We start from the raw sequence: 144,179 nt of genomic DNA on the forward strand, positions 1-144,179 counted from the left end.
GTTGACCTACACAAACATGGAGATAAGTGGATGACCTGGTACCTGTTCAAAACTAATAATGTCCGTTCAGGGCTGGCAGCTCAGACACAATTCTGTGTCTCATTATGTGCACCGAAGAGAGAAATAAGAAGACGCAAACACAGTTAAAGGGGTGATATTCTAAGCAGAAGAAACAAGGCGGAGGAGGTGCTGGGGGGGGGGGGTTGACTTCATCAGAGCTTCGCGTGAGCACAAAGAGGCGAGACAGAAACTCGATTACAGGGAAATGGAAGTCTGTTGTCGTGTGACTCTGACAGGGCGTGTGTGAGTGTGTGTGTGTTTGTGTGTGTGTGTGCGTGTGTGTGCGTGTGTGTGTGGGGTGGGGGGGGGGGGCATGACTCCGAGATGATACCATCAAAGTCCTCCTTCATTTTGCTTGATGAGGAAGCGATGTCGCATCCCCTGAGCTGCCAGAGGGCATGCTGATGTCATCCGGCTGTCAGACACATTGATGGGAACCCCCCACCCTTGCTGAGAGTGAGCCACAAGTAAATGAATGGATGGGTTCTGCTGGTGGATTCATCAGGTCTCACAATGAAACCGGCCGAGGCGCTGATAATGGACAGAGTGCATTAGCATGCCGCCAGCTAAACTGTCTGATATATCTTATGTTGTTGATGAGATGCTCTCTGTCTCTGATGAATCCGTGTTGCATTACTCCGGATGCTGCTGGCAAATCGCCGCACTCTTCCCAGATGCTCTTCTGTGCATCTGGGCGTTGGTTTAGGGGTGGTGTTCTTCCCTCGTGCTCCACCCTTGATCCTCGGAGACACAATAGAGCAGCAACACAGAAAGGGAAGCAACTTCTTCGGAGTATTTTTAGAGGCGCATGCAAATCATTGCAGGTTTACTCCGCGTGGGGGTGGGTCTTCCCCCCAACTTTGTTTCCGCTGGCAGATTTATCAGCGGGGTTCTTTTATTGCCATCACCAGCCTTTAGCTTCTTTCGGCTCTCGCTAAGGACGTGGTTCCAAACGCATGTGGTCTATCCAGATTATAGCTCGTTGGAGAATAACAATAGTCGCGTAGGGAGGAATTCAGATAGACTTAAATCGTAGGATTTCACGCTGATGGCAGGTCACAGATGCGTGGATTGTAAACTGACCGCTCCCTGTTGAAGCAAGCAGCGGGATAAGATGCCCATAAATGCTTTTAAGAGCATCCCTGCCTGATAAAATAAATCCAAACCTTGACTACACCCTGCCGCCAGACAGCCCCTAATGAGATGCAAGGAGATTACTAATTGACTTCCTGGATTCCATACATCGCCATGGTAACTAAACCAGCCATAGCTTTTTGTACTCAACGAAGGGGAAAAAAAACTACATTTCATATTAACTCCATTCACTCTATTCTTTTTTTTTTTTGTCTGAATAAAAGATGTTCATTCTGTAATCATTCTGAACTGCTAACTGCTAATGTTATTAAAGAAATAATGAGGTTTAATCAATGCAAGACATGATTAAACAGATTATATCTGTTCGAGGAATTAGTAATAATGGCTGCGAAGTACAAGGCAGGATTGAGACAGAACGGCACTGAGGGGAAAGAGGCCATTAAAGGAGATAGTGTTGGTGCAGGGAGGAGGAAGCGTCTGGATCCCCGCTGACACCAGCATGGCCCGTTCTGTTCTCTGTCAGAGTGACATAAACCAGTCCTGAGTCTCTGCTGCTGGCCTCCTGACGGCCAGTCTGTGAATCCCTCTGCTACACTGACACCATGACCCCCCCTTCCCCCTCCTCCTCCTCCTCCTCCTTCTCCTGCTCCAAAGATCAGATCATGTGTCCTAATCAGACAAGTTAACAAGATCCAGGATGTCCCATCCTGGGGAACAGGGAATAAGCTGCAAAGCAACTTGCTGTTAATTGCACCGAAACGTGTTAACATACACAGGCTTATACCAACCAAGCTGTGATTTGATCTTGGCCCTCACTAAGCCAAGCAGTTTACAGTTTACAGCCTGCATATCATTTCCTCTGCTAAGGTTGGATGTTGTAAACCTGAGTCTTTATGGTCCAATAATATTTCAAACAGACTGTCAGTTTAAAGTTTCTCAGCGTATCCAGACCCTGCAGGTCCATAAAACAGCTTGTTTTAGAGCGTCTGTATTTCAATACAGGTCTGTGCGTGGTGTCCTTGCGTTGTTTTAGATCCATTAGATTAGTAACACCTAAAACTGTGCTGCGAGCTTCATGATTTAGTGGCTTTTGCCGCTTAATGTGAGACAGACTCCGTTATTACGCTGGGTTCTATTCTCACATTGAGAAATAGATACTGTTGTAACACACTCAGCAGACACTTTCATCTCAAGTGTCTGAGATGTCGAGAACAAATTGATGCTGGTGTGGTTTTCAGTATTTGACCCAAGGACATTTTGACACGAGGACATGGAAGCAGGACAAAAAAAACAAACAAATTTCAACTGGTTGAATGATCACTCATTGGTTTAACTAAATATACAGTTTCTGATATTACTAGAAATGCTGACAAGTTACTTTGTTCATCATCAAAAAATATGGAAATAAAATTCTCGCCAGATTTCTCAAAATTAACCCAGAAATTGACTGTTAAATAACACTTTATTCACTTAATTCACAATGATTTCTTAACTATACTATGATATACTTTGAAATAGATTTTAATAAGCTATTTGAATTATGGGTTGTGATAGTGTCTAATGTTTGTGAAGTATTTATTTTTCTTACCACAATAATAAGTTAACCAATCAACATTTTCTTTTTTCAGCTGTTTAGAACCTGAGACAAGATACTTAAAGGATACTTAAACTAAATGTTTCAAGTATTGGTGTTTACCAAACCTGAAAGAGTTGGAGATCATTGCAGAAGATGAAGGGTCAAAGATACCAGTGGAGACATGGACCAAGGCTGTTGGTTTTTGTTTTTGGCCTCTGTAACAGCTAATAAAGGCAATTCCATCAATTATTGAGAATGTTATGAATATTGTTGGACATGAAATGTTTGATTCAAGTGTAAAACAAAAAAAGTATTATTTTAAACATTTATAGTCCTATTACATGTGTCATTTTCCAAACAATTTTTTGATATAATGAAGTCATTTTAATTGTACATTCACCAGTGCTATCATTAATTTGAGCATCACTGTGTCTTCAAGTGAATTTGTTGGTAATTTTTATTGATGCTGAGCTGAAATGTCGTATAATTGTACAAGGCTTTTTTAAATGGCTGGTTTCCAGAGTGTTGACAAATTTTATTGACAGGACCAACTTTTATCAGGACAAAATGAAAGGCAGCATCAAGGCTCAATGTCTGTCTGATGGGCTCTAGGAGAAAAAGGAGAAAAAAGCTTTTTTTTTATTTTCATACCTTAACCTCCTGCTGAACCTCTTGTGGGAGTCAGATGAGAAAGTGGGATCAAACTCTGTCTGTCCTAGAGTAACTAAATGAATTCCTCTGCTAGCTAAATGTCTCCTGTCAATCTTTGAAAAGGTCAGGATAAAACAGATAAGTTTGTCATGTTCGGTACAATAGCTGTTTTTTTAGGCTTGGATTTGCAAAACACACAGGAAGTACAAAATGTGGCACACATCAATATGTAGTCATACCAAATTATTATTATTTTTTTATCCAACCAAACAATAAGGGGTGTGACTGCGTAAACTTGTGATTTATCGCTCTGTCTAAAACTTCAGACATTAATGAGAACGTGGGAAGACTATCAAGCAAATGAGAGGGATTATTTCTATCGATCGCTGGTGTTTCTCTTTAATTCGCCTCAGGGGCCAGGACTTGATTAGATGGGGTTCTTGGTCCAAACTTATTGATTTGTTGGTGGGGCCCCTTTAAAGCCACTTTGCTGGTTATTACCTATCCTCCCACTCCCCTGTGGGCAGCATTTGCCCTGCTACCAAACACACTGTCACCCCCGCCACCCCTCCCCCCCCCCAGATGGCTCCCCAGGACATTTAATTGAAACAGACAAAATAACACTCCTGTTATCCCGTGGGCCCGATTCTATTAGCGTCTCCTGCACCTCCCCCGAGAGCGGCAGTAAGGCCTCAAGCGGAAGGTAACACGGAGAAAACCATCCCCAACTCCGGAGCTCTTCTGGGAATGAACAAACCGCCGGCGGGACGGGTCGGGAGCGTCAGAGATGTTTTCCCACTCCGACAGAGCTGCTGTAAGACATCTTCCTTATCGGGCTCCTGATGATGTTCATCCAAAACCGTCCACTCGCCCGGTAATGAATTCCCATCCAAACACGTCCGTAGTTGGATGCAAGCTCCCACTCGTCTTTGAAGAGATGTCGACCTTTTTGCCCTTGTGCGAGCGGACAGGCAATTATTTGCATGATCACACAGTCATTGTGTTGCATCCAAGCACTGAGAAATTTAATTATCTAATGGTAAATTCTTTCATGGGAGACAAGTAGCGAGCCGGGGCCGTCCTTGCTGGAGTGGTTCCCGTCACTCACCCTGTGCACTCACAGGTTGGATTTGTATCGCTTTAAGTTCCATGTGTATAAACCATGCTCGTCGGCTTGCTTGGACCAATACGGCATCTATTAATCATATGTAGCCACCTCCTGCTTTGTTGATTGGTGCCTGATACTTAGCAGTAAGGGATGATAGAATAAGGCTATGGATTCTGCTGAGCAGCAGAATCAATTGTCTCACCCCAGTGGTCGCCTAAACAATAGGCTGCACCAGACAGCCATGCTCAGGCGAGACCCAAATACAGAGTGCTCCCCTCCACTGATAGCACTTAACTTTATCAAGTGGGCCCTGACTCATATTAGTGAAGGAGGAGACAGAGTTGAACCTTATTCCCCCGTTTCCTCCTTTGTTCGATGACTGACGGCTGCCTGGCACCAGCGTACCATTCTAACACAAATTTCATAGCAGCAATATTTGGATTGCTATGGAAACGGCTTCCACCCAGACACCGCGGTGTCTCCCCGCTTTTATTGGGTAAGAGGATGCTCCTATAGTCGCTCCCATAAAGAGGAAATGATTCCACAAAGACATATGATGAAGCTCCACCAGCAGAGCAAAGCGGGGTCCCCGGGGAATGAATGCCTACGCAAAGAGCAACCTGCCACGGTAAGAAAGGGAAAAAAAAAAAAAGACCTTCTCCCAGCCTGCTGCTGATATTAATTACCAACTGAAAGCTGTGCCTCCAGCACTTCCTAAGCATGGCTGGGAGGGGAACTTACCGATGTTCACACACACACGTGTTATGGTTGAAAAAAATGGGATAGGCTCTTGCTTTATTCTCATCTCTTTCCAGCGTGTGTGCTGGTAAGAACGGGGAGAAAGCCTTCATGCAATAAATCACAGCTCCCTGCAGATGATACGCCATGTGCTCAGTCTACCTCTGTGTCAACTCCCATAATATTGCCGTGCGATGTAGCCCACAGCATGTAAAAAATAAAATAAAATCACAAATACCTCTCAGAATCATTTCTTTCTCAGCTTGCTTTTGAAGGAAACCGTTACGTTTGCCATAAAATATTGCTTTTGACTTACAAGATTTTCAATCTTGTTAATGCAACACAAATATCCAATTCAGCTGAATATATCACCAGTTCACAGCATGTGATGTAAAAGCACTTTTAAAGACAAACAGATCAAGTTCATGTACAGAAATATCAAATCAGTCTAATCATATACAGACTCAAATGCAATAGCATGCATTGTAACCTCCTACAAGTAATCATTACATCCAGTCAAGTTCACCTTAGTACACCATTTGCTGTTCTTACTAAGGTAACCCAGTCAATTTGCATCAAGTGATTGACTTTGCACCCATATCTCCTCCTGGATGAGCATGTAGCCGAAGTGAAGGGTTAACTGCATTGGGATGTCTACTCTGAAGCAATCACTCATACTAGGCAAGCATGTGGCAACAGTAGTAAGGAACAACTCCCCTTTAACCAGAAAAAAATTCCAACAGAACCTGGTTCAGTGTCAGTTAAAGGCAACGGTAGCTTTTTTAGTGGCTTCGTTTAGGAGAAAATCAGAGTTAGACATAAAAGCTCTAATTCTGTAATAAAATCTATGGGAGTACAGAGCATTGTGAACACTGAGTTATTAACAGCAATAGCTTAGCCAATGGCCCCCTCTAGGAAGATGATGAAGCTAAACACAGAAGCACAGGGCTATGTGCAACTTCTGTAACCAGAACAAAAAATAGAGACCTTCATGCACAATCAGTGCACAACTTTGAGCCATATTTTTCTTTGTTTTTTGCCTTTGGAAAGTTAGCTTCTTAGGTTACGGCAGGTAAACCTATCCACCAAAGATGGTACCTCCAGTTTGTAACTCGGATGCTAGTCACACTTAAGGTTCACTATAGTTCCAAAAATAAAGATGACTATAAATATTTCTAATGGGCATATTATTACTTTTTATACATTTTCAAATGCTCCCACTAAAGCGACACAATAATGAATCATAACAATTGAACATTATTTATCTAAGTCATGCCTGCTGGTTTTTATTCATCAGCATAAAACATGTGAAGACTCGTATATGAAAAGCCAGAAAGTCAGGCGGTGAACTAGTGTCACCTGTTTTCAGATAGAGTTACACGAGGGGCCTATTGAACAGTGTAGCACACAATTCTGGACACTTTTTTTTGCCTATTTTCTTTCAATGATGAGAAGAGATTGGCTTTTCAGTCTATGGTGTAATGGTTACCAAGTGTTGATCAATCACAATGTTACAGTGCTCTGGCAGGTACTATATATATGTTTGAAATACATAATAAGATCATTTGGTCTGCAGGGTTTGTAATGTTTGTACTTATGTCTTACTATGAACCTATTCTTCTCTGTATAGTATAATCCCATTTTAGAACTCATCTTGAGTTATTTTTTTCCTAGTTGATAAATCATATTTTGGAATTAATAGATTGTTATAAGACATACATTTTTCAAGCTCTAATAGATATTTAGAATAAAATAATTAAATCTCTCTCAAATTCACCAGAAGGTCATATAATAATTGGACTCTACCTTATTTATCATTTATCATGGCTTTAAAGTCAAAATATTTGCATCTCTTGTTTCTGTTGACCAATTTAACGCTCTATAAAATCATCACAGACCATTTGGTATCAGTGCTACACTTTTAAAGTTCCGTCACATTCAGTTTTCAGCAGTGTTTTCACTGCATTGACAGTGGTATTGTCATGTTCTCCTGATTACAGGGAATGTACTAAAATTGAATGTGTCTTGATCGATTTTTGGGAAACGGCTAAAATATCTTTACAAATTTGAAAAGTTTTTTACCCTGAGATGTCCTCTCAGTGCCAAACTGTATCTGTTGCATTGCTAGCGTTTCTCTACCTCTGCTCACTTTCCTTTCACTTTCTCCCAGCCTGATTTTCCTTCCCTCTGGAAACTGCTCCTCTGGGTTGCTTTCTACTAGGGTTGGCCAACGCCACTCCTCAAGAGCAAGTGTCTTACATATTATACATGTGTCTATGTTCCAAAATAGCTGAATTAATTGCAGAATTGAGTTCTCAGTACAATCATCAGGTTCTGCAGAGGCCTGGTAATAAACCATTCTATCGATATAGTTAAGTAGTTTCAGAGGACGTTCTAAGTTCTAAGATGTATAGTCTACAAGCTCAAAGGTAGTTGAGTTGGCCTCCCTTGCTCCGTATGTAAATAAGCTTAATTCACTGGGCACAGGCGTGGACAAAACCACTCTACTCTCAGTACATGCCCCCCAGTCTGAGACAGTTAATATCCCATTTGTAATTTCATATTGGAAGATAGCCGGTTGTGGAATCCTTTACTCTGTCCAGAGATTGCAACCAAAATAATGAACTTGATCAGACTTTTAGTTTGACACATGGCCTGTTAGGTATGCTTACGGCCAAGCAGGATTAAATAAAATGTATTTTTTTCAATTTTAAAGGATGTTATACACATCCCACGTTGCTAAATACAGTAGCTAACAATCCTAAAGTCTACCCAAACATGTGCGGTTTGCTCTTGTCATTTTAAGGCCAAGCTAGGATCTGGAATTTATTTGTTTTCTCCATTGTATTGAATGACGTTCTGAAGCCCAACAATATCAGTTTAACCAGAATTTAGTGCCACTTATCAAAAAAATAATGTGATTTACTATCCATCAGAAATTTGAAAACAAAGAACACACACACACATAGGCTCTGTGGGTTGAGCTGTGTGGCTCTTTTCATTTTTACCTAACCAATTCATTTTGAACTTGCAAGTAGAGCCACTCACTTAATGCTCTCTGATTTTTTTTTTATTCTGAATGTAAATATAACCTAAGCAACACTCATTGTGCACCTCCCTCTTGCACTGGCTTCTTGGGAGAACTGCTGACTTAAGTGGCCCATATTGCAAATAATGAAACCACCAACTGAGCTACAAGATGCTGGGGGGAGGAGCAGCTGAAGGAGTTTCGGGGCCCTCTGCTGCGATACAAGGCACAGAAACCTTGTTCCCCCCCACTGCGAGGAAAAACACATGTTGGCTGTTCCCTTTGTGTAGGTGTGAAATGACAGTGCAAGTGAAATCTAACTCATTGCGTCATCGTCATCGTCGGCACTTAAAGCAAACATCGGCAGCAAGAGAAAAGCGGAGAGACAAAAGTGTATCCAAATTGGAATGAGTGAACAGGTTAAGTTCTTTGTAAGGGCATTGGATTCCACTTTAGATAAATAAAACACTGGCCAACATTGTTATGAGCTCCTGACAACACAATCCATCTTCATTCTTAATGAAAGCCTATAGGCTGTCTCATATAGAGCGGCAAGGCAGCACACAGGCTGCATATTTACTTCCAGCTCATTTATTCTCATTATGCAGCTCCGAGGACGTCAATGGGGGAATTTCTGCCCCACAGTGATATTCACAGTGATATTTGAAGATGCAGAAGGAGAGAGAGAGGCGGGAGAGAGATGGTGGTGTGGGGGGGAGACGGAAGCGGAGTGATGGGGGGGTGCATGCCGTCATGCTCTGCCCATGAACTTTGACACCTTTGACAGAGGTACCCTCTGTTTTCAGACCCCTTGTTGACAGCACCAGCTCATTCTTTCCCCCCTTGCTCAGTCTCCATTGGAAATTTCACAGCCCCTGTCACATAATGAGCCCCTGCCCTGTCTAGCTGGGGCGGGGTGGGGGGTGGAAGGTTATGAATTGGAGACTTGGTTTTACAGTGCAGTGGCTAGGTTTTAAACTCCGTCACTGCCTGAGAAATTCTTCTGATTGGATATGCAGTATTTACAAAGATATCCTAATAACTAGACTCTCCTTGCTGGCATCTGGCATTTTCTAACCCTAATATCTACAGTGGCATGCAAATGTATTCATATCCCTTGGACTTTTCACCATATTGTCACAGTACAGCCACAAACATAAATACATTTTATTGGAATGTTATGTGCAAGACCAACACAAACTGGTATACAATTGAGAAGTAGAAATAAAATTATACACAATTTATTTATTTATTTTTTACAAATAAAATACTGAAAAGGGCATTTGTCAAAAGTAAAAAACACAAAAACTCCCAGTTGAAAATTGCTGCAGCTGCATTAATGTTGCCAATGTCCATTAGTGACCAGTGTCTAGCTTGTCTTTAGAATTCTTATGGGGAAATGTGCTGGGGTAGTAATGCCACTACGTCCCATGTTTTCTCTACTTATCAGAGAATGCCTACATAATTATGTGGCACTTTTTTCAGCCTTCTCCTGACTGATCCCTTCGTATGATGTGTCATTTTGCAACCTCTCTCATGGTCATTAATTGCTTACTCATGATGTATGATAAGATAGCTTCCTGAAGTCATCGGTAAGAGACTGATCAATTAAAATGAGACAGCTTGATTTATGATACATTAAATTTGCTTAATATAGCCTAAAATTGCTATGTTTTTTTTGTTTATATAGATTGAAAACAATTCCCACATACAAAGCTACAATAATCTGTTTATAGAACATATATAAGCGGTCAGTGCCAGCATATTTTCTAGTCTCTTTTATAGATAATGCTGCATTTGTCTTCTGAGCGCCTCAGGACGCAACTGAGATATCGTTCCTCTAGTCAAAGGGCTTGAATAATGAAATAGGAGAAGTGGGAGGGGTGAACTTGTAAATATGGAGGTAATTACAGAACATAAAGAAACTCAATGGACATTGACAGAAATGTTAGCCATAAACAGTAAGGCTGAATTGTTTCCCATGAGGTATAATCATGTCGTCCTTGCAGAGGCAACAGAACCTGATGCCTTTTATACGTTCATTTAAATGTTGGTTGATGTTTGTAAACTGAAGCATGTAACATGCGTTTTATTACCGCTTCAAGTCTTTATGTGCAAACAAAGACGGAACGTTGCGGCGCCAGCAGGAAAATAGGAACCTGGCTAATCAGTTTACACGTTGTTACACCTTATTTAACTGGTCTTCCGAAAGGTTAGCTGAGTACAAGACCTTAAGCTACTCTTTCTCATTTAACACTTACAGCTGAGCCAGTCTCATGCTGAAGGAAGCAGATGTTCCACCAGATCTAATCAGATTTGATGAGCGCACCCGCTGCCACACGCTGCACCTCGCTGAGGTATCGTGTTACATTCATTGCTCAGTCTAACCATTGTGTAATCCACTCAGTGCAATTATGACGACCAAAATCGGGTTATTTGGATTCACTTCAATCTGTTCGTTTCCTTTCTTTGGGAACAGAGAGCTCTCAGGTCTTTGGTACCACTCAGACGCAGACAATACCGGGAGAGGAAGAAGATGTGGGTGAGAGCATTCCAGTCAGCTTTTAACCTTAGCCCTGCTGCAATTTCATACCTTCTGAGATTATACAGTATACATGCAGGATCAAGTATGGTTTCCTGTCAGGGACGTGGCTTTAAAGCAAAGTTGATTGATTTTAGGCATTAAATGTTCAATTCAATTCAATTTTATTTATATAGCGCCAAATCATGAAACATGTCATCTCAAGGCACTTTACAAAGTCAAGTTCAATCATATTATACAGATTGGGTCAGATTATACAGATTGGTCAAAAATGTCCTATATAAGGAAACCAGTTGATTGCATCAAAGTCCCGACAAGCAGCATTCACTCCTGGGGAAGAGTCATCTGCATTGTACATGTCCTTGCTGCAATCCCTCATACTGAGCAAGCATGAAGCGACAGTGGGAAGAAAAACCACCCATTAATGGGAAGGAAAAACCTCCGGCAGAACCGGGCTCAGTATGAACGGTCATCTGCCTCGACAGAATGTTAGCCTGCTCTGTCATTTATCAGTTTTGATGTGTGTTTGGAATTGTGTTTCTCCAATTGTGTCCGAGTATCAACCATCGAGGTGTTGATTGGAGGTGACATTGAACTTGGAGGCACTGCTGGTTTGTCATTATACTACCCACTCTGAGTTATTTACAAGCCCTCCTGCTAGCCAAAGAGAACCATAGCATGATACTGCCGCCACCATGCTCAGCGGTTTGTGTTCTTGGTTTTAAACGAGTTATATTGCTTTTTCCATACCTACTTCTTCTCATTGTGGCCTAATATCTCGGTTCATGTCTTGTCGGACCATGAAGCTTTTTCTTTACCAAAGGCATTTAACTTGCTCGTGTGGACAGTTTCAAACTTGGAACAGGTGCTTCTTTCCTGGACGCTACTCTCTCCATCCATGGATATGTTAAACTGGGAGCACAGCGACGCTGGCGTTTCAGCATCTTCCACTTAATGATCAACTTGAGCGTGGTTGATTGCTCTTGAACATTTTAACCACCTTCCTTCCAGCTGACATTGGCAGTTTGAGTCAGTTGCTTAAAACCTGGACCGCACTGGGTCTTCCACTGGGGCAATGATCCCAAAGAGGTATCTAATAAAATATCTAACACTCATTTTGTAAAGCTTAAATGAATCTATCTTCAAAGCCCCACTAGAAGCCCCATTGTAAACTTGTTCACTATGCTGAAAAGCCACGGTCCTCTCAGGAGACCAATCGGTTAGACTGAGCGCTTCCTATTGGGCCAACTAGAGTAGTCAAATATTGAGCCAGACGTATGGCACAAGTTTGGGGATGGCTACAAAATATGTAAGGTTTCTCTGCAACTTGCTATGGGGCATATATCTAAATATTACCAAGAGTGTATGTACATATTTGATCCTGTATGTCTAGTTTTATCATTAGCACTTAACCGCTGAAATGGATAAAGGCAGGAGAGAAATGTTCCCCTGAGGCCTTGGGAATGCAAACATTCCCGATCGATTCTCTTATTAGTTTAAGGTCTTTTCATTTCTAATCCCGATCAGGAGACTTCCAGTCTTAGATGTCCATCTCAAACGACCCGATGAGTCAGAGATGACCGATAGTGAGCTCCGAAGGATTCCTAGCTCTGGCGTGGCGCTCTTCCCACCTTGTCATTTCCAGGTTAAAGATCGGCGCCGTCTCTGCGTCTGGATCTGAGGTTATTGGATAAATTGATTTCTCACTGACCTTTCCTGCTCGCTCCGCTGATGCAAAGAGTTCTTAATGATCCTGTGCTGTCAGAGGTGCTGAAATCCCAGATCCCAACAGACACCATTAGTCTACAATACCAGGGCTGGCTTTGTGATCAAAGGAGTGGACCCGCTTGATATAGAGCAGGTTGACACAACAAGAGCACCTGTTAATGTGCTGCAATCCATCATAAAATCCAAGGAGGGGAAGTTGTATTTGCAAAGCAAGACCTCAGCAGGCAAGGCAGACGATTCCACTTGGTGGTAAGACTTCACGCATTAAAATGAAGTACTTCTTGTCAGTAATTAAGCTGAAACGAAAAGCAGTTCAAATAGGTAAAAATCGAACTTTCATGAACTGAAGTTTTTGCAGAAGTCTTCTGTTTGCATTCATGTTGAAGTGAACCAGATCCCTTTTGGACTCTAAACTGATACTGTCAAGGCTTATTATTGTGGTCTTTGTCATTCTCTTTATAAAACATATCCTTTTCATAAAATAAAGTAAAAAATATAGCTCATTACCAGGCAGATATTTTTCATTTCTCATTTCAGAGCGTGACACTGACAAGTGAATCTGGAACTCGTTCTGCTTCTGATTCAAGGTTTCTTAAGATTCCGAAAGCTTATTAAGATGTGAAACCAAGATGTGAAGAACCAAAAAATTACTGTTTCCTTTGGCTTCTGTTTAACGTTTAGTTTTGCTTCCATCGTTGCCAGTGTTTCCTTTCTTTAACAGTTAACGATTTCAATATAGGCTTCTTCTCATGTTTTAGAATATGAATTGAAACAAACACAACGCAGATTATTCTACAAATAAAGAAAATCTCATGGGAAAGATAAAAAAAAGAAGCAGGCTGTAAATGCAACATGTGTCATGCGCCAAAAGTAGCTTCTTCACACCTCGTCACGTTGCGCCCTCAGACGTGTAACTGAGAATCTGAAAAGTCTGACATGCGTTTGCATTCAAGCCCCATGTGGCGTGAAACCAAACCTCAACATGAGGACAGCTGTTCCGTGAAGGCCTCCGAGGTTGGTCAGTGACCCTAGCGTTCCACACCACACGATGCTGCCAACATGGCACCGCGGGGATGGGACAGGTAAGGGATAAAACCGGGGAGAGGGCTTAAGGAGGGGTTGAGTTATAGAAATGATACCCCAGGTTTTGAACGTCGCATATGTAGCTGTGTTAAGGGCATTGTCTGAAGATGTTACATGTGTATTCTGGTCATCGTGCTCTATCACATGAGGACACCATAAAACAGATTGAAGTTTGACGTTTTGAGGTGGCATGACGTGAAAAAGAAATTGAAGGGGTGTTATTAGCCGGGCAACAACAACAAAAAGAGGCACTGTAAAGTGAATGTATCAGTATGACAGGACCAGACTGCTGCTGCTGCTGTAGTCTGAGCCACAGAAGGTAGTTCATTTCTGCGCAGGAAAACGCCTTAAACTGATGTGCGTAATGGAAATGTTCTGGACTCTCCTCCATGTTCCAACAGCATCCTCCTCACCAGCAGAGTTTCTCTCCCCCCCCTCTACCTCCTCTCCGCCTCCTGCTCTCTGTGAAGCCTGGGAAGAATGTCCGTCTCAGTTTTTGGGGGGTCTGGACAAGGGGACGTCGCGTTGAGGGGGCTCTAACCCGGTCACAACGCGGGGAAGTTGCGCACGGTGTTGCTGCGTTGCCATGGGGCTTTGTGAAACCTATTGACTGCGATAGGGTCCCTGCTTTTCTTCGGAGTCTGTCTTTGTTGAAGGAGGAGGAGGAAGAAACCCCTATTACTTTTTTCTTTTTTTTTTTTTTCCAAGTCTCGCAGAGGGCGCGTGAGGAGGCAAGAGGAGGAGGAGGAGGAGGAGGAAGAAGAGGAGGGCAGCCGAAAGGAGCAGCAGCATCCAGGGGAGGAGGAGGAGGAGGAGGAGAAGCGGAGGTGCTCTGGTAAAGACCAACAGCAAAGCGAAGCGGCTCTTTAACGCTTTAACAGCTGTACTTCCATCTCTTCCTGTCGGCGGTGGACGCGAGTCAACTTTGGCGAGCGGGTCTGCGGCAGGAGTTGCACCTGCGGGGTGAGTTTGCGGCACTCTCTACCTTCGCAGCCTTCTCCTTCGCGGAGAGTTGGTCATATTTTTTTTATTATCAGTTATTAGCATTTAAATGTCGCTGCTTTGAACGCGGAGCCGTTTGGGACCCCCGTTAGGGCAGGCTGGAAGCACCTGCGCTAGACTGGCAGGTGTTTGAAAATGTCGGCTATATTCTTTTTTTAATACAAGTCTGAGGAAATGTTTGCGCTCTTTTTTTATAATGTTTTCTTGAACTGAATAATAGACGTGTCATTATTAGCGGGGAAGCTAGGTTAAGGTTTCTTATATATATATTTACATTAATAAAATAGCAATAAAACGCTCACGCTGACTTTGAATTTTATTTACATTTTTTTTGGGGAAAGAATATACATTTCAGGCATATTAATTGATATTGTATTGTTTATTTTGATTACAACCTGTTATATTACCTATAGTAGTGACGGGAATTGCGTCTCTTTCCCGAGATTCAGATAATTTGGCTCAGCTCGCCTAAAAAAAGAGCCGGTTCTTTCCGCTCTCCCTGTTTCTTGACAGAGATAAGACTATCTGCCTTTATTCAGTGCTCTGTCGTATTTATTCCAGGGTTGCATGCAATCAAATTTCTGCGTGAACAATATTACTAAAAGAGAAAAAAATAAATAAAATGGCATCTAGAGCTTGTTCCCAAATTAGGTTTGGTAGCCGACTTGGGGTTGCAAATAAAGACGAATAAGTTCCTGGGATCCTCTTCTGAAATCAAGCAAAATAACCAAAGAATAATAATATTAAACATAGTAATGTCGTTACTGTCAGAAGAGTGAAAACAGTAAGTGAAAGTGATAAATGAAATTGAGATGGCTGTTTATATTGTCATTCCACCCCTGGTTAATTGACTTAGTTGAATGTTTCTGTTCTCAGGCCATTCTCGGAGTCATTTACCTCTTCAACTGTATCTTTGTGGGTTGGAAGATGAAACGTTTAGAAGCAAATAGTAGATTGTAAACATGATATATTGTTGTCCCTGATATGGATCTGTGTTATTTAAGGCACCAATACCAGGTCCCTGCCCTCTTTTTTATTGAAGTTAAGAAAATCAATTTCATGACTATGTTTAACAGTACAGTAAAATAGCACAAGACGTTATCAGTAGTAGACTTCACTCGTCAATCAAGTTTCTTTCCTGAGAGTGAGGGACATGTCCCAACTGGGGTTTCTGCAAGTTAGTCTCACTGTGGTGCTCTAACATGGGTTAACTAGTGCCAGGCTTATGATTAGTGCTGGATATTGTTAAGAACCTCACAATTTAAATTGATTTTAATTCTTTAAGCGGTTCAGAAAATGGATGGATGGAGGGTCTTTGTGATTTGATTCAATATGGATTTAATTGCTTCAATATTTTCAATATAATTTGGGATTAAGCAAAATGAATGAAAAAGCCTGGGAAGATTATGTCTTGCTTTGCCTGCGTGTTATGGGTATCTGTGTGCATTCTGAGCCGGTGCCTGCCTCATCAAAAATGTCATTAAGTACATACATAATACACATAATGACTGAAGATTCTTGATTCTTCTTGGAAGCTCACAATACATTAGAGTACCTGTTGATAATTGTTTAGATGTTGATTTACTTTCCTGCCCATGTGAACAACCATGGCATACAGTAATTTAACGTTGCATACATTCATACTTTTGAGCAATAAAATATCAGACATTAGAGCAGTAGCACAACAATATTTGAGCGTGTGCAACATCTTTTTCAAAACCTTTGTTTTTCACAACACCGGTTCTATTTGAAGACGGCAATGTTCTCCTTCATCGTCTGTGAATGAACAGAGGTTGGCAATGTCCAAGTCAAGTTTCTTTGTATAACACATTTCAGCGGTTCAAAGTGCTTTACATCATGAAAACATGAAAACATCATACAGAGATAAAAAAAAAAGTCACTGGTTGTAAGACAGCAAACATTAAATTGCATCAGGTGAAAACATTGATACACATGTTTCTGTTATTATGAGTCGAAAGCAACTCTAAACATATGGGTTTTCAGTCTTGATTTAAAGGAACTCAGTGTTTCGGCTGATTTGCAGTTTTCTGGGGGTTTGTTCCAGATTTGTGGAGCATAGGAACAAAATGTTGCTTCTCCATGTTTGGTTCTGTTTCTGGGTTTGCAGAGTAGACCAGAACCAGAAGATCTCAGTGGTCTGGAGGTTGATACAGCAACAGCAGGTCCTTGATGCATTTTGGTGCTAAGCCATTCAATGAATTATAAACTAGCAGAAATATTTTAAAGTCTATTCTCTGAGCTACAGGGAGCCAGTGTAAAGACTTAAGTGGGGTGATGTGCTCCATCTTCCTGGTTTTAGTGAGAACGTGAGCAGCAGCGTTCTGGATCAGCTGCAGTTGTCTGATTGATTTTTTTGGGTAAACCTGTGAAGACACCATTGCAGTAATCAATGCTACTAAAGATAAACGCATGGATGACTTTCCAAAGTAAGGCTCTGTCAACTTGTGTATGTTTTGGATCCAAAGGTTTGTTACAGAGCCTCTACATGATGTTGGCTTAGGTTGTGCAAGTCAATTTATTACAGCACTTTAGTACTGTCTAGCACAGGTTACACAAGACCTTACTTTTGTTCATTTCCAGTGTTCCGGATTTAAACATGAACTCAAATAATCTTAAAATGTCGGCTTTTAAAGTCAACGGTGCTGGCTTTACCTTGCTGCCCCGTGTTTCGGTCACCATGGCTTGCTTTTGGCTTCGCACAGAGCGGCTTCCATCCATAAAGCGCAACTCTTCCAGAAGTGTAGCTCAACGCGGTGCAAATCCACTGGCCAAAGAATCTGATGGATTCCCTAAGAATTCTTGTGTAACCTGTGCTAGCCTATAATGCACAGCCTATAATGCCATTCTGAAAGCCGTGAACTTGAAAATAGACTGTGGTCGCTGAAGGTTGGCTGTGCAACATGAAACCTCACAATCTGATGGCAATGCTGCATTCAAAATCTCAGATGGTACACCTCAACAGTTAGCAGGAGTTAGGATTCATCAGTACAGAATATTTCAAAAAGCCTTGATTGGAGTCGGGTCTGATGGTTTGATTGATGTTAGAACATGCCTAATATCTGAAATATGTAGTGTGGCATCTATTAATTCATACGCATGTTGTTTGTGTGTCTATACAGATATAATCGGCAAGGTTCACCTTGCTGGTTATACACTACCTATAATATTATGACCAAGTTTGGTTATTTAATGCACAGTCACGCAGAAAGAATACAAGATCCCAAACAATTCTACCATATGTAATAATTTATTTTAATTGCATCTTACACCATCTTAAATAAAAATGAGTGTGAATGCATCAAATTTCATTTCATAAGATGGTTGGGCCACATCATCTATTTCTGTTTTTGGCTTTCACATACAGTTGAAACCAGACGTTTACATCCACTAATTATTAAAAAAAGACCAGCTTTTTTCTCACTGTCTGACATGAAATGTGAATAAACCTTTCCTGTCTTAGGTCTGTTAGGATTACCAAAATAATTTCTATTTTCTAAATGCCAGAATAATGAGAGCAATCCATTTTTAGACATTGTTTCATTACTTTCTTGAAGGTCAGAAGTTCACATGCATTTTGTTAATATTTGGTACCCTTGCCTTTAAACTGTATGGCTTGGGTCAAATGTTTTGGATATCCCTCCACAAGCTTCTCACAAACGTTGGCAGGAACTTTGGCCCATTCCTCCTGACAGAACTGGTGGAACTGAGTTAAGTGTGTAGGCCGCCTTGCTCGCACACACCTTTTCAGCTCTGCCCATAAGTTTTCAATAGAAATGAGATCAGGGTTTGTGAATTGCTCCAAAACATTGACTTTGTTATCCTTAAGCCACTCTGTAACCAGATAGTCTGTATGCTTCGAGTCAATGTCCATTTGGAAGACCCATTTATGCCCAAACTTGAGATGTTGCTTCAGAATTTCCACATATTGTTCTTTTCTCATAATTCTCATCTATTGTGTGAAGTGCACCAGCCCCTCCTGCAGCAAAACCACCCTACAACATGATGCTGCCATCCCCCGTATTTCACAGATGGGATGTTGTTTTAAGGCTTAAAAGCTTCACCCTTCTTCCTTAAAATGTAACAATGGTCATTATGGCTAAATAATTAAATTTTAGTTTCTTTAGACCAAAGCACAAATCTCCAAAAATGAATTTCCTTGTCTCTGTTTGCATTTACAAACTGCAATCTGGCTTTTATGTGTTTCTTTTGGAGTAATGACTTCTTCCTGGATGAGTAGCCTTTCAACCCATACTGGTACAGAACTCGTTTCAGGCAGCTTCTTCACAAGGTTTTTTGCTTCTTTTCTTGGGTTGGTATGCACACTTCAGACCTAAAACAGGAAAATAGTGTAGAGATTTAATGTCTGAACATGAGGGGAAAGAAAACTTCTGTCTTTTTATATAGTGTATGTAAACTTCTGGTTTCAGCTGTAGAGTTGACTGTATCTGTCACCCTGCCACTGGCTGCAGTGTGATGCTATGGTGCAAGGTTCTCTCGTACTCCAGCAGTCTGTTTTAACCTGATGATGTGGTCCTTACTTTTTGATGGAATCTTTGCTTTGTTTAAGAGGTGTGGTAAAAATCTAGTCATGTCTGCACAATAAATATCCATTAAATGAAATAAATGAAAGCAGATGGCTCTTGGGCAGAAGAGAGGTCAATTTGATTCATCTAAGCGGGCTGGTAAAGTGTCGGTTTGGCCATTGCTTGTATTTGACAACTGAACAGCACTGACCCACAGTGAGACATGTGTGAAAAATAAGTGTTGCTTTAGAGCAGCCTGGGATGGGAGATTGTGGAGGGATTCCCTGCTTGTGGCTGTTCTGCACTGGTTAGTGGTGTGCAGGTTATGCACAGGCTGATAGGCGATTTCAGCAAATTAGCCGTCGTGCCGTGAAATCATCACAAATTTCACAGCTCAGTAGAACCAGCCTTAAAAGTCAAAATATGTTTACAGAAAAAAAACATGTTTCCATAAATTAATTACCTCAGCTTTCCTGAATCTCTCCGCACACTTGAGGAAACGGCTCCTGATTACAGGCGTCAACGACGGAGCGCAAACACGCGCGGCGAAAGATTACGATGATTGATGAGAGTTAAATCTGTGCCATTAGAATCGCATTAGAGCGACATTTAAATCTGAGGGCTGCCGGTGGTTATCAGCGGCATCTGGAACTGAGGGGGTGTGGATGGAAACCCTGTTGGTTGCTTGCGATGGGCTTGTTGCGTCCAAGTAGCAATCCCCCCACCATCTCTCACGCGGTCGACGTAGAGATTCCCTCGTTATGAATATTTACAGGGGATGTAAAGGCGATGCAGATTTTAGTGTTTTGTTTCCTCCCCGCTGTGTTTTGGTGCCTCCGTGTAGACGACTGCCTTTGAGGGAATCCCAGGAAACAGAGATGCTCTGTAGTTTACTCCTAATTTGGTGTTTGGATTCTCTTTGATGCTTTTTTTTTTTTTTTTTTTGTATTTGGATTGTTTCAAAAAAAGCTCTCAACTTGGCCTATATCGTCACGGAAAAACAAGGGAAAGTGGATTCTTTCCTGGTAAACATGCCACTGACAGAAGTCTTCTGAAACTGGTGATTTGGGTTCCTGATGATGTTAAACACAAAGACCATGTGAAGTGGAGTACTTCTAATCGTCTTCTCGTCATGCTGTGGCCCATTTCTCCCAGCGGGGTGTGCCCATCGCACAAAGGTCCTCCAGTGTTCATAGCCACAATTATCGCCCATCAGGTAAGAAGAGGACGCCTAAATTTAATTTCCAGGCCAAAGACAACAGCCTCTAATAGCACTTGTCATCACACGTGGTCCCCTGCCTCCCCCCCTCTCTGTATTCAGGCCAGTGGCGCTTTGTGTCCAGAAGTAGGTCGAATGCTTCTCACCAAACACATTTGAACCCGAGCCAGTAATCGGACAAGCGATGTGTCGACCATCTCCCAGCCGGTCCATGTCAGGCAGCGCCGCCGCGCCACTTAATATGCAGCTCCGACCTGCCGCATTTCACGGACCCCCTTTTCCATCCCTTTTAATCATCCGTTTAATCGCTTGGATTTGAAAACGGCAGCGAACAGAACATCCGTTGTGGCCCGCACGCAGATGCGCAGATTCAGCTGGCTGTGAGTTCAAGATAAGCGTCTGCTTATGTGGGCGTGGAGGGTAGGGGGCACCCAGACTTCCACCTGGAACCACATGGAGAGGTTTTAAGGAGGATAAGATGCAAAATTGGCAGTCCCTGTAGAAACCGTAGGAGTTCTGAAGATCGTCTGTTCCAAATAAAACCTTAAAGGTGGTGCGCATGAGTACCTGAGTCATTTCTTCAAACCAAGGGTCCCCAAGTCTAGCCCAGTAGAGCTGCGGTCCTGCAGCGTTTAGAGTTATCCCTCCTCCAACACGCCTGAACCAGTAGGGTGGGTCTTCACCAGGAGGAAGCAATTCAGCCATTTAATTCAACTGTATTTATTTCAGCTGTGAGCGGGGATGCATCTGGATGTTTCTGTTCCACTGCTGAATCAGTACTGCTGAATACAATCCAGATTTTTATTTATTAACTATGTGGAAAACTATGTAATATTCCATTGATGACCTGTTGGAAAGGAAACCTCCACCCCAGTCTTAAGTCTTTTGTGGTCTCTACCAGGTTTTTCTTATGCTTTATGGTAGGGATGGTTTGTTCAGGGTGACGCTCAGTGATAGTTTTCTGCCATAGATAGTGTTTTGCATACATTTTAATAATGCTCTCGGCTTGGCATCACACCTTTTTCCTTGTTTGCCATTTCCCACAGATGCCATAACAACCTAACCTGACGCCGCCAGATAGATTTGCTTCGCATATCCATCTGGAAACCTTCCATTGAAGTAATTTTGGGAAGGGGCGAAAATACTGGTTAGCTGATTGGCCTATGTTGGTGATAGACGGGCCAAATAAACCAATCAGATCAACGAAGCATATGACGTACTCGTCAACATGCTTCGTCGAAGCATGTTGACGACGACGAAAACACAACCACAAGCCAAGCTACTCTTGCTGCTGCAGGTAAAGGTTCGTTAGCTCAGCAAAGAAATACTCTGTAATTCCGATAAAACTTGCTCGATAGCCACGCTAACGCTAATTTCATCGGCTGAAGCCGCCATGTTCTTTAGACTGAACTGTCGATCTTCTCATTGCGTCACACTTCAACCCGCCTCAAAGCCAACGCTGATTGGACGTTCGTTTGGTGAACGGCTCCAAATTTTCTTTAACGGAGAGTAGCCAGACTGATCTGCGAGTGAAACCTTGAAAGCTCGCGAGATCAGGATGGTCTCACGAGGCTAATAACAACCATCTAAGGACTTCAAAGAACAGCTGGATGTATCTTGAGACTGACTTATATACAAGTCGACTCCGTTTAAAGACTAGGTCGCCGATGGAGGCAGTTTGATGCGTCACACCTTATTTAGGGGTAGCACAGTAAAGAGGGCTGCATACCAACACACAGCACACTTTTCAGATCTATCATTTTCCTTCTACTTTCCAGTCATGCTCTACTTTATAGTAGTTATATTCTATATTTTTTGTGGTTTAAATGTAACAAAATGTAGAAGGAGTTCAAGGGGGGGGGGGGTGTGAACGTATTCGCCGGGCACCGTATCTGCACTCGTTCAGGTGTATGTTTGCCTTGCGGCGTCGGCGTTTAAGCCGGTGGCATGTGTGCGCTCTCTTCACCGTCCCGGTGGCAGCATGAGGGGCTTGGGAGTGAGGAGCAGATAGAAGCGGAGCGCTGTTTCTTTGTAGCCACAGGCAGCACAGGCAGAGCTGATCTGGAACAGAGCAGGCTGAAAGATGTGTGTGTGTGTGTGTGTGTGTGTGTGTGTGTGTGTGTGTGTGTGAAGGCCGAGGCTCTACTCCTCTGCAGAATCGAGCCAAGGGAAAAGAAAAAAAAAAAAAAAACACAGTCTGGTTTAATATTTGAAGTGTTTGCTGCTCTGGCACGTAACATATACTTCTCTTATCAGCTGCAGAAATGTAATTTCAGGTAAGAATCCAGCCTGTTGAATGAAATCTGCAGTATCAGATAGCTATTAGAGATTAGCGAACCCAGTCTGCCAGTGGTGAGCGTTACTGAGCTGCACTATCAGACTAATTGTCTATCTAAGCAGCCCTGTTATCCCCTCCACCAGGAGAGTGGTGCTGCTGCTGCCTATGAGGGAGCTCAAGCTCGAAGGGGAGGCAAGGAACGTCTTGAAGGTGCAGTGCCTAGCAATTGCCCGGGCCCTAATTGATGTTCAGCTCAGGCTCCGGCGGTAGAAGCAATTACAACAAGGACTCGTGCTCCTTGCGCTGCAGGCAGGAGTCGGGGGCGCGCCGCACCTCAGCCGCACTGGAGAACCTCCTCTTTCATGTTTGTCAGCGATGACAGGAAGGGGCGCCATTCCAGACAGTGTGTTCTGGAAATGTGTTTGGTTACATGAAATATTCATTCCGTTGCCTACTTTCTGGTGGTATACGCACATTAATTCACTAGACATTTTTATTTTTATTTTTTTTATCAGACCTGTGACTGTTTCAGAGAGGATGCAATTGCTTCCACCTCAGAGGGACATTGGAGAAGAAGTGCTGATAATGAGAATCAAGGTTTATGTCTTATTTAACAGGTCAGTGCATCAACAGGGCAAAATGGGGCCGACGTGATCAATGGCCTGGAGGGGGTGTGCACGGACAATTAATCTGGAAAGTTGAGACAGAAGGACGAACCTGTGGTGTGGTCAATGTTATCTGGTGTGCTCGTAGCTTCTTTTGCCGGCACAGGGGAATAAGAAGTCAGGAGCCAGAACTGACGGGGGGTTATGTATGCAGCTCTGCATGCCTCAGGGTGTACTTCTGCCTGTCATTGTTCTCCGTTTCTGCTATCAGACGCTATTTTCTTGGAGGTGGAACATTTTGCCTTAACTGATGGCCATTTTCTGCCAACTCTGCAGCTTAGAATTAGAGATCCCCAGAACAATCAGCTAGAGAAAATGCCAGTTTGCATGAGGATTGGTAGGTCAGGTGCCACAAAATTTTTGTTTGCTAATAATTTCATGCCCAGAATGATTACCCCTATTATATTTAGTCTGCACTGCAAAAAGGGAACTAAAAGTAAGAAAATCTTCTTTAAATGTAAGTATGTGTCTTTGATTTGAGCAGGGAAATAACATTATGCAACAATGCAACAAGTATTCTGACCCCTAGATTAAGATGATTAAGATTTACTGCACTTCAAGTAAAATGATAGAGATCATTTGTTCCTATTTTAGATGGAAAAATCTCATTCCATTAAACTTGCCTGCTCAAATCAAGGACAAATACACTCATTTCAATGATATTTTACTTACTTTTAGTTCCCATTTTGAAGTGTATCAAGGTGCGTATGCTCTTTCTGAATTTATTAAAATCAGATGAAAGTTAGAAAACAGGCTCAGATTCTTTACTGGGAATAGTCTTGTAATTCCTTTATTTCATCCTATTCAAAACTACTACCTTTATCAAAAAAAACTTCTACAAGATTTTTTTTTTTCTTTTATTGATGGTGCTCCCCTAAAAAAATTCAAACTGGTCAAAATGAACATCAGTTAGGAAAAGTCACTTCATGTCCCTATTTGGTTATTGTGTTTATTGCTTTGTGTCTAAATGTCTCGACGCTAAAAAGTCCAAATGAAAAACAAAGGAAGTGTCTTGTTATGATTATGTCCTGGTAACTGTGTGCCACTTGTTGTTTTACAATCCTAGCCTCCAGGCCGCCGGGGAACACGCTTTTCCTAAGCATTTCCCTCCTTCGTGGCATTTACTGCAGAGGCTGCGATATGCGCTGTTATTCTGCCCCATCTGGCTTTGAAATTGTCGTCTTTATGTTTAATTAATCAACTGAGATTATCCTCACATGAAAACCATAAGCAATAATGAGGGCCAATAAAGGGGAAGTTTTATGAGAGGAACTGTAATCCCACGATGCATTGCTGTCAGCTCCAAACTCATTTTCCAAACTGGCTGTCCTGGTTTTGGCTAGTCAGCGTAGAAGCGTAATACCTCTATCGGACTATTATACATATCCTGTGATATCCCTCTTCATATAATAAAGCCTCAGTGAAAAGGGCAACGCAAGCATAAGCAACAACAAACATGACAGTTATGCCTTAAAGAGGAAGGAGTTATTGCCCTTAAGCCACTGGGAAACATCAGTGATTTCCATTTCTGTTGGAGGCTCAATTTGGAATAACTCATGCAAACAGAGGTGAAACGAACAAAGAACAGGAATAAAAGTGACAAATGTAGAGAATGGAACGGAGGCGCGTGGTATCACCGGCTTTGTGTCCAATGAAGGGCATTGTGCGTGGCTGCATGGATAAGGTTACTGGAGGACCCTTGGGAGATCAAAGTGAAGGGCGCCAAGAGGACAGTTTTGACAGGCAGGGGACACAGAGGACATGGCTGTGAAGAAATGAAACACGCTCAGGCCCTGCGGAGCTGGGATGTTTGCCAGTATATGTGTCAAATTTGCTTTTTTTTTTGTTTTTGCAATGCAGCAACATTCCCACTTTGTTGTTATTTCAATAAATGGTCCAGAAAAAATCCAGGATGTTCACGCTGAAATGAAGCTCGGCAGCGAATGCCCCCCCACCCCACTAGAGAGACTCAGATCAACAAAAACTGCAGTGATGCCGACTTCAGTCAATTTGATTGGCTTTTCAACAAGCATGCGTTTTGTTCTGAGTAGTTTTTCTACCATGTACCTGTAACCGGAAGAAGTTTGTTAATCAGTCTTGGTCAGAGCAGAGTCCAAGGTCAAGGTAGTTTTACCATCTTCAATCAACTGTCATCCTAAAAATGTTCCACCTTCTCCACAGACACCCACTTAAAAAAAAATTTAATAAAATCCAAGCTAGTTCTTTAATACTAGGCTTTTTAGTTGAACATGACCAGGGATGTTCCAATATGTTGGATTTTCTAACTGAGAAAGTTGGAGCAACTTTTCCAGCCTTGGTCTCAAAGTCCAGCATGGCTGCCTCGTGCATAAGAAGTGGCGATAGTTGCAGTTATAAACTGTGCTGTCAGACTCAGTTTGTCTCACTAATTTAGACTAGCTTGCTGTCCTACTTCTATAATTGAACATAGCGCTGGGGTATTTGTATTGGCAAAATACGGGGCAGTGCAGTATCAGCTTCAATGCCAACTCATGTGTGACATTATTCACAGCTCACAATACCAAATCCTGGGGCACGTTTCAGCATAGTCCTTATTTTCTGACGTTATAGAGGAGCGGGGAAGTGTAAGGCATTGTCTTACTCATAAAGTGCTTATCTTTTGTTCTGAAATATAGCTGTTTATATTGCCTGCTGCTTTTGCTAAAAGTAACAGTAGTCTCTGATAAAAGTGGTACTCCTATTTTAAAATTGTCCTTAATCATCTCAATAATCCAGATAGAAATAAATGAGTCATCTGGACGGGTTCTTCTTTGTTGAAACGCTTTGCTTCCTCTCCCAGAGACTTCTTCAGTTTGGGAGATTCAGGTGAAATTCTTATGAGCAGTAGCTCGACACAGTGGATCAACAAGTTTAACGGTGACAATCACAACTGGTTGCTCACATGCAAAACAGGACCGTCAGCCTAAAGACCGACCTTTAGTACTCTGATGGCTTTTCATAGTTTGCCCGAGGGCTGAGTCATGCTTGCAATAACCGCATTGTAAGACAATTGAAACTGGACTCATCCAACTCGGTTTCTCTTCATAAAGAAGACCCTTCTAGACCTCCTTTTCAAACCAACGTTCCTCTCTATCCAGGATGAGAACATCTTCATTCCCAAGAGAGTGACCACTGGCCAGCAGATGAGTGTAAACTGAATAAAAATAAAAAATAAATCAATTGTGAATTTGGGTGTCTAACTTTGTTAATATTGCATTAGAAAGTATAAGCACAGCTATAAATGGGTTGCAGTTTTCTTGACAACTTCCCTATACCCCCTTAGACTGATTTAAATGCATATTCTGTGGCCTTTCAGAGAGGATAAAACAGAAAGCATACCCCAGTTAAAATATTGGGGTATTTTGTATTTAAATTGTGTAACACTTGGTGGAAAAGCAGCAGATTTAACATAAGTCTAAATGAATCTCAGAGAAGGTAATACCAATATAATAAAAAGTAATAATATTTAGTTCAACGACAGGACATGATCACATTATTTCAAATCATGTTGAACTACAGACGCACCAATCGCAATTTATTTGACCAATTTCCCAATCCATGACTTATTTAAAACTTTGACATTCTGGCCAATTTTAATCAGTCTTTTAGAAAGGTAATAGACGAAAAACAAAACCGATCAAAGTTGGTTTAGCATCCCGTTTTAGCAGTTTGCATGGCTAGCATAACAGTTGTGTGCTTTCCCTGAAGTACATTCAAATATTTTCATTAGACCATAGGTTTAAACTGTGTTGCCTTTCCCAAATAAATGTATGATAACAAAATAGCTCCACAATATATTGGATAGCCATATCAGAACCACCAAGGACTGCTTGAATGCAATGTATGCTAAAATACTACAAATTAAGTGTCATTAATTCATACATTGTATATTGAATAGTTGGAGTCTATTAACTGGATAGTCTAAAACTGCCCTTATTGCCCACACCTGAGCTATGGTTTCAGTGGCAGAGATGCTAAGACTCATGGAATGAAGTTGGGGACATTATGTAATCATGAATAAGCAGAGTCATACAAATGTGTGTCAATCGTAAGAAAGATTCCCAGCAGTAGCATCACAATTATGTATTTTATTAATGCTGTGCAGCTCTATTTTGGAGAGTTTCTATCTGTGTTTCTATGAGAATATAGATTCTTACATTAACTCTAAAATCCCCAAAATTCTGCCAACGTTTCCAAACCCAGACTCTTTCTTCCGTGACATACAGGATTGAAGCCGAAATGAACTAAACCGTGCGAATCTTGATGTATTACATTCAGCCTTGCTGTTATCTACTGATGCCCTTGTTGTTGTTTGAGTAGAAGCCTGAAGCAGCCATGCCTCAGCAGAAGCAGTTTCCCGTTTTAAATAGCTTCTTAAACCTCCTGTGCCTCCTCTGACTCTGTTTACTTTATTGATAAAGAAAACAGCTAAGTGTGGTCTTCCATCTTCTTTATCAACATCACACCGAAGATTGCTGACCTGTAAGAATTTATATTGTGTTTTTTTTTGTCTTGCCAGTAACCATTCTAAATTGACCCATTACAGCCAACATTGAATTTGTAGTGCAATCTGCTGTTAATATAGACAGAAGTTAAGACATCTCTTTTTTCACATGTTGTATCCTTTCAGGTATACCATATAGAGAGATGCTGGCGGTCAACATGTTCCAGGGCAGTTTTACTCTACAAAAAGGATATCTTACAACAAAATACTAACTGACTGATTCAGTGTATTCATTAAATTCCCCATCCAGCATCAAAGTAGGCAGGCCACTTTGCTGGAATAGTAACCTGTTTGCATTCTTTGATCAAGTCCAGTCATAGTTTTAAATGACTGAGCATCAGGGGATCATTTTCTTACAGTCAGAAGAAAAAAACATGTAAATGTAAATTTGTGTAAAAGTAAATTGTTATCATGCTGATCTGTAGTCTATGCTATCGATGAGATCATCTCCTGAGTGCTGTATGAGTCTGTCTGGATGTAGGTGAGGAAAATGAATGTATGTGACTGGGAATGTCATAATGGCAGTTCCGCGTTCCCCCGGGACCTCATTATGTTTGTCGGGGCCCGTTGGGTTCTGGAATTGGACTGTTGGGAGCTTGTTCTCCTCCATGTATGTTGATGTGGTGAGAACATATGAGCCCAGTGTCTGCTGTGCATATAAAGAGGCTGTTTACAGGCCCATTGAGTCTCAGAGTCAAGCACAGAGAGCAGATCAAACATGATTAGAACCCTGAAACAAAAGAGGGGGAGTTGAGTGGTCAATTTGTTAAGTGGGCTAACACATGGGCAGAGAGAATAATGTAATCTGTATGCTTTATGTTGCAGCACGACACAATAGCGTCAATTGGGTTGATCCACAGGAAAAATGTACACACAACAAATAAATTAAAACTTTTACCCAAAAAATGCATTAAATAAGACTAAGACTAAGAAAGTAGGGAACATCAGCCCAGTTCTGAAGTCCTTACACTGGCTCCCTGTATCTCAGAGAATACTCTTTAAAATACTACTGTTAGTCTATAAATCACTGAATGGCTTAGCACCTAAATACATCACAGACTTGTTATCAGTGTATCAACCCTCAGACCACTCAGATCGTCTGGGTCAAATCTACTCTGCATACCCAGAACCAGAACCAAACATGGAGAAGCAGCGTTTAGTTATTTTGCTTCACTTATCTGGAACAAACTTCCAGAAGGCTGTAAAAGTGCTGAATCCCTGAGTTCCTTTAAATCAAGGTTAAACACCTATTTGTTTAGAATTGCCTCCAAATGTTAATATTAAAATTTTTTGTCCAACTTTTCTCATATCTTGACCTGCTGCTACTATTCCAATGCAAAGTTTTCCTTCATTTGTTCTATACACACGCACAGCACTTTTAATTGGCTTGTTAGTGAAATGTGCTTTACAAGTAAACTTGACTTGCCTTGCCTCAATTAGATCACAAATATATACCTTTGAACTGGTATTGTACCATCCATCCATCCATCCATCCATCCATCCATCCATCCATCCATCATCTATACACCCTTCTGCTGTCTCCATCTTGTATTTTTCAAAGCATCTCTTATCAGAACTTCTCTTCTCAGCAGTTTTGAAAGTTATTGGTTTCTGAAAGTCTTTGCAGTTGTCCTTTAGGGTCCTCCACAGTAAGCCAGATCTCAGCGTGTCTATTTCTTAATGTTCCCACCCCCAGACACAGCAAATGTTGAGTAAAAGAATCTTGCCAAGCTGGTGCGGATCCAAATTCATTCATCAGCTTGAGGGGAGCTCCCATCGCCATTTTTTTTTTTCTTAATTTACAAGCATGACCCAGAAAACACCAGCTATGAACCACAGACCTTCTTGACCTCATTATTTTCACAACTCCACATTCATGTTGGAATGAGTTCAAGGCTTCTTGTTTTTATGTCTCTACACTAAATTGCAGAAATACCTCACCGTGGAACTTTTAAATGGTTTACAGTGGAATTTTAACAAGACTGGGAGGGTATAACGGCAGTGAAATTAACCAGTTACAGGGCGGGATTTTTGTGCATGGAACCGCAGGTGTGTTTGGGGGCACAGAGAATAGCTTGGCGCTAAATTACTTAACAATTTAGTCACTAATGGACTCATTTAGAGACACAGCAGGTCAGTGGTAAGAATGTGAGTTTAATTGCTGAAGCTAATCAGTCTCACGTAGACTTAGCTAAACACAGCTACAGTACCAGAGTGAAGTTCTCACCGGGAAACTCCAACCAGATTAGAATCAATTGTAAAAAGATTTATTATCAGACAACACGGGTTAATGTCCTTTTAGTTTTCCTCCAAGTATAATGCAGCAAATATAAAGTATTCACACCCCTGTAGCTTTGCAATTTTTTTCCAACAACAAGCCTCAGTGTATTTTATCGGGGTTTTATGTGAGATCAACACAAACTAGTGCATGACTAGTGCACATGAAAAGGAAGAAAAAAGGATGCATGGCTTTTAAGATGATTTTTGCATTTCTATTCAGCCTCCCTGCATCTGTACTTAGTAGAACCATCTTTAGATACTATTACATTGCTGTCTGGACTCTGACCGAGCCACGTAAACATGTCTTGATCCAGCTGTTCCATTGGAGCTTGAGTTGTACGTTCAGGGGTGTTGTTCTGCTAGAAGGTGAACCTCTGCTCCAGTACCATATTGTTGGCAGCAACATGTCCTTTCCCTGGATAACCCTGCATTTAGTTCTATTCATATTCCCATATCCTCTGACAAGCTGCCCTGACCCTGCTAAGAGAGAAAAAAAGCAACCTCTCAGCATGATGTTGACACCGCCGTGTGTCACAGTGGAAGTAATGTATTCCGGTGATGTGCAGCGTTTGTTTTCTACAACATTTCTTCAATTTTGGGGTCACCTGAAGTGAGCAACTTCTTCCAGATGCATGCTGGGTCCCTCCCCTGTTCCCCTGTAGATCTCTGTACCTCCTCCAGAGTTACCATGGTCCTGTTGGCTGATTCCCTGATCAATGCTCTCCTTGTCCAGCCTGTCAGTGCAGGATTGGACTTTGTCACGCCTACAGTAGTTCAGTAGAGGCTCTGTCTAGGTTTGCAGTTGGGCTCTACTCTTTCTATTTTCATATGGACGGACTCTAACTGCCCTTAAGCCAACAGTGCTTTGTCAGACGTTCAAAGCTGCTACTACTGTTTTATAACCTAACCCTGCTTTTCCAGAGATTTCTCCCTGACCTATTTGCTGTGTTCTTTTATCTTCAAGATGCTTTTCTGGATTTCCTTTTTCAATTAATTCATTTATTATTGTCTTCACATTGTAAAAATGTCCATTTACTATTTTATGTCCCAATAAAATACAGTGTTAATTGTTGTAACATAATGTGATGTAAAACAATCTCAATAATTTTACAAGGCACTATAAGAATATATTTTTTTCCCCCAAATAAAATTTGTGCTGTGAATTTCCTCAAACAACACTTTTAAGATTCCTCTTCATGAAGCGTCTGTGCTTCCTTCTGTTACAGAGGTACCGCTGCAGGCCATTTCCATCACCCATGAACCCATGAGAGAGATAACCGTGTGTTTTTGAGTACAGTGAACTGTGATATATATATATATATATATATATATATATATATATATATATATATATATATATATATATATATTTTTTTTTTTTTTTTTTTTTTACCAGAAACAAAAGACTGACTATCTATATCCTGGTGCAATAAACTGAACAAAAGGCTCGGAATGGAGATAATGGCGACATTTTTGTGTCATAGAGGCAAAACCTGATTAACTACTGCGTGGTAAATTGCTGTGAGGGAAGCTTAAGATACATCAGGAAGGTAGCAGGTTTGTTCAAAATAAATCATGTTGATAGTAACAGAAACATGTACTTTACAGATAGAACAGCACCCTGTAGCTATGTAATTGTTTTGTTTGTCTGCATTCATCAGTGAGGAACCAAGCCCCCCCACCCCCCCTCCCATCAGTTGTTCTCACTCGTATTAGTCCACTGGGGCTGGAGCTCATGTAGAGAAAAACAGAACCATCATCAATCTGGGACAGAAAATGTTCGTCTCCATCAGAGCAACCCTTACATCATTTCGCTGTGAGCGAACCGGCAGTTTGAAGAGGCTTAAAGGCTTAAAGAGGAGGCTTTGGGAAACAAAAGCAGATCAATAGCTGTGATCCTATCGAAATCTAGCTTTGATATCTTGGAAACGCATTGGGCAATCTTTGCAGGGAGTGTCACTCGGGTTTATTTTTCTGTGGCTCTTTGACGACCCCGTGGACTGCCACAGACTGGAGTCGGTGAGTCATCTCTCGCTGGGAAAACTTTGAGGCAGTCTTCTACTTTTATAATTCACCTTCATCACCGCAGCTCCTTCAGACAGCGTTGTCTTAAGCGCCGGAATTTGCATTTAAATTGACTTCATGCGTCGCCATTTATTTTCTCGAGACTGAGAGTTTTATCATCAACTTCGCTTCCTAATTCTCTTGGATCTGCTACAAGTGTGATAACCAAAGCGGGATTATTATTTGGGGAAATTGAAGTCCCAGGTTTGTTTCATGGTCCGCTGTAGACACTCACAACCACCCAGCACTGGTGTGTGACAAACTCCAAGAAAAGTGAAGATTATGTTCACATCGTTCATGCATGACAGATTCTCGAGGAATTATTACAGCTTTGAAACTTTGGTGGACCTTGCATAATTTGACGTTTCGAATATTCTTGACACGCACACTGAATATTGTTCTCGGATTTTCAGAGAGCTGTTCTTTGCTAAAACTGATTTTTTTGTATCTGTAACTGAAATTAACAAATGTCAATACAAATGGACATTCGTCCCACCCTCTTGAAAATATTGTATCCTGCGCACAGTGCAAGTTGTTTTTTAAGATTAAGCCAGTCCGTCGCTGTCCTTTGTATTCTCATATGTTTGCTACTTTTTCTGAACATTTCAAAAAGTGAGCTTTCATTTTCAACTTATATTTAAGTTTCTCTAATGCTAAAATATCACCTATAACCGTTATTCATATTCCGTTATAATGAAGAGTGCCCATCTTACGCCAGTTCTTGTTATTGGCTTTTGTACCTGAAACCAAAACATTTTTGTCAGGTACTGAACTTTAGTATACTCACCCATCCAAATAGCCTAAATACATATTGTGACAGTTGTGGAGAATTGCATAGTTCAGTATTAGCGCAGTAAAAGGTGGATAAGTTCTATCATCAGAAGAGATGTATTTTTTTTTACTCATCTCCAAAGCATATTTATGTGTTAAATGATTGCACAGTCTCCAACATGATTTAACCTGTTCTAAATGCTTACTTTTCCTTTAGTTGGGGGTGGAGGGATATTGACTCAGGTTTTTCCAGTTGAATTCTCTCCAGACCTGTAATTGCATAATAATGGGTCCTCCCGTGCCAGCATCCGTTAGACTTTGCCTATATGTTCATTGTTGGGTCTCTTCTGGTCTCTTTCACACTTAAATAAACCATAAAACCTGCTCCAGCAATGTCCTCAGGTATTATCGTAGGTCAATGTAAGTAACTTTATAGCAAGACTATTTCATTTGTTTCATTCAGTTTTGGTGTTATTATCCTTCACTTGTGAGGGAATCATTATTTGCTAACGTTTATGTATTTTTTATATGTTCTAAACCTTTGATGCTGTCCTGTTTGATCACTGTTGAGAGCTGTTATACCTCCCCCCCATCCATTATTCCCAACTCTTTTTCAAATTTTAACGGTTAGGATTTTTCATCCTATGATCCCTTTTAACTGTCCAAGTTCCTTTTTAAGTTGAAATAGGTGAACTGGTGAGCACCATTCCCCCTTTGTGTTGCTGCAATGTATTTTACTGGGGTTGTATGTGTTAGACCAACACAAGGTAGTATTTTCTTTGGAAATGAGATGATACAGAGTTCCAAAGAAATGATTTTACAATTGCAAACCTACCCAGACATGACTGTGAACATAAACTAGCAAATGAGCAAATGGAAGATCTGCTCATCACCCTGAACAAATTACCCTCAGGGTGAAACATGGAGGTGGCAGTATCATGCCACCTCCACGTGGATGCTTTTCTTTTTAACGGGAAAAGGAACTTGGTCTGAGTTGATGGAATGGTGAATGGAGTTTAAAACAGGAATTTCCTGGAAGAGAATCGACACAACACTTGAGACAGTAGAGTAGTTAGATCACAGAATATTCTTGTGTAAGAATGGCCCAGACAAAGTCTAGACTTAGCAAAATGTAACTTTTAGTCACTAGGGTTGCTAGACGTTTAACTTCCATGTTTAATTCCCCTGAATGCCACTGGCAACACTGCACTGTCATAAAATTAAACCGTGTTTATGAATCTGATAGCAGACCACTTTGGACCAGCTGACTGAGAAGTCATTGAGTTACTTTTAAAGAAAAGGCCACATTCACCCCTCTAGATTAAACCCTTCTTTAGAGAACCAAACATATGTCTGATCAGGTAAGTGTCATATCCGTTTGTTAGCTTAGCATTTCGCTCCTGCAAAACTGAAACACAAAGACTCTGACATATTCTGTTCACAACAAGCAAAAAGATAACTTACCAGTCTAATAATAACGATGCAAAAAGAGAATGGGTCTTGTATCCTGATTGCTCTTTCATTAAACATCAACGAGCAAATTCCAAGATCCACCTTTGCAGTGGCATCTCTCTTTCTATATATATATATATATATAATAGTTTTTTTTTTTGTGACACATACAACCTGATTTTGATAAATTTTAAATTAAACCGAGGTTAATCCAACACACCAGAAATATCATTTTATACAAGCTAAATGTAATACATAAAATTACAAATAAAGGCTCACTAATATTATTCTTTTATTGAACATAAAAGATTAACATCAATCCTTCAATGAGCCAACAGGGACACCCAACACTAGATGGCTACAATCCGGCAAATTGTAAACGTAATGTGTGCATTTCCAGGATTTTGATTGGACGATCCAAGCTTGGGGCCAGAGGATTTGTGCCCCACGGCTGTCTGCTGAGAGCGTGTTGGGCATGCGCACTGCGATTTCAGATGTTCGTTATTTAAACAAACGTTGGTGGGGCGGCTCCAATATCAAGGCGCCTCAAGGGGATTTAGCCTCCTGAGCTTGTCAGTATTCTGGCAGACTTAGATATATAGACACAAATGCAGAGACGCCACAGCACCTTTGTCTTTCCTCTAGAGCGATCCCTGGCTCGCTTTCTCTGGCCTCCTCAGACACAGTTTTCCTCTTTTTGCTTCCCTCGGCCTTGACAAACTTAGATTTGAGGAAGAGAAAAGCAGAATTATGTAAGGTTAGCTCACATGTTTAAGGGGAGCTAAAACTGCCATAAAATGTCACCGATGAATCCGACCCTCTCAAGTTACATAGGTGAGTTTTTCAGAAGGGCAGCCCCCACCGAGCATCAATTCCCCTCAAAGTGCTGTAAATTAACCTGAAAAATGATTTAGTATATTGTAAATTAGCTTATACTTGGGTCAAAACGTGCACAGTTCTGCCTCAACTTAAAAATGTATATGAACATTTGATATCTAAATGGAGTGACTCAGCTTGAGCTAGCTTGCAATGAAGAATTGGCATAGATGTTAGTCTGCAAACCCTACAGAGACATACCCCAGGAAGGAGGAGTAAAAATGTTTTTTAGATGAGCTTTTAGCATTATTGTTCTGTCTACTGCATTATGCACTACTCTGTTCCAGCCAGTCAACATAAAATCCTAATAAAATACACTGCTTTTGTTTTTTGGTGTTAACCGACAAAATGTGAAAAAGTTCCATGGGTATGAATACTTTTGCAAGGAGCTTTAATGAATAAAAATAACCCCATTTTAGTGAGTATTGTGAGCTAGAACATTAATCTGCAGCTCTTTTGAGTCGCGTCAGTGTGACCTCTGCGATTAATCCGCCTTACAAAAATAGTGGAGCAAGAAGCAGCCGGCTCGGCGGGGGTCATGATAATTTAGGGGGCCGCGGTGCTTCTGGCTTGACAGCTTGACGCAGAGATCACCCCAGAAATCCTGTTTAATTGACACCATTACCCTCGAGGTGTGTCGGGTTTCTGACACTTGATGAGCTCACACATGTTTTCCCCTCCACCGTAAATAGTAAATCCACACTTCATGTTTTTAAACCATTGTACACCTCAGTAATCCGCTTTTTAACAGCCACTAGTCCCAGCTGAGCCACAGTTGGTGTCATGTGTCGGGGGGGGGGGGGGGGGGGGGGGGGGGGGGGGGGTTGTGATGAACCTTTTTATGATTGACTCAGAGGCCATTATACTTTCATTTTCTCCCACTGGGTTTGTCCCTTCCAGTCTTCGTGTTGAACCTGTGCCTTAAAGGGCCCTCGGCTCTGCTGTGCGCTGTAACTCACCTGCTGTTTAAACATTCGGATCATGTCCTCTTCCCCCCCCCCGAGCCGTCCCCGGTCGGCCGTTTTGCGGACAGTGAGTTACAGATGGCTGTCCTTCCTCCCGCGATTCGCCGACGGCGGAGGCGTGGAGAGTTTGAAGGTTACCGGCAGTTCTTCCTCTCTTGTTCTCTTCAGTGCCGTCATTAACACCAGGGGACCTTTTGATACTTGAGCCACTCTTTTTTTTTCCGCTCACTGCTTGCCGGGTGGAGGTTTTTTTTTTTTTATCTTGGGTCAAAAGCATGCCAGGAGCACCACTATTAACCCCGTGTTTTGTGTCTTCCGGTGAAGGGCAATCCACCGGCAGACCCTTCCTCGCTTCATAAAGGAACAGACCTCATTCCTTCCCAGAGAGCACTTGCAGAGTTTTGTGGCTCGCACACGTTTTGCTTCAGTGTACAACCCCCGTCTTCATCTTTCCACTCGTTTCCCTGCTTTCAGATGCGCTGCTCAGCTCCTGCGGACCTGAAGTAAACAATCTTTAATCCGTGGCAGAGTGGAAGGAAGTATTCAAACAGAGGGTAAAACTCCAGCTCTCCTCTAGTGCGTGGGGGTGTGTGTGTCTTAGCTGCACAAAGAGAGAGTGATGCTATGTTTGTAAGTTGACAGAGCCACGTTGGCATCACAGCGGAGGGAGGATGGTTTTCTAGTAACAATCGTAGCTTGATGTGCAGCGCCGACAGGACGCTGTTTTTGTTTGATGCGGATTTTAACTGTCATATAAAAGCTGGAAGAATCTGTAGGTTTCCAATAGCTCATCCAAATGCACCTTAAATCTCTCAGGTTTCCCAATACACAAAAGGAATCATGCCTCTGTAGCTTTTTCACATTGTCCCCTTTTACAGCCCCCAACCTCATTGTATGCTATTTGGGTTTATTTGACGATCCATCACAGATTAGTGTGCGTTCCTTAAGTGGAAGATAAATGACGCATGACACAAATTGTTTCTGGAAATAAAAGCATAAACTGTGGGTGTGCATTATTTACCCCCCTTTGTCAGTATTTAGGTGCGTTCCACAGAACTACGTTCCACAGCAGTTATGGCTGTAGCTGTTTTGGTGGGCTTTGTTTCCATACACTGCAACGTAAGTGACAGAAAAAAAACGACTGTATTTGTCTTTAATTTGAGCACATAAATAAGATTATCTGCCAGTGGAATATGATTTTTGCTCTAAGATGGATGAACATCTTCATCATCTTATTTCAGTTGCAGTATATCAAATGTTCTTATGTTAGGGGTCAAACCACTAATTCCATTGGCAGATCATCCTATTTACCTGCTCAAATCAAGGAGAAATACACTAATTTCAAGAAAATTTTACTTATTTTTAGTTCAGTTTTTGAAGTGTAAGTTTTGCATTTAAACACAAAATTTTTGTTCATCCTTCCTGGCAAAGCAGCTAGAATTTAGCCAGGTAGGAGTGAGAACCCATGCAAAGAGTTTTCAAGTTTTTCCACAGATTCTTAATCAGATTTAAGTTTGAGCTTTGACTAGGTCATTTTAATACATGTGCATACTTTCCTCTAGACAATGATTTTGTTTTTCTGGCAGAAGGTTCAGTAGTTGTTGTCCTGCATGAATCTCCAGCCCAGTATCACGTCTTCTTTCAGCTTGTGACAGGTTTTTTTTCCAGTATTGACCTGTTTTAGCTCCATCCATCCTCCACCATTAACTCGGACCAGATTCTCTGTCCCTGCTCAAGAAAAACATGCCCACACCATGATGCTGCCCTCACATTTTAGCATGAAAATAACAATGAACCTCCCAGGACAGCTGTATTTATACTGAAATGAAATGCCACACAGATAGACTCTATTGCTGAAGGCAGTCAGTGGTGCTGGGTTTCATCTACGGGTCTCAGAGAACAGAACACAAATAATGCCAGGCCGTTTAGATTCTCTAAACTTTTTCTTTTGTAAAACAATTGACATTTTCCACCCTTTCACTATTTTGTGCTACTTTGTCACATAAAATCCTGATACAATACACAGCCAGGACTTATCAAACTGTAAAAGACAGGTTCAGGGATTATGTTCCCTTCGTGTTCTTGTAACTAAAGCTCAGTCGATCACTTAAATAGTCCATGATGAATGGACTGAATTTATGTAGCGCTTTTCTAGTTATATTGGTGTTTGCTGTACGCACTGATTGTCGTTGGCACTGAAACTGTATTTAACTGTGGTGCTGTGCCACAGATGGCACAACAGCTGTGATCAAATGAGTAAATCAGGGAAAAAATTGATAAAATAATCTAGCAGGCCTAGACCCTTACTGCATCCTTTTCTGATGGCCCTGGAGAGATGGATCAGTATGGAGGCTGGATGAATGTGGGGCTCATGTTGTGTATGGCTGGAGGAACATCTTGTTACTAAGGTTGTGTGGGTATTGCCAGTGGATTCAAGTCTGTCTGCCTCCTATTTTTTTTCTGAGAGCTGTGAAATGGGGGCCAGTACTTATCAAGCCGACCATAAGCTAGCCCTATGCGGGGGATTCCATTACGGCGCTCAGAGCCCACACTGGCTCCAAAAGGGACCAGAGGGGTGGGGGGGGGTTTGATTTGTTTTGGTCAATAAGTGGTGAAAATGGTTTGAAATGTTTCCCTCCTCCACCTCCTCCTCCTCCTCCTCCTCCTCCTTTTTTCTTTACACAGTGGCTGATTTATAACACTGCCTGTCTCCAGTTTCCTGCCTCTGTGTTAAAGCAGGAGGTGGGGCTATTAAACGGATGGTGTAGCATTGCATCTCTGTCGCTGTCAGCGAGGAGCCCCCAGGTTGAGGGCTAACGTTGGCCACTTTTTATGTTTGCATGCAAACTGCTGACTTTTCTTCCAAAAAGCTTTAACATTGAATATTAAAGCCTTTGGATAAAAGAGAAAGCAAAACATGTGAAAAGCACACGATTGATCAAAGCAGCACAAGCTTCAAAGGAACATTGTTCTAAGCCGTTTGCGTTCCCTTTTTGGACTCTTTAAAGGCGGAGATGTTCATATCTTCAGTAGAGCATGTTAGGTGAATCCTCTTCTGTCTGGCCAGAGCCAGAATGCCGAGCGCAGCAAGTCCGCAGCCATCATCATTAGAGCTGTGGGGCTCTGGGCCCTAATGGCCGTCCCTGTACTGCTGCTGCAGCACATTCAGGGCCCCTCGTGTGAGACTCCGGGGTGTGAACACATGAACCGATTCAGATGGATGAATTCACACTTCCATTTCTTGCTTTAAAGCACAGCGCAAAACACAGGAACCTCTGCAGCTTAGAGCCACAAACAGCATATTAGCTGCGCTGTCCTCTGTGTACCCTGCTGAAGTCATTAAAGGAGGCTAATTGGAAAGTTTGCCCCCATTTGTCTTCACTCTGAAGGCAGGAAGAGATGGTGCTGTTTACAAGCTGCAATGTTGAGAGTGGGGACAGTCCCCCAGTGGTGGCAGTTTGGGGGGGGGGATGGGCTTTGTACCATCAATGCTCTTGGAATGAGCTGTTCCCAGACTCCTGATACTCTTCTAAGTATTTCAAATAGCCAACAAGGCGTCGTTCGGTGGACGGTGCACCACTATTAGCGGGTCAAGTGGCAAATCTGCATGCAGATTGCAGCAGAAGAAAGATTTATTACATATACTCCGCGAGAAAGTGTTACACGCAATATTTAAAAAATCAATACGAGGTCATAAGAAGGCCCATTCATCAAGTTATTTATTTTCACAGTCCCCCGTAAAAAGCTCTCCATGGTCATCTTTTTTTTTTCCTGAATTACACGCAAAGGCAGATTTGGTCGAAGCCCCTGTGTTGTTTTCACGGGGGCAGTATGGATTTTCAGCCATCCAAATGAACTCTTTTAGAGCCTGGAGTCATTGTTCTCAGCCTTGCCTCTGGTTTTAGCACCGTTTCCCCTCTCCTCTACATGTACCCATTCCCAATCAATATGTTTTCACAGTAATATAAACTTCATGTGAGCTCTCTGTGAGAGCGGGTGGTAGGTTCACAGCATAGGCTACAACAGGTTGGAATGAAATCCGCACATTTCGCTGTTGTCCTCGGTGCCTCAAAGCCTTGTTAACTGATATCCCGGCTATAGAGGGCACATTATGTTGCAATTGCTCACATTTGTTTGATTTCGCGGCCAAATCAGATGCAGAGGTATTTTGTACAATTTACCACCATTTCCCTCCAGATGGTTCATAATTTATGTTTTCACTTCTGAGTCTGGTGGTGGGGGGTGGGGGGGTTGCAGGTTTCGACGTTGCTGATTCTCATTAGCTCAGTGACCGTGCTCAGCTCCTACCTGATGACAATCAATACTCATACTGCGTGAAATCAATCCCCCTTATGGAGGGGAGGGAGGCTGGGGGGCCTACAGAACTGATTTGTGTGTTGGAATCTACCCAAATCTAAATTACTGTGGGCAATTTTAATAATGATTCTCAGCCAACAAGACTGTATTTGTAAAGTCATCTGATAATATTGTTGTGAATTCTTCTTAGTAAAATTGCTAAGAAAGAAATAGCTAAAAATTGTTTTTTTTTAATTTGCTAAAGATTTGCTGCCTGCCTGCCTGCCTCACATGAACACTGACACCAATCTGTCTTTGCAAAGACAAATGGCTTCACCAATAATGGGAATCTGATTTAGCCCCCCTTATACCCATGGGGGCTTGGAAAGGCCAAATCAGGGTTGGTTTGGAGGTGCGGTTGTACAAAACCTCAAAGGCTAAGCAAATATTTTAGAGCAAAAGTATGAAATATAAATAAGTCACTATGAGCCGATTTATTATTTTCAAAAGGGTTATTATTATTATTTTTTAAATACATTCTATAAGCAGAAAAAGACCCTCTGGAATCCCATCCTTCCATGATCTATTGCCACTCATCCGTGCAGGGTCCAGCGGTCATTGTGCGAGAGGTGGGGTACGCCCTGGACAAGTCGTCGCTCCATCACAGGGTCATTTGGAGTCCTTAATCTTTAAAACGAAAGCCATCACTATACATGGGTGATGAGCCGCCATCTGGAACCATAGAAGTCAACATGTTATTGACTCACATTCAAGCTGAGGAATTTTCAATGTCTACTCTCTTCCTGGGTGGCCATTATGCATTGAAGTTCCAGCTCTGGGTTCTGTTTGTAGCTTAATAATTTTTTATTTTTTTTTTGGCTGCGTTTTCAGCTGCCTTGTCATTTACATTCTTTTTAGCAATAGGGTCTTGACCTTTAAAATGGGGGAAAATTAACTATTGTGTGCAACAAGCCTGAACACAATGGAAAAGCTAAAGCTAAAAAAAAGCACGATAGAAATGAAGAGAGTTTGAAAGTGCATCACCCGAGTGATGCACCTGTGTGATATTGTTAAAAACAGATTAAAGTATTAAAGTATGCCTTTTAAGAACAAATTTTTCATCTAAAACATACTACAAACAGATCTTATTTGTTTCCTTATAAGCATTTATTATTCAAATTATAATAGAAAAAGGTAGTACGTCTGCATCCCAGTATAAACCTGCAACTTCCTGCCTGGATGTGTCATTGAAAGGTGGACTAATTCATCCTCTGAAAATTCAATCAATCCTCTCAATAACCTCATTCCGGATTAGCAGCTGTGCACCCGACGGCCACAAACAAGTGGCGATTGACAATCAGAGCGGTCTACTGAGGTGTATTCACGCTAAGACACAGCGCGCCCTCCATTGTTCCATCATCTGCCGCAGCTGAGGAATATGCATTATGGATGAAGCTCGCAGCTCCACAGGTAACGCGTAAAGTGTTGAAAAGCTCGGAGATGAAAGCCAAGGGCGTCAGACAGCGAAGAGTCTGTCTCGGACTGACCGCGGTTCCCGCTGTGACCGCGGCGTGAGGTGGAGCCGCGGATCAATCAGAAGGCTTCGTTAATGGAGTCCAGAGCAGAGACAAATTCTGCTTGGCCTGTTACCAGCTTTACAAAAAGAGCAGCAGAGCTAAATCTTTGCAAGCTCTCTCGTCTTTGTGATATCCTCCGTCTGTAGCCGCCTGAATAAAGATGGGCCGCCAGCTGATGTGTAAATATGAAGCCGCCGCGGTCTGATTGATTTGGCTTTTATCAGACCGAGGTTGTGAAGAGGAATGCAGGGCCAAAAAGAACTAGTGGAAGTTGCAAAGAAACAAGATGATTACCATTTTAAATCAAGTTTAAAGCGTTTTAACGCTTTCGGTTTTATCTGGGATAAAGTGCCTCTTTATAAAACAGATTGTTGACGAAAAATTTTGTTTTCTTGGAAAATCTGCTTTCAAATGTTCTCTCCGTGCTCTCTCGAGTTCAAAACAGAGCAATTCCTAAACCTCCCTTTAATAGAGTCTTTCAGGGAGGCACAGGAAGAGGAACAAATGCTTCTATTCAGTGGCGTCCAAAATGCTAATGCCTCCAGCCCTTAACACGTTTATAAGGGTTCCCATGTCACGACATGGCATGGTCCGGCCCTAATGTTGGCTGTGGCCGGGGACAGCATGTAAAAGCTGGGCGCATTGCAGAAGATGAGAAATATGACAACAGGACGGGTGGTTTCCCCGGGAAACAGAGCATCTGAGTCTGCTTTCCTCATGAAAGAAGCTCACTGGCATGCTACGTTTCATTGAGAAATGAGCTTTTCTGTCTTTGTGGTTTCTTCAATCATGGTCTTAGGCCTGGTGTTTCAAAAGAAAGGTGACTGGCAACAAAACTTTCCTCTTCATGGACTTTCTGCTCACTGGTTGAACAGGAAAACTAGGCAGCAAAGAGACAGATAACGCAGGCGCTGTTTTTTCAGTTGTTGGGCATACTATTATGGTAAATTCCAGGAAGTCAACGAGTTTCTAAATTGAAGAAGTTTTCTGGAGACAAACAAAGGAAGGCCAGGCAGAGCTTAGTGATTGCTTGGGAAAGTAATTATTTCTTATCTGCGTGGCTGCTGCTGGAAGGCAGTCTGCAGCGCCGTGGCTCCAGCCACCACCGGCTCTCTTTGAATTGATATTACGTCAGCTGCTCAAAAGGTATTTCTCGTGCGACACTCAGTCAAGCTGTGGAACGGTTCCAGTGTTGTATCGACCTGCTGGGATGATTGGATCAGAGAATTCATCAAAGTTTTTCTCCCAACTTCTGATTCCGTTTTCAATATGTATATCCCTGTTTCAAAGCACGTTTGACATGACGATGTTGGATTGGCGTTATTGAACTGAGAACAGCGCTTTAGGTAATACTATTGATGTTCGAGTTCAAACTATACGATGAACAAAGGTGGAACAGAGATAATGCAACCCTGGGACAGCTGATGACAACCTGCAATCAGGCCTGGTTTTAATAGGACTGAATGTACATACTTTCTTATATGGAGTACAGCACTCTGTGTCACGTTACATTCACACACTTAAATGCCTTGGACTGGGATTGTATGTAAAAGCAGCACATATCTGAAGTGGGAATGAAAATGTTGCTCCCCTTTCAACATCTTTACAAATTAAATTCTGAGAAGTGTGCCATACAGTTGTGATAATAGCAGACGCACTATCTGGAAGATTCTCTTCTGGTTGTCTAGCATTTAGCTTCATCCGTCTTTGGATGGAGTTTGGAATCTCTGCAGCTCCTCCAGAGTTACCTCGACTGCCTCTGATAAATACTTATCTTGCCCAGCCTGTTAGTTTGGTTGGATAACAATGTTGTGGAGGACTGTGCCATACAGCAGCATTCTTGGATGATGGATGTTGAGTTTTGAACGTAACGTTATCTAACAGTGTGCTGATGGATTAAGTGCCTATCACACTTTTCATATTTTCTTGCATTTAAACACTTAGAAAACTATTCTTCCCTTCTATTCCAGTTACAGTAAGCACTACTCTCTGTTGGCTATGGAAATGAAATGCATTAAAATTTGTGATTGCAACAAAAAGCAAATATAATGTCCATCAGATAAGAATACAATTTTAAGACATGGTTTAACTGGATTCTCTGTATATATTTAGAGTTCAGACATGAAAACCACTCACCTTTTGTTGAAATTCGCCGTTGTGAGTCCCAAATTGGTCACCTATGGGAATTGTGTAGATGTGATGGGAGCAAAAGGGGGGCAGTTATCTCAGGAATAGTTTTGCTATGACTTTGGTTACACACGAGAGCGGAGCGAAGCGGGGCTCTGATAGTGAGCAGGGAACGTGTGTGCGCGTCTGAAGGGAGCATTTCCCTACTAGAGCTACAGCATTGAAATATTAGTGTGAATGTTGCTACCTGATTGGATTGTGCTGACCAGAGGGCAGTTACAGTTACAGTTACGACTCAGCGATTTGGATGCTTGGACTTGGAGGGATTTTGAATGGAGCGGCTTGACTGACACAGACTAACATTAGCTTTTAGTGACTACACTAGCTAGCTATGTTATGAGATCTAACTCATCAGATGAACATGAACTAGTTTTTAACTAGTTTTATGCTATGATGTTGCATTTATGCTGTTTTATCTTTTTATTTAGTGTTGTTTTATGGTGTTTTTTATTGAGAAGCACTTTGTAGTTTTATGATGTTAAAGGTGCTATATAAATAAGATTTACTTTACTTACATTAAGGTTAGCAAGTTTCTGTAATTTCTCTATCATGCATCACAGGACATGCTATTTATAGCAAAGCAGCAATGTTAGTCAGTGGAAGGTATGAACTTGGTGCACTTTTCTTTCTTAGCCTACTTATTAACCTACTATTTTGTGATAAAATACATTTGCCTTTAAAATTGAAATCCAATTATTTGCAGTCATCCTCAAATGTATCCATACCTGTCCATTCAATCAAAAAACTAAAACTGAAGAAAGTCATAATAATAATGATAAATGGTAAATGGCTTGTACTTGTATAGTGCTTTATCAAGTCCGACGACCCCAAAGCGCTTTACACTACAGTCAGTTTACGCACACATTGACACCCTGACAGTGGTGAGCTATGCTAGTAGCCACAGCTGCCCTGGAGCAGACTGACAGAAGCGAGGCTGCCATAAATCAGCGCCACCAGGCCCTCTGACCACCGCCAGCAGGCAATACGGGTGTCTTGCTCAAGGACACAAAGACTGAGACGGTGTTAACTGGGGATTAAACCGGCAACCTGCCAGTTACAGGACAAACTGTAACTGGCAGTTACCAATCTGTATAATATGATTGAACTTGACTTTGTAAAGTGCCTTGAGATGACATGTTTCATGATTTGGCGCTATATAAATAAAATTGAATTGAATTGAATTGAATTGAATTGAAACTCCCTGTTAGGAATAATAATAATAATAATAATAATAATAATAATAATAATGGCAACATTATAATGTAGACAAACAAGATAATAAGTGTCCCAAACAAATGAAAGCAGTTTGCTGATGAGCAGTGGACCAAAATACCTGACAGCAGGTGCTGAGTCTGACTGAGAGTTATCTGACAGGTGGCAAAACAGCGAAAACAGGCCACGAACACACTGGTCTGGGCAAAGAGGCAGAAATTAGTCTATTGAGGACAATCTCAATCAATTATCTTGTTCTGCCACACAGACTTGTTGCACATTTCATTGGATAAGTTGCTAGTCTTGTTTCTTATATAGCGTAGTCCATCCATCCATCCATTTTCTGACCCGCTTATTCCCTCATGGGGTCGCGGGGTAAATAGCATAGTGATAGGTCTTATTTCTTATAGCACATAATGTGAATATGTGTAAATATATTACGTTCATACTGTCCTATGTCTGTTTGCATGTTTGGGGCACGTCTAGACCCCTCTAGAGGTCTTTTGACCTGTTTTCATGTGTGAGGGTTGATTAAGAGTTAGAGAGGGTTAGTTAAGAACGGCAAAACAAATCACAATTCTTTTTCAATGACCTGTTTACAAAATGAATGTAAAATTCTTCCTCTGCTGCTTTTGCAATTCTGTAATGAAGTGTTTCACAGCGTGGCTCTGATTTAAAACGTTTCCTACCACGCTGAAAGCTTCCTATTTAGAATTCAATATTTGTGCACAAAAGCTGAACAACGGTGCAAAAGGAAATCTCTTTACCCACCCTACTGCTTTGCAAGTGAGTCATCTCTGCTTCTGACAATGCCTTTGTTGCACTTCTGTTCTTTTGTAGCTTGAGCGTACTGTCATGTTTTGTCTTTAAATCAGCGCCAGTGCTTTTAAAACCATCAAAAGAAGTATTGAGACTAAGTTTGCCAACGGTTTTTAGTAAACAAGAGCCCTTTGCTTTTGTTCTGTTTGTCTTTTGTTAGGCTCAAAATAAAAAAAAGAGCTTGTTGAGTCACCAGTTAACTCTTTTATTCAGCCCGTGCATGCAAGTGGTAGAAAATCAGCGGAGCAACATCTTTATTGCTCCACCTGTTGACGCGATGCACTGAAAACTGCAGAACAAACTAGAGTGTAGATGTGTCTGTAGCAGCATGCATTGATGTAATTGATGGCAGAGTCTGCAGCTACAGATGGCACCCCAGCATTAATGATTTTTATCTCCATTTCCTCCCCTCACCCTGTCCTGTTGGAGGTTCGATTTTTTGATTAAGCAAATTGGATTTGATCCCACTCTGTGCAGACCACAGCATAGCAGCTAAATGACGCTGCCCCATCAGCACTTTAACATCCACTCCCGACCCGAGAAAGCCTGGCTGTTTTTGCTCCAAGCCCTCAGAGCCTCTTGAAACCTCAATGAACTCTTCATTTGCTCATTTGAAGTATCAAGCCTCTTATTGCTGCTATGTCTCAGTCTTCTACAGCCTAAAATGTTGAGCAACATGCAGAAATAAATGCTAATCCCATGTTTTGCACGTTTGCAAGGGTTGGAATTGGAGTAAAATGTAGCTTTGACCCATCAAAGACGTCATACTAGTGGCATAATGACTCATAAAAAAGACCTTTTCTTTGGTATTAATATGATGCAGATGCAAACTTAAAGGAACTAAACCTGATCCTGCACAAATTTAAACCGTGAGTGAGGAGAACAGTTTAATTTGAACTGTAAGCCCCGCCCCCCGTGAGAAATCCTCCACATGCACGAGACTCAAGCTCGTGCACAATCCTCTGGATGAAACGATTCATTTAGGGACTTTTCTTCGTTTCCTTTGACATAAATGGCTACGTCTCGGGTAAAATATATTTTCTTATGGGAATGGTCAGCTCTTACTGTACATGCATGCCATGCGGTTCTGTTTACAGAAGCTGTCGTGCAAGCACTAGAGGAGCCGCTGCATAGCAACGGCTCCACACCTCCTCCCATTGGCAGAGAAAGTCGTCCCGGTTTGTCCCCGATTCGCTGCTTGTCTCTACCAAAAAAGCCTTGACTCACTCAATCGGACAATCTATTATTCACTTGTTATTAGCAAATTAGGTCTTTTAACTTGTAATACAATGTGTAAAAAGCGTTTTTCTTAACCGAGACGAAAATAAAAAAAGTATAACTCCTTTAAGCAATATTAGTGGTTAACTGATAGTAAGTCAGGGTAATATTGTACTAACAAATCTTTAACGTTTTATTTGTAACTGGTTTTGGACCAGCTACCCAAAGTGCTCCCCTACAAACAATTTCAAAATGGTGGCAGCTTCTCTTAGGCCTTTGGTAGCAGTAATTGTCCGGCAGGGCAGCAAAGCAGTCTAACGTCCTTTCTTTCTTTGGAATAACAATACTAGAGTGTCGAGCTTAAAGCAAATGTGAGGCTCATAACCAGAACCTAGACTCACCGGCTAAAATCATCGTCGAAGTGAAGAACAGAAATGCATGATTCTTGACATACATTATTTCAGTTTTGGCATCTAATCAGCCTTTTCATTTGTATGCTGGCATTACGATAATGGTTGCAATTCACTAAATTGTACAGCTCTACCTCACACCCCTTCTACTTTGTGGCTACGGGTTTTGTTGACACATAAAACCCCAAACCCAAACACACGACACTATATATATATATATATATATATATATATATATATATATATATATATATATATATATATATATATATATATATATATATTATCTCCAGCTGATTCTGCAGAGAATAATTAAACATTTGCACTTTAAATCCTTTCAGTAGCTATAGCTTTTAATATGTGTTATGTTTATTTAGTTTTTTTATAAGTATCCGTTTTTTTAGTTAGGCTTTCTTCTCCTCCTCCTCTTCCTTGAAGTAGCTACCTGGTGAATTAATGTGATGATAATGAGAATAAGTGGAAAGTTAATTTGCCTCGGTGAGACTTCAGTTCGGCACACAGCTGCCCTCCACCATGTTGCAGGAAAGTCAAATTGATCGTCTGTCTGCAGGCAGAGCTTTTGATGTTACCCTGACAAAGGCGCCCACTGCTGAAGTCGCTTTCGCTGGTTGTTTTTAATCCCCCCCCCGTGTGCTTTTAAGTTATGAAAAGATAACTTTCAGGGTGTGCCTCCTGTTATAGTCCGAAGCAGACATTTGTTTCGTTTTGTTCAAACACCCTTTCATGTGGCAGCAACTCTTAAGAGCTTTAAACTCTTGATCTGGCATCCAAGTATGTCATTGATGTTTGATATTCGAGAGATATATCAGCATATACACACGCATCGTTCTCAGGTTTCATCTCCTGATGGCTTCACCCATTCATTCTGCTTTACCTTTACCTATAAATAACACCCAAAGGTGGCCAACTAACGATGCACTGCAAAGTTCTGAATAATTCTACACTGAACATTAGCCTTAATGCAACACAAATAATAAATACATGCTTTTCTTAAAAAAAAACATTGTTAAAATATCATACTGTCTCGCCCATTTGTCCATATTGTGTGCTATTTCATCTTGATTCAACAGCTGGGAGTGTTTAATCAAACCTGAAAACTTACACTTTTTTTTCAGTCTGTAAACGCAGCAGCACGTACTTTGATGCGTTATTAGGGATAATCCTATTATACGTTTATTTTTTTAAACAATCTACCTCTTTAGGGAATAAGCAGTGCATTTTCTCCCTTTTATGATGAATATGTTTTATATGGATCTGCTCAATTAACCCAGAGTTTACATCAATGAGTTTTTTTGTGTCTTTAGGAAGTAGAAGAAAATCGAAAATGAAAAGAATACTTGGCCTGTTAAAGCCTGATCAGTGCAAACCTGCTGCTGTTCTGATTGGCCATTCTGTAATTCACCTGACGAGGAAACTGCACCTGTTTCTCCAAATCACCAGGTGCTGCTTTGTGCGCCTATAAATTTCCCAGGTTGCGTGTAATTTATTAAGCTGCCTGTGCCATTCACCGAGCTGTAGGGAAATATCATATTCCAGCACCTCCGCAACAAGTCCCTCTGGGCACAGTGAATAATTTAGAGTGATTTTAAGTTGTACAAGTCGTTACTGCCCCAGGCCTCAAATATCCCGCCCTGCATTTCATAGAATATATGAAGTACATTATAAATGATCTAATCAAACTCTGAGAGCTATAATCATCAGAAAAAAATCAAAAGACCGGCTGTATTTACATTGTAGAGAAGGACCTTGACTTATGCCTCGTGGCCTGCTACACCTGTCACCGGTTAATTGGCTTTCAACAGCAGCTCAGATAATAATAGAGACCCTGGTTTCCCACAATGATCTGCTATCAAAAGTAAGCATGTGGGACACCTGTCACTAGTGGGACATCTCTCACAAGTGGGACACCTCTCACATGTGGGAGATCTCTCACATGTGGGACACCTCTGACATGTGGGACATCTCTCACAAGTGGGACACCTCTCACTAGTGGGACATCTCTCACTAGTGGGACATCTCTCACAAGTGGGACACCTCTCACATGTGGGAGATCTCTCACAAGCGGGACACCTCTCACATGTGGGGCATCTCTCACATGTGGGACACCTCTCACATGTGGGACACCTTTCACATGTGGGAGATCTCTCACATGTGGGACATCTCTCACTAGTGGGACATCTCTCACATGTGGGACATCTCTCACATGTGGGACATCTCTCACATGTGGGACATCTCTCACAAGTGGGACACCTCTCACATGTGGGACACCTCCCACACGTGGGACACCTCTCACATGTGGGACACCTCTCACTAGTGGGACATCTCTCACAAGTGGGACACCTCTCACATGTGGGAGATCTCTCACATGTGGGACATCTCTCACCTGTGGGACACCTCTGACATGTGGGACACCTCTCACATGTGGGACATCTCTCACATGTGGGACATCTCTCATGGAAGAATGCCCTCAACAAAACGTGGATTTTTCTTCACTTGCTGTTGCCCTCAGCCCACACACACAGTGAAGTGCTCTTTTTATGTGCTCAGTGAATAGCCGTGAGGATGAGGTTTGAAAAGTTGAGCAGCCAGCCTTTTGACTAGCCCGTCTGTGTAAAAACACACACACACGCACACGCACAGACAGACAGAGACCTTGCCCCAACCCCCTCTCTTGCGCTCACACACACATTCACCCTTCTTTAATTTGTCTCGAATATTGCCTGCGCCTTTTCGTTTCTTCCTGGGCGTCGAAGTGAGACGAAGCGCACCATCATTTTCCACAGCAGGATTAGCCGTGTGCTGCAGCGGCCCCGATCTGCCTCAGTGGGCCTGAAGGGCTGACCCTGAGGTGAGGTGGCCAGCAGGAGACTCCTTAAAAGGCTGTTAGATCTATGGGGCTTATTATGAGAGGCCGGGTGACTAAACGGCATCTCCTGCTCAGCCTTTTCACAGACTATAGACCGCTAAAAAGCCTGTTTTCTGGAAATAATTAATCCCAATTGTTGGTTGCATTATTGAGGCGAAAAACATGGCTGGTGCTTTGTGTTTCTTTATGAACCTACAGAAAATGGTGATGGGATGATCGTCTTCCCACTGAGCTTCCTGCCTGCAGGATATTTCCATTAAATTATAGCTGAACTGCTTTTTGTGAAATCCAGGCTTCCATTCAGCTGCACTTGTGTGTTCATCTGAGGAGCTCTGAGCATATGTGGGTGCATGTGTTTGCCCTGGCTGTGTGCTCGTCGGTGTGTGTGTGTGTGTGTGTGCGTTCTGATCCCTCCAGCCATTTGGAAGCTGTGTGTCCAGGGTGTATCTCAGAGCAGGGCCGAGCCCGGTTACCATGCCTACACGATTTGCTGAGAGACACCGCGTTTATCTTAATGAATTCATTTTCAAGCTCATGTTTGCCTCTATTCCCTGTCAGCTGTGTACACAGTCTTAATGGTGGTGGAGTGAAGGACTTTTCCACTGTTGTTAGTGACCTGGGGGAAATAGCTTATTGATTCTGGGGGGGGGGGTGATTAAATTTACCTCTGAACTGACGCCTCATATGAACTTATCCACCAGAGAGGAGAAAATAAAGTTTAAGTGCCAGTCCGCTTTTGTCCTGATTCCTTTAATATTATGGATATTTCACATGCTGTATGGAAATTTCAGTGTAAGATTTTTCTGCCATATTAAGTCCTAAAAATAATAAAATATGGAATAGAAATCCACTGAGATCGCTTTCAGTGTCTGTTAAATTTGTTTGCTAACTTCCTTGAGGTGTTGGACACTGTGTGCCACGGAGACACACCATGTAAGGAGACGGAGCAGACGGTGTTGTGCACATTGTGTTCAGTAGGTGTGCTAATCAGGAGCAGAGATCCCCTGATCGCTGCCACAGTTGCTGAGCTCACCATCTGTGGTGCTCCGACGGCCGGCAGCCTCGCTGAGAGAGCCGGAGAGCCGTCTGGCGGAGCCTTATCTCTGTCCTCACCTGTTCTTATGACCCTACTGTTTGTCTGCAGACGGTTCTTAACAGCATTCACTGCAATTGGCCTGTTTCATATTCTGTCATTAGACAGAAACTCATACTCCATCGTATTTTAATAACCAGAAAAAAGCAAATACCCTGTAGAGCCTTTATAGCTGCAGCTTTTCTTCCAGAACCGCCCTGTATTTGGTCCATCCATCCTCCTGTCATATCTCTGGATAGTTTATCCTTCTCTGCTGAAGAAAAGCATCCTTACAGCCTGTTGTTGCCACCACCATGTTTAGGATAGTGTGTCCAAGCTGATTTGCAGCGTAGATGTCTGCCAGGAGGTTCTGTTTGCATGTGGGAAACATATTTCATTTGTTTTCCTCTGACCAGGACACCTTTTAAATATTTGCTACATGACTTTTGCCACACTTTAATTAGGACTTATTGTGTCTTCATTTCAACAATGGCTTTTTTCTTGCCTCTCGTTCATAAAGTCCACACTGGTGGAGTGAAGCACTAATATTTGTCTTGTCTACTATATTCTCCTTCCTGAGCTTAATGTCTCTATAGCTCCTCCAGAGTTGGGCCTTATGGCACATTGTTGCTCTCTTACCCTGACCTGTCAGTTATTTAGCACCATATACTTTGCATTTCTTGATGGATTGATTTAAACCTTAGCTATTGCTCATAAAACAGTAATTTCCCTCTGGGATTATTAAAGTATTTCTGATTCTGATAACCTAACCCTACCTATCCGCCTACCTACCTATCTGTTTTATATAGGAAAGGTGACCTTGAATGCCTTCTGTTGTCGTCTGTATTACTTACAAAATACTTTTGCTATAAGAATGAACTTGACCATCTAGGGGGGCAGAGGGGTTCCTTGAAGGGGAGGGGGCGTGCCCCTCCAATACAATGACAGGGGAACCCTGTATGAATACATGTACTAATTCTTGGCATGTGTTCTTGGATGTCGGGGATGATGGTATATCCCCAACCCTGACCTGTAGTCTGGGCTCTTATTTCCCTCGACATCTAGGTTGTGGCTGTCAATCTCTAGTTGTGACGGTAATTTCCTCTTCCGAGGAAACAGGTCCAAAGCATAATCACCTATTTGGAGCAATGTGCATCGGGAGGACCACAGTGCATCTCATCAATTAACATCGATCAGTTGGCGCCTTTAACTCACATCAAACATGCTCATAAACATATGACGGGACTCCAGAGGTGGGTAGTAACTAGTTCCATTTCCTCGACGGGACGTGGGGGTGCAATAGTTAGGGAGTTTGTCCTGTACCTGGCAGGTTGTCAGTTACAGTGAGGGGGTCCCTGGGCAAGACACTTCACCCGGGGCAGCTGTGGCTCCAAACATAGTTCACCACTGTCAGGGTGTGACTGTGTGAATGACTGACTGCAGTGTAAAGCGATTTAGGGTTGTTAGACTTGATAAAGTACAAGCCATTTACTCACTTCCATTTACTTGAGTAACTTTTTGAACCAAATTTTATTTTTGGAATAGTTTTACTACATTTTAGTTTTTGCTGTTAATACCATTAAGTACCTACTTAATGATATACATACTTCTTAAAAGTATCACTACTATTATTGTAGTAAAATTTCAGGCTACCCACCGTGAGTAACTTTGTTGAATAAAGTACTCAGTACTTGAGTGGCCTTTTTTCCAAATACTTCTTTTACTGTTACATGTATACATTTTTGGTTGGCTGCTTTTCACTTTTGCTTGTATAAATATATTTTGGAAGTAGTGCTACTCTTACCTGAGTACATTTTTTAGGCGACCCACCTCTGCTTGACTCCAGCCTTGGATAGTTTTAATGCATCTGTAAAAGCTTTGGAGACACAATCACTGAGGGTTGTTTGATAGAAAATAACGGGGGAACAGCTTTTGACACACGTCTGATGCAACCGATGTGCGTCACCTTGCACTTCTGCACAAACCAGCCAGCTGTAAACCAGCTCTCCTTTGTGCTGTTTGGTTTGTGGTTGTAACGTGATGAAAAGGGAAAAGTTCAAAGGGTTTGAATATTTGTTTCTGGGGACTGTAAATAATGAATTAGTGGGATTAGGATGCACAACTAACGTTTCATTTGATGGATGTGACATGATGTGATGTCTTTGGGAATGTTCTGATAAAACAGTCACTACTGTCTTTTTGTGAAGCCGTCCCAAATGTTGTTATTAGACCCACTCGTCCCTGCTGCATCGCTCAGCTCCAGAATGCTGCAACGCTGTGAAACTTTTAAAACCGCAGCGATAAGAATGAAGATAGGGGCACCTGTTACCATGGCAACTCAAAGGAAAACTGAACAGAAAAAAATAACATATTGGTTTTCATATTGATTCAGAATGCTGAATGAAGACCTTGGTATCAGTCAGAGGCAGGTTGCCCAGCTTCTATCTCCCAGTGCCAGGTTAGAGGCTTATTGACCGTTTTTGACAGACTGACTAACAGACGACTTTTTTTTGGTGAAATGGGCCGTGAGCCCGAAGTTCAATTAAAAGCCCCGCTCTGCATGAAAGCGGCATATTTGCCAAATAGGGAGAAACGTGTAAATCAGTCTCCATGCTTCCTCAGCAACCTGCTTGTCCTTGGGGAGTATTGATGGCTCCGCCTCGACTCATTTTTTAAAAACACCCATCAAAGCCGCAACATTTATCTTCTCCTGACAGGCCGGGGGAGAGTTTTATGCATCACATGAGTGCTTTGGAAACACATGGCTTCATTTTAACGCTGGAGTGGGACTGTGGAGTGGCACGTGGAAACCACCTGCGTTTTTATTTCTCCCTCCGAGCAGCAGGAGAGCAACCTGGCTGTAGTTTCAAGCACGTGGTCCGTCGCGCTTTTGTTTTTCTCATTCAGCTTTCTCCTGCTTAACGGACTCAGCAGGTGAAGACAGCTTTAGCTTAATTCCACGCTCACGATATGGCTGCGGACCTTCATCTTGTAGAGGTCAGATAAGGTTTCGTGATTGCTGCTGGAGGCAGATAAGAGATGTGTCATAAATTAAGACTCTTCTGAACAGGTTCTGTGAGGGCCTCGGTGGATTATCCAATATTATACAGAATTTCTGAAGGAGATATGTATGCAGACGTGTCTGACAAATGTCGTCCAAATATAGTGAAAACTGAAAAATGTCCAGTTTTCTTTTCATGATTTGACTGGTTGGTTCCTGGTGGTAATACCAGTTTGCCTTCTCACCCGTGTTTGTCAGGTCCAGATCATTTAATCAGCCGGGCTCAGTGTGTGAATGAGCCGCGGCGGCAGACAGAAAGGGGAAGAGGCTTTTCCCGGGGCTGTTCCTGGGACAATGTCAGGTTTGTCTGGCCCAAGTGCACCAACACTAAGCTTTTCGGAACTGGCAGCCCGCCTTGGGACCTACCCATCCCGTCCGGCTTCCAGAACCGTCCAGCCCCGGAGCACTAAGCATTTGTGCAAAGTTCCTAAGGCTTCCTTCTGTTTGTGTGGCCATAATGGAGGCTCCATCCTGTTGTAGCTCAAAGAGAGAGCTTATGGACTCACAGGCCCTGGCACTGGCTGTGCAGAGGAGTGAGAGGGTTCTCAGTTACTGACTTTGGCTGACTGCTTTCATTATGAGAAGACGTCCCCCTCCCACCCCCTCTTTAGATCCAGATCTGAGCCTTCAGTATCAGCAGTTCTTTTGCACTGATTTTTCTCCAATTACCACAATTTGCAAAATGAAAACCTCTGGCTGGTTAAATAACCCCTTTCAGTCCACTTCCTCTGCAGATGTATAAGAAAAGTCTGAACTATCCAATAAAGCATTGTTGACATTCTTGCAAAACGGTCTTAACTACAAACAGCAACTGTTCTATCCATCCATCACTCCGTCTGTCTGACTGTCCATCCTTCCATCCGCCCATCTTTCTAAGTCCTTCTTACTTCTTACCAGTTTTGGAAAGCAGGTTAAACATTCAAAGTGTGACTGCTGTAAAAATACCTAAATAGGCGTTCATAAAATAAAATAGGCGTTCTTAGACATCCTGTCTGTAAAAAAGGAGCGCTACCGCAGGTCATTCATTCCTGCTGCTATTAGATTTTACAATGCTGCAATGTAACTGTGACCATAACTGTAATAATTAATGTGCAATAACCAAGGTGCAATAATCTATTTAATACACTGTCCTACAACCCGTGCAATAGTCCTGATGTAGTGACTTCTGCTGCTATCAACACCTGAACATAAGTCAGTACACATGTATGTATGTACAAATGTATACAATGTATATGCACATATATACGCGTAGGTACGTACGTATGTAGGCGCATAGATATATGTATATATTTAAGTATATAGATATGTTTATATATATAAATAGACCACTAAGAATGTAAATGAGACATCATATGCCCATTCCTATTTCCTTTTTTTGTATTTTTTTGGTATTCTTTTTGATCCATTGTATATATGAAGATTCACTGTATATAACTGAATGCACCTTCCCTACTCTGCACCTTCTTGTATGAGCCGATGTGACGAGTGAATTTCTTCATTGTGAGATCAATAAAGACTATCTTATCTTATCTTATCTTACAATGAGACAAGACACCAAGAGCTCTGAAAAACTGAATCTAGAAACGTATTGTCCCTCAACGCAGAAAATGTGTAACTCTGAGTAGTGGCAGACTGTCTCATTAGACCTGTCAGCTTTTTTCTGAGCCCCCTGAGGTAACAACCTTGTCATCTCAGGCTGTAAGTTTGGTCCAAGCAGCCATGCTTTGGTTGCTTTTTTTTTTTTGTCGCCGCGGTTACAACCCACATCAGCATAATTCAAGCAGGACCCTCCTCCCTCCTTTCATTTTCTGCCTTTTCTCCCCCTGTTAAACACAAGCCTCTGTTCTGGGTCCACATCATACATCATCCCCCCCCCCACACACACACACACACACACACACACACACACATACACACACGTCATGGGAGAGAGAAAACTGTTATCAGCAGTCCCAACACACGCCATGCTCAAGCCCTTACACTCCATGATGGAGGAGGTTCTATCACATATCAGCTATGTACCTTACAGTCACCACGGTCATGGAATGGGTACCCCCCCCCCCCCCTTCCTATGTAGACCAACCCCAGCAAACTTTCTAAGATGTTTGAAAATCAATGACCTTCGCATTTGAACATTTGGTGGGATGTAGGGGTAGGGTGGGGTGGGGTGGGGTGGGGGGTATAAACCAAAAGGTCGTACAACAAAGCACCACACTAATGTTGGCTGACAGTCTTAAGCTGTTTGATGTGACAGTGTCCAGCAGCATTAGCAATTAAGCAGATTGTCAGTGGCCGACAGAACGAGCTTGCAGCAGGAGCAAAACTCAACAGACTCCCAGTCAGCGGGGGATCAGGGCCCCCATCCTGCGTTGTGCTTATATCGGACCTTCCAGATGATAATGGTGAATAAACAGTCTTCACTGAGCCTACAGGTGCATCAAATGCCTTTCATTATGCTAATGAGCAGGAGGGGGGGGGGGGGTTCAAGATGAGGCTTGCATTCCTCCACCCTGCTTTGTGCACGCCCGCTGAATAGCCTTTAGATCGGCTTTTGTGGGAGTGATTGTCAGTAGCTTAATGAGCTTCTTTGCCAAGCTAAAGGCTTTGGCAACATATGTGACGAGGGTGCTTCTTGCCTCTGTCTCCAGCCTGTACGACACAACATGGAGCAGCCTCAGCGTTCTTCCTCCCTGCAGAAATTAGAGCCCTCATAACTCACCGTTTTCCTTTTTTACCCTGGATTTTTACTACCTGGAAAAAGGAATTGCTACTCCTCTCATGGGGACGAGGGCTGAGAATGAGAAAGTCAGATCTCGTAAGTAACCCTTCAGTCTCTCTCTGGCCCTTGCAGACACACTTTACCCAGACAGTATGTACTGCTGCCACATCTGAGCCACAATGTGGAGAATGACTGATAATGCTGCACTGTCTTAATCAGATTTTATTTTTTGTTGTATGCAGAGATCTGCATGTCTTGGAAGCTGGTGTGTGTTGAGATGAAGGTTTTTGTGGCATTTTGATCAATTTGTCTATATTAATAAGGAGCAGTGCTCATAATTTGCCCACCCCAGCTGCTTCAGCAGACTGGTTAGATGTTAACAGGTCTTAACGTTGTTGTTTTCCTTTAACAAGAGTTTCAGTGTCTTATGCAGAACAATTTAATTTCTTTAAATTGTTCCTACTAGAACTGCACAACATCTAGAATCACAATTGTCATGACATTTTCCCTGTGCGAAATCGCATAGAACTGCTTGTACACAACATTTGGTTGGATGCATTTGAAGAATAGGGCATTCAGTAACATCTCATGTATGTGTTTTGTGGCTGAGATCCCTTGGTGGGGTGGGGGGCCTGTGTAATGGTAAAGCTAGACAAGCCTGAGCAAAATGTGGGTTAATCGCTTTCGATATTGTCATTGCAATCCTCAACAATAGTATCACAATATTATTTAGCTGTAGTTCTCACTCTCCGTCTTTTGTCTTTATGAGCCTTTCATCAGTTTCAGTTGTAAAATAATATCCTATGAGGGAAAAATGCTGTGTACCACAGTTGTTAGGGTGCACCTTGGAAATGCCATTTGTGGAAGTGTTGCAGAATGTGAGGACGAACGTTTAAGCCTTCGTCCTCAGGTTGATGCAGACGAAGCAGCATCCCCCACTTCATGTAGCCTGTCTAGCACCTGGTTGCGATTCTATCCACAACACAGCCGTTTCATATTAGCAGCTGAATTCATGCAGATCAAAATAATCAGTATCAAGGGTGCACCGTTCAGAGTTTTCTGTTTTTTTTTTTTTTTTTTAATGCTTTGATCTGGAATTACCAACTTCATCTGGTTCTATCTCTTTAAGAGCTACAATTAACAGAGTTCAAAATTTGTTTCTCTTGCCACCTGCTGTAAACGGTCATCGATCCCTTATATTAGAAGCAGAGCTGATATCACATTATGTGTAAGAGGGCAGTTGCTGTAAAGTTTCGTGTTTTACCAGTTAACAGCAACTAATAATTAGTAGTATTAATTAGTAAGCATAGTATATGTTAAAAATGTCGACCTTTATCTTAAGGTCCTTGTCCAGGCATGGTGTGTTCCCTGCTAGGAAACACAAACAGATTTTTACATTTCTGACTGATGAGTCACTGGTTGTGCCCGATCCTCTTTCCACACTAGTCTGTGGGAGGCACACACGCTCCCCAGAGCAGACAATTGGTCCATCTTGACCCCAGCAATGATGATTTCCTGGATCATTTCATTGTCATTGTGTGTCATTTGGTTTTCAGCATTTTATGATGCTAATTTGCAGAATTCTCTAAAATCAAAACCAGAGTTAAGGTTTTCTTTAAACATGGATTTGTTTTGAGTCTGCATCGAATAAATAAATCAAAATGTTCACTGAGGTCATTCAACAGTGATAAAAGTGAAAAGGAAGAGGCGCCAGGGCTGTGTCAGGATGATGAATCATCTCTTACATGCTGTTTGGGGGTCACCTTTAAGTCAAATTATCAGCTTCACAGCCTGCTGCTTTGACCTAAAACAACCCGAATCCTGACTTGTTCAAAACAGCAGCGGACTATAGACACAGTGGAGAGGGGGGCGGACGAGTTCCAGAGCACTCGCTGAACAAATACCGACCGCATCCACATTGACCAAAAAGCTCTTTCTGTGCTGAGCTTCTTGCCAAGGCAAATTTACATCAAGCAGCAGAGGGAACCGTTTCATTAACGACCTTAAAGTGACTTCTAGGAGCATAGCTCTAGAGTTCTTAATCAGGGTTGGTGAGCAGGAGTCAGCTGGAAATCTAATCTGACTATCATGTCCCTCTACTTGGAGAACTTTTATTTAGGCCTTTGCTCTAGGCCGACCACTGGCTTCCGTCACATTTTCAAAACAGTTTCAATGTATCCAAACTGAAATATTAATTGTGAGATTTTAGTGAATGCATTTATAACTGAAGATAAATAATCCTCCACCCCCCCCGCTTTATTTAAAATTTAGTATCTATTCTTCTCAAAGCTTTCCGTTTGATTTGTTGGAGCGCAGGTTTTTAAACATTGGAGAGGCACGGGAACTGGGCCACATATCCGGCAGCTGTGTCAAACAGCTTACCCCGAGTAACACTGTCCAGATGTTCGGCTGCTGCACAGAACAGGATTTTCAAATGAAAAATTTGGGGGCGAGGGAACATTTCATTTCATTTCACCGGCTGAGCTCGTCGTTCCCACTGTATGTTTGAGACACCAGGAGGGATTACGGCGCGGACGCAACGGCACAGGCAATTCTGTGGGTTTTTTGCCTCTGCGGGGACACCAGAAATTCTCGCTCACTGGCAGAAATAAATTGCTTCGGGGTCCGACGGAGGTAAGGATTCGGGATATAAGAGCCATCGATCATGTCTCGCTGTGGCGCGGTTTCATCTGGGGAAATTGGCGGCATCAGTCAGACGGCGCGCCCGAACGTTGAGAGGAGCACGCTGCGTTAGTTCACACAAAATATTATTCCTGTCCTCAAAGTCCAGCTCATGAATTCATCTCTCTGCCAGCTCCTCGGAGGGGATCACGCACTAATGTGATTATTGTCCTGAGCAAGAGGCACTCCTGTGAGACTTCAAAGAGAGCAGATCAGAGGCAGAGGGAAGGGGGAAGCGGGGATGGGGACAGGTGCAGGCCACCATCTGAAACCTTTTTTTTTCCATCGCCTCTAACTCGTGAACATGTTCAGGTAGATCAGAACATCTGCGTGTTTCTGTTCAGACGCACTGCTCTCAACCTGCAGGATTTATAGCCGTTCTCTACGACGTGCTCTGTTGAGCTCTTTCAGTTTATTAACTGAACTCCTGAGTATGATTGGAAGTGGTAATTCAGAAAGAAGGCTTGGCACCTATTGCGTCTAAGATGCCACTGAAGGTAATCTTATTCTAATCAACCTGCAGATTCCATCAGTGCTTCATACATTCCTGAAGCAAACCGCTTTCAGAAGCTATTTAGATATTAGATAAGGCCTCCATGCTTTGGTTTGAGAATGGAAAACAGGAACCGTTCTAAACAGATAACTTGAGTTGTATAAACTTCTTGTGGTTTGAGCCCTTGCATGCCACTTGTTCTCTTATTGTCAAACTAATTCATGGATGTTCTACCGGTACCAGCTGGTGACATGGATGTCCAGCTGCTGCACTGCCTGTGGACACACGAGGTGCTGCAGGGTCACTGCAGGGTGGATGGAGCGTAGCGCCTTCTTTCACAGGGGCCTGAGTTCATGCAGGTTCAGGAAGGTTCTGTGTCATTAGTTCATGCAGAACATTGGGTCAGAAACACTAGTGTTCGTCAGTGGATCCCTGTATCTATGTGGCCAGCTGAGCCTGGCACCCCTGCACCTGAGACACTTCCTCTCATCTCCAGCCCTAGGGTTAGGGTATGTCTCCCATCCTCTTACTGTTTCTCTTTATGCCCAGCTGTTCCAAAATATTAAGCAATATACAAGAATTACAAAACCAGGAATCCCACAAGTTTCCTAGGTTCCCTGGAAAAGTATGGGATATGAAAGGAATGTTTTAAAGGTCTGGTTAAGTATGAGCAGAGAAAATACTCTTTGGAAAATATTTTTAACTTCCAGACCCTGTTTAAATGGTCCATCTTCCATCCATCCATCCATCCATCCATCCATCCATCCATCCATCCGTCCGTCCATCTATCTACCATCCATCCACCATCCAGTCCGTCCGTCCGTCCGTCCGTCCGTCCATCCATCCATCCATCCATCCATCCATCCATCCATCCACTATCCATCCATCCATCCATCCATCCATCCATCCATCCATCCATCCATCCATCCATCCACCATCCACCATCCGTCCATCCATCCACCCATCCATCCATCCATCCATCCACCCACCCACCATCCATCCATCCATCCATCCATCCATCCGTCCGTCCATGCATCCATCCATCTGTCCGTCCATGCATCCATTCATCCACCATCCATCCACCCATCCATCCATCCATTCATTCATCCATCCATCCATCCATCCATCCATCCACCCACCATCCATCCATCCATCCATCCGTCCGTCCATGCATCCATCCATCCGTCCGTCCATGCATCCATCCATCCGTCCAGTCATGCATCCATCCATCCGGTCAGTCCAATGCCATCCCATTATCCACCCATCCATCACCATCCGTCCGTTACCATGCATCCATTCCATCCATCCATCCATCCATCATCCAGTCCAGTCCAGCCATCCATTCCATCCACCATCCATCCATCCATCCAGTCCAGTCCATCCATCCCATCCCTCCATCGTCTACCCACCCATCCATCTGTCTGTCCACCATCCATTCATCCATTAATACATATATACATTAATACATATATACATAATTTTTATATACCGTAATTTATCCATCTATGCAACTATATATGCAACTACTACTATACTACTATAAATATTGTCAAATTTTTAATTTTACATCCCTTTTTCCTACTTAGTTCTAAGTGTGGAAGTTTGAGACAAAGGCAAAGCTTAGAAAAACCTGACGTTGACATCACTAATTCCTTATGGTAGAATTTTGGCAAAGATTAAAATATATACTGTTGCCAAAGTTCAGAAAGCATTTTCTTTCAGATTCAAACAGGCGGAGAGATAAAAACAAAAGCTGATAAAAAAAAAACTAATCAGCCGACTCATTAGAACAAAGGTTTACACTCCACAGCCTTTGTTTTTCTCTGAGATACAGAGTGCTTTTGAAATCTGTAAGTCAACTGAAAAAGGCCTCTCAAAAACTTTTGTGCTCTTTCTAAACACATCAGAAGCAACACGAGTTCGCTTAGAGTTAATCAGCTCAGCCACTGTTTTAATTGTTCTCCAGTGATCAAATGGGAATGAATGCAGAAGCTTTCAGGACCGTGAGAGGGAAGTGTGGAGTTGCTGTCTACCCGTCGCAGGTCTTTAGTAAAGTGAATATTTTAATCCAGCCTGACAAGACGAGGATCTGCTTAATCCTATTAATGGCCTGCACATAAAACTACAGTAGGCCAACACTTCTCTTCCTTTTGTCTTTGTGAGAAAGCAGCAGATGGTGGCAAATTAACAGCCTAGCCTACTGCAGTGAACTTTGAATGGCTAATCTCAAACTTCCACCCTGGTAGTACACAAAAATAGATTCCTCCACGTGCTGGCATCGTATTTTGCTCTTTAGCTAAATATACTTTTTTCAGTGGGTGTTTTCTTAATTCTTAACAGCATATTTGAAATATTTGCATAGAATAATACTTAATTGTAAAGTGTAATTTAATTGACCTTCTTAGCAGTTTTAAAACTATGTTCCTATTATTCATTAGTACTATAAATGCAGAAAAAGCAACCTTTTTTACTGGCAGGGTGTTTTGACGACATATTATTTTCCATTTTATTTACCAATATCTGCAAATATTACTATATACTACATGCATATACTACAAAGAAAACACAAACTGACAGGCATAAAATATCATTTTAGCACAAACAAGACGATCCCCATAAGCTTTTGGGCAAGTCGCTGAATGATGTGTCTGTTGTGTGTCCCTGAAAAACTGGATAAAAGTGGTCAAGTTGAGGTGAAAAGGACCAAGGAGCAGCACGAAAAACTATTCTCCAGATAAAATGTAGGCTTCTATACAAAGAGCCGTCTTTAAGAACTAAAGAAAAAGTGTACCATCTGACAGGTTTTCAGATAGTGGCTGTTTGGGAATCATGGTGTTGATGCTAAAATGCAAATACTTTACATGCATTAAATTAGGATTAAGGTGTTTTTGAATATCACTGAACACACTCAGATCTCTTCTGTATCTGCTACGCCACATTACAGCTGCGGTAGAATGTACAGCTACATTATGCAAATATGTCTGCAGTGTAAACATAGTTTAAAAGCAAGAATGAAAAGATGCTTTTTGCTTGAGTGATGAGAGAGATGCATTCATCCCCATCAAGAACTGAAACACAAGCAGCAGAATGGCCTTCAGTGCCATGTGAAAGGTTAAGTTGAAGAGAGGTCTTGATAATTTACATCATAAGAAAATATTTGGATGTCAGGACATCGAACAATCAACCTTAGTGCATTATAAACGCTGCTGTGCTGCAGATGTTCTTATCAGCAGTTCAGAGAATCAGCAAATTGTTTTTCATTTTATTTTAACTGATACAATGTAATTAACCCTTAGAAGAGGGGTCTTTTTGTCCCACTCATAAACAAGGAAAATGACAATTTACTCTCGTGTCCATGAGTTAACAAAAACTACTGTCATGGTTACAACACTAGTAATGAAAAAAAGCTCAATTGTACAAGTTTAAAAATCATTAAGAAATGTCACAACACATTTATGTCAAATTGGAATATTACACATACAACGTCACAATAGCCAGCAGTATATTTTGACCACATTCAATATAATCTTTCTCCAGAAATATAAGACAATCTCCATGATCTGAATTAATTCAACTGTGCTGCAGTGATGAGATCCTAAAACCTCAATCACTGTTTATTTTGCTGCATCCTGCAATTTTATTTCCAGATGTAAGAATTGCTATCCGCAGAAGCAGTAGCAGAAGAGCCCTGCATTTATTTATTGTTTCACCAACATAACTCTACCCTTTCATCGGTAAGGATCAGATTTGACTGGTACAAAATGTTTAAAAGCCCTTCGTCTGAGTTTAATCCAAAAACTGCCACTGTTCTGTGGACACATATGCTGTGTACTGAGGCATATGCATATATCCATAATTGTTACATCCCTGATGTGTGGGCATTGAGTTTGAATAACTCTAGTGTCCTTGTAGCATGCGGTGTGCAAGCCTGAGTTGAGTTGCTTGAAAATACATCCTGATGTAATTCTGTTGCTCTCTCCAGAGGAGGCTGGGTACGGCACAGGCTGATTGCTCATTGTAGATAAAGCACGGTCATCTCTCATTCAGTAGGCTACACTTGATATTAGATGTTAGCTTATTGTTTTTTTTTCTATTGTTTCTTTAGCTAAGGAGACAACATTCTTTCTACATGCCAGTGATTGAGTAGGGTCGTCTCCATATCACTCCATAGCAAATCGCAGAAGCGTAAATCAGTCTTTTTTTCATTTTGACTGAAAGAAAGAATTTGATTTATATGGCCTCAGTTGTAAAATATTGTGGAAGTCAACAAACACAGAGTAAGCCTGCCAATTTCTCTGTGGAAGTGGGCCAAAATTATTTAATTAAGTTGAAGTCAGTGGGAGAGACTGAGTGATGCAGCATACAGTGGTTTCTCGCCTATAAAAAAAAAAGAGATGTCAACAAGAGGCACGGGGTGAGAAAGGATTTTTAAAGTAAACAATAAGCCATTGAAAGTATTCTCAAAAGGAAAGTTGAGAATGTATCATGAAGTTAGCATTAGAAAACAATAACCCAAGCAATATTTGTCAGATTTGACTGTGCACTTCAGCACATTTCTTTCTGCAGAGGTTTCAGAGACTGAGAGTTAGTGCCTATCTCAAGCAGTCATTGGGCAAGAGGCGGAATACACCATGGACAGGTCGACAGTCCATCACAGGGCAACGCACACACACACACACACACACACACACACGCCTAAGACCAATTTATAAGCACAGATTTACCTAACAGCCGTGTTTTTGGAGTGTGAGGGGAAGTGAGAGTACCCTGAGAGAACCCACATATGCACATGGAGAACATGCAAACTCCCTGCAGAAATACCACAGTTTGAACTCAGGGTATAAACCCAGGTTCTTGTTGCTGCAAGGCAACAGTGCTACCAACTGTGTCACTGTGCAGCCCCCATGCATGCACAGAGAGAACATCCAAACTCCCATTTACAAACAGTTCTTTGAAAATAAACATATTTTTTACATTACGGCCACACTGTTGCTATGCAGTCTGGAAAAGTTTGGAATTTGGTCTATCATTTGCCAGGTCTGGGTGAGTATGGAGGGGAAAAAAGAAAGAATTCTGAGTGGATTTCAAAAAGGGGATACCCTTGCCAGTTCTACCAAGCAGAGATACAATAAAACTATGACCAACTTATAAAACATCAGAACAATAAAACTAATACAAAAAAAACAAGAGAAGATTTAAAAGCAGCAATTGAGTGAGCCCGTCTCATTTGCAATGGCAGCATATTCCACAATTTGGGGACGGTGAATGAAAACGCTCGCTCACCTCTCAACTTCCTCTTATCTGATCTGCTAACCTGAGTTTGCATCTGGGAACATACATTAGAATCAGGTTGGAGAGATACTACGGGGGAAGACTATTTAAATACTTAATAACAAATAAGATAACTTTAAAATCAATTCAGAAACAAATTGGAAGCCAGTGTAGAGATGCCAAAATAGGAGTGATATGTTCTTGTTTCTTTATATTAGTTAAAAGGCGTGCAGCAGCATTTTAAACCAGCTGGCAATTAACTAAAGGCTGGCTTAGCCCAACATAAAGACTGTTGTAGTAATCAAAATGAGTCGTAAGGAAAGCATGAATTGAAGATGATGCCGTGAAAGAAAATGTTTAACTGTACCCAGTTGTCTCAGATGATAAAAACTGGACTTCATTACAGATTTAATCTGTGCATGAAATTTAAAATCAATGTCCACATTTGTCGCTGTCTGAGTCAAATATTCCATTGAAGGATGCAGATTAGCCTGGGTTTTAGAAACAGAACTGAGATTAAACAGCAATGCCTCAGTTGTCTGTTCATTAAAATGCAAAAAAATAACTAAATAAAATCCACAGCATCCATGCTGTCAATTCAGCAATCCAGAAAGTGATTTATGCAATATTGCTTTGCCTGTTTCAGTTATGTATAAATATGGCTGTCATCAGCATAAAAATGAAAGGCAGCACCATATTTACAGAGAACTGAGCCAAAAGGAAGTCAATAGCGTAAAAAGAGAAGAGGGCCAAGTATGGGGCCTTGAGGTACTCCACATGTAAGGGACGTTACTTATGAGTTAACATTTCTCCCTTAAATAGGATTTGACCACTCTAGAGCAACAACACGAATGCCCACCCAGTTCTCCAGCCGAGTTAAAATGATCTGATGGTCCACTGTGTCGAAAGCAGCAGTTAAGATCCATCAACATGAAAATAACAGAGTGATCAGAATCTGTGGTTAAAAGAATGTCAAACCTTCTACAGCACTGACTCAGTAGTATGACGGGTTTTGAAACCAGATTGAAATGGTTCAAGAAGGTTGTGTTCGTTCAAGTATAAAACCAACTTATTATAAGCAATTTTCTCCAGGAATTTTCTACATCTTTAAGAAAGGGAGTTTTGAGATGGCCTAAAATACTTACATTTTTGTGGAGACCAGGCCAGGCTTTTTAATCAACGATTGAACTTCGTTAAATATAAATTGACCTTACAGAATGTGAAGTCCGGTTGACTCAGTAGAGCTTTATAAAAAGGCATGCTGCACGTTTAATTTTTTTTTTATTTGTAAAAACCTCCTCACAGTTCAGAGTTATGCACGACTTTGTGTTGGTTTATCTTGGAGGTATTCTTTTATTTTATTTTTTTGCAATGCTTTGATGTTGGACTCAGTTAATCAGATTCTTGCAATGTCACTTTGGTCCATACCACATGTCATGATATGAAAGCATAAAAACTACATCTTACTCCAGAGGTAGGGGAATGTAAGATGCTAGACACCAGCAACCTGTTTTTTGGTTTGGGACCATTGCCGGTCAAAGTAAGAAATGATGTCAACATCATTGTCGGCATCAGCATGGTCTCAGTCGCACTTGTTCCAGTGTTATTTAAAATTTCTTATAGCTTTGGTCAGGTTGACAAGGAAGTAGTTTTTCAGAGGGTGTTCTCCATCTGTCAGCCAGAACGACGACAGCATTTTCCTGGCCCACATTGCTTTATTTCCCCTCCAGCACTGAACTCTTGTCCCTCCGAGCTGTGGCTGACTCAGGTCGGAGCTCACGCTGTACTTCCCACAGCGAGCAGCTTTTAACCTCCTGCCAGCTCCGTCAGTCTCAGGAGGGTGCGATGGCTCCGGATTAGGAACAGCCTGTGGTCTGTAAATCAGACACGAGTTAAGAGGTGGGCCTCAATAATATAGGTCCAATAGGCACCATACCCTCAGAGTTCAATGTACACATTATCGCTCACAGCAGTTAAGTTCTGAGCGGGCCTCTCTGAAGCCAGATGGCCGGGTCCGTCCCCAACAAATCATTGGGCAGGGGAGAACAAATTAAATCACAAGGCCCGGTTTGAACAAAACGTAATCCATCTAAGCCTGTGCTAGGAAGGTAAAAGATTTGTGTGTGACCATAAGATTGCAGGGGATTGCAGCCTTCCCACCCTTCCCCTCGTTGCTTAACCCGGCCAATCTCACCAGTACAGCCAGAATCAATTAGAGTTTCCATTAGAACTTGTTTTTTTTTTTTTTAGCAGCATAAATTACAGAGATTCAGAGAAAGATGAAGCAAAGAAATTCACGCCCGGGGCAAATCTTACGCAGGACCTAAAATCAATGGATATGAATTGTGATAGAGTGGGATGGATTTGGATAATGTTTATAATACAGCGCCTTGCAAAGGTACTCATACCCCCTTGAGCTGTTTCACATCTATCTTGATGGAAAAGTGGGAGGAAGTAAGCCATGATTGAAAGAAAGCCTTTTTGAAATGTGGTTTACTATGTGGCAAAAGCCATAAAGAGGACACCACAAACACACTGAAGTAGGTGCTCTGGTCAGATGGGTTGGAGAGTGAACATTTTAGCCTGCTTGAAAATGCTATGTGTGGTGGACCAGGAAAGAAAAGCTGTTGGTGGTAAAAGATCTGTGGCCGGGACAGAGGTCCACCCTCCAGGAAGACAACTAACCTAAAAATAAATAGTTTAAATCATTGACTAATCAGATATTAAGTGTCGGAATGGCCCAGATAAAATCAGGTTTGCGTCAAGACTTCAGAACTGACGTTCACAGAAGCTTTCCACCTAAACCGGCTGAGTTTGACAAAGTATCTACTTTTCATTTTTATTTGTAAAACACCTCCTCTGTCCACTTTTCACAATTCTGCACTGCTTTGTTTTGGCCTATCACTTAAACTACTTCCCCAAAGAGCTGCAGGGTGTGAAAGCTCAGTGCTGCTGTGAGCTGGTAGCCACAGAGGTCCCGTGTTGGTTTAGGAGGGCCCACACCAAGTCACAGCTAATACCATTAAGAGCAGATGAGAAGTTCAGAGTGCACGTACGTGTAAAAGAAGGGCTCAAAGGAGCCAAATGAACTGTGTTGTTCAGCGGTCGGTTATTGAATTACAGCCCTTGACCAGGAGCCTGACCTCAGCGCTGCCGATTGAATTTACCAAGGCAGGGGGAAGATTAGAACAGAGCAAGTGTTAGATTCCAGTCTCCTAAAGACATTTCACAGCTTGTTGAACACCTTCATATCTTGGTTACTGCTGCGTTGCAACACGCACGCACACCTTATTTGACTCTAATTAGACTCTAAGTTACAAGGAGTGCAATTACTGGACTTCATCCATGTTGTGTTACTGCTATGCTTAAAGCCCTTCTGAGGGGAATCCCAGTGGACCGGCAGCTTCAATAGTTCACATCTCTCTAAATCTCTACTGTTTGCCCATTATCACCCCGTTTTGTTATTAGGGTGTCCTAGCTGTTGGGCTAATTACTCCATCGTGACCCGCTAAGCCGGGTCAGAGCTAATATAAGGAAGAATAATGAAGTGATACCCAGGAGGTTTTACAGCGCGTTCGTCCCGACATCAGATCTGCCGTAGTTGGCTTTCTGCCCTCCTGTGGTTCAGCAGCCTGGACCTTTGCTCATTATGGTCCAAAAGCCGGTCTGTTAGGGGGAAAATGGAGCAGCGCTGCGTTCTCTGCAGACTGCTCTGTCTGACTCCAAACTTTGCACGCTTTTCATGCGTGTCCCCTGAGGCGGGCCGCGCGTTCTGCAACAATAGATAAAATTGTTGCTGCATTCTTTAAGTCATTCTAATGCAGCCCCCGACGAAAACAACACAGCGATTACATCGGCCAGGCTTTGATGTTAATGTTCGTGTTGATTTCAGCCCTGGCTTGGTTTCCGACTGAATTCCTCTTTTCACATTAAGGCTGAACATCTACCGTGCATTATTAAATCCACAAGCCCCTGTTGTTTTGGTTTATTTCTACGTATTGTTGCGTTAGAAGAATACACCCCAGCAGACAGCAAACATATTCAAAAGGGAAAAGGATGATGGCAGATTTTAATGGAAAGGTATTTTTTATTTTTTTAAACCAGAACTCGAAGGGGTTCACAGCACGAATGTTTCCTGAGAGCAAATGAAAATGTGCAGCACACCTCGTTCTGCAAGGCTGAGCAGAGAGCAGCCGTGCACCCGGTCACGGGGGATTTGTTGTGTTTGGGGGTTTGCCTTACTGTCTGCCAGAGCGTGGGTGGATTCATGGGGGCTTCTCCATCTGTGCCGCCTTCACAGGTACAGCATCTTCCGCCCGTCCCAGAAATGAACTGACGACACAGAGGACAGCAACGATTGGTCGATAAAACTCCTAAATCCTGCTGAGAAACCATGAGGTCACAGCAAGGCCCAGGATTGGCTGCCACGCCGAGGCTGTTGGTGATCGTCTGCATCTGTGCCTTTCATGCAACTACAGCCATCGACATTCCTCTGGAGGGTGAGTCCAGATCGCACACTAAAACATTATTGAGTTCACAGATGAGTGGTTCTATGATAGAATATGTGTCAGTCATTTTAGGTATGTAAACTGTAACTTAGGTGTAAGTTTAGTTCTGGTGAAAAGTTTACGAACATTCTTCAAAGGCCTCAATGGGCTTTTATGGTTGTGTTTGAATATATATATATATATATATATATATATATATATATATATATATATATATGTATATATAGGGTATGTAACAATATTTTTTTTCTTGATTCCTATGGGATCAAAATGACATACATCCCACCAAATGTCTAGCTACTTGTCCGATAGCGCTTGATCACATGATTCGTGTTGCCAACACCAAGGTTCTGTTTGGATATTGGACCGCTGCTCTTGAAAGAATAGGGCAGGTTCCTTTAAACTAACTGATTTCTTAGCTATTAAGCACAAAAAACAAGCCTGACTTTGAATGTGTTTTCTTTGGCTACGGTTAGAAGGGACCTATGGGCTGAAAAAGTCTTTTTTTTTCATTGTATATTTCCTGGCTGAATAAAGAAAGTCACTGGGCAACCTTAAATAACGCTACAAGGATTTCCATGGATGTCCGGTGTTTGGAGGGTAGCTGCTGAGCTGTATGCACTATAATCATATCATCTTAGAAAAAGAAGGACATGAAGAAATCCTTAAAAACCCTAAATTAATTACTTTACTGCCCATGATAATGCTCATGATATTTAAATTTCTCACTAGACCAGTATTTTTTAGATAGATTAAAGGTGCATGTTCCAAAAGAAGTAGAAAGCAAGTCAAGTCAAGGAGACATTAAGGAATAGATCGCGAATAATTTTCAGTTGGATCTGAATTATTGTGAGACAGCATTTTAGCCGCAGAAGATACAAATGTTTGCTTTTTAAGTTTTATACAGAATCAAACCAAACATAAAGGACTATGCTGCCTGTGAACATTGACTGCCTATATGGCCTCTCACAAGATTAATCAATAAATGGTAAGAAACCTATTCCTTCTGGACCCTTTTTAGCTTTTGTTGAAAATAATAATCTTTGCAGCCAGATCAATAAGGAAGAACTCTGTGCCTGTTTAATTACAGAGATGAGGCATAAAAGCCAAATCATTGCAACCTATAAATTCCTGCTCTCTGCCCTCAACGGAGGCACAGCTTCTCTCAGTTTACGTTCCACTTGTCCTGATGCCAGTCACTACCCTCCTGACGGTACCCGAGTTGTTTGCGGAGGGGGGGTCATGTTGGGCGATGGTTCAAAAAGCACGAGTCAGCAAATTCCAATCAAACCCGGGGCGTGATTTATTAAACTGCATGTAGGACACATATTAAAAGCACACAGGTGCAGAGAAATGTGGTGCACATTACGCACAAAATAATAACAAGATTTATTACCCAACCCTGTGCACGCATACCTGGAGATTAATTTATTTCCCAGTAATGTGTTAACATGGATCAGACTGACAAGCCACTCTACATGTCACATTATAATCAAATGTGGTTTATCAAAAATGGCTCGTAAATCCGAATGCATTGTGATGAACTGGTGCTTCCTGGGGTGAATAAGAGCAAAAAACAAGAAGACTTAAAGCAGGACTCAAAAACGGGAAGTATGTTGCTTCTGAACTAAAATGTATTATCTATTGTCTATTTTTGCTTAACCTTAAAAAAAATTGTCCACTCAGTAGCCTAGCAGGAACGAATAGTAGCTTTGCTTCTATCAAGCTAACAGTCCATGGAATTTATCTACTGGGGATCATTTTACTAGTGCAGTTTGTCAGATAAATGCCGTTTATTCACAACCTAGGAAGGCCAATGGTGGTTCTGTTGAATGCACTGCGAAGGAGATGGATCGTCAGGATGTCATCCCGTATTAACCGTGTGAAAACTGTTAATGTTTTGTGTCCATTTTAAAGAAGCATTACTGCTCCTGTCAGATGATGTGATTTTAAAACATTTATAAACGGATGAATCAGGCTTTTTATTTCTGTGAAGGCATTCTGAGGTCTCTGATCATTCACCTTATGAAGACCCTTAAAAATAAAAGATCTGCCGGGAATGATTTAATTCACTTTGCCAGGGCGGATTTCTACCCGTTTAAATGAGACATATGATCGCCCTGATCGTTCCTAGAAATGATAGAAAGGATGAGAAAATGGCCTCAGCTAATGAAAGAACCTGAGCTGACAGAAAGGCGTCTGCAGTGTGAGGTGCAGAGCAGCTCTTTTCTATCGGAATGTTGGAGCACATCCAGGTTTTTCTTCTCTTCTTCACAGGCAGTAGATGTCCCAGTAAAAGAAAAAAAAAACTATTTTTAAACATAATGTTTGCAAGGACTGATATACAGACTGCCTAATGAGCCACGCCCATATGGGGGTACGGCTCGTCTGTGGTGTAGCACATTGTTATTCCAACTGATCAGCACTTCTTGTTTTCACACTGCTTACCGTACTCTTCACTTAGGATCAAAGCATAACGTGTAACAGTGAACGTATTTATCAGCTGCTTGGTATGGTTTTTTCGTTCAATATAGATGCAGAGCCGTAACTATTAGGCCAACGTTAAATAAAGACAACATCTGATACCACAGGTTAATACTTTACATTGGAAACATATACAGTTTGTCGTATAATAACCACCAGCTGAGATGTGCCTAAGTACTTTGTGTGATAGACCAATAGAAAGTGGTGGATAACTTTGACGTGGAAGGAAAAAGTACAATCTGAAAAGTGTGGCTTGTATTTGTATTCAGCCCTCTTGGCTTAATTACCACTTGATTCAAGTGTGGGGCAACCAACAGCCTTCAGAAGTCACTTAACTTGTAAATAGAGTCCGTCTGTGTGGATAATGGCAGCTGTTCTGGTTCTGGCCTCAGACGTTAGAGAACATTAGAGAAACAACATCATGAAGACCAAGTAACCCAGCAGACAGTTCAGAGAGAAAGTGGGCAGAGAAGTGCAAAGTCAAACAAAAGTATACAACCATTTTCATGTAAAACGTGCGCTGTTCTTAGTACAACACATCGGTGCATTAGTAATTGACCCATACTACATAATAATTCAATTCAGTTCAGCTTTATTTCATTTATATAATGCCAATTCACAACACGTCGTCTCAAACCACCTTACAAAGTCAAATCAAATCAGACAGGTTGGTCAAAAAGTTTCCTATCTAAGGAGATCCAGTAGAATACATCAAGTCTTGACAAGCAGCATTCACTCTTCCTGAAAGAATGTAGAGCCACAGTGGATAGTCGTCGGCATTGTCCGATGGCTTTGCAGCAATCCCTCAAATTGAGCATGCATGAAGTGACAGTGGAGAGGAAAAATTTAACAGGGAGGAAAACATCCAGGAGAACCAGACTCAGTGTGAATGATCATCTGCCCCAACAGACTTTAGAGAAGACAGAGCAGAGACACAAAACCACAGAAGCACACATTGATCCAGGAATCCTTTCTATGTTGCAGGTTAATGGCAGATGATCTGCCATTAACCTGTAACATACCGTAAATATTTTATTTACAGTATTACTGCTCATAGAGGCAGTCGGTCCGTGTGTCGCGCACCACCGCACTGACTGCGCACGCAAGGAACCCAAGGAAACCACACTCAATCAGCGCTGCACCCCACAGCAAGCACTGGCCCATGCAGGTGTGGCCCAGATGTGCAGGGAGCAGCAGAGCAGAGCAGACTCACATGTGCTATCCGTTCCTGCTCCTGCAGTTGCAGGATACGACAGATAGCTTTACTCTATATTGCCATGTGTTGGTACAAAATAACTTTTTTTCCATTATGTAATGAAGGAAAATAGAACATTTTCAGCGTTTCGTTTGATTTTAAAGCAACTTTGGACATCTCAAGGGATGGTTGCACTGAATTATACCGAAGCGTGTCAGAGGAAAGAGGGTTGAAGAGAAATGCATGCCGCACTTTTTTAGATTTTTATTGCAAAACGTTTTGTAAACCGTGTATTTTTCCCTTGTACTGTACAGATACACACTACTTTGGTCACACGACAGTAGTTGTAACATGACAAAATGTGAACAAGCTTAATGGTTAGGAAAAAATTTTGAGTAAGTGCTGTCATGACTGAGATGTATAACATTTAAACCAGAATAATTGTGACCAAACAGCAGGTGCAACAAGCACAGACTAATTTTGGAAGAAATCATGCCAGATCACGCAGGTTGATTTTACTTCCAACTGAAAAAAGAAAGACTTCTCATTTGAAAAGCTGTCATTAAAACTATCTTATATGAACACCTGAAGACCAGAGCAGTGACATGGTGATAGAAAGGTTGAAATGTCTCTTCTGGGAGACGCTACCAGCTCAGCCCAATTCGCTGTTAGGGGGTTTGAAAGTGGAAATCTTATTTTACGTTTCTTTGTTTTTCTTTTTAACAAGTCATAATCATAGTTGAAGTGGATAAAGATGCGTTTTGATTGTTTGTTCTTGTTATGCACACAGAGTTTGACCTCACATCGGTTTATCTGAATAAAAGTATTGAATAATTTACAGAGAGATAAATCACACCCTAGAGATCTGTTACAGCTGTCAAGCATCATGTGGACTGAAAATATTTACAGACATGATCATGTTTGAATCGGGTGTCTGCCTCTCGCTGTGTTGGATCTGAGTGTCTCTCCCAGTTCCCTTGGAAACGCGTCTCAAACAGGCCCCTGTAAATTATTCAGAAACATCTCTGAAGGGCTTGAGAAAACCAGGTTATCTAAAAAGGCTAATGGATTGTCGGGATCACTGTCACACAAGCCTCTTGATTGTGTGTTTGTGTGTGCTTCAAGCCTTTCGTGTTGAGAGAACACTTCTGACAGGCAGGGATTATTCCCAAACTGCTGACTGTTTTTTTGTTTTGTTTATTTCCCCCCCCCCCCTGCTGCCATGGATTATGTAGTTTTGGGTCATGTAAACAGTAAGTTCACTCTGCATTACCGTTGTTGGTATTAAAGAGTCCTCCGTTCCCTCAGCAGCATCTTTACTTACACTCATATGTTCTGGAAGTCATCAGCATCTGCCATTAATCCATAAAACTTTTTTTTTTTTTTTTTTTTTTTTTGACGGGGGTCAGCTTCTTTGACCCTAATCTTTATTTCTACATACTGTTTCATCAGATTGTGTTGAGCATGTTTCATTTCACCGCATGTCATGATCACATGAGTCTGGCTGGCAGAGTAAGACCAACACATTTCTTGCCCTAAAGGGGTGGACAGTCTTTTAAAAAAAATGATTTTACTGCATTCACAGTATTTTTTTTGATACAAAGTTAAAGACAAACTCATAATCACATATTTTCAAAGATTTATGTTCTAGTGAAAAGCTAACATCCAACAAAGAAATACAGCAATCCAACAAAACTGCTCCTTCTGGTGAAGAATAAAGATGCATTTGCAAATCAGTGAATTCATTAAATGCATATAATTTTATAAGTTGCATATATCATTATTTTTCTCCTGCTAAAATGTTATTTCATGGAACAATTTCAATGAAGTTTAGGGTGTAAAGTACCACCTCCCAATTCGGATAGCATCATGCATAGAACTTGATTCAGGTCAGTTTATGAGTTTAGCACCGATTCACATCAGGTGTTCTGACAAAGCATGAATGTATATATATATATATATATATATATATATATATATATATATATATATATATATATATATATATATATATATATATATATATATAAATCACTTCGGTCAATGTCATTTTAAATCAGTCCAGTTCATTGCACTAAGTTCAGTTAAAATGTTCCATTGCAGTCCAGTTCAAATTGAATAAATCATGAAATGCCACCAGATAAAAAGTGGTCTTAAGGTTGGTTCACACGGCAAGATTGTAGATTTTCAAAGCCTGAGAGACCCCACACATTACAATAAAAAACCGTAGCTATAACAGGTTTGCTCACACCGTATGGTGTCCGGTCACACGGCGAGCTCAACACACCACACACAAACAGATTCCACTCGGGATCATTCAGACATCGGACAGGAAATCTTGTGAAACATCTCAAAATCAAACGTGAGTTTAGAGTAAATAAACATGGACACTTTAAGCACTAACAACACCTTCCGCAAATATTTTTCACCCTGATAAAGTTGTTAAAAACAACTTTTAGATAAATTTGTAAATTATAGCTGGAGCCTAATCTGGTCCTGAAAAACGTGGAAAAAGCCAACCTTTAATTTAGACAGTGCAGAAAAACTCATGTTGAGAAATACTTTTTTTTAGCACTGGTGGCAGAATTATAAAATAAATGTATATTATTGAAATAAATGTAACTGAAGTCCTTTTGGTAATTTCTATTTTACTTTATCCAGCTTAGCACAGTATATATGAACATTTGTGTAGTGACGCATGACTCCATGTTCCCCTGGGGATGACACAGAGACCCACTCTCCAAATGGTAGACAGGATAAAATCCTATTCGAGTAAGGCAGATGTGTGTTGGCCTTCATAATCCATTAGATGACGACAGGAAAACAGCCTAAACGTACTTTTGATCCAGGTCTGCATGGTGGCATGAGGATTCAGGTTTATCTTGCTGCCATGCACGGTGACCTGGACGGTAGAAAAAAGTCACACAAGCTCACTGTTAGAGGACTGCAGTACAGATTGGCATCCCAGGCTCACCAAATCTCCACAATAATAAATGTTAAGGCATGCGTGTGCATCTTTAATATAGCTGATAATATCTGCGGAGGGTGCTGGATTTTTATTGGTGCACAAATCTGAAAAGCTAATGCTAGAAAGAAAAACGCTGCTTTTAGATGTGCAGCTCTTAATAACGTTGCAATCGGCCATAGCTTGAAGGCGAGCATTAAATCCACTATGCATTAAGCTTAATTAGTTCCTTAAAATTCCAAAAACCTAAGCAGAAAGCCATTAAGCAAGAAATGGCTCCAATACGCTGGAGAGAGCGTGAATCTTCTCTGACCCCTGCACCGTGTTGCCGCGGCGTGGAGAATCCATTAAGGGATTAAAGTGAATGCCGGCACGGAGACGCGGCTCGTGTGATTAACTCACGCAGCAAGTGTAAACACAAACTGTCAACATTCACAGTCCTCAAAGTCCGAGACAGGACAAAGTTCTAACAACGGTGCTTTCAGGCCGCCGATCCGCTCCCTGCTTGGGCGTCTCTGGAAGAAGTTTCAGCGCCAACATGCAGGAAAACCTAGTGAACAGGGTCTTAGCTGTTGCACAGCAGACATGAGCAACAGCTAGTTTTTATTCCTTAAATGAAGAATATGGATCACCTGGAGTATGACCGAACCGCCCACCCACCTGTCAACCTTCATGTGTGAATCAATCATCATCATTTAAAGCTTTTTATTTAGTGCTGCATATAGACTAATGTAAAACTAGACACCATAGTGCAGTGGTTCCCAACCTGTGTGTGAAAATATCCCAGCTAAGATCAGGCTAAGTCCAAATCCATCAGTTAAAAGCCCTGATCTCAGTATAAGTGGAGGACACACCAAGTCCCCATATTCAAACAAATTTGGGACAGAAATCATGTGTTGAATTTGTTCGCAAGCTGAAGAGCCAGGTTTGGAAGCACTGCTGCAGCAGAGAGATGTTCTTTCATAGGATGAAGGCCTGCGCCGTGCCTTTGATTTCAATGTGTGCCCGATTGTTTGCTTCCCAGTTGAGCAGCTGCCCACCATCACAGATCAGGCTCCCAGCTCTCTCATCGCCTTCCCTTTTGATGAGAGCTTCCCCATGACGTGCGAAGCCAAAGGGAACCCCGAGCCAGAGTGAGTACCGAGTCTTCCAAACACTTCAGATAAGAGCAGCAAAGAACGGAGGGCTTCAGAGGCAGCCAAACCGTCGTCAGATATAAACAGCAGCCGTTTACCATCGGCGTTCTGAGTTAGAGCGTTCCCGTTTTGACCCGCGAGGAACAAGGAGGTTTCGGTTTCATCTGAAAGGCCTGACGCTTTCACGCTTCCTTCATGCAGATTCCAGTGGAAAAAGAACGGGGAGGATTTCGACCCTTATCTAGATCCCCGTCTGATGAAAGAAGAGAATTCTGGGACCTTTGTGATACCGAACAATGGGAACCTCACAGAGTACCAGGGAACCTATCGCTGTTATGCTTCAAACAAACTGGGGACGGCCATATCGAAGGAGATTGAGTTCATTGTGCCCGGTGAGTAACCTGTGTGTGTGTGGGGTGGGGGGGGGGGGCTATATTACAATGCCTCTCCCCTGTGACCGTCTCATTGTATCAGAAGTGGCTGGGCACCAGAGAGGCCTCAGACTCTTCATAGCAAACATATAAAACTTTGTACTAAAAAGGCATTTAGAGAATTCCATCCATTATTTGCAAAATACAGTTTCTTGTAAAAGTAATCGTACACATTTTTACAGACCACCATGTGTTTTGTGGGATTTTAGGTAAAAGACCAACACAGAGGAATGCATAATTTTCAGCAGATTACCAATGATGGTTTTCAACTATTATGAATATGAAGTTCTTAGATTCAGCATCTCCAGCCAGCTACCCACCCTCCAACCATTTATTATTCCACACCACAACTTCTAATTTTTATTATGAAACATTTTTTAAATCAGTGCATACAGTTATCGACGGTACGACTATGGATTGCTTTTTGTTGGTCTATCAGATAAAATGCCAATGAAATACATTAACATTTGTAGTTGTGACATGACAAATTGTGAAAATGTGTCACACGATGGTTCTGGGATCAGTTTGGTCAGGAAGCAATGGTCCAGCAGAGGTGATAGGGGAACACGCAGTGGTAGCTATAATCTGGGCTTTATTTCTGCTCAGCTTAAAACGCTACAAGCATCATTGTCCTGAATGAAACAGGAAAAGGCTCAGAAAGCCTGTCTTCATTTTAAGAACGATATTACTGCCCCCTGCTGGGATAGAGCAGAACTGCAGCATGGGTTATAATTTTTCATGTGTTTCTTCCTTTCTTTACTAGACGTTCCTAAATTCCCTAAAGAAAAGCTTGATCCCGTCGAGGTGGAAGAAGGCCAGCCTTTTATTCTGAAATGTGACCCACCCACTGGCATACCTCCCCTGCAGATCTACTGGATGACTATCAGTAAGCGATACCTTTTCTTCCCGTTTTCCATATTTACTGGATCGGAATGTGTGCAGTGAATATTTTACCACTGAATCATGTTATGCGAGGTATATTTAGACTGTAAAACACCTCTAAGCTGCAATAATCCCTTTAAATATCCCTGATCTGAACATGTGTCAGTATTTACAATCTCCTGCTGTACAGACAAACATTTAACTTTAAATCCAATTTGGGAGCTCCACATCGCCAGAGGCAATAAATGTGTCAGGATGCATTCTGACAGAAAAAAAAAAAAAAAGAATATGAATTTCTATGTTTTAATGCACCGTATTTGAAGGCATGAAATAATAACATGGTGTGATTTCCCCCGTCTCACTAAATAATTCCTGGGAGAATAGTTTATATGGGTTTTATTTGACCATAGGGATGTATCTAAGTGAAATTATCTTCCTGCCCTCAGATCTGCAGCACATCGAGCAGGATGAGAGGGTCTCCACCGGCCTGAACGGAGACCTTTACTTCTCCCACGCGGTGGAAAAGGACAGCCGAAGGGACTACTGCTGCTACGCCGCCTTCCAACGGATACGAACCATCGTTCAGAAGAACGCCATGTCTGTCAACGTCAAGACAAGTAGGTGCCCGAGCCGTCTTCAATCAGCCGCATGACGTAAACTTTATTCATCGTCTCCAACGATCACAGTGACGCTTCAAAAGCCACGTCGGTGTCATCCTGTCTGATTTATGCATGTCTTTTGTTTTTAGTTCTGTGGTTCAGTTTATTTATTTATTTATTTTATTTTTACTTCCCATGATTCACCTACATTGTCCTACATGTTCAACGTGTTCTCCTGTGTTGCACGTCGGTGTTTCACCCCCATCCATGTCAGGAAAAGGTGACGGGTCTGAAAGGGGTAAGTTAGAAGAGTGCGTTTCTAAGAGTCGCTTTTACCCGGCTTCAAATTTCTGTCGTGTCCTCAAAACTCTCTGCCGTTCACCAGCCAACGCAATTCTGGAGAGGAAACCCTCTCTTCTGACGCCCCCTGGTGACAGGTCGCAGAAAAAGCTGGTCAAAGGAGAGGACTTGCAACTGGAGTGTATTCCCGAAGGAATGTGAGTCACTCCACATTAAATTACGCACATGTTTCACCCAGTTAACTAAAATAAAATCCAAACCTCTTGGAAACAGGCTGTCTGTTCACTACTGAGACCCGGATGGAGTGTCTGGTGTGCTTTTTAAGCCTTAACTCAACCCTCCTCTGTTCCGTTTCAGCCCCACCCCGAAGGTGGAGTGGATGAAGATAGGTGATCGGCTTCCTGTTAAAGCTAAACTGGAGAACCACGGGAAACTGCTGATTGTTCCGAGAGTTGAACAGGAGGACAGTGGGAGGTACATGTGCAGAGCAAAGAACCCACTAGGAGAAGCAATCCATTACTTCACAGTGACAGTTGAAGGTAAAAAAAAACAAAAAACATTGTACTATAACATCGTGTTATGGTGTTAATAACTCTAGTTAGTTTAAATAATTTACCTGTCGACACATGTGTGATGATGCAGTCAGTTTTAGTCCTTAAACAGATATAGGAGGAGCTCAGATTCTTTTCATTGATGTTATTTTTACACTCATTGTCAGCATGAATGGAGGGATGGTCACAGGTCATTTTTTCTACGTTCAAGACACATCTGGACCCTCTAAGGGGCCCGTCTAAGTCAGATCTCAAGTTTGAAATCTCTGTAGGTCAGGATTCCAAACATGTCCTGGTTGTCCTGAATTATTACCTGAGCATTTGATAATTGTCTCTCTAGCTTTTAACATTAATTACCTGTTATCCTTTTATCATTTAATATTATTTATCGATCCAAAAATCTAAATGCTTTAAATGTTTATTGAAAATGGATCACATGTAATATGTGCCCTACCAGAAACACAGGCACTTATGCACTAAGAAAAATAACATAGGGAGATTAAAACCTGCTAATGTTGACTTTGTGAATGGAGCAAACAAGGTGTGTTGTATTTTTAATGACTAAGTTAAAAATAAGACATGGACTGTGTGTCCATGTCTTATTAACAGGACCTGTTAATATTTTAGTCACATGTCTTCAGGTCCAAGTCTTTTATGTTTGTGATTTATATGCAGCTCTAATAGAATCTCAAAATTGGGTTGCCATCTCTGCGATAATGTCATATAAATTTAGAATTTTTACTGATATATTCAAATCTTTGTACTTTAAGATGGAATAATAAAAAAATCAATAACGTTTAAAATCAAGCATTTTCTGCACAAGTTTAATGGGGATTTTTTTAATCCTCAGAGCATCATAATATTGGGTTAAATCGAACTGGAAAGTTGCAGAGAAACAACACACTTTCTGTAGCTGGTTTTATTTACCGTCCACAAATATTCTACGGGACTAAAGAAGGAGCACTGCCTTAGCTGGGTGGGGTGCTCCGGCTGGACAAAGACTGAATATATGTCATCGCTTGATTTTAACCCTATATTGGTCTAACATCCTGCCAGAATTTCATCAGCTTTTTGAAGGCAACAAAAAAGCTGTTTTTAATCCCTGACTTTCTAACCTTTATCCAAATATCAGTGGGGTTGCATGTTTATATTGGAGCCTGTATAGTTTTGATCCTATCTGTGGATTAGATTAGAGAAAATCTACAATATCAAAACAAGCCGAAATCTATCATTCTAAAGTAAGACAACATGATAATTGTTATGTCATTAGAGACAATTTTCAAGACGAAAACATTTGTTTATCTGTTTATCATCCGCAAGGTCAGCTTGTGCAATGCTTGGAGACTCTAAAAAAAAAAACAAATAAATATGAAAACAATGGAGATTGCAGCAGGTTTTCACAGTTTAATATGAATGAACAGCAAGGCTTCTGGATCAATGACCTTTGAACAGATGGGAGCAAAGTAGATATGACCGGGCATAATTTACGGTACCTGCCTATGGGTAAAAACATCTCTCACCTACTGTCAAGCACTGTGGGGCAGGACTGATGATTTGAGTCTGATTTGCAGCCGCCACACGGCCGGGCACCTCCCAGTCACAGAGGAACATGAACTCCTCTGTACGCCGAAGCAGCTGAACCATTGCTGGAACTGGACCAGCAGCAGGACAACGATCCAAAGCACAGCAGCAAATCTACAACAAAAAGCCTGAAACAGAAGCAAAGTGCTGAAATGGTCCAGTTAATGTTCAGACCTCAAGCTGATTGAAAGGCTGTGGGAGGGGGACCTTAATCGAAACCCTCAGACCTCAACGAAAGAAAACGATGTTGTTAAGCAAGAGCTGGCCAATTCTCTCCAGTATTTTTAAATTGTAGGTCATGGGAAACAATGCATAGAATTCATGGTAGATAAACTTTTGAAGGCACTGACGTGTTCTGCACCACTCACCATGCTGACGATGACAGAATGTATTTTAACGACAGACAGAGCCACCATGACGAGTACTTTAGATGCCCTGCTATTCAGGTTTTGTTAAAAGAGGACACCTGCACAGATGTCCTTGCAAGTCGCTCTGAGCAGGTGTTGTTGTTTGATCATATAATTCGAAGGTAACCCGAGCGCCCCTCTCTCTTTAACTATTACTTTGAGATAAGTGCCGTGTCTTTGATTCCCGTGGAGAATGATTTTCCGAGCAGAATAAGAAAAGCACGCGCGCGAGAGAGAATTGCACCCGGTGCTTTTATTGTGCCGAGAGTCACTGCGGCGAGGGGGTGCTCCTCTGTGGGTGCGTGTCTGAAGACCTTGGAGGGTGAGCGCAGCATCCGTTCACACCGCGTAATACCCGCTGACTAGGTGCGACTGTGTGCTCCCTCTGCAGTGTCTCCTTTACTCTCGCAGTTTGATAACATCGTGCTGACTGTGTGTTCCCAGAGCCTCCAGAGTGGGTGTCGGAGCCGGAGAGCCAGCTCAGTATGATCGGCTCAGATGTGCAGATCAAGTGCTCTGCCCGGGGGGTCCCAGAGCCCACCATCACGTGGAGGGTGAACGGAGAACTTCTGCAGGGTCAGTCCCACCGCGCTCTGCCTCGTCCGCAACGCCGCAGCTGGACCAATATATTTGAACTTTTGAAAAACCTGTATGTGGCATGCTCTGTTTGTATAACAAGCAAAAGAAGCGTCAGAAATCGGGAGGAGAAACCTACAGATTTAAATACTCTCTAAATCAAATTCAGTCAGCTGTATTTCCATCAGTATCTGGTCTACCTTGAGGGTAATCTAAAACCTAGCTGCCAATTTTATTCCTTTTATTTGTGATCCTTTGCAGTACTTCAGACTGAATTGTCTGTTTTCCACATCCTTGGGCTGGAGGATCGTGGTGTTGCCTCTCAATTAACAGAATGTTTGAGTATTTAGCTGCTAGATAATAAAATATGCAAATGTAGCTTTATTTGCATGAATAACATTCAATTTGTTTTTCGGGTTTGTTTTTTTAAGTAGCTAAATGCTTTAAAAGAAAAATAAAACACTTCACATCAAACTTTATAAAACGCAAAGTGTAATATTATATAGTCGTCTTTATCCAAAGCAGAAAAGAATAAACGTCTCCTTTCTTTTACTCCAGTTGCCTCCTTTCAGCCGTCTGACTGGGAGTGCATAGGTAGCAACAGGTTGGGGAGGGGGAGAATTGCATTACTATGCATCAGCATGTGGCTCAAAAATTAGGGATCGATCTTCCAAAATCTCATTCCAAACCACGTGATGGAACATTTGCTGTGCTTTTGAAATGTTAACATTTTAAATTTGGTTAACCTTGAAACCAGTAACCGACACAGGTACTGTATATTACAAAGACTCTCAGAGGCCCTGTTAACGTTTGCTTTAGCATTCTTCCTGGGCCAGATGACAGAAGCAATCAGTCACTTGCTGAGCAACAGTTGAGATTCATCTGAGATGCATTTCCATTTAAGGAACTTTAATCTTAACAGACCCAGTATATTGTAGATATAAAAAAGAAGACAAAAATGAATAATGTCAGATGTTGCAGCTTAGCGTCAGCACAGATTTTAACCAACAAATGCTTCCATGCCGTACACCCATTCAACAGCCGGGTAGCAGCTGCTCTGCACACCTTTACTGAGCACATGTCGCCGCATGAGAGGGAGATAATGCGCAATCTGCAGAAAACTATCCTGCTCTTGAGTGCCGTAGTTTTTCCATCCTCTCAACTTTCCGTTAATATGCTTGAATACAGCATTCTCGGAACAGCCAGCCTCTTTAGCAACAACCCGTCGTGTCTTTTCCTCCCTGTAGAGAATGTCTGCCTGCTGCACAGCTGTCAAATCAGCAGCCTGCGTGTGCCAAACTATTTGTGTTAAAAGTTCTCGTCCTGATGAAATACCTTCATATTCTGAGAACATAGCAGCATAGCATCTTTTGTTGAGACAGGACGTGATGAAGTGATGAACTTCAGAGTCTGATGTTTCCACATCTGTGCACCCTTGCAGCATCCCCAGCGGCCAACAGGAAGACACTCGGCGACACCATCATGCTGCATAACGCCAAAGCTTCTGACAGCGCCGTCTATCAGTGCGAGGCCTCCAACAGACACGGGAGCCTTCTCTCCAACGCCAACATCATGATCATGAGTGAGTACAACGGGGGGCCGTCTCCGCCAGCCGCCGCTCCCATCAGCTTCGGTTTCACCGTCACCGCCGTGTTTCTCTCAAGTGCGCGAGAGAGGAACACGCAGAGGGTAGAGGCTCTGCGCAGTCTCTCTTTCCCAGCCTCCGCAAGGATGTGTCAGACTTTGCAGGGAGTCATTTACGGGCCCCTGACTGATGTGTCGAGCTTGAGAGCTGGCACCCGTGCTGGCATATGCCCATAAAGTGGTTAGGAGCCCAGGGAAGGAGAGCTGTCTGCAAGCTGTGTCATTTCACCGAGCCTCGCGGCGAACGGCAACGAGCTTCTGTTCTCCGCCATTTATATGCTAACAAGTTCGCCCCACATCCCGCGCACATTTCACCGCCGAAAGACGAGCGCCTGGCGCCGTAGGAGTGCAGATAAAACACCGAACACGGAACTCTGCTTCCCGCGTCTGTCTGGAGTTGCCGCCCGGTGACACAGGAGTTAATAAAGCTGGACAGGCTCTGAATGCTAAGCCCCGGCTGCTGCCTCGGTAAACAACCAGGAGAGACGGGGCATTTTAATGGGAGGCTGTGCCTCAACCTGATAAGGTGCATGTGCTCCACAAACTCATCATTGTATTGTTTTCTGCTTTGATTCCATTTTCACATTCCTGACAACCCGTCTGCCTGGTCATTTTTTATGTTGTTTTTTTTTTCACTCACACAAAGGGGCATTTAGGCAATATTGTCGTCTCCCCATTTAAGCTACAGCTGCCTACGTCGCTCCTTTGATGTTTTATTGGGTTTAAAAGAGGAAACCTCAACTCGCCACCTGCTGGTCTTGCCTGTTAAAAAAAAAAAGCCACATCTGGATCTCCACACAGTGATCCATCCTCTGCTTTTTAATAAGCGAACACTGAAATAAGATCTTCCTTACAGATCTGCAGCCTATGATTCTGACCAATAACGGGGAGGATTACTCTGCGGTGGAAGGGAAGGGAGCGATGATGCACTGTAAGGTCTTCAGTTCTCCTCCTTCAACGATCACCTGGTAAGTGGTTTTCTTCTCAGCTCAGTGTGCCAGCAGGGGGCAGTAGAGTCCCAGCAGGCTGCTTTATATTGTCCCCTGCTATTCAGACACCTCCCGTTGTTTAGACATATGTTTCTCAGTGCCCTGCAAAAGTATTGATACCCCATAGTTTTTCTCACTCTGCAGCTTCAAACTTGAATGTACTGATTTGAGATTTTATCTAATAGAGCAACAGAAGGTAGTGCATGTTTGGAGCGGAAGGGACATTGTTTTCTACAAAATGTCTTGCAAATATAAAACGGGAACGTGCGACGTGCTTTTTCTATAGGTTCTGTTACTCTTAAACAAAGTAAATAACACCCGGTGTGACCAGTTGTCTTTAGGTTTAAGCCCACTGATTAATAACACCACCTGTGTGTAATTTATCTCCATATAAAACCCAGCTGTTCTCTGAAGGCTGCTGACGTTTGTTAGAGAACATTAGTGCGCGGTTAGCATGATTAAGGACAAGAAACAGCACAGACAGGTCAGGGAGAGGGTTGTGAAGGGGTTTCAAATAGGGTTAGAGAATAAAACAATATCCTGGACACAAGGACTGACAACAGAAAAGATGTCCTTCTAGAGGTGCCATGGCAATCTGCAGCTCCGGAGGAAGAAACTGTTGGCAGGACAACGGTAAATCCTGCAGTTCACAAATTTGGCCCCTAAGGAAGTGGGGCAGTAAAAAGACTAAAAGACAAGCCATAGGAAGTTTGTTATAAACCACGTAAAGGACAGAGCAAACACGTGAAAAGTGGGATCAAATGAGATCAAAACTGAACATTTCGACCCACTTACCAAACGCAGGATTTGAAGGAACCTGACATGGTGGGGGTCATTGCATCGGGGTAATTTGGCCCATGTTGGCCCACATCTGCTGTACACCTGTCTGTCCCTTCTGCCCGTCTCACCACCATGGGAAGCAGAGCATTCAGCCACTCTGGCCCCCACCTCTGGAACTCTCTACCAACCCTACGTAGAAGCACAAACTCACTTCTCCAGCTTTTTTATCTTTTAAAATGGTCCTTATTCTGAGTTTTCGACTTTGTTATTGACATTGATGTGTTTTTAACTTTTTATCTATTTTTTGTACGGTGACCTTGAGTGTCCAGAAAGGGGCCTTTTAAATGAAATGTATTATTATTAATAATAAATTATTATTATTATTATTTTTTTTTTTTTTTCTCAGCAGTGATAAGTTTGCTGCTCAGAGTTTCTGGGAAAAGGGATGAACCTAAGATAAGAAATAAAACCTGTTAGAAGTTCCAAAAGCCTTGAGACTGAAGCAGAGCTTCACCTTCCAGCAGAACAATAACCGCAGCCCTACAGCCAGAGCGCCAATGGAGCTTTAGAATAAACCATATTTTATACTAGAATGGCTCAGTGAAATGGCTCAACCTAAATCTGAGAATTTGCGACAAGAATTAGAATGATGCTAACTGACACTAACCAGCCGGGAGTTGTCTTGCAAAGATGAATGGTTAGAAATGTCTGTCTGTAGATGTGCAAAGCTGGCAGAGAGAAAGCCCAAACAACATTGTGCTGGTAAAGCTGGTTCTGCTAAGTATTGACCCAGTGATACTAAATGACTAAATACAAAGACATGCCACACTATTCAGATTTGTCTTTGTAAAAAGTGTTAAACTCCACATATAATTCTCAGTCCACTATATATATATATATATATATATATATATATATATATATATATATATATATATATATATATATATATATATATATATATATATATATATATATATATATATATGTGTGTGTGTGTGTGTGTGTGTGGTACCTTCTGTTGGTCTATAACATCAACTCTCATAAAGATACATTGAACTTTGTTGATGTAATGTGACAAAAGGTTGAATAGCATAGGCACTGTATGTGAACATTTCCCTACAGCAGCTTTTCTTTACATATTTTGAGTTATTTTACTCCAAAGACCTTCACATCAGACTTCAAAATGGGTTTTTGTTTCTGTTTTTAGGAGCAAAGATGATTCCACTGAGTCTGTTGAGGGTCCCAGGTTCACGCTTCACGACAACGGTTCACTGGAGATCCACAGGGTAGAGAAAGGCGACGTGGGCCAGTACACCTGTTTGGCTAAAAACACGGAGGGATCATCCGCCATCGATGCCATGCTTTACATAAAAGGTAAACAGACGTACCTTCCCAGAAATGTTGCAGCAGCTCACAGTCTGTGCTCTGCGACTAACCCGCCCTTCCTGTGGAAGATCCCACTAGAATAGTGGTGGCCCCAGAGGACCTGCAGATCTTAAAAGGTACCACAGCCCAGCTCTCCTGCCTGGCAGAGTACGACAAGTCCTTCAGTGATGACTTTGAGCTCCTGTGGGAGAAAGATAACACAGAGATAGCACTCAACTACACCGAGAATTCAAGGTAAGATACTGAATGTTGTTTATTTTTAAAACATTGCTGCTTTAGTCACGCCTCCCTAGCAAAAATATTCATACCGTTGAATTTTTTCCACCTTTCACTTCAACACATAATCAAAGAGGAGGAAACAAAGGAATATATGTTTTCAAACTTTTCTTTTTTTTTTGGTTACAAATAAAAATCAGAAAAGTGTGGCCTGAATGAGTTGACCCTACTGGGTCAGAACTTCATAGAACGGCCTTTTGCTGCTATTGTAGCTGTGAGTCTTTTAGGTTATTGTGCCATTTTTCCCCATTATTCTTTGTAAAATTGGTCTGTAAGATTAAATAGAGAGCTACTTTAAACATTGATTTTCAACTCTTATTCAGATTTAGGTCTGGGCTGCATTTCAGCTCCAAATGTTTTGGGGTTTCCTTCTAGAAGGCCCTCTGCTGCAGCCTCAGCCAGTTTGTTTTTTAACCTTTGAAAGTTTTTGTCAGGATTACGCTATTTATATCCATCCATCCATCCGTCCATCCATCCATCCATCCGTCCATCCATCCATCCATCCATCCATCCATCCATCCATCCATCCATCCATCCATCCATCCATCCATCCATCCATCCATCCATCCATCCATCCATCCATCCATCATGTCTAGTATTCCATCCCAGTTGAAGATAGATAGCATTATGCTGGTATCAACATTTTCCACATCTGTCATGGTTTGTCCAGACTGACATACAAATGTTCATTTTCTACCACACCGCATTTTGCATGTATTGCAAAAATATTAGATTTTTGATTGGGACTTTTTAGGGCTTTTTTTAAACAGTGTCTTTGTAGTTCCGACCCTCCAGAAAGCCCAGATTTGTACCGCGGTAGTAGAGGTTAAGAGATTAATACAACATCAGCAACGATGGTTATATAATGATAAGACGTAGAATAAACAATATATTATTCAAAACATCCAATTAAAATGAATACCAAATCAAATACAAAGCCCTGAACTTTGTGAAGTGGTTTGCTGCTAAAAGCTTTTTTCAAACTAACCAGCTAAAAAACTGTCAGAGCAAAAAATAAAATAAAAAAAATAGGAAAAATTGTGCTTGATTGACAGGTTTCTATCCCCAAACTGACACTGCTTGCTCCTCCTGCTTTAAGGAATGACCAATAGGGCTCCTTGTTTAGACTATTGGGTCATTCTAGTCATACTGTAGAAGGAAAACAAGGTCTCTTAATTACAGCATCAAATTCATGTCCAAAATGTTAGATATTAGTCTCTTAATCCAATCCTGCTCTCAAGTTCTCCAGCCTCCTCCCTGATCTGTGGTCTTCGGTCCTCATGATGCCGTTTGTTCTCTTATGTTCTCTAATAAACCTCGGAGATCAGAAACAGAAAATTAGAATTTATGCTGAGCTTAAATTGATGTCACTTATGGGTAGCTCTGGGTTTTATTAAGGGGTTTGAGTGTGAGGGGTTAAATAAAATAATTCAGATTTCTATTCATAAATAGTTTAAAAAAACATAGTATTTCTTCCATTTTACTGTGAAAAACAGTTAAAGCAGGGGTGTCAAACATACGGCCGGTTCCGGCCCGCTGAATAATTTAGTCCGGCCTGGTGACTAAATGCATTATCATTATTAAAGAAAATATATAATAATAATTATTATTTTTCTTTTTTTTACCCAGTGTCCTGTCTGGCAATGAGGCAATAAGAATTGTTGTCTTAATGCCAAAAAGAGCTAATCAGATTTGACTTTCACAAGTGAAGCAGTACTGCGTTTGCCATAGTGCTTGATTTATGAATGTGAATAGTTTTATTATGATTCAAATGATATGGACACTACAATGGGAAAGTAGGAGAGAAAAGGAAGAACAAGAAGAACAAAAGAAAAGGGAAAAGAAAGAGGAGATAAAAGGAAGAGAATGATAAAACAGTTATTGAAAAAAAACATGTACTTGGTTTAATTGAAAATCTGCAGTTCCTATATTGTCCACGAGGGGCGCTGTGTTTTAATCAGCAGATGGTAGCACTGAGCTTCAGATGTGGAAAATTGATTTTGATAATTACTTAATTTTTATCTGTTTGATGTATTTTGTCATGCAGGACAGTGTTTTTAAGTTCCAAAAAATGTGAATAAATGTTTTTCAACATTGTACAATGACTTTGATCAGTTCTTATGCACATACTTTTCTTAAAAACGCTGAGGTTATTCATAAAATATTGTGTAAAAGTGAAATTCATTTAATATAAAAATCAACAAAAAGTCTTTGATTAGTTCTATTTAATCTTGCAATGAGTTTACTCGTGTGGCCCTCTTGAGATCAGATTAAGCTGTATGCGGCCCCTAAACCAAAATGAGTTTGACACCCCTGAGTTAAAGGTTATGGAGGTCTCAAACCTTAGCACGCCGCTGTTGGTCAGTCGTCATTGTGTCTCGATGTCTCTGTCAACAGATACGTTGTGGAGGACAGCACTCTTCACATCATCAACGTTAGCTACGGCGATCAGGGTGTGTATAGGTGCGTGGCGAAGAGTCCGGTGGACCGGGACACGGCCTCAGCCTTCGTCATGGTCTTAGGTGAGCAGACGCTGGGGCTCCATTTCCTCTCCAGGCAAAAGCATCACATCATTGTGAAGGGATCAGAATGTCAGAAAACACAGCGCCTGCCTTTACTTGTGGCATGTCTAACCCCCGCCCCTCCCCCAAGATGCCGCTGACATCTCGCAAACGGAAAACCCACAGCGGCGGCGATGCAGCTCGTTCCACATCCTCTGACTCTTGGGACAATTTGATTGAACATTTGTTGCTTTGGCCTTTCCCTTGCTTGTCTCTTTGTGTATGTGTTTTTTTTTTTTTATTATTTATTAAAGCTATTCTGTTGTGTTGATTTCTTCAGACGTCCCCGACGCTCCTGAGAACTTGGTTCTATCTGAGCACAAGCGTAAAAGCGTGAAGCTGAAATGGACCCCTGGGGACGACCACAACAGCCCACCCACAGGTACACAGGTGTAAACACACGCAGGACGTGGCACTTCAAAGCAGCTGGCTGTGAACAGTATCAATATTACACACGTTTGCTCATCATGCTGCGCACATAATAGAATTGTTGGATAAAATCTCGTACAATATAAATCCATCATTGATTCATCCAAGCATGGATTCTGGTGCGCGTCCCGGAGGAGGAGAGCCGCCAGGAGCGGGGGTTTGAGGAGCGTTCTGCACGGCTGGGAGTCAGATAAGAAATCCTTTGGAAAGGGACGGCTTCTGATTATCTTTCTGCCTGTCAACAGAGTTCATCATCGAGTACGAGGAGAACAAGTGGGAGCCGGGGAACTGGAAGGAGCTGCTCCGAGTACCCGGGAACCACAACTCCGCCGTCCTCAAGCTCCACGGTCACGTCGACTATCGCTTCCGCGCGTACGCCGTCAGCGCCGTCGGAGCGGGGCCACCCAGCGAGCCCACCGAGAGATACAAGACCCCCCCGGCAGGTCCGAGGCGCGCTCCTCTCAATGTTTGTTCCACGCCGCGATAAGGTCCCCCCCCAGGCCACTCCGACCGGCAACGCCGCAGCTCTGTGAACTTTAAAGCGAGCCGACCTGCCACATAATTGAATCCATTCTTGTTGAAAATCTGCTCTCTTGTGCACCCCTTTCACTGAAGATTTCTTCCACTAACAATGCTGACAAAAATCTATATTCTTTCTTTTGTACAGCCCCTGACAAGAACCCAGAAAATATCAAAATCGAAGGTCATTTGCCACATGAAATGGATGTCAACTGGGAGGTAAGAAGCGGAGCCGGGCTTTTTATTACCCTGTTACTTGAAATTCCGCGCGCCGTCCTACCTTTGCATTGTAGATTTTTCCCTTCCGCTTCAGTTCATAGAATTCCTCTCAGTGATCAGAGATGAAGTTTTATCAATGTTTCATTTGCAAGCAGCAATAATTTAAGAAGCAGAAATGGTCCACTTCTGATATTTCTCTCCACGGTGGAGATCTGAAGAAAAGCCTCTTCTGGGATCACTGCGAATATGTTTCTATTGAAAGCGGCTCCTTTTCTTTGATTAGAAAGCAAAAGGGAAGCCTGTGAAAAGAAAATCTTTTAAAGTTCGCAGTCATCCATTTGCCTTTATTGTAGGAAGATGAATCTCTCCTTCACTTATTATCTGCTTGCCCTGTCACGGTAATGTAGCCCCTGATTTGTGGATTTGAGCTCTCCCACTGTCAATGATTTGCTTTTGTGGATAATGGTATCTTATTCTATTTCTCACGCTCTGACTTTGGTGAGGAGATGAATCTTTTTATCTGCAGCGTCTTAGCGAGCTCTGTATTAAATAAAAGCCCTGCTGCTGGACCATGCCAGCGGCTCCATTGTTTTATTAGACGCCAGGAGGAAACTCTGACCCGTTTCCAAATGCAGCTCACTGGGCACGCTTGTCATCCTAATCCTACACGGCCTGGGGTTTCACACTAACTGGTGACATCTCATGCAATTGTGAACGTAGCGATGCAACTTTTATGCCGTCTTTCTCCAACACCCAGCCTCTGTCACCCATCGAGCACAACGGCCCCGGCCTGGAGTACAAGGTGAGCTACAGGCGACAGGATGTGGAGGAGGACTGGACGGAGCACACCGTGAAGAGGCACTCGTTTGTGGTGCGGAACACTCCCACGTTCGTCCCTTACGAAGTCAAGATCCAAGCCAAGAACAATCAGGGCTGGGGCCCCGAGCCCAAGATTGTGAGCGGCTACTCCGGAGAGGACTGTGAGTCAAACCGACAGCGTTTTAATCAAAGCTGCGCTTGTGCCCATTTGGGTTTTAGGTGACTTCGTGAAGTTGGTCGGCAGGGTGACATTTCAGCCAAGCTTCCTCTGTCCTTCGAAACGCGTTTGGTTGTGCTGTTGTTATACAACGTCGGTTATATTATTGCAAACCCTGCTGAAAACGTGTAGAAAGGCTTAAAATAAAATCTACTTTTATTGGTGTAGCATCCTCTCCTATGAGTACATTTATTCAGTAGGAAATATGAAGGAAAGCATCCCCACAGCATAATGCCGCCACTACCATGTTCCACTCTGGAGATGAGGTGATGTGCTGTATTAGTTTTCTTCTACACATATCGTTTACACTGTATAGAGGCTAAAAAGGTCCACTTTGGTCTCCTCTGAACAGAACCCCCTAGCTTTCTATACTTAAGGCTTTTTACACATCTTTACCAGGGATGTGAATAAATGTGGCCACTGTCTGTCTGTGTTAGCTACTCACCAGTAACAGATTAGAGGCAGTACAAATAGTGCAAATATTTCTACCACAAATGTAAAACTGAGTTAAACCGACAGACAAATACTGCTCTCTCCTTGTTATCCTGCTGATATGCTACATTCTTCCACTTCAAATCCTAAATACCAGCTCTAATTTTTATAGTGGTTTTGCTTTCTGTGTAAACATTTCATTGTCTTTTTAAATCTCTCTACAACCTCAGCTGAAATAAAAAACATCTGCCAGTGCAGTTTTTGTAGACATGATTCTACAAAATCTCTTACAAAAGGAATTCAATTTATTGCTTCAGTCTGTCAAATGGTAGAAGATCACAAAGCTTTCTTCCCTTTGGGTTCCCATTTGGACGTGGGTTGTCACCTTGCTCAAATTTCTCCCCATTCAATCATTATTTTTGTCAATAATCAGGGGTTGAGGACCCAAAGGCAGCCATTTAATTTCAAAGGCATTTTAAATGTAAACTAAGTGAAGAGATAACAGTGGGCTGGACTGCAAAGTAAGCTCAACAAAGTTGGGAACACTTAGGGTGCACCAAAACTCAACTCTGCTCAAAGATAAATCACATTATGATACTGGATATGTTACGTTGTTAACTTAGACTATCTACTTATGCATCAATCACGTTTCACACTTTTTTTTATGTTAACAGGACTTTAAACTCACTTAATTCACAGGAAACCTAACATCCTCGTCACTTAGCGAAGGAGCTGTTGCTTTCATGAAAAAAGGAAACTGTGAGAATAGAAATAAAGTTTTTACAATGAGGACAAAGAAGGAAATCTGAGAGAAGAGAAAAAAAAATGTAACTCAGTTACAAGCCTGCTGTTGCAGGTTAAACCTCCTAATCCTCCTGTTTAAATCTAAAACTGGCCAAGTAAGAGACTTTGCAGATCTGGACATGACTGGAATGTGAAATTACAGCTCGCCTTATTTTTTACTGTCATTTATAGTTCTAATGGCGATGTGCTGCACTCTGTATATTTTTGACCTGTTGGGGAGCTGTATGAAGGGAGCAGAGCAGCTCAAGTTTCTGTGTGTGTTCGTTTTGCTAAGGGGTTGTGGTCAGATCAGAGCAAAGCGGAACTTTTTGGGCTACATGAACAAATGGAATGTGAAGCTAAAAGCCTAACATTGCACATGACCCTGAACACATCGTAGCCACTGCGGTGGCGGCATCATGCTGTGGGGATACTTCTCAGGGGTTGAGGTTCAGCTTTCAGCAGAAAAATAAGCCAGAGCTACTGGATCGAAACATTGTCACGAACGTATGTTTTTCCTTTGAGACTGAATAATAAACGCAGCTGTACTTCCTGTGTTTAGCATTCTTCTGGACTTGTCCCGGGGAAGTCACCTCAGGTCATGCCACCTCTTCACCGTTGTGTGCTGTCAGTAACGTAGAATTTACTCTATAGTTCAGCTGTTAATTTTTAGGCCCTCTAGGTCCTTCTTAGGTGCAAGAAATGTGAAGTACGGATGTGTTTTGCTTCTATAGATCATGACCTTTTTCTAGAAAAGTTGTTTCCAGAGTACCTCAGACTGTCCTTGTCTCTCCCCAGTGGCCTCGGTAGACTCCCTCACAGTTTCTTACTGATTCTGATGTGTGCTTGCCTTGGCAGTTCCCTCCGCTGCGCCCGATGACGTAACCGTGCAGGTGATGAACAGCTCCTCGGTCAATGTTACCTGGACACGCGTGCACAAGGACAAGCTGCACGGACATCTGGGAGGCTACAGGGTAATGCCTGTAAAAACACAGCTTTGCTTTCAGACGCGGTTTAAAAGGAACGGCCTCGGCCTCGCTCCGAGCGTTTGCTTCCTGCGCTCCCTGTCTGCCGTCTACACCGACCCTCCCGGTGTTTTGCCTGTTCGCTATGACTCTTTCGGCATTTCCTGCCACAGATGCATATGCATAATGTAGAAAGCTGCTGTCTGTGCTTTAGATAAACTGGTGGCGTCTGCGCAGTCTGGTGGACTCCAAGAAGAGCCACGGAGACAAGCACTCACTGACGTTCCCAGGGGATCGAACCCACGCCTCGGTGCCCGGCCTGACGCCCTTCTCTGAGTACAGCCTCATCGTCATGACCTTCAACGGGCGGGGCAACGGTCCAGGCAGCCATCCGGTCAACTTCAAAACCCCAGAGGGAGGTAGGATTGTGGAAAAGCAGCATGAGGCGTATTGATTCACAGCTTGTGAAGGAAGGGTCTAATAATAACCAAAGAAAGTGGGTTGCTGCTGCTTACTGTGTGTGTGTTTTGCTCTCCGGCCCACAGTCCCAGGGAAGAATCCAGTTTTCAGGGTCACGGATGTCAAGAGGAACTCTGTCTCTCTATCCTGGGCCCCACCTTTGGAGCCTAATGGGATCCTAACGCGGTATCTACTGGAGTACCAGTTCAGTACGTATTGCTCTCATCAGCTCAGGAAGACCGATGATGCTGAAATTAAATGTGATAAGACTTGCATGCTTCTATGATTGTGTATATAAATTTAAATGTAGAAATGGTTGGATATTTACCTTTGGGAACAGTAATCTTATAACCCTTGTTTCAAACACAAGAGCTTTTAATGCTTAGTCTCTTGGTCTTTGTTGTATTGCACCAAGCCCAGGATGGTATCAGATGCTCAGTGTAGGATAACCTGCAGGAAAACTACTAATCTTTTATGGAAACATGGTGTTTACAAAATTATTTCAAAACCGAAATTCATAACATGATCTTCTGCAACTCAGCGGTGTTCAAAATAGGAGCTGCAGTCAATTTGTGGCCCTAGGAATTGTATTTTTACGGCCTAAGATTGGTAAAATTTGGCCCACCACCACAGACAAGTGGAATTTTGGTTTACCAGGGAGATTATCACAGACAGATTGAAGTCTTCTTTAAGTGGAACGTGTTCAGTCAAACATAAAGTATCTGTGTTTTACTCACCCAGCTTTTGCTTTAATTGTCATTTCATATTATAACGGATCACAAGTGTATAGCTTTCATATATTAGCAAACCCATTTATTAAACTACTAAATATGTAAAGTGTTATTGATGAAAGAGCTGACTCATATCCTATTATTGTTGCTAATGATACATTTAATGTTTCTTTTTTTTCCAGGACTAGGACAATAAAAAAAATAAAAAATAATCCACCCAAAAATCTAGGACATTGTAAACCTTACTTTTAATAAAAGGAAGAAAATGAATCTAATAGCACTAATATGCTTCTATCTAAAAAAAGAATAACATTTAATTCCACTGTTTTCAAAAACGTACATCTTTAGTACTGTTGTAGCAATGTTAGGTTTTTAAACTGGGGAGAATTTGCCACTGGCGCTCTGAAGCAATTTTGCCAACATTGTCTGCAGAGTAAATATGAACAAACGACCTGTGACTTAGTACCAACAGCCAACAGATGAGTTGTTCATTTAACCTTGGCTTCATCAGAAACTTTCCAAAAGAGAGCTGCAGTTGAGGGAATTTCTAGAACTTTCTGTATGAACTAAAGCTCACAACAGTGACCTGGCAACAAGAGCTTGTTTCCTTTTACTTTTGAAATCAGACCTTGGATCAAAAATTGACCTTAAACCTAATTTAACTGTATGCTAGTTCAAAGCTTGCAAATCAGAGATCTGTTGAATGCTATAAGGAAGGACCAGAGTTGGGTAGAGTAGCCAAACATTGTACTCAAGTAAGAGTAGCACTACTTTTACATTTTACTCAAGTAAAAGTAAAAAGCTGTCAGTCAAGAAATTCCTCAAGTAAGAGTAAAAAGTAAGAAGGCCACTCAAGTACTGAGTAACTAAGCATAACAGCTGATGATTTAATAATTATAAATAATGTAATTGGGCAGACATAAAATGTAAAGTTATGTGCAAATTCTGGCATTTTAAAGACAAAAGATACACTAAAGCCACTAAAGACAAAACAAACTCTTTTCTAAATATGTTTTTTTCAACATTAAAATTGAGAGCAATACTTACAGCAGTTAATGTATATATACAGTATGTTAGAACAGTGCAAAGTATTTCCAATGACAATATCTACTGTTTACTGGATGTTCATTAGACCTCCAAATGGCTCAGTGAGCTCAGCAGATAGAAAATAACATTAAAATAACAAAGCTTGTGTACAAATAAGAAGTCTCACTTTAACATAAACTCTAGGCTTTTGTCTCTCTGATAAATTTTTGGTTAAAACTAATATGTTCTTTATTCATGAAGTTACTTGCAGTAGCTAGAGTAGCCAGAAAGTTTACTCAAGAGTAGCAATACTTGAGTATCTCTACTTGTACAACTCAAATAAAAGTGAAAAGCATAGTAAAATGTATAAAAGTACATTTTGCTCAAAAAGTTACTCAAGTAAAATGCAAATAGTTACTACCCACCTCTGTGAGGGACTAGGATAAATAATGGTTATTAGTAGTAATAACACTGTTAGTAGCAATATATTTCCTGGCTTAGACAGAAAACATTGAGCTGTCACATGAACGGTGTGACGGTAGTTTATCCTATGAGGAAACACCAAAAGGATGTATTGAATCCTCAGGTGAGCTGTTGAGCTTCTTGGAAATGTATATACCTTCTTTGGAACAGTGGACGCTGAAAGCTAGTTGGAGGTATTGCATCGGTTTTTGCTGATTTTAGCAGTTTAAATTACCTCAAACTAAAAATTATCATAGGAGTGGGATAAAACGTTATACTAGCAAATGTCACCAATCTACCATTTCATAACAGACTGTTATAATTCGTTCGTAATCCGTTCACTTGCGGCTTTACTCTACAAATTTTCCAAGCGGGGAAGTCCCGCCGTCGTAGCGTCACATGTCCCCGATGTTCGTAGTCTTTACCACAGACATAATATAAGAGTAGACGCGTCATTGGGCGGGTTCTGCCTATGTTGTAATGCGTCAGAGCGTCCCCCATCTTAAATGTGGCAAATCTGCAGTTACTCAGTCACTTAAACAGTATCAGAGGGACTTTAATCTCTGAATATACTTTGTATTCGTAGTATTTTTGTTTTTGTAATATTACAAGTTTATTTTTGTATCCCTTTAGCTTCATTCTCCTGAATTTATTCTCCTAAAGAATAAAAATAACATAATCTAACCTGGCCCTATTACTCCAGGAGTGAAATAATTCTGCAAACTGTGACTATTCTGGAAACGTTCCCTCTTAATTCTCATAATATGACGTTTTTCTCATAACATTATCACTTTTGTGTTTTGTTTTTTTACTTTATTGACCTAGGACTTCTTTTCTCTTATTATTAATTTTACCTCTTTAATACTCCCCCAAAAAGTCTGTTCCTAAAGGTTCACATGTGACACGGTTTTATGAAATAATGAAGACCACAATGTTTAGATTTAACAAATTGATCCTTATATTCATAACACATACACACACACACACACACACACACATATATATATATATACATACATATATATATATATATATATATATATACTTTTGCAGCTGAGCGTCTCTTTGTTCTCGCGGAGTATGTAACAAGCTTAAGACTGTGGCTCTAAGAGGGTAAACTGGAAATACAGAGAGGGAATTTTTGACTTGCTGTTGGTTTTCCAGCCGTTGATCGTTAACACAGAGAAAAACTCTCATCCTGTTTTTGATACATCTAGTGCTACAATAGTTTGGACAAGACGATTGTGTCAGTATCTGTGTGTGTCACAGTCATGAGCAGTTCTGACTCAGTCCACTGAACTCTGCTTTAATTAACCCAGATATGTCCTTATCTGAATACCTTTACCATGTAGTTCCTGATAAAGTTAGATCTAGTGTGCACATGCTTTTCTGATCTTAAACAGAAGTCATGACAAAGGTAATGACTAACTTCTAATAACGTCTTAGTGCAGCTTGGCTAATTGGGTCTGATTTGGTCACTGCACAGGAGGCCCGAGCATCAGGCAGTATTTCAGGAAAGGACGTTTCTGGTTGTGTGCCACAGCAATTAGGCTGATGGGCTCTTTGAAGTGTGACTTTTTGTTGAAGTCCCCTTGACGGAAGTCATGTGCAAAACGTTGAGGATAATGCAGCCAGCTGTCGGAATATCATCAGTGACACAAGTGAAGTCTCAAGTTATGGCACAGCTGTTCAGCAACCTCTCCACAGCAGCAGTAATGTCTGATCTCACAGGTTTCTGATGAACCTCCGCTGTGACATGTTTAACAGTCTGAGCTCTTCACATTCCCACAGGCTTTAGATCTCTGAAAAACTTCCTTGGAGTTGCGTTTTTCTTCTTTTTTTTTTTTTTTTAAAGTTATCGCCAGGACAGACCAGCCACACCCCAGACATTTAATATTTTACTTTGCACAGAACTTATCATTAACCTAAAACTAAATTAGTTTAATATGAATAATGTTTAAAGTTTAATGTGAATAATTTTTAAATAGTTAAAAAGATTGTGTAAGTGCATGATCTTTAAAGAGATTTAGCATTTTAACAGTTCATGGCAGAAAGGTGTGTAGCAGTGGGGGCTCTGCCTTGTTAACATTTACCTGATGACAGTAGTTCTGAAAAGTTCATGGAGACGGTGTCAGGAATATATAAGAATGTTCCGGATGACTGGACTTTATATCGCAAATACTGTATATCTAAATTAAAGTAATAGTGTGCGCAATATTAATGTTTATGACAATTGTTTGCATTGCAGTTTTTCTGGGTTTTCTATGCCAAGTGTCAACTTTCGCTATTTTACAAGAAAACTGAAATGATTACTGAGCTGACCGTTGAACAGTTTTAGCATCCCTGTATTAGCAATTAACGCAGTAAGCATGACTAGCATTGCTGAAACTGCTTACCTAAACTTTGAAATGACCAAAATGGAACCAAACTGATATTCCATAACAGATAGGGCTGGGCGATATGGCTTGAAAGTGAAATCTCAGATTTTATTGTAGCAAATGTGATTAATCGATTTTTATCCCCCTAATTTTCACAAAAAAAGATTAAAGAAATTATTTTAAAAACTAGCTTTTATATCAAGCATTTCGTCTGGTAGTTGACCTGAATTCAAAGTGCAACTAAATACAAGCTGTGAAACAGGAAGGTGTCCGTGCCATTGTAAATAATGAAAATATATCAAAATATTTGCTACCAGTGGTTTTACACAATGAGCTAAGAACAGGCTTCTCTTCACTTGTGTAACTTCAAACTAACGTGGAGAAAATAAGTAAATGAGGAAAATAAAGTGTCTCATCTCATGGTAAAAAAAATTAATCTCTGAAATATTTTGACAATATATTTTCCTAAATATGCTATATGCATGCTATTCTCATTGTGGAAACCTAAGAAGGGCTTTTGCTAAATAAAATCCAGATTTTCCAAAAATTAAGTTTTAAGAAATTGTAAAGTTGAGTTAATCGATTAAATCGATTAACGGCCAGCCCTGGCACACGGAGCAACTCTGCCTGCTCGTCTCTCGATGTACGAACCACTCAAAATGCCGTAGAAAATAAAACTTAAATGTAAACAGTTTCTTCCATCTCTATGCTATCTGACTTCATTTTAAACACCTCACTGATCCTGGAAAGAGATAACTTTGAGGCTTCTTCATTCGGTCACTGTATTCTTGCGTTCACTGATATGAAAAGGGATTACATTTTTGCGCTTCTTAGCAGCCAATCACTGGCCAGGGCCGATAATGCTGAAAATCTGGCTAACTGCTGATTTCTCGGTGCATCTGTTGTGATGCTGATCAGTTTCCCCTAAAGTCCACAGACTTGGTCCTTTCCCCTAATTGAAATCACGCTGAAAACTAAATTTTTGCTTCATCCTTTGTTGCACTTTGTCATTTGGGCTTAAAATGCAACACTGCTGAATTTACTTCTTCTTTTTAGTTTTAGCTTTGGTGTTCATGCAGATGGGCTGAGGCTCAGTACGGACACTTCAAACCAGTCTAGTGTAATTTGCACTGCTCTGAATTGAAACATTGTTCCAAGTGGGAGTCGAAAATGACTTTGGCAACAGCTCATCCTGTGTTGGAAAATCCTGGCTTGTTCCACACTTCATAAAGCCAACCGTGTTTGGCGCCGTGCTGAAGAATATTTGGATGTTGTTTGTCGTGAGTTGACAAGCCAGAGTCTGCAGCCTTTCGCCAGTTCACTCCACAAAATTGTGAACGCAAGCTGGCAGGCCACAGGGTTTCTGAGAAACTTGCAACAGAATGCATCAGCAAGATGGAAACATCCGGCTGGTGGTCTTTTCTCTGCTCTATGTGGATTGCATGATTTACCCAAAAACATTTTTTTTTCTTTGAATATAAACTTAGCAAATTTCAAGTTGTTTACAGAGGAGGAGAGGAGTCCCAGGGAGAAAGGATTGCACACTGATATATTCTTGTCAGCAATTCTGTTTCTTTAATGCAAGGGAAAAAAAAAAACATTGCACCTCTTTCACAGCAAAGGTCACCTGAACACCTGCTGTTTGTTTGTGTTACAAAGAACATAAATGTCATCTCCATACCTACCTGGCTGCCTTACACAGTGTGAAAAATGAGATCCAATCACTATGGAGACAGAGGTCAGACATCAAGAACACAAAGATGCTTAAGTTTAAAATGTGCGCGACATAGCATGCACATGAGTTAAATTAGTTTCTATTTACTTTTTCAAAGGTTCTAAGTAGGGATGAAAGTTATTGATTAATGAGTTAAACTGAAGTTGAATAACCAATCGACTACCAATTGATAATTAAAAAGCGGTCATTTTCTTAGAAACACTAGCTTTCCCTTGTATCAAGAGGCGCTTTCCATAACATGACATGGTTATTTTTTCTTTTATTTTCAATATGCTGAATTAAAAAAGTGACATCATTTTATTTTAACAATTTATTATGGCACCTGTACTCATACTGTGCATTAGCACACATTATTAAACTTGGACATATTTATAACATATTGCAAAATAGGAACCTATGCAATCACTTATTGGAAATAAATAAGTGAAATAGAATAAAGAAACACTTAAAATCCTCATCAAAGCCCTCATCGTGTTTTTTTCTACCATGATAGAATTTTTATTTGTGTAAGGCATCCACTAATACATCCAGCACTAGCTGGATGCACAGCTCAATGGGAGCAATTTAGGTAATAACTGAAGGAGCTTGTTGAGTGTTTATATTTAAAGACAAAACCACATAAAGGGCATTTTGCATCCTTGTCATCATCAGCGAACCTTATCAGTTACTCAGGCGGAACAAACAACCAACAATTAATTGTAAGTTTATTATTTGTTCTAAGAAATCCATTATCTGGAGCGATGCCGACCCATTTTCTTTGGCATAAAGTTATTCAGTCATTTAGAAAAAAATGTTAAAGTAATGTTTTAATCTTACCACGCTGCACTTTCTTAATGGTAACAATAATAGCGTTTGCAGTCATATATTGTGAGAAACAATCTGTGGAGGAATCTGAAGATTAGGGAGATTGCATAGTGGCCTTCGTCTCTCAAAAACTTGGAAAACATCACCAACAATAACTTCAATTCAATTCAATTCAATTCAATTTTATTTATATAGCGCCAAATCATGAAACATGTCATCTCAAGGCACTTTACAAAGTCAAGTTCAATCATATTATACAGATTGGGTCAGATTATACAGATTGGTCAAAAATGTCCTATATAAGGAAACCAGTTGATTGCATCAAAGTCCCGACAAGCAGCAGTCACTCCTGGGGAACCGTAGAGCCACAGGGAGAGTCGTCTGCATTGTACATGGCTTTGCTGCAATCCCTCATACTGAGCAAGCATGAAGCGACAGTGGGAAGAAAAACCACCCATTAACGGGAAGGAAAAACCTCCGGCAGAACCGGGCTCAGTATGAACAGTCATCTGCCTCGACCGACTGGGGTTACAGAAGACAGAACAGAGACACAACAAGAGAAACAAAAAGCACAGAAGCACACATTGATCTAGTAATCTGTTCTACATTAGATGGTAGTAGCGGGTGAGCCGTCGAACTTCCAACAATAAATATATTGTTGGAAATATGCTTAGAGCTGGTCAGCTCTTATAAGAAGGAATTTGCTATTATAATGTCAATAAAGATTTCGCTGTTAGTTATTTTAAAAAGTGTAATCTCAATTCAAAAAGTGAATTGAAAGAAAGCTTCCAGAATAGGAAGCGAAACGTGTTCAAACTTTGGAAAAAAAGTCCAGTTGTTTTATTTTTTACTTTTTTGGAATAACCATGACCTGGATGACTGAGAACCGTCACCAGCAGACATTATGACTGTTTTGTTTTGGCAGAATTAAAACTGTTATTTTTTTTATTTGTGCTTTAGTCAATGACACAGAGGACGTTGGTCCCCTGCAGACCGTTGACATCAGCAACCCTGACACCACTAAGTGGATCCTGCGTGACCTAGAGCCTCTGAGCAAATACAAGTTCTATCTGCGCTCCTGCACCGCGGTTGGCTGCGGGCCTGTTGTCAGCGAGGAGAGCACCACCGCCCTGGAAACAAGTGAGTGACTCAGGGTTTGGGGGTCTAGACTGTTATTTCAGGATTGTGTGTCTACTAGGGTTAAAACGATCGACAAAATTGGAATTTTGCTTTCAGTAGACGCAAATGTCCGGGTTTAGATAATCACAAGCAAACAATCCCAAAGAGCTGATGTGTGGGGAGTCATTATGAGCCAGCTTGCAGCATGTCATGTTTTCAGATGCATACAACTCTTCGGGAAGCTGGTTTTACCTGATTATCTGTAAATATAGAGCAGTGGTGTAAATCACTGGATGGGGTTTTTGAAGACGACGGCAGCACCAACAAACTACATGTGTAAGGGCTCATTATGCAGAGATTGCTCAGCGTACAGACAGAATCCTCATAATCACAGAAAGACACTTAATTGGCTTTTGTTTATTTTTAAGCTTAAAAGCCAGTGGAAATGATTACAGGGGGAATGACTCGTTGTTTTATGTAGTTACTTGTCATTTTGTCGGTCGGCTTTATGCGAGTTGGGGAGAGACTGAAAGCCATTTGTGGCGGTTGTGCTTTCAGTCTGTGTGCCGAACATGTCAGTGTTGCTTCTACTAATGGCCCTCTGTCTGCACTCTCATATGCCACTAAATAGTGCATTGCTCTCTGATTTTGCTTTGATCACACAGTGTGTGTTGTAAATTTGTATGTGAATGTCTGCGTCTGCTTAGCCATGCGACGTTTGTCTCCTCTTCCTTTCATTTTGTTCTGTCATTTGCTTTTCTTGCAGCTTCTTCTTTGGCTCCTACTGTTGGCATCAGTATGTAGATCCACGTTTCTGCAGAAAGTGGCCCGTCATACCAACATGCGCACTGTTTGTGATACAGGGATTTGCAAAGATATTCATATGTTTTGAAGTTCTTCTCATCTTGTCACTTTACAACCACAGACTTCAGCGTATTTTATTGGAATTTTAAGTGATAGGCCAGAACAAATTAGTGCATAATTGGATCTATATTGTAAATAAATCAAAACTTGTACTGGGCATTTCTCTTAATTCTGTCTTAGTCAAAATAAAAGCTTTTAGTCATTTTGGGTAGGTCATTTTGTACATCTAGTCAGTTTCTTATTTTACAATTAGCTCTGGCTCCATCAGATTGGATGGAGCGCAGCTGTCAACAGAAAAGTTCAAGTCTGACCGCGATCCTCAGTTGGATTTAGATCTGGACTTTGACTGGGCCATTTCGACACATGACCATGCTTTGTTCTAAATCCTACCATAGTAGCATTGACTGTATTATAGGGTTGTTGTCCTGCTACAAGGTTAACCTTCGCCTCACTCTCAAGTCTTCAGCACTCTCTAAAAGGTTTTCTTCCAGGACTGCCCTCTTTTTTACCTCCAACCATCTAACCATCGACTCTGACCAGCTTCCCTGTCCTTATTGAAGAATTCCATCTCCCACAGCATGATGCTGCCACAACCAGTTTTAAAACTTTGCATCTCGCACTAAAAGTTTTGGTTTTACGCTCATCATGCCACTACACCTTTTTTCACTATTTGCTGTCTCCTACTTGGTTTGTGGCAAACTGCGACAGAACGTCTTGTGGTTTTCTCTCAACAATGTCTTTCTTCTTGCCACCGTGGATCCCTGCAACTCCTCTAGAGTTCCCATATACCACTTGGCTGCTTCTCTGATGAATGCCGTTTTTGCCTGGCCTGTCAGTTTGGTTGGAGGACAATGTCTTGGTGCATTTGGAGTTGTGCCATATTGTGAATTGTGCCTTTTCAATTCTCAGATGATGGATCAAACTACTTCCAAGCTCGGGATGTTCTTTTCATGTGTTTTAAACTTCTTCATAACTTTCTCCCTGAGCTGTCTTCTGCGTTACTTGGCCTTCGTGATGCTGAATGTTCTTTGTTCTCTAAAAAAACTCTGAGACAGTTACAGAAGAGCAGGATATATATATCCTGGCTTAAACTGAAGACTGGTTGACTCCTTTACCTTTTTAGGTTATTTTCTGAAGGCAGTTGTTACTAGATTTGATTAAGTGGTGCCAGAGTAAAGGGAGCCGAAGATAAATGCATGCCCCACTTTTCAGAATCTAATTTGTAGAAATCCTAAACCCATAATTATTTCCTTCCACTTCACAGTTGTGTTCTACATTGCGCTGATCTCACATAAATTCCCCATAAAATTCAATAAAGTTTGTGGTTGTAATTAAACTTCCATGTAGTAGTGGTGAATAAGTGCCAAAACGCCCAAGGGTATGAATGCTTTTGCTAGGAACTGTATGATTTTTAACATGGCGCATGTTGGTATGAGTTGTCCTGAAATTTAAAAAATTTTAGATAGCAGTTGCATGTTTTAGATGTGTAGCAGGGCAGACATCAGTGCATGCTGTAGGCCTCAGTTTCAACCAACTGGACGCATTATTTGTCCTTTACAGGACGCTTGACATTACAGCTCGTCTGCAGATAATTGACCCTGTCTGCTGTTTGCTCTCGCCATCAGCAGAGAGCATTCGGTGCCTCCTTTCATTAGAAAAATGTCAACTTCGTCACACTAAAAGTTTGTGGCTTCCTCTCTAATAACAGTGTTAATGACTGAGCTAATTATAAACTCATATTAATCTTCCCTTATTAGCACCTGTAAACGAATGTTGACTTTTATTCTAGCGACGTCAGCCCCAGTGCGTCATGCCAAAAGTCTAGCTGTGGTAATGAACTATGTTTTAAGAGCCACACCAACGTACTGTGTAGTTCTTTAGTAGTAATTGTAGACGTGTAGTCACTAATTTTAGTTGAGGATAGCATTGTGCTAACAGTAGAACGTAGCTCCCGCAGTTTTGCATCAAATAACGACAAGATGTGTTTTTCTTTTTAGGAAAGTCCCTCTCGACTCCGAGCACTCCAAAGTCACATGTGACCAAACCCACTCGTTCGAGCATAGGTATAGCAGCAGACCGTTCTGATACCAGCAGCAAGAAAGCACTTAAAGCTACTGCCAGAGCTTTTTGTCAAGTCGATCAAACTCATTTTATATCCAGTTTCCACTCCTTTGGGACAACATGTGATAATCGTTTTTTCAATTTGTTTTGTTATCTAGTTATAACACAATATTTAACTAAGATAGTATGTGTATAGCTGGACCACAGGATTTGTGAGAATGTATGGGTGTGAAAGAAGTGCTGGCATGACAATACCCTGTGATTTACATGACTACAGACGGCAGAGCTAATGTTATTAGTGTACTCCGGACTAATAGCTATAAAGAGGGATGTTACTATCAGTGAGTTTGTAGCTGCACTTTGTGCTCCAATCTCCTCCAGAAAACTGAAATCCAACTTTAAAACAGAAATAGAGGCATCGGTTTACAATTTTTGAGAATTCTTGTTCAGAACAAAACATACCAAGAGCATAATAAAATCGTTTTCTCATTTTTAATCCTGCAAGCTCCATGTATGGGGCTTATTGTTGACGTTTTCCACAAAACCATGTTTAATTTACCTGAGGAATAATATAATTTTATGATTTTAGAATCAAATAAATAGCCTGATATGTAATGTTTACAAGTTTACAAGTGAATGTTCCAGCACTGTGACTAAGGTCTGCTTTCCTTCAGAATCAGAATCAACCTAATTTCACTGTTTGTCTGTAATGTTTATAATATTACATAAACACTTGAACAATCATGCACATCGGTGTTACGTGATCACGTCACAGTGATTGGCATGTGGGACAACCAATAAATAGCATGATCCCCCCGGAACTCGAAGCCAAAAAAAGATTGTCCACTATACCTTCAAGCAGAATGTTTTTGATACAAGACAATGTTCCCTTTCACTCTTTCTAGTCAGATTTCAATGAATCTGACCTTTTGACTTAATAAAAGGACTTTTCTATTAAATAATATTTATTCTAATCCCTGAAAATGGTAGGTCATTCTTGAAAGATGAATGTTCATGGAAATCTCAAAACGTTTTTTCAGAACATGAGCTTTTTTATCAGAGAAAACATGATTGAATTATTATTAATAAAGTTCAATACAATGTTTTTGACAATATCAGACAACACTGTCATGTCTTCTTGAGGTAGCTAATCAGCTTTTCTTCTACTTCTTGTGATGTCGTTGACCCAAACACACACAAAGTAGTGTTATAGGGTGGAAATCCAAAATTCCTTATGCATTAGTGATTTTACTATATCTAACAGCAAAAAAAGTGCTCCACTTAAAAGCAATCGTAAAAAAGATAAAAAAAACACACACAATTTAAAACTAAGTCCATATTTGAGAGGAGCATTTTCTTAAGATGACCACAGGACACGTTTAGTTAACAAAGGGACATGAAGCAGAAGTTAACAGCTGTTTTATTACTGTTGGGGTAGTTTAATATCTTTGCCGTGCCGCAGGGAACTCCAGGACACGAGATCTATATCCTGACCCAGCGGTGTGGCTGCAGAGTGTAGTTTCTTGAGCAGGACAAATATGTCTAATTGGAAGTGATTGATTTGTTGGGCCGCGGCCCCGTCTGTACACGGCAACGTATTGACCCAACAGCCACCTGAGATTTATATGTAATCTTCAACGGGGTAAACAGCCACACGGCTCTCGTAAAAGAAAAAATGAAAAAAAAAAAAAAAAAGGAAAGATGTCTGCGGCCATCTTAACCGAAAGGAAGCAGGAAGCATGGGGAGGAGGGGTGTCCTTCCAGGACGGGAGGAGGTGCGAGCTAACACTGGGAGGCTGATATTTCAACAACCATAAGTGGATAAGTGGAAGCTGATGAAAGCACCTGTATCAGAATATTTCCTAGCATTGCCTCTTACCAAAAGGCTTCTGACGTCGAAGGGGCGTCTACCAGGACGCAGGCTCCCTGCTGGCTGAGCAGCTGCTCTGTGCAGTGTTTAATTGCAGGCTGAGGGAAGATGACAACAAAAAAAACAAAAAAGAAAAAACACGGCAACCAACTCTGCGGTATTTTTAGTCCAGAGCCTCTGTAAGTCAAAGTCATCACACAGTTTCAGTGGCTGGAATTACCACGGTTGCACAGCAATCCATCTGCATTAGTGGGAGCGTGTCATGCAGTGGTTGGGGATGGACAGGCTAGGCACAGGTGTGTCTGGGAAGGGAATTATTACCTGAACAAATAAGGCACATGAGCTGGAGACGGGCTGGAAGATTTGCATGTTTGCCTTGTTGGGGAGAGGTGGATGGCGCATTGTTGACCAGCTTAGAAAGATGCCAGTAAAGCGCCTGTTTGTCATAGTAGTGACGCACATTTCTCCTAATATTAGCTAATTAGTTTGACTATTAGAAGAATAAATCGCTTCATGTACAGTCAGAGGAAAGTTCACCTAATGATGCATTAGATTTCATATTACCATTTGATTATAGACCCTTAAAATGACCAGAAAATAAACCCAGTACGGTATAATTAGGACTTCATTAATCTTACTAACTTTGAACCATGTTCAGGATTATTTTCAATGACCTGAAAATGGAATTAAGTAGCATTGAGTTTGATTAAATAACTCAATAATCCCTATTGCTGTATGAATAAAAAAAAACCTCTATTAACAAAGAGAATAAATGAATGAAGCATATGTTTGAATGTAAGTCTGTTAACATAAGCCTAGGATATTTCCATGCTCCAGTCCTTACAGCAGTAGAAGTGAAGTGAGCTTGGATGCACCTCTAATATTTGCACAGTATAAATTCAGCTGGTCAGGAAACCTGCTGGACAGTAGAAAGTGTCACAGAGAAGGAGTCAGAGTTGAAATCCCCACATGTCACCATGACTGGCCCAAGTTACAGCAAGTAACCGTACCTGTTAAACCTATTTTCCACCTTAAAACCATAAATATCAAGGTACTTTATTGCCATTTTATGTTATAAGCCAAAAGAGAAGAAGGAAAAGGGACTGAAAATTATTTTCCATATAAAAATCAGAAGTGTGTTACGTATGTATTCACTCCCTTTGCTCTGATACATCTAGATAGAACCAGAAATTAACTAACTAACTATTGAAAGAGAGTGATGAATTGACACAGTGATAAAGGCACTGTATTTGGCAATGACGGATCTGCATGCATTGTGTAATTCATGTCTACCACCTTTATTATATTATGTTAAAGCGTGGAGCAACAAATAAAATGCTGTGCATTTAAACCTTGCTGCTAACAATTCACATCCTGGGTGCAGATCCACTACTTAACGGTAGCTTGTTCTGGACTGCTCCAACTGGGCTTACCAAGCACTGGAGTCCAACCTTCTTCGCTGCTGCTGTCTGTTTCCAACAGTGCTGTTCAGTGGCATGAAAGGCAGCTGAAGTGCAGCTGAGTCGCTGAGGAAATATCCTGACAATACTTAGCTGACCTGGGAGAGATTGACAGGAAATTAATGATTCTTTTATCGATCCAGAGAAAAACTAAAATGTTTGAGTTTAGACGTGCAGCATCTTTTTAAAAAATAGTTTAAGGGTTTCGGCTGTGAAATCGAGACAGTGTTCATTACGTGTTGATGGCATTTGATTTATGCTTTGGTTTAACAGATCTTTAAAAAAATATAAATACTGAATTTATACAGAAGTAATTTTATTTTATTTGGGTTCTGGTTTTTTCTCTTTTAAACAAAGTTTAAAGCAACAGAGGTACAGGCGTATAATCTATCAATAAGCTGTTCATTTATTTCATAGTCCATGTGTGATTCTGTCTCCATATCACCATTTCTAATGCTGTAAATACTATTACTGACACTACTGTGATTATTAGTAGTATCCTCAGCAACATGTTTTTGTCTTAAAGTGCCACGACTACTGGAGAGTGTGCTGCGTCTTCCCTTTGCTTTACCCTTTACTAACACCTCTCTATTCTCTCCTTCCTCTCATCCTGTCTCATTACTCTGTCAGCAACTGCCCTGTTGAATGTCAGCTCAGCTGTTAACGGCAGCTTTGTAAATATCAGCTGGACACCTGGAGGACAGCACACAGAGTTTTACGTTGCATATATGAACAACCGTAAGCTCTTCTGACCTCTTTCTGCCCAACTTTCTGGTCACTGTAGAGTAGCAGCTAGGAAATCTGCAGTGCCTCGAAACAGTATGGATGTGTAAATACCCTCTAAACGTCTCCATTTTTACATTAAAACCTCAAACTTAAATTAATTTTATTGTTATTCTATATGACTGATCAGTACAACATAGTGCAGTTTTTCCACGTATGAGAATCTGATAAGTGTGGTGTGCAATTCATTATTCAGTGTAGCCAGCTGCCTTCAGAAATCCCCTAAATGTTAAACAGTCCACCCATTTTATTTAATCTGATTATAATTCCAGCTGTTCTGTAAGAGCCTTAGATGTTTGTTAGAGAACATTACAGAACAAATACAGCAAAGGGGCCAGGGAGAAAGTTGTGGGGAGGTTTAAAGCAGGGTTAGGTTATGAAGTAATATCTAAAGCTTTACACACGCCACATAAGAATGTTCAATCCATTAATCTGAAAATTATGAGTATGTAACAACTGCAGACCTATCAAGACACGGCCGTCCACCTAAACTGAAAAGCAGGACAAGAAGGGTGTTAATCAGAGAAGAAGCCAGCTGTAGAGAAGCGGCAGAGATCCACAGCTCAGGTGAGCAAATCTGTTAACAGTAGCAATACTAGTCACACCCTCCACAAATCTGTGGTAGAGCGTCAAGAAGAAAGCGATCATTGAAAGAAAGCAATAAGTATACTCGTTTAAAGTTTGTCATAAGCCCTGTAGGGACCAGAGCAAACATGTGGAAGAAGGAGCTCTGGTCAAATCAGACCAAAACCTATTTAGCCTTGTTGGCAAAATCTGTGTTGCAAGAAACTCAACTGCATCCCACTTTGGGGATGCTTTTTTTTCAGCAGGGACATGGAGGCAAATCAGACTTTATGGGAATTAGAAAGAAGCTAAATGCAGGGCAATCCTGGAAGGACAGCTGTTAGAGGCAGCAGAGGTTTCATCTTTTAGCAGGATAATACAGCCTGTGCTACAATACAGTGAGCTGGATGAAAGCATGTTTAGGTCTTTAAACGGACCAGTCAAAGTCTAGATCTAAAGCCAAGTAAGAATTTATGGCAAAACAGAAAAACAGATTTTTATGAATGTGATTCTCTGTTTCTCACGCACGCCTGTTTTTAAGTTTTTATCTGGAAAAACGTCATCGATTTGTACTAATTTGTTAGTCTGTCACATAAAATCACCATCAAACACCTTGACGTTGAGGTCGTAAAGGGACAAACACAAGCTGAACGCTGCATACTTTTGCGAAGCACTGTAGTATCTGTAGCCTTGTGTCTCTTCAATCATTTCTTCATTGTGTTTTTATGAGCGCTGACACTTTCCAATGGTTCCCCCTGTGCACAGGTGAGGGTCACTGGAAGCGATCAGAGACCTTAAACACCTCTATGACATTTCACATCATTGAAGGGCTCCAACCTGAGACCGAATACACTGTGCGCCTGGTTCCTAACAGCTGGCATGATAATTCTAGTTTATTTGAAGATGTTATCACGACCGGGTCTGCAGGTGAGGAAGGGCCACTAAGACATGAAAAAAAACGGAACGACAAAGTAATTGACCTCCTGATGAGAAGAATGCAGCTGCGTCCTTGAGCAGTGCCTGAGGCCGCGCCGTGGCGGTCCTTCATGGTGTCACTGGAATTTAATTCAGCTCACTAAGAGGAATTACATTTGTTCAGCGTTCCCTGCTTGATTAATTAGACAAGCAGGATTAGCTGTTTAATATTAATACTGGACCACTTCCATCAGCATTTCAGCCTGCCACCTTCTGCCCGGGCATCGGATAAGCTCTGTCGATGTAAACATTCAATCAAGTGTCCCGATGAAAAGGCCAAGGCGACTCAAAGTCACGGGTCATTGTTCTCCACAGGTCTGGCCAGCGTCCACGGAGGAATATCCACCCAGGGCTGGTTTATCGGCCTGATGTGTGCCATCGCTCTTCTCACCCTCATGGTGTTGATCGCCTGCTTTGTCAACAGAAATAAAGGAGGAAAGTATTCCGGTAGGTGCAAACACACACACACACACACACACACACCGATCTCCTTGTTTGAATACTAATTGTTGCCTAAAGCATCATTTTAATTCCATATTGTTGTTTGCTCTTATGAAAGAAGTGATCAATCATCCAAGAAGGCGCTTCAGGAACGTGCATTTCCAGACCGCAGAACTCTTTTAATGCAGACAGAATAGGCTGCTGCGCTGTTGAAAAATGAACGTCGCCCCTGCAATACTCACATTTAAAAATTCTTTTTTTTTTTTTTTTTTTGCGTCGTTTGTACAGTGGCGTTAGCTTCGACAAACAGCCCAAACAAAGAGACCAAAATGCAAATACTGCTCATGGGCTCACTTCAAATAGAATGATGACATGAGCTCAGTGCTATCTGTGAGTTTGTTGTTCTTCTCATTGGGAAAGTAAGAGCCCTTATCAGCTTCATTATTCACAACTAATGGCCATGGGGCTGGGGCTGCTTTGCTCAACAGCATTAAAAAAAAAGGAGACACAGATCTGTGTTTCCTTATTTAGCCCTCATTATCACTGACAGCTAGTGGCTGATTTTGATATGGTTCATGTGACTCACCGCTTAGGACACCATTCAAAGCATGGGGGACACCACAAGTGCATTGGGGCCCCTGTTCACTTATTGGTCAATGTGTCCGTCCTGTGTTTTAAACTGTGTAACCTCTATAAATGGTTGTGATCTACAGCTTGCAAGAGACACCAAACTTTGCATTTGATGTGTTGTGCAGTATTAAAAGTATTTTACAGAATTTGGTATGAATCTCATCCTTTGTGAACAGATATCGCAAACATTTATGAGTGGGTGTGCTTTTTTTTTTTTTTTTTTACATGTTTGTCACACTTAAGGGTTTCAAAACATCAAACTAATTTGAATATGAGTCTAAATTTAAATATCAGAGTGCAACAATGACTCATCCAAGAGGTCACAAAAGACCCCATAACAGCATCCAAAAAAACTGCTGGCTGTTAAGTTCAGAGTTCATGCCTCAACCATCACTGGGCAAAAATGACCTGCAAGGTCCAAGACGAAAACTATTCCTGAGCAAAATGAACATCAAGGCTCGTCTCAATTATTCCAGAACAAGTCCTGATGATCCCCAAGACTTTTGGGTAAATATTCTGTGGACTGGTGAGACACAAATGTAACTTCTCTGGCGTAAAACTAACACTGTGTTTCAGAAAAACAACAGTGGAATATGGTGGTGGTAGTGTGATGGTCTGGGGCTGCTTTGCTGCTCCAGGAGATGGAAGACTTGCGGTGATAAAAGGAAACTTGAATTCTGCTGTCTAACAAAAAATCCTGAAGGAGAAGGTCTGGCCATCTGCTTGACTTCAACTTGAGTTCTGCAGCAGGACAATGATCCAAAATACACCAGCAAGTCCACCTCTGAATGGCTGAAGAAAAACAAAATGAAATGGCCTAGTCAAAGTCCTGACCTGAATCCTACTGCTATGATGTGGCATGACCATAAAAATACCGTTCATGCTGGAAAACCCTCCAAAGTGGCTGAACTACAACAATGCTGCAAAGATAAGTGCGCCAAAATTCCTCCGACAGCGCTGGAAAAGAATTGTTGCACGTTATCATCGACAGCAGTTGTTGCTACTAAGAGCGGGCCAACCAGTTATTAGGTTTAGGGGGCAATCACTTTTTCACACAGGGATTGGATTTTTCTCTCTCTTAATAACATAAACATTTGTGTAAAAAACTGTATGTTGGGCTTACTTGAGTTTTATTTGACTAATATTTAAGTTTGTAAGATGTTGCAAAACTCATAAGTGTGACACCCCTATATATATATATATATATATATATATATATATATATATATATATATATATATATATATATATATATATCCACCCATCCATTTTCTTACTTGCTTTATCCCTCATGGGTATATATATATATATATATATATATATATATATATATAGATAGATAGATAGATAGATAGATAGATAGATAGATAGATAGATAGATAGATAGATGCACGTGTCCAATTTAGAAATTTCTTCTTCCAAAGCAGTTATTTCATTGAACTTAATTTTTCTTACAATGTACACATTAGCAATTCAAATTAAGATTTATGCTGGATGGATGGATGGATGGATGGATGGATGGACAGATGGATAGGTTTCTTGGAGAATGATCGTAATCGGACAGTGCGCGTGAGGTGTGGGTCTCGGCGGTTCAGGAAGGGTGCTTCATTCATGCAAAAACTAACACTGCCTCCAGCAACAGCCGTGTGTGTGCATTACAGTTCATAAAATAATTAGCATTTTTGCTCTTAACATTTACATAAAGCATACAAAATGTTCAAATCCAAAGCTTTCTTCTCTTTAAACTCTGAATAATTCAAATCTTTTCTTAAATGCTGTCATCGATGTTTCAAGTGGGGAAATGACTCATAATTATTCAGAGGGCAGTCAGGCGACACGTTAAACTTCAACGGCAGGCGTCTCTTGTGGAAATCTCTCATCTCTTTTCATCACTTTGTGTGCAGTGAAAGAAAAAGAAGACCTTCATCCAGACGTGGAGTCCCAGGGCATGAATGATGACACATTCTGTGAATACAGGTAACCGCCCCCCCCCCCACCCCACCCATGAGAATAACATTTCACCACCTCACTGCATCCCTGCGAATGTCTGCTCCTCTTTTTCCATCTTCTCCTCGCAATAATTCTCTCTGCCTTTTTGCTCTCGCTGAAAAGACGCCCCAGAATCCACGAGGTTCCCACGGAGCCTCGCACCTCTCCTGCCGAAGACATTTGACGGACTGAGTAACTGTGAAGTATGTGATAAACGGCAATAGCAAGCTGTTTACACATCGGCGGCGTCAGAGTAGTTGCTCTTAGATTTGGTGTTGTGGTGGTGTGTTGTGAAGCATAGACAGCTGAGAGGGAGCCACAGAGCTGCTCTGATGTTACTGTTTTCTGAGTGAATGGGACTAAAATCAGGCTGGCCAGCACCCTGCAGGAGCCTCAAACCAATCAGTCTAATTGAATGTGCCTCATCTCCTGGGCAGTAATATCGGGGCATGTGTCATTGATCCTTTAGTGGCCCTATTCATAACCATCTACCACAGTGTGAATCCCTGTGTAATTCTCCAATCAGTGGGATCTGCACAACACAACAAATGCTGATGTGATTAAGTTAAAGTGGCTCAGCGTGGCAGCATTTATATTTCATCATATTCCCTTCAGGAGCCCGTTGCCCTCAATCTTTAAAACGTCTGTCGACCTACCGACTACTGTCAAGTTCAAATTATGGATTTACAGTCATCATTTAGAGCCACAGTTAAAATGAATAGTAATTTTACCAATGAAGGAGCTTAAAAACATTTTTTTTGATTTTCCTTTTTTGTCATTTAAATATTCCGAAGTGAGACTCTGAAGTTATTATGAGTTATCATAAGGTTCCTTATCTGAACGAACAACCAAAACCTCACATTGAGTTTGTTGAAAAGTGGCTGAATCCTCACATCGGTAGAAAGCTAAAAGCGAGTAAGGTGAAAAGCAGCTATAGCAATTTAAAATAACTCACAGTGAAAACCATTCTGTACATGGAATACAACTCTATATTCACATATATTAAACCTCTACAGTTAAGCAAAAGACTGCTTCTATCTGGCTAGCTGTTAGCTTTAGCTGTCCGTGGATTAATTTACTTCTCTACAAACTCACGGTGATATGACATGTTTTTGCCACATGGTTAGAACTTTAGAACATCTAAAACAAAAGCAGACCAGGTTCAGCATTTCTGGAGATAATGTTTGCAGGAAGTTAAAAAAGGTCGATACAGCTCTGAAATCGAATGGCAGCAGTCAGTTAGCTTAGATTAGCACAGAGTTCAGTGACATGAAAAGCAGTCGGGACTGTAAGTGATATGCAGTTTGTGGACACTGTTGTGGTGTAACGTTGTTTTAAGATTTGATAGTACTGTATACCTTGTTGAGTTGGTAGCTGTATTTGGTGTGAGTCTCAAGATAGAGACAGCCCAGCTGCTCCCCGACATCACTTTCCTTTTCCTGTGAAAACTACAACTACCTTGGTCACCCATCAGTCCATTGTCTGTACCCGTTTATCCGTTCGGGTGGGGAGCGACAACATCGTTAATCAGATAAATCAGGAGTTTAAAACATAAATCTGTCAGTAATCTAAATATTGTGTTTACTTTAATTACTTAGAACACCTATACAGCTGTTAGGGCCTGCCTAACAAGCTGGCCTAGCTTGTTGTGTACAACGCTAGGCCCCCCTTAAATTCAGCTGGAAGTTGCACCAGTCGATCCACTAACACTCCTATCTTGTTCCAAACATTGGTTTGTACATTTTTATTTTAACTCCACACTTCCCTATATTGAATTACAGTTTTATAAAAACTTTTTTGTGGTTATGCTGTATTTTTATTTACGTAATCAGCCAGGAAACGGATAGGGAGAGGGTCCAAAGTTCCAAAGTTGGGAATCTAGCCCTGGTCTCTGTATAAGCAGCTCTCACTCAGATACTAACCAACACACCACCCCAAGTAGAGATTTTTCATTTTTATAACGACCATACAATGTAATATTAACTCAGGTATTTACTTTGGTAGTTAACCTTATTAAGAATAATTTCATATAACTCTAACCATTAGATGGCAGCAAAGTGCTTCCAACATGATCCTTTGTAAGTGTTAAATACAATCAGCAGGCATTACTGGTTCATGTAAACCGAGCTGAATTTGCATCAGTAGACTAAAAAAACATTAAAAAGAATGACAAATTGAGCTACTCTAGGAGGAATATGGGCCACGCTATTGAGTGGACATATTCTAGCAGTTTTCTGTTTTTTTTCCATGAGACAATAAAGCCAGAAACCCACTGAAACAAGTGATAAATGGCTGATTGTTTCATTGCTTTCAGGTGCCAACATGAAAGTAAATTACTACAGACAATCGCTGTTATATTCCATAAAGATGGTCATCGTCATCACAATATAATCTTTTGGTCCATCCAGTGGATTAGGCCTGCAGATTATTTTCAGTTTAAATCAGGTGTCAATTAGGTACTAAAAAGGACCTGAAACCCCTGATAACCGAGTAGAGCTGAGTTGAGCTGCACTAAGTAGATGGTAGTGAAACATTTTGGAAGGTGTGTCACCATGTACATGTAGCTTATAACTATACAACCAACCAAGGTGGTGGTAGTGTAATAGTCTTGGGCTTACTTGCTTGTTCAGGACACATATACCTTTCTGGGATAGATAGAACCGTAGATTCTCCTGTCCAGCAGAAAGGAGAAGGAGAATATCTGGTCATCAGCTTGTAACCTGAAGATCAGGCCGACATTGGTTAAGAAGCAGCAGAATGATCCAAAGCACACAAGCATCTCCACCAGTGAAGGGCTAAAACTTAAACAACATAAAGGCTTTGGTGAGGCCTAGTCAAAGTCTGGACTTGATATCAGTTGCCGCCGCAAAAGAGTGTCATTACCTTTATATATAGACCCAGGTTGGTAAGACAAGCTAGTAAGACAAGCTAAGACAAGCTTAACTTAAATGATCATTTGAATACAGCCTTCTGTATTTTCACAAGTCATCTTTATCTGATTTTAAACAATGTTTCATAATTTAAAAAGATTTAAGTGAGACACCCAAGCAATAAGAGAACAAATCTGAAAGGGCGCACATACCTTTTCACATCAATGTAGATGTAAGGTTGAGTTTGGCGCTTTAAAACCATCTCTTATTCACAGCCTGATTTAACATTATTCAGCTGTGGGTCCTGCTGGGTTAACCAAACGAAATTTCCTTTCAATATTAAACCTTCTGTATCACCTGCTTCTGGCTGGGAGCATAAATATTCCTTAATAAGTTTTGTGAGCTGTGCAGCTTTCTACCTTCAGTAAATTCACCACTTCCTCTAAACTAAAAGGGGGCTGCGTATTTCTGCGAAGCTTTTGCAATTGGCTCCTGAACGACTCCATGCCATTGCCGTTACATAGACTACTCTATGTAACACCGTCACAGGTCAATTGCATTAGGGAATGACAGCATGAGCGAGCCCATCATCAGTCCGTCGCAATATCCCTCCACCAGTAGGTCATTTGTCTTCGTTTGTCAAGTACTTGGATGCACGTCGACTCCCGCTGTTACTTTGTCCCTACAAAAGCACCTGTGTGAACATTTCCCACTGGTAAGCCTGAGGTAAAACCCGCTGTCACTGAAACTCTGTGGAGGCAGCGATAGCTCCTACCTGCACTCCCATCCTCTCCTGTAATCCACAGAATGAAGTCAAGGGTGTAACGGTGGGGATTGTAAATCCACTGTGCCTCTCCCACAGCGACAACGACGAGAAGCCACTGAAGGGCAGCCAACACTCCCTCAGCAGGGAGATCAAAGCAGCGGACAGCGGGGACAGCCTGGTGGACTACGGCGATGAGGACGCTCAGTTCAACGAAGACGGCTCCTTTATCGGAGAGTACCGGAGCCGGAAGGAGAAGAGGGCGTCCACCGAGATCAAAGCCCCCACCCAGACCCCGGCGTGAGGAGCAGCACGCCGGCCCTCATCACACGGACTCCATTCCACCTGCTGCAAACCACACACGAAGGAGGACAGAGACGTTATGACACCTTGTGTCAAAACGTAATCAGTCATTGCCAACTGCACACTGCCATATACTCAGTTTCTAAAGCTCTGTTCTCACATGTTGCAACACGAGCGTTACTAAATACCATGTACTGTATATATAGTGTATATTGTATGTGCTGAGTGTTCCTTTTTTTTATAATTATTATCACGAGAACTTTAGAGGTTGTGATTTGTTTTGTATTATTTTTTTTCTTCATATCAGTGTTTTTCAGCTGCACTCTGGTTTGTACAAACGGTAAAACCTCCCATTGCGTTCTTCGTCATGACATGGATCTCGGCCGCTGACGTCACCGTGTTGCAGACCGGACGAGCGGGGAGAAGTTGATATTTTTCAAGTGGAGCAATTATTACTGACCTTTTCTATTTGAAACAATTCATTAAATATGATGTAAGCTGTGTATAAAAGTTTGCCTATCAACTTATTTTTCTCAGTGCTTTTATACCTGATGAATCAATGAGAGAATTTCACCGCATCACCACAAGCAACTTGAGTCATGAGTGACCCTGGGATCTAAATCCCAAGCTTCAGTCTTGATTTAACCTAGGTGCCCAACATACATTATCGCCAGGTTTGGCGTTTTAACGGCACAGTCCATTCCAGATTCGTAATGAGATGACCAATAACTAATTATTTCAGTTTTCATGACATATTTCCAACAGGGATGTTTACAGCAAGCTCAGGATGTTTAAGCTGCTGTTTGCTGCTCCAGCTAATGTCAAGTTTAAAGCTACAGCCAGAGGCTATTTAGTTGAACCTCTTATAAAGACTGGAAGGATACTGTGATGATGCAGCCTGGCAAGAGAATTATCTGCATGGCTCAGTCAAATGCAACCGTCTAATCTGAGGTGGATCCAGAAGGACAGGACCTTAGAGGCGGAGGTCACACCTCAGATTGGTGTTTGCCACATTCCTCAGGACCAGAAAGTTGCACTTAGAAGCATTCAACTCAGTTAGCCTGAAAACTTTTAAGTTCCATCTGAAGTACGTTGCAAAGGTATTCCTACCCTTTGAATTTCTTAGATTTTTCTACATTTGAATCACAAACTTGAGCGTAATTCATCGGGGCAGACCAAGGCATAGCGCTGTAGAATGGTGAGGTGAAAGAAAAGGCCATTTAGGATGGTGATGCGTTCAGGGTGATGTGCCAGGCAGACGATCAGGTTTTGGTTGGTTTGCAACTGTTCCCAAGCTCTTCTGTTTTTGGAAAAATATCTCAAAACTTGAGATATTATTTTAGAACCCAACCCTGCTTTAAATCTCTCCACAACTTTCTCCCAAACCTGTCTGCTGCGTTCCTTGGTCTTCACGATTCAGTTTGCTCTCTAATATTGCTCTCTAACAAACCTCCAAGGCCTTCACGTAACCGCTTGATTCATACTGTGGAAAATCACCTGCAACATGACTCTTTTTGGCGAACCCTGTGACTGTTAGATTAAAGGCATCCGAACACAAATGCACGCCTCACTTTTCAGGTTTTATTTCTAAGAAATGGTGATACTGATGCATGGTTTTTCTTTCCACCTCACAATTATGCAGTGTTGTGAGGGTCTGCACCATTGAATCCCATTAAAACCCAAAGAAGTTTGTGGTTGTAATGTGACAAAAAGGCCCAGAGATAGAGATGTCTGATTCTGCAGAGCATTGTTACTGCAAAGATGTTGACCCATTTGCAAACATGGATCTGCGTGATGACACCATGCTGCAGATCTAATATAAAAAGTCAACTTACAGTCAGAGAGCCTGTAGGTGGTGCAGAAACTTCAGACTGCCAGCTGGGGCGTTGCAATAAGTGTTAACATGGGACCAGTATTCATAATTTACATCTAATCCATGTCAGAAATTAACATGCAGTTTTTACAAAATACGAAACACCCACTTTAAAGTGCTTGTTCCATGCAAACATAGTTTGTGGCTCAGGTTACTATAGAACATGCCTGGGCAGTTAAAGAAACAGAGGATGAGTCCTATAGTTCCTTAATAAATCACACTTTAAAAACTCAAGATTCTACTTTTCCCGTCGTGCTTTTATCAACGTTTCCCTGTTTGATTCAACATAAACTGGACCAAAAAGCGTTTCTGTAACCAGATGACTTCATCTGGCTGCAGGTACTTAACATTCAACAACTCCAAATCATTCAGTAGTTTTCTGTGAAAGGTCCTAACAAGCCTTACCGTGTATATAGACTGCCGTGCAAAACACAGTTGTTCTCTTTTTCATACTGCCATTAACCAACACGGACGTGTTTTGTAAAGATTCAGCCATTGCATGTTACGGATGTTAATTGGTATTCTTTTATTTTATGTCATTAAATTGCTTTACTTTCCTACATTTGTGGTACTCTTCTGTGTCTTCTTACAGCCATCGCTGACCGGAGTTAATGAATGTTCCTGACAAGGCCATGGCTATTTGCACGTTCCAGAAATGAGTACCTACTTGAATAAATCTTTGCCTTATCTTACCTGCAGGTCGGAATCGAGAGGAAAGCGGCCGGTAAAAGCCACCTTCGCTCCCTCTGAATAAACTGCAGGGTGTTTGACGAGCGCTTTCAATTTGGTGCATGATTTTCACCAATGTCACACCGGGGTGAAGCCTCAGTTTGAGTCAGGCGTCCTGTCTGATCACTTTGGCTGCAGTAGAGGATTAGAAAAGTAATAAGATAAATTAAAAAAAGGCATGACGCTGACACTGGATCAAAGAGCGGGAAGTGTAATCAGGTCTGAGGGTTAATATTATGGAGTGGAGAGGGTTCTGTCTGCTTGGGCCACACCTGCTTCACACACTCCCAGCCTCATCTTATGCAACCCTTAGGTGCCACTGATGGACCGTCTGAAAGTCATTCTGAAGGTCCTCCTCTCTTTATCAGCGTAATGCCAACAGCTGGACATTCTCCTAGACGTGGAGGCTGAGATGGGGGAAGCCATTTCCTGTACCTAATTGTTTAACTCAACAGTTTACTGCTTTCTAGAGTGAAATTGAATCACCTCACACGGGGAACATTTTTGAGAACAGCTAAATGAAAACAATTTGACACGTTTCCTGTAGAGCTCTGAGGAGATTCTGCTGATCTGCAAGGCACTGTCGTTCAGATATCCATATTAGCCAGATTCGAATAGGCCTGCTAAATCTCACAGTCCCATTTAACAAGCAATACTCCATCTGCAAGACCGACAAAAAAAAAAGAGGGTTTTGTATTCAGCATTGGGCCTCCGTGGGCCAGATGTTAAAAAGTGGCGATGGGGCTATGGTAATCTCTGCTGCAGAGGAAGCTGAGGCTGCTTTGGATTCATATCAGTTACCGGCTGGCAGATTGCTGCGGTGACACTAAGGGAGGGAGGGCCAAAGTTAGCACAGAAAGTAGTAAAAACCTTCCATTATTCACAGTCCATATTTTCAGCGCAGACTTTGACCAAACCCTTGTTGTCTCCTAACTTGAGTTCGGATCAATGAGCAGATTGACGAAGGTTTGAGCTTCAGAGCCGACTTCATAAAGAGAGCAAAGTGTCTAAAGCTGTTGTTGGTTTAAGGTGAGAAGAAGGGAAAGGGGGGGTTGGTGCCTATCTGCAGAAACCACTGGAAGATGTTGACAGTTCACAGAGCAATACATAGGCTGCTAAACAACACACACACTCCAGAGACACCCATTTCCAGTCATGGTTTTGGACAGTGTGAGAATATTAATGTTTTAAACATCAACTGCTTTATTTAAGATGGCGGGTTCAAAAGAGGAACCCTCCAAACACACAATGTGCTGATCCTTTCTTTTTTTTTTTTTTTTTTTGTCGTAATTGAAAACCAACCACTTGGTTGCTTTTGTCCCTGATCGATTCCACATTGCTGGAACCTCCGTAACAGCTGACTGTGGAATATTTAAAACAGAGGAAATGTCACACAAGTGGACTTACTGCAGATGTTGCATCCTGTCACAGAACCACTCTGGGATTCTCTGAGCCCCTGTGATCGAGCCATCCTATCACATCCGTTTATGGGAGCAGCCTGTATAACCTGTTGCCATGGAAATGACTGGAACACATTAATTCAGTGATTTTAATAGCCGATCGAATACCTTTGTCAAGGCAATGTACCGCCTTCAGTGAATCCAGGGTGACTTCAAGGTGTCCACAAGCTAACCAGCGATTCTGACGATGCCCCGAGGTCCCCTCTCTGTGGAAAACAGTACAGACATTCTACTGCATTTAAAATATTCTCTTACAAGATGCTGAAATTAAATGTCACTGAAGCAGGAGCCGTAACTCTGCTTGTTGAGCTCCTTCCTCTAAGGGTGAGTCCGGTACTGCTGCTTTGGCAGCTCATTGTAGCCACTTGCTTTCACAATCTTAGTTTGTTTTGCCAGCACCCACAGCTCCACACCACAGAGAACGCTTGAAATGTGTATGCAGTGGTACATTAAACGCTTTCTCTTTCAGGTCAGTTCTTTTTGAGTATGAAGGACATGTCCTGTCTGGCAGTGTAGCACTCAGAGTTGTTCTCTTACTGACAAAGAGAGCCCAACAGATTTACTATCCCAGTGGAACATTACTGCTTCCGCTACAGTGCTCTGCTTGATATGTTTGCAAAAAAATTATAATTTTAATGGATATTATCTCTGCATTATTTCAAATTCTATGGACAAGGAAAGGTAAAAGAGAAACAGATGAGGCAACACATTAAAAGAGGAGAAAAGGTGACAAAAATAGAGGAAAACATTTGTTGTACTCTTTTGTGTCATCTTAACCTCCTTGGAGTCTGCTTTTACACCTGCAGATATAGATATAAAGGCTTGGGTGCTGATACCAGGCTAATACCAGGGCCAAGCACTGCCCCAACCTGAGTAAACCCGGTCCATACCACAGCCCCAACCCCCCCGCTTCAATCCCAGCCCCAACAGCACCCGGACCATTCATGCAAAGACAGAGACTACATGAAGGAGCCAGCCGACCAGAGCCCACCCATTGAAGCCAGAGATGCCTAGACCAGCCGGTCATGCCTCCTCCGTATGGCAGAAGGCCGCCACCCCCTCCATTCCCTTTCCCATCAAGGACGCACGCCTCCCAACCCAACCGTAAACCTACCGCTCTGTCCTAGTCCTACCCATAAACAACATTCCCAGAGCCTGACTTCTAATCTTGGGACATTAAATTCTTCCCAGCCTGCATTTATCTTCCAGCAGACATCTATGACCTCAGAATTACTGATTCTATCCATAGACATGCCTTAACAAAGTCATAACCCCTGAACACAGAATGTGTTATATTGGAATTTTATGTTATAGAAAAACACAGAAAAGCAGATAAGTGGGAACTGAAAGAAGTGATTTTTTTAAAGAGAAGTATGGTGTGTATTTGAACTCAGCCTCCCTAATTTTGATTCCCTAAAATAAAATCAAAATAACCTAATTCTAATACTGAAAAACTAGTCCATGCATTTGTTACTTCAAGGCTGGACTATTGTAATTCTTTACTATCACAAAGTCCACAAAATGCAGTTTGAAGCCTTGAGCTGATCCAAAATGCCGCAGCAAGAGTTCTGATGAAAATCAACAAGCGGGATCATATTTCTCCAATTTTAGCTTCCCTTCATTGGCTTCCTGTTAAATCAAGAATAGAATTTAAAATTCTCCTTCTAACGTATAAAGCCCTTAATAATCAAGCTCCATCATATATCAGAGCTCTGATTACCCCGTATGTTCCTAACAGAGCACTTCGCTCTCAGACTGCAGGTCTGCTGGTGGTTCCTAGAGTCTCTAAAAGTAGAATGGGAGGCAGATCCTTTAGCTATCAGGCTCCTCTCCTGTGGAACAAACTCCCAGTTTTGGTCCGTGAGGCAGACACCCTGTCTACTTTTAAGACTAATCTTAAAACTTTCCTTTTTGACAAAGCTTATATTTAGAGTGGCTCATGTTACCCTGAGCTACCTCTATAGTTATGCTGCTATAGGCTTAGGCTGTTAGCTGTGACATCATCCAGAGAAGACAGATCACCTGCTATTACCATCTAATGTAGAACAGATTACTAGATCAATGTTTGCTTCTGTGCTTTTTTGTCTCTCTTGTTGTGTCTCTGCTCTGTCTTCTCTAACCCCCAGTCGGTCGAGGCAGATGACCGTTAATACTGAGCCCGGTTCTGCTGGAGGTTTTCCTTCCCGTTAATGGGGAGTTTTTCTTTCCGCTGTCGCTTCATGCTTGCTCAGTATGAGGGATTGCAGCAAAGCCATGGACAATGCAGATGACTCTTCCTGTGGCTCTACGGTTCCCCAGGAGTGAATGCTGCTTGTCGGGACTTTGATGCAATCAACTGGTTCCCTTATATAGGAATTTTTTGACCAATCTGTATAATCTGACCCAATCTGTATAATATGATTGAATTGGACTTTGTAAAGTGCCTTGAGATGACATGTTTCATGAATTGCCGCTATTTAAATAAAATTGAATTGAATTAATTCCTTTCAGAAGTGGCCAGATTAATACATTCATGTGTGGATAATTTATTCTCAGTATAACTCCAGATGTTGTGTAAAGGCCTCAGATGTTTGTTAGAGAACATTAGAGAACAAACAGCAGACAGGTCAGGGTAAAGTTAAGGAGCAGCTTAAACCAGCACAGATAATAAACAACATCTCACATAACATCTTTTAACCCATCATCCTAAACTGGAAAAATTGTGACACCTCTGCAAACCTACAAAGACATGGTCGACAAGGAGAGCATTATTCAGACAAGTGGCCAAGATCATTGTAACACTGGAAGAGCTGCAGGGATATTTGGCTCAAATGTGCACTGGTACATACAGAAGAGTGGGAAGAAGAAAGCTGTTTTTAAAAAAAATAAATAAATAAATGTAGTTTTCCACAAACCATCTAGGAACCACAGACAGCCTCTGGAAGAAGATACTGGCAGCATAATGCTGTGCGGTTTGACGTGTACAGAAAAGCGGGTCAGGGTTAACGGGAAAAAAATATGCAGATAAATAACAGAGTAACCCGTTAGATGTAGTAGAAGACTTGAGGGCAGGGAAGGCGTTCTGCTTTCAGCGGGATGACACGAAACATAAAGCCAGAGTCACAGTTTAATGATGTGTTATCATGTGTTAAAATGGCCTAGTCAAAGTTCTATCCAAAATCAAAGGGCAGGACTTAAAAGTCCTCTTCAGAGATGTTTTCTCTCTCCAGTCTGACTGTGAAGTAATTTGGAAAGAAACAGGCCGAATGTCCTGGGGCGACCGGCACATGGTGGGCGATAGAGCGGTGCGCTACGCGCTTCGTTTCACTTCCGTCTTTCTCCTGACTCAAGGGGGTCCAAGAGACCCCGTTTGGTCTTTCACCGTCTGTCACACGACTCAAGGGGTCTCCCGGACCCCACTTCTCTCTCTCGTTTGCTCCGGGCTAAACTGGAGGCAAACCAAAGGAGCACACCTTGGCATGGGGTCCCCTCTTGATTCTAGGAAACGGGACACCACCTCAATCATCCCAAAAAGAGTTTACTCTCCCCGGCTGCTGAACTTCGGCCGTGAATTTCAGTCGGGGGAACTACAGAAGGAAGAATCCGGGTTGCTTTAACCCTGTACCACCCTTTTTGGATTTGGATTTAGAAGAGACAAAAAACCCTGAGCGTGACATATTTTGGAATTTGCAGTAAATCAAAGGGTCACACCATTAAATAAAATATGTTTTTCAGATGATGCCCCAGCAGCAGTGTTTATGTTAAAGGTGAAAGGCATAAAGCACAGCCGCATAGGCTTAAGCGGTCCTATATGCCTCAAAGCTTACATATCATGCCACGACCCCAGTCCATTACAATAGCAATTTCAATGGCTCTGGAAAAAAAAGAAAGAAAAGACTCTATTGTGTGTCCGTACTGCTAATGGAATACGCAGCAGGGGATAGAAGGCAAACCTCTCTTTGGGCATCACCATTTGCTGAGTGATGAATAGAGCAGGGGGGGAGTCAATGACTTGAAGCACAAGGTGGCCTTCCAAGAGCCTCTCTGACGTGAGAGAGAGCCCTTTTTGCCCAGACAAAGCACTCCAGCAGTGTTTCATCAAAATCAGGGGTATAAATAATACAACACTCAAATGAACGTCAGAATTGCCTCAAAGCTCTTGTACTGAGAGAGAGAGAGAGAGAGAGAGAGAGAGAGAGAAAAAACAGACTAGCCACATTAAGTAAAAAGCAAAGGAAAAGTGGAGTCCTTTCTTCTGCCGGATAAATTTCTTTCAACGTTCCACCCAAAAGAGTTGCGAGGGAGACCCCATAGAAGCAAAGAAAACAGTAGATCAAAAGTTTCCTCAGCATTGGGGGGATATATCCACAATGCTGTTGAGTCCCAGACATTTTCCCCGGTTAAAGCACCAGGGTTTTTCTGACGTAAAAAAGTGACACCATAAATACATTTTATTTCCACATATGATTTAAACAAACAAATCCTTGAGACATGAAATGAAAGGGTTGGTAGACATATTGGTTGGATAGATGTTGAGAGTGCACGGTCTTAAACTAAAACCCCACCACACTCCTCAGAGCTGAAGGAACCATTTTTCGGTTCTGGAGTCCGGCTGGGTCATCTTACAGCTTTCGCTTTCCTAACTTAGATTTGGACACTGTAAGGATTTTGGGTAAAACTGCTGTTTCTAACCATTCATTGTGTCACCCACCTCTGCGAAAACAGAAATTTCACCAGAAGCAAAGAAAGCCCAGATCATGAACCTACCACCACCACCACCCTTCGCTGTATTTACAGTGTTTGCTTGGCGATGCTCCGCGTTGATACAGTGCCGAATATGCCCTCTGGAACTATGGCCAACAGGTTCCATTTTGCTTTCATCAGACCGTGACACACTGTCCCTGATAGGTTTCAGGGGTATGAAACAGGCTTGGATGTCTTGCTGCAAAGAAAGAATTGGGTCCTGCAGTTTTTACTCCTTATGCCAGACATATTGGAAGTACGGGAACTTCTTGTCAGTCCTTTTAGAAGAATCGAGAATCTTTTATTGTCACTGCATGTTACCACGGTGTGATTTTTTTTCTCTGGGACATACTCAAGGGTGAGGGAACACACAATAAACAACAAGTAATAAAAAAAACAATGGGTACTGGAAGTCAGGAAGTACTGATAACAAGCTACTACTGAAGCTGTACTTTTTGGAAATGGCTGCAGGTCTTGCCTCTTGCCTCTTGGCTCTTGGCAGCCCACCTGTGCAGTTAAAGACTTATTTTTATTGAGTTTTAAGACATGGCCAGTGTTGTTGAACTAGAGATTTTTTTTTATTATTTTGAACTCGCCCACAGACTACAGATTTATCTAAAGGATGCAAATAATTAAATGGCTAGAAAACTTCTGCTAGGACTGCAGAACTTTGTTTCGGGCTAATCAGATTCACTACAGTTGATGATGACCGACCGGATGCTGAAAAATAATGTAAATGTGGTTTAGCATATTGTTAGGTTAAATTTTAGCACACCTTTGTATGTGACAAATGTATCGCAGCTTTTTATTTTTCCTATTTCTTTCCTCTCCTAAAATAGTTTTTTTTGTCCATTTTGGTTGGATTTACCCGAGCTTTGGAATGATTTGTCAAAGTTTCACGATTTCACATCACAATGCGACATTTAAACAAGGGGGTGTGCGCACCTCCAAGAACCGCGGTGTGTTCCTTAGTATTTGACGGACAAAGACATTAAGCTAGTTCTTAACCCAGCCCCGACTTTATCAGAAAACCTTTCATATGGTAGGAAAGCAGCAGACGTCTGATTCGTGCAGACAGGTAATGAGAAATCCTGCAGCAGTCACCAGCGAGCTTGGATTTGAGCTGAGCTTCCAGCGCCAGCTCAGCTCTGCCACTCTTTTCAAAATGCACAGGCGTTTGGGACATCTAGGGGACTGATCCCAACACATCGCGCTAGCAGTGCAAATGAATTGGTTCCCCCGGTCCCAAAGGCCGTCAGCAACTCACTTTGTATGAGAGCTTCATTCATCAACACGTTCCTCCCTGCAAGCAGCATGGGGGGGAAGGAGGCAGGGGCAGGGAGAAAAATGAAGCGAACCCAAACCAATAAGACCATTTAAATGAGTTAAAGTTGTAAGTACTGCTGTGGACGATTTGTGCGAAGGGGGTATTTTATGATAGGCTTGATGAGTGTATAATGTTGCCGCGTATCAGACTGTTTTCAACAAACACATTATTTGCATGATCAATAGGAAGTCTGTGACTGGAGACTGGGAGTCATTATTGCTAATGATCCACTCATTATTGTTATCTAGGTTCCGGATTGAACTTAATCTTCCTCTGGATCACAGTTGTCGGAGTGCGCTGAGGAAAATAACTCAGAGGAGTTTCCTGATGGAAAACATCGCATATGTTTTCACCGTCTGCATTTACAACCACACAAAAGCATTTATAATCCCTGAATTACTGTGTTTTTTTTTTTCCTGTAGCAAATAACATTTCAGTGGATAATTCTTGGACTTCATGTGGTAGATTACAAAATTAATAATAGTAGCAATAAAATAACACATGGTTTTCACATAGAAACAAATGTTTCTATGTGAAAACCTAAAATGTAACTTGAAACTAACAAAAGTAATAATAAATAAACTTGTACTGGAAATCAGCCAATTAGAATCAGACATTGCTTTTGAGCTTAAACATAATAATAATAATAATAATAATAATAATAATAAACTAATGAAAACAATTAGTGAGGTGTGTCCTCTAATTAGCATTACAGATATCGTCAAGCTTGTAATCAGTCAGTCGGTCTAGCAGTAGTCACTGAGGTGTTTGGTGACAGTGAAGGAGAAAGTTGTCCCAGGAGATTATAAGGGGAGTTATAGAGCAGCATGTTAAAAGTAAAGGCTATAAAACCATCTCCAAGCAGCTTCATGTTCCTGTGAATACAGTCACACATATTATTCAGAGGTTTTAGGTCCATGGGACTGTAGCCAACCTCCTGGACATTGAAGAGAAAGATCATATGAATGGTAATCAGAGAGCCCAGAAGAAATAAATTAAAGGTCACTTCCAAGGTCAAGGGTCAGTGTCCGATCTCACCATCAGTTACTGTTTGAACCAGAGTGGACTTCATGGAGACACCACTGCGGAAAGCAAATCATACAAAGCAAGAATAGAATTTGCCACAATGCATGTTGTGAAGCCACAACGCTTCTGGGAGAATTTCCTCTGGACAAATGAGACAAACCTGGAGCATTTTGGCAAGGTACACCAGCTCCATGTTCACTGACACAAAAATAAAGCACATGAAGAAAAGAGCACTGTCCCTACTGTGGAACATGGAGGAGGCTTGGTTCTGTTCTGGGGGTGCTTTACTGCATCTGGCACTGAGTGTCACAGATCTGTGCAGGCCTCAGCACAATAACAAGACTATAAAGGCAATCTGGAGAGAAATGTGCCGTCTGGTGTCAGAACGCTTGGTCTCAGTTGGAGGTCATGGGACTTCCAACAGCGTAATGACCCAAAACACACAGCTAGAACCACCCAAGAACGGCTATATGACTATCCTGAAGTGGTCTCCTGTGAGCCCTGATCTGAATCCTATTAAACGTCTATAGAAGGAACTGAATCAAGATGTCTGGAGAAGGCAGCCTTCAAACCTGAGACGACTGGAGCAGTTTGCTCATGAGGAGTGGTCCAGAATACCTGTTGACAGGTGCAGAGGTCTCATTGGCGGTTACAGAAACTGTTTGACTGCAGCGATTGCCTCAAAAGCTTGCACAACAAACATATTAAGTTACACGTGCCAGCATCAATGTCTGATTTCTATTGGTTAATGTTCAAGAATGTTTTTATTTATTTTTATTTTTGTCAGTTTCACATTATTTTAGAGAACACTGTGGGATTGTCTTTGATTAACAGAAGTATGCCAACAATTTTGTCCATGACTGTATCTGAATGCTTTACATTTCCATGAGTCACACCTCACTGCAAAAACTGATCTAGAAATAAGTAAAATGTTCTTAAAGTTAGTGTATTTGTCCTTGATTTGAGCAGGTAAATAAGATTATTTGCCAATGGAATGAGTATTTTGACCCCTAAAATAAGATAATTAGACATCCTGCACTTGAAATAAGATTATGGAGATGGATTGTTCCTATTTTAAGTGCAAAAATCTTGTTCCATTGGCAAATCATCTTATTTACCTGCTCAAATCAAGGACAAATACACAAATTTTAAGAACATTTTACTTATTTTAAGTTCCGTTTTTGCAGTGCTTATACATCCATCCATCCATCCATCCATTTTCTAACATGCCTATCCATTGCGGGGTCGTGAAGGGTGCCGATGCCTATGTCCAGCTGTCAAGGGGCGAGAGGCGGGGTACACCCTATACAATATATCGCAAATTTATCACTATTGCCATGTAACAGAATGGCTTGGATTGCAGTAACTATTTGTTCATTATTTACTGCGCACTGATGTTTTTCTATATTTGACGACGCTTGTTGTTTTACGCAGTATCAAAATGTTTTCACAAAGTGGTAAAGCGGTGAAGTCTATAAAACAGGTCAGAAGTGTTTCCAGCAAATCCTGAATAAGCGTCATATGGTTTTTGCATCATTGACCAACATTAATATTATTACTAATTATTCTTGACATTATTGCCTGTTTTCCACATATTGTGCAACCTAATGTACAGCATTGCCACACACTGGAACAACACTGCTATTTCAGGATTTTTACTGAAGCGTCAGAGCCAGTGAGGACAAAGATTGCATCGTTTTCTTTGCTTTTTGCATAAAAAAGACGAAAAGGTGCTTTATTTTATTTTTGCTGCTACACCTGTGTTTTAAAGAAATTTCTGAAAGCAAGTTCCTAAATGACAAGAGGACGGTTGAGAGCACTTAGATTTATGACGTAATTAAAATAACAAATATTCCATAATTGGTTCCAGAGAGAATCGAGACCCTCTTCGGGACATATTGTCTGAACAGAAAATAAACCCCAGAAATAAGCGGCTTCAAAGCTGTTTTTATCATTTCAATCGCCCCTCACATTTAAAGCTTCCCTGATGGAGTACACCTCCTCAGATGACGGGTCGGCGCGCTGCAACATTTACAAGCATTCATTGAGGTACTTGAACCCTGACTAACCTGCATCTCTACTTGAGAACCACAAGTGAGGATAATGATGATTACGCAGCAGTGTCAACCATCTGAGCCTGGCACTCCATGATTAGTAATCCAAACCTCGGTGTTGGCGCAGCGCTTCCTCTCCGAGGTGGTGATAATTTAGTGGAGACATGTGGGAAGCCGGCGAGAATATGCTCCCAGCGTCGGTGGCGGCGGCTGAGGACAGGGGCCAGCACGGACTGACGTATCTGGCACAGACAGATGCCGAATGCGGGCCTAGTTGGCTCTCTTTTAGAAATGTAGGCTACAGGGGGGAAGGTGCAAAGGTATCCGGGGACCCAGGGGATGCAGACAGATGGGCCAACTTTAGATATCTCTGGTAACTTTGCTTCTCTCTGGACTCATCCCAACAGTGCCGGGTCAGATGAAGCATGGGCCTCGTTCTATCCAGGTGCATGTCTCACCTTACTTCTCCTATACCATTGCTTGTTCTGCTCTGCTTGAGTGACCCAAAGGGACAAAAAAACCCAACAACTTCAGTTTCATCAAAAAGCTGGCCAGTATTAAAATTAAACCCTCAGAACTCATCAAAACATCAGCGGGTCAGTTTTAAATTGCAAATGGTGACACCTCATGTAAAATGACCCAGTCTATGTTGGCACAACACACATTGTCAGTACTCAAGAGTGTATGATGAAGGTTTGCTAATTTTACCCCCGCACTATAAAAAAAGCTGTCATCTTTTAGTGGAAGCTCACTACCTCCACGGCTCCGCCATAGTTTAAATGCTTGCTGATTTATTTCTCTACTAATTTGCTACTTCCAGCCATAGCTTTTAAATTAGACCTTTGATTTTCAGTGACCTGTTTTAAACACTGTTAGCAGAACATTAATGCCATTTTGAGAAATATATTAGAATAAAATGTGGCACACTTGTGGAGCTGATTGCTCTTGTAAACAGTTGAGTATTTTAATACCATATGCTTGAATATTAAACTTAACTGACCTCTTTGTTAAAAAAAAAAAAATCAACTACATTTAGATATTTGCCTCAATTTACATAAAAAAACCAAGCAAACAATGCTGCCTTGCAATTTATAGATGTTATTGAAATATGATGAAGTGAAATATAATGAAGTGACAGGTATTTTTAGTTTTATTCATCCTTCCATTGTTTATAACTGCCGTGGCGGCGTGGGGGGGGGGGGGGGACTATCTCCAGTGGTCATTGAATGAGACGCGGGGTACACACCGTAGATGTCTCCAGTCTATCACAGCACAGGGCAATACACACACACATTGGCATGCACATCATTGTGTGGACCTTCCATTGACTTTCATTCACTTTCTATTGCTGTCTATGCCCTAACCCTACACCTAACCCTAAACCCAAGGGCATAGGTACGTATTTAACCCTAACACCTAAACTCAATTTACACCTTAGGCCTAAACCTAAGCCGTAGCCCAGTTTGCATTGTGTGGACCTTGCAAAATTTTCTCACAATGCTAATTGTCCGCACAACATTAATGCTAAGTTTTGGTCTTCACAACGATAGACATACAGTACACATGTGCGCGGACACACACACACACACACACACACACACACACACACACACACACACACCCCAAAGGTTAATTTAGAGAGACCAATTAACCTAACAATCATGTGTCTGGACTGCGGGAGGAAGCCAGAATACCTGATGAGAACCCACACATGCACAGGGAGAAAATACAAACACATGGCAGAAGGACCCCAGGTAGGACAGTCCTACCGACTGAGCCACCTTGCAGCCGTTTTACTTATTGTCGTTTATGTTTCTGCTAAAACCTGAACATTAAATGAATTATTTCCTTAATTTTGTTTTAAGATGAATATGCTGACATGTGAAAAGTCAAAATTTACAGTATTACCGCAACCAGAACTCTCAAACCTGCTTTTTAGAACTGACTAAACGTTCTCAACAATGTTGAAACCCGGAGAGTTCCCAGGCCCATATTTATTTTTGCTTTTACGCACGGGGACCAGGATGCTAAGGGAGGTCAAATCAAAAATGTCCAAAGCTCACAGTAAGAAAGCTGCACCAAAGAAAAGCATCTTGGGGTCACCTTGTTTCCATAACAACCACTCCAACGCATTCTGAAAGTCACTGAATAAATGTGCTTAAAGTGAAGGTGGAACTTTTTAGATTCTTATTCGGCATTAAAAGATGAATCTATCTTAAGGCTTTTGTATAAATCTAAATTTACATGTGCCATGGGGAAAGGATGTGTATTGCTGGATTGACAAAAGGCTCAAATTTCAGATTGCTGAGTTTTCCTATAGTTTAATACCCCACAGTAGGACAGGAGATAAAGGGCTGTTGTGTGCAAATTCTTTTTGTATCATGGAAAGCATTTGAAAACGATTATGTTTTTTTTTTTTTTTCTATTGAGGCTGGGAAGTTGGGTCGGGACACACATTTTAATATAGAGACCCAGTCGTGAAAAGCTTTTCGGGGCATTAGCCGTTTAATCTACTGGCCATCTGGGGAAGTGTAATGCACACAGTCAGATTAGATGTTGTACGGTCTTGATGGATACTCAGGCGGCTCTCCTTCCATAAATGAAGTTTTTATTGCGGCGCTGCGATGGATGTGGGGGAAATGCACAGCCTAATGATCATCACCTGCTTCGATTTTCAGAGCGGGGCATAAACAGGAGGATGGAAACGCAGAATGATGCATCAAATGAGAAGGCAAAGCAGGATGGGAACTGATGTTCGAATGAATGGAGCTAATTGCGTGAAACGCGCCGGTGCTGAAACAAGTTATTAATTTAGCTTCCTCAACCATGCATGCGGTCGGGAGACCAAATGTGCAGCTAATTCTGTCCACACTGGAGGAGCACAAAATATACAGTCATCTGGAAAAAAAATTAGCCCAGATCCCACAAAACGTTGAGAATTGTTTTTTAACATTGAAAAATGTTTCTTAATTCTCATTCAGAGTTCCAGAAATTCTGGTATTCTCCCTAGCAAGCTTTACTTTGACCTTCAGCTTTTTCTTGGAAAGCAAACATTTCTTTCTACTGTGCATTAGGGCTGAACGATATAGAAAAAAAGCATATTGATTAAAAAAAAAGTCATATTGATCAATATCAATAATTTTCAACAAATTCAAAACATATATTTTAAGTGCAGCCCTGACCATTTGATGCTGTTGCTTAACAACCTATTTTTAGATGCAAAACACACAATCACGGAATTCAAACTCAACCCTTTATTCAACTAACGTTTGACCAAAATGCAAGTTTTTAAAAAGGAAAAATAGAACATCTTCTCCTGAACCAAAAGAAGAGGGCTTTCTACTCAGGGGACAGAGAGGAGCAGCGTAGAGCTCAGCGGGAGGTCCAGTGGAGGATCAGGGTGGAAAAGAAAGACTATGGGAAGAAGATGGAGGAGCAGCTGGCGCAAAACAAAGTCAGAGTGTGGAGAGGTCTGAAGGACATCTCTGGCTTTGGGCAGAGGACCAGCAGGGCTGCAGACGGTGACACTGAGTTTGCAGATGAGTTAAACAGGTTCTTCACCCGGTTTGACTCCCCTCACATTGGCCCCCTTCCTGCCCTCAACTCCCCCCCACCGCCACCCTCACCAACCACCGACCCATCCACACCTTCGGTCCTGCCTTCCTCCCCCCTCACAGTCACACCAATGCAGGTGAGAGGTCAGCTGATGAGGCTTAAACAGAGGAAAGCCTCAGGACCGGACGGCTTCCCCCCCAGGCTGCTGAGGGCCTGTGCAGATGAGCTCTGTGAGGTCCTCAGCTACATCTACAACCTGAGCCTCAGCCTGGGGGTGGTCCCCACCCTGTGGAAGACCTCCTGTGTGGTACCGGTTCCCAAAACACCGCACGCCAGGGAACCGGCCTACTTCAGACCAGTCACTCTCACCTCCAATCTGATGAAGACCATGGAGCGCCTCATCCTTGCTCACCACCCTGCTGCTGCAGTTTGCGTACTGTCCCAACATCGGAGTAGAGGACGCCATCATCTGCCTACTGCAGCGGGCGCTCACCCACCTGGAGACCACCGGGAGCGCTGTGAGAGTCATGTTCTTTGACTTCTCCAGCGCTTTCAACACCATCTGCTGTGGGGGAAGCTGGAGGATGCTGGGGTGGACAAACATCTTTCTGACTGGACCATCGACTACCGCAATGCTTAGCTTACCTCAAACTGTCTATGTTAAAACTGAACAGAACTGAATGGGAGACGTCAACCCATGGGATCCTGACTCATTATCGAAATGCTCATATCAACATGCTGAACTGGCTTTAGTCTTCCTCTCTGGCAGACACATCAAAATCCAAACGCTCTCTTGGTGCCTAAAGAATCCATTGATTCCAAGTCTTCTTTCTATCTGCCGGGCCAGGCGGCACATGGGTCAGGACTACAGCTCAGGGAACGCAGTCTAAAACAACAAACATTCATTTGTGAATGACGTTTTATAAGGATTACACAATACAAAGATATGATCTTAAAAACCAAACCAAAACATCAAAAGAATAGAAAATTGAGCTTTTTTTATTTGATAGAAAATAACTTTTTTTATATATATATATCCAAGCTTAAACTATGCTACTACCATGCTAAGTACCTCCAGTTGATCTTGGATTGTCTTTAGAGGTACTTAGATGAAATTCAGCTAATTAAAAGATAAAAATTAAGCTAATGAACTGTGATTTAGCAATATAGTCATGGCAAAAAATAAAGTGCACCCTCAAATTTTGAATTTAAATGTATTTACAGTCTGGTCTTTGTCAGGTTCTAAAAATGTGTATGTAAATTGAATTGCATTAGTACAAAACTAGACAGTGCATGTTTTATTGTGCTATTATTTATCTCAAAGCCCAAAACCTAAAATTGTAAAAAGTAAGTAAAAACCTTAAAATCTGAAGTGGATGTACTTTCTACCACGACTTTGATGAGTTCTAAAGAAAATGATGAGATGGTCAAGCACATTAATTTTGGCTTCAAACAGAGAGCACTCCAAAGAGTAGTGATCTGGAAAATGTTTTGCGAACCTCCCAGATAAATCTGAAGTTGACTGAAGTGAACTGGAACAACGTGTGGTGGATACATTCAGTGTGCTGCATTTTACTCCCACAGTGAAACATGGTAGTGGCAGCATCATGATGTGTAGATGCTTTCTTCAAAAGGGGAATGTGGCAGAGTTGGTGGGTAGATTCAAATACAGAGCAGTTCTGGAAGAATGCTCCGCTAAACACCAGTCTGCAAATATTTAAAATTGGAAAAGAGGTTTACCTTCCTGCAAGACAACAAACTCCAGACATGCAACCAGAGCTAGACAGCAAGGGTTTAGACAGGGGGCAAATACCTTTTCAATTCAAGACCCACTTCAAAGAGCCTTTCAAAGGCACAAAAAAGATGGAATATATAAACATGTACTAAATGAATGTCCCCTTATCCCAAAAAAATAGGTCAAAATTTTTGCTTTTATTGTTTACTGCCTTAATGCATTGAAGCAGTCTTTCTTAAGGTTATCCAGAATCCATTTCAAATTTTATAACCGTTAAAGACATTATATAACAATGGTTTCTAACAACTAGACTTTTTTCAACCTTGCTGCCCTTTTTTAAGTGTATAATATTAACAACAATATGAAAGGTTTTTAGCCTGACTCGTACCTGCAGTCAAAATAAAGGATTAACCCTAAATGTTCACTACCTGTGGACACAGCTCTCCCTCTCTCTAAAAAAGACAGCACATGTTGATTGTAACTAGCCATGAACCTCGACATAAATAAAATAAAATAAAAATTGTATACTTTTCTTTGTCTTCCCCCACAAAATATTTTGCACAGTTTGCAGTTTTTAACTTTCTGTATAATCCTCACATGAATGAACTAGAATACATATAAGCATTAGTTTACACTCAGGGATAGTGAACTTTCTGAACGTTGTGCTCCGGCCTACATCCAAAAACATAACACCGTTTCAAGAGAAGTCATAATGTTCCAGCAGAGAGATTATTTCCAGGAATGACGGCCTCGTTGAGATTGATCTCCTCTACATGAGAGGAGATGAAAGACACTAACAGGTGGTGCTTATCTGATGTTGGAGCGGATTATCTGATTTCATTGTCTAACTGACCGGAATCCGGCTGCATCTGTTTTGCTTCTGCCGAGCTCACATATCTTCACTTGATCTCTGTCTGTAAATCAATTTCAGGCTTTGTATTTATTCCCGTGTCTTGAAGATGTTGATGGAATCGTACACTCCAGCCTGAATCCTGACAGAGTAGTTATCAGCTGAAAGTATTATGGGTGCAATGTTGTAATAACTTCTCAGAGAAAATCTGGATTTTTTTTTCTTCTAATAACAGTTGGTGATTTGTTTCAGAAAAACAAAACCTTCTAAAAAGGACAAAGTTCCAGCTCATTGGTAAGGTAACGGTGTGTGCATAGGTCAGGGCGGGAGTGGAGATAATGATGGGAGTCGTTTACCATATTTACTGGATTACCATCTGCAATTTTATGGCTGATTTACGGCCACTTTATCCTCTCTGTTAACACAGCGTTTTCACTATCAAATGTGCATCAGTCGTCCTTTCATCACCTCATTATTGCTGAGCCAGCAAGGAGCAGCTTGATGCTGTTCAGAAAAAGTATTTAATCACATCAAGATCCCAATGATTTATATATCCGTTCAGCATCTTCCTGTTCTGAGCTCAGACTGTTAGAAGTGACTTATTGGCCTAAGAGATGGATTAAAAGTTAAGCACCTACTTCCACTTTAACTCATTTTCTTACCTAGGGTAGATTCACAGATATGGCCATTGGTGTTTGAGGACTTTCATTCTTCCTGTATGCCCTTTAAAATATTTTTTTGATCATTTCAGGATGGGGTTTCAAACAACAGTCCACAACAATAATTGAAGTAAATTACTTGGGTATTTGTTTTAATAAATGTAAATATTAAAATTGTTTAATTATGCTTAATAATAATTTTATTATTCCATTCCTACACACTTGTCTATTTCGTTAAATATATGGATCAGATTTCACGTAATTATTTAAATACAAATTAATTTAAGAATTAAAAACAAAAGCAAGCTGGTGTGAAAATTGCAATGCATTCATGGAAACTGCCAACTGCTTCAGAAAGGTCTGCATGCTATTATTTTATATTACCTATTTATTTCAGATTGCAAATGCATATTTCAATTTACAGTCATATTAAATGTAGGTGGACGACATTATTAAGGATATTGGACAACCCATTTGTCTCCAAGCTGATCGCCAGGGTCGCCAGCTGCTGTAAGTCTCACTCATACCGCTCCCCATCAGCCTCTCGCTCCTGCTCTGCCCTGAAAAAGCTCACCTCAAATAAGAAAATCCATTTAGAGGAACACTTTTTTTCCCACAGGACAGCATGTAATTGGTCATTCCATACAGAGGGAGTTTTGACCGTCTCTGTTCTCATATCGGCAGGTTTGCTTTGTTTGTCGGTGGGCGACACAAAGGCACACTGGAACTAGTCACTGCATGACTGAGCCAACAGTTGAGCATGTTTTCCATACAGCCACCTGGTGATTTTTGTCACAGCATCTTAATGGTCCAGTTTGAAGGCTAATGCTCACCATCGGGCCTTGGTCATTAGAGAATGTGAAGGTGGAGAGCCAAGGCTGGCCTGATGCTAATCTAGATGCTATACTCCTGTTTTGGCCACAAGATTAAGTAGACCTGTATCACTGTAGTACTAAGACACACTGTATCCCACCTGCAGGGAAAATCGCACTAAAAGCTACACCAGAAAGATGGCAACTCTGCTTTAGCATAGTTAGCTAGCTAACAATTGTTAGCTAACACAGCTAGCAGCTTTGTCATAGTGCGTGCAAAACCTTTTAATCTTGTCACATGAATGCTGTCTTTTTTTTTAGTGTGTGTGTGTGTATGTGTGTGTGTGTGTGTGTGTGTGGGGGGGGGGTGTTATACTGGGACAAAAAAATTACAAAACACCAAAGGTTTAAAACTGGCAGATGCTCCTTTTTACGACTTTTGGAACTGAGAAGTCTTTATTAATTTGAAAACAAAAGTCTAAATATGCATATGCTTAACACCTTCATATTAGAGGCTTTTAATCATAGCTTAGAATTGTGTCACCAGAGAAAGTGCTGACAGCATGTGGAAAACACTGAGACGGACTTCACTATGACGAGGAATTTTTCCTTACACCCCTAGGAATGACTACAGAAAATACAGAATCCCACTTCAACATATCCTGATAGTCTCTTTAACAGTGTGCCTCTTTAACATATGAGTCATTCTATGAGAACGTGTAAAATTGGACTCTGATATTTTCACATTTCGTACCCAAAAGTATTGTTTCTATGTATATCCAATATTATTAGGGATATATTTAACTTTCAGAAAAACATATTTTCCCATCTCAGGCATTAGTTTTCTTTCAGTTTTGATCATCATTTCAAGATGTCGTCACTCTAATTCCTCAACCCTGTTATGGACACTTTGAAGGCTCTCTGAATATTATCATAAAATAAATTGGGATAGAAATCAACATTTTCACATAGATCAGATGTCCCTCATAACAATTCAATCATTTTAAAATGAAAAGTGAAATAAATACACACATTTGTGCCCTTTTCTTTCCGGAAATGTGACTAATCGTGGACAGCACTCTTGTCAATTTTCATCAAAAATGTATTTTAACCTAACAATTGTAATCAAAATCAATTTCATATGATAGCACTCAATATTTTAGATAAAAGTCAACAGACATTAAAATATTTTTTCAACATTTAAAAAAACATATTTTATGAAATTGTGGGCGCAACGGGGTTGAGACCAGCATAACAGGGTTGAAGATGGTAACGGGGTTGAAGGGACAAAAACAATTTTACTTTTACTTCAATGTACAGCACTTTCCATTGACATTATACTGTATTTTGTTTTGTAACCATAGCAAGGACACAAATTGCTGCTGAATTGAGCATTATTCGTCTAAAGGTAAAAACAGAACAGCATATTAACAACAGTAAAACGTTAAGTAAGATTCTTAAATGCAACATAATGTGAACTGTGTGTATGTGTTTGTAGCCACAACAAAATCTGATGGCAGATGTGCTAAAAGTAACCTCTTCCGAATTCCTAACATACAATTAGACTTGTAGTTTGGTATACTTATATGGATGACAATAGTGATCAGACAGTGAAAGATTTTAATGTATCTGTATAAATGCTTGTGTTTGTGTCCATGTTAAAGTGATTTTGCATGTGTGTTCCTGTATCAGTGTGTGTATCTATATATATGCATGAATGTGCTTTTTGTTTCAAAAAGTTCATATTGTGAGTCGGTTCCACACCTCTTTTAAGACTTCCACATGGCGCTTTGTAACATTTTGTGGGGGTGGAATAAGTTCAAGGACTTCATCAAACAAGTACCAGTGAATATCATCCTGATGCGGCCAGAAGAATCGGTTTGACCCAATACGATGCATACACTTGACCTGGACATCGGTCTCTTGTGTGTTTAGAATGATACCTGGATACAAATCATCATCATATCTGAGAATACACCATTTACCAATCATCTCTGAACTGTTCCACTGGATTTGTTTTCCTGTATTTCCCTCTCCAGCTGGCTGTGATGCAGCCATTTCCATCTTCTGTCCAAAACTGAAACACTGGGTGTTGAAGCATTTGCAGTTAAACTGCTTACGTGTTGTACACATGCAACTTGCATCGCGAACCATCAGTTCTCCTGGAGCCAGAGTAATGACCTGGTGGATTCTCATGGTTCCGGGAACAGCCGGTATCTTTGGCATTTTCTCCATTGCTTCTTCAACATCTTCACTTCTCACAAAGAAGAGTTTGACACTTGTGTTTGTTTCAGACAAGGCCCTGAATAACTCTTCTGCATCTGGGATGTCACGGCCTTTTGCCACAATCTTGTCAGCTGCTCTTTTTAAGGCTCCCCCAACACCATCTGGTGCTCCTTTTCCATGACTAGCCTCAAAGAAATTCCAAGAACCTGCCTTGAATCCTCTTTTATAAAGTTCTGTCGAGAAAAGGTAGAAGTTGCCTCGCTGTTTGTATTGTGTGCACGGCCCATCGCTTAAAAAGTGTAGCACAGACACTTGTGGATATTGGGCTTGGAGGTGATCTAGCACAGGATTTAGGTGCTGCCATATTGCTGGAGGGCTTTTATACCTGCTGGGGCAAATGGTGCTAAAGCACACAGGCTCTGCGTGTCCACCAACATACAACACACCTGTATGAAGGGTGGCCTGCTGATGTGAAGCCCCAAAGTGGACCGCCTGAACCTGAGAACTGTATTTACAGTTGTAGTTTTCTGAAAAGTCAACATGTAGCAAAGCCTCTTCCCCTGACATGTTGTTCCTCAGCTCACGGCAGAAAGCATACTGCTGCTTGATATTAAAGTAATGTATTTTAAATCTTTTTACATAACTGTGGAAGAGCTCAATAAGGTCCTCTTGTGTACCCTCCACAGATTTCTTAACTGTCACCTTGACAGTTGCCTTTTCTCCTTTTTTATCAATCTCCTTGTCCTCTATTACCCACTGGGTAAAAGAGGTGTTTGATGTGCTTTTGTATGCACTTGTGATGCAGACAGTTTTGTCTTTGCACTGGACACACTCTCCATACATGCAACTCTTGCTGGATGAGTTGCAGGAAACTTTCTCTATCAAATCCTCAATGTTGGCAGTCTCAATAAGTGTCAACTGATGGAGTCTTACTGCCAGAAAGCTCAAATTTTCATGCAATTTACACATACAAGTGTCACGTTCAGAGAGAGTTGGATTTACAACCCAAAAGGGGCGAAGACGACAGAAAAGGGAGTAGGATATCATTTGGTCTGGGTTTTCTGCCAAAAATCTTT

The 144,179-nt window shown here is 41.5% G+C and overlaps 1 protein-coding gene across 13 annotated transcripts; it reads left to right on the forward strand.

The window, feature by feature from the left end:
* The first annotated feature begins 14,088 nt into the window (after positions 1-14,088).
* Positions 14,089-120,150, forward strand: chl1b (cell adhesion molecule L1-like b). Of its 13 annotated transcripts, XM_021322619.2 has the most exons (33): positions 14,089-14,572; positions 70,452-70,650; positions 75,574-75,591; positions 78,328-78,436; positions 78,641-78,831; positions 79,634-79,756; positions 80,199-80,369; positions 80,626-80,649; positions 80,737-80,848; positions 81,009-81,190; positions 83,635-83,766; positions 85,208-85,348; positions 86,267-86,378; positions 88,390-88,556; positions 88,637-88,802; positions 91,242-91,366; positions 91,686-91,787; positions 92,080-92,277; positions 92,502-92,572; positions 93,330-93,552; positions 95,386-95,421; positions 95,682-95,797; positions 96,003-96,207; positions 96,334-96,456; positions 104,344-104,523; positions 105,269-105,298; positions 107,364-107,429; positions 111,388-111,495; positions 112,870-113,031; positions 113,395-113,526; positions 116,055-116,127; positions 116,263-116,342; positions 119,872-119,961. In XM_021322619.2, the coding sequence occupies exons 2-32, from the start codon at positions 70,545-70,547 to the stop codon at positions 116,321-116,323; spliced, it is 3,765 nt and encodes a 1,254-aa protein (XP_021178294.2). In that variant the 5' UTR covers positions 14,089-14,572; positions 70,452-70,544; the 3' UTR covers positions 116,324-116,342; positions 119,872-119,961. The 13 variants fall into 13 exon arrangements, with proteins under 13 accessions (XP_021178294.2, XP_021178269.2, XP_021178283.2 ...); XM_021322594.2 differs by lacking the exon at positions 116,263-116,342 and having other exon boundaries at positions 14,090-14,572; positions 119,872-120,150; XM_021322597.2 differs by lacking the exons at positions 14,089-14,572; positions 116,263-116,342 and adding an exon at positions 57,596-57,801 and having other exon boundaries at positions 119,872-120,150.
* The last annotated feature ends 24,029 nt before the right edge of the window (positions 120,151-144,179 follow it).

The sequence above is a fragment of the Fundulus heteroclitus genome, chromosome 20 (assembly GCF_011125445.2).
Source record: "Fundulus heteroclitus isolate FHET01 chromosome 20, MU-UCD_Fhet_4.1, whole genome shotgun sequence".
Lineage (NCBI taxonomy): Eukaryota > Metazoa > Chordata > Actinopteri > Cyprinodontiformes > Fundulidae > Fundulus > Fundulus heteroclitus.

Excerpts from the sequence above, each read along its gene's own strand:
- chl1b (XM_021322594.2), top strand. The coding sequence starts at position 70,545 with ATGAGGTCACAGCAAGGCCCAGGATTGGCTGCCACGCCGAGGCTGTTG. Across the intron at positions 95,422-95,681 it reads TCCCGGGGAAGTCACCTCAG|TTCCCTCCGCTGCGCCCGAT; the intron begins GTCATGCCACCT and ends TTGCCTTGGCAG. Across the intron at positions 104,524-105,268 it reads CACCACCGCCCTGGAAACAA|CTTCTTCTTTGGCTCCTACT; the intron begins GTGAGTGACTCA and ends CTTTTCTTGCAG.